The sequence below is a fragment of the Molothrus ater genome, chromosome 1 (assembly GCF_012460135.2).
Source record: "Molothrus ater isolate BHLD 08-10-18 breed brown headed cowbird chromosome 1, BPBGC_Mater_1.1, whole genome shotgun sequence".
NCBI classification, from domain to species: Eukaryota; Metazoa; Chordata; class Aves; order Passeriformes; family Icteridae; genus Molothrus; species Molothrus ater.
Window position 1 is genome coordinate 65,731,830 of NC_050478.2, and position 117,114 is coordinate 65,848,943.

The window sequence follows — 117,114 nt, forward strand, 5'->3', positions numbered from 1 at the left end:
CTAGTGGCTGTGAGACAAGCCATGGCTAAGGAGGGTGAATGATTTCAGTCCTACTTGGCTGGTCCTAAGGGACCTACTTGGTCCCTGTGTTGTTGGAAAACCCTCTAGGCACTGCAGCCTTCTTGAAAAGCATTATGTTCATCACAAGAGATGTCAAGAACACTCCCCCTTACCAATACACATCTTTAGTGATCTGTGGGGGAAGCATCTCCAGTTCCTCAGCGTGGCAAAAGAGGGTCTGAGCACAGCTATCATGGCTGGGCCACCACCTCCTCCACAGATGTCTCTCCTCCCTTCCTGCAGGGTGAGGATGTCAGAAAAAGGTGGAGTCACTAGAGGAGAGCAGTGGAGGTAGGGTCAGGATGGAGCTCAACAAAACTCAGTTTTCTGTTGTCCAGCCTCTGGGTACATGCCCAGGCATTCAATGGCACCCCACTGCACAGCCCAAACCTCCCCACACCCCTCCCTTCAGAGACACCATCCTCTTTATTTTATGAGTGCTGTCTGGAAAGCATCAGAGAGAAAGTAAGTACCCTTAACATCATGTGGGAAAGGCCTCTGGTTTGAGTAGTTCCACTAAGAGACTGACTGGGCCAGATTTCCTTCCCTTCTCAAAGAGCATTTGCAAAAGTGTCTATCATGGGGGACACTGCTTTACTGCTGAATCCATAATAAACTGGACTAGAAATAAATCTTCTGCATCAGAGAAAACATTTCAGGCTTTGATAGAATTATTCTAGAGAATAACCTAAATGTACAAAACCAAAAAAACTAAAATACACCTAGCCGTTCTTTCTCTCACTGTTTTTGTTGGGGTTTTTTCCTGGCTTTGAGGACTTCAAAATATATTGATTTTTTCCTTGTTTTGAGGTCCTTATGACTAAGTGTTAAAATTAAGGTAATTTTGAGGTAGAGCTTTAGTTTTGAGCTAGAGTTTACTATGCAAAAATATCAAAACAGGCCATTCAAATAAAAAAATCTGAAATTTTCACAGCTAAGTCTATCAGAACTACTAATTCTCATAGAAAGGGTTAGTTTTAGACAAAGTAGGATCTAGTTTTGATTAAAAAGGATCTGGAAAAAAACCATTCCCAAACAGCTTATCTCTAACCAGGCTGTCAAATGCCTTGTGTTCTTGTCCCAGGGAAACTGTTTTGTAAACTGAAACTTATTGCTATTGCAAAAGCAGGAAGAGACTCCTCTGACCTCCACAGCTTCCACGCTTAGAAAAGCACGTTCCAGTGCCACCAGAAAAAACTGACCTCTTGTAATACTCCTTTGAATGCACAATCTCCTCTGTCATTCGCTCAACAACAAAAAAGTTTAGACTCAACTATGAGTTTGGCAGCTGGCAGACCAAAGCAATAAGATTGAAATTGCTTTCTGATTGCCCCTGTGTGCATCTGAGCACTGCTAGGGCCACCAGAAAGTTACAAATCCCAGTCCTGTCCGGTGTTAATCACTTAGCACATTTAAAAAATTTGTCACCTGGTTGAAGGGCAAACCCATGTCCTCTTTCCCAGCATTTGAATCTGCTGTGAAATTTGACAGAGTTGGCACAAGCAGTGGGATTCACGCCTCTCAAGGCAGATGGTTCCCACAGAATCAAGGGACCAAGTAATAAAAAAAAATGGAGGAGTGGTATTTTAGACCCATTTCTCATTTGTTACATGTAAGGGCAATCACATATTTTTATGTGGTCTGCTAAGCTAAGCAAACAGAATGACCCCTTTCATTTTCATTTGCTATCATTCTCAGCTGCAATTGAACATTAGTTCATTGCTGTTGTGCAGAACCAACTGGGCAGAACCTCAAGCTGTCAGGTGTTCACTGCAAATTGCTCAGTGATTTCCCTCCAGAGACCTGCCTCAGGAAACTACAACTCTCCCTGATGCTCCAGTAGGTGACTTTTTCCTCCACTGACCTATTTGCAGTGAAGACACAACACTGTGTGCGAGGATCTGCCCAGGTTAGTTCTGCACAGCTACACTGCAGTCAACCAAAGTGATCAATTATCAGATCTATCTGTAGCCACAAAGCATGGAATAACTGTTCCACAGGCATCTTGCCACCCAAACAGCCCAGAGATGAGAGCAACAGGTACAACACCTCTTATTCCCACACAAAATAATGTGGTCGTGTGTGGTCCTGAACACCCCAGGGAAAAGGGATGGTCTTTCCCACAGAAGGACCAGAGGACATCCAAATCATGGTCAGAGCTACACAACACACCACTGGACTGAGCCATTAACACTACATTCTAGAGTCATTGCCCTTGCAAGGGAAACACTGGTTTGATTATCAGTCCCTCTGAATGATGACAGATTTGCAGCACTGTGGGCAAAACAGTCCCAGCCCCACGCTGCACCATGGCCTGGGCTCCCACGAGCTGAATTCCCCTGGAGCAGACCCAAGTCAAGGTCAGGCTTCAGTTCCTCATACCATCTCCTAGGGGTACTAACGCCTGTGGCAGAGCTGCTGGAGCATGAAAGTCTCAAGAGTTGCTTTTGTACATGAGAAAACTGAATAACTGGGGTTATTTGCATGGGTGGCTGAGCCACCTCACACAGCACATTTCATCACAGCCCTGTTTGCCTGCCAGTGGGTGTCCACCCTGCTGCCACCCTGCACCCACCTCCCCATCTGTGCCCTGAGCTCATCTGACCCCCAAGATAGTGAGTTCCAGGCAAGCAGCCAATGCAATAATTCAGACCTTGCTACAAACAAATGTTTTTCATTGTTGTTGGAGTTTAAGGAAAATAGCTTACAGAACTTTGGGGACAAATAAAAGAAAACAACAAAAACAACCAAAACCCCATTGTGTGTGTGTGTGTATATATATATATATATATATATGTACATCTATGTACATATATATCAGCAATCAGAGGATTGCTGAACTTGGAGAAGCATTTGGTGCCAAGTGGCTTGCCCTTCTTTTTGTCAGCAAAACCAACATATACATTTGGGCTTGGATGATTGCCTGACTGAGATGCTAAGGAGATGTTTATCTAGGGATGTAACTTGCTGCGACTGGGGGAAGAAAAAAAGCCCACAAAAACACAGAGCAAAAATGAATTACAAAAATGTCACCAGTGGTGTTTCTGTTTGTATTTATTCCAACCCTGAGAACAATTACCCTCTGGCAAATTTTCAAATTCTGTTTATTTGACAGTGCTGCACATAAGCCAGGGGAAAATAAGCATGAAAGGGAACAAACTGATATTCCTGGTGCAGAACTGGATTGGCATTTAGAGGAAAGCATACCTAATTTAACCTCCAAATGTCATACGCACGTCATGACATAAAAATGAATGAGGTACTATTTATAGGGCTACAAATGAGTAGCTGACAACTGATACTTAACTATGCACATTTAAATACATATCTTGCTTAGGTAACTCCTGCCTTTCCCATAAACACATTTGGTTTCAATGAAAGGGTATGCTTGGGGATTTATTTACTTTTTTTTCTCCTGCCTCTGGCACAGCATACAGCCAGTGTAAGCTCATGTAGAGTCAGAGCTGCTCTTCTGGGTTATGTTCGCACAGGCAGGAGCAGTCTGTGACAATGACTTCCGCGAGGATTCTGGCTGCACAGAGGGGTCCCATCCCCTTCCAAATACATGGGCTGAAACAGGGTGGAACACCACCCTCCTGACAGCTGCCTAGGCAGAACCTGAAAAGTGCCTGCAGCTCCTCTCCACTGGCACACCAACCTTGATTGCTTGTTTATTGCCTGGGACCATGCTGGTTCCTGATAAATTGAGCTTGTGCACCAGAGACTGCACAAAGCTACGGGTTGATGCCTATCTGCATCCCATCAGGCACCAGGGGGGCTCCTGGCATGCTGATGGGAAGAGTGGGAGTCCAGGAGGCAGAGTTTTGCACCCCCAAGGCTCTGCTCTGCTGCCTGTGACTAATTCTTCACCTAAATTAGAGCACAAGAGCTCCTGCTGATACATGCACTTCCAACAGGACAGCCAAGCTTCATTTTTTGTTAGCTTTCAACTATGGTATTTACTTTTACATTAACTCATGTCTGCTCTGCATGCTGTTCATTAGGCTCTTTAGTAACCCCTGTTTCATGAGACTTGCCTCCTCCTACCCCCACACACCTCTCAGGAATCAGTGGGTGGCAACCACCATGCTCACAACACGGTCAGTGGGATTAGGTGAGTCTGTAGATTTTTCCAGGAGCAAGTATGTGTACAATAGGTGTAATCATCTTCCCCAGGCACCTCATCCAGCCAGGCCACGGGTTTGAAGCCCCTGGCTTTCCCACTGCCAGGTTGTACCTCCCAAAGTGTGGTGGGAAAGTGGCAGGGCCTGGTGCACAGAGTGCTCACTGGTGCAGGACATGATCCCTGTTGTGTGGTGGTTTAATCCCAACCAGGAACTAAGTACCATGCAGCCACCCACTCTCACACCCTGCCACCCCTGCAATGGGATGAGGAGAGTTGGAAAAGGTAAAGCCCACCGGGTTGAGATAAGAACAGTTTAATAATTGAAATAAGATGACAATTATAAAATAGTAATTGTAATGGAAAGAGAGACAACCGAAGAGAAAGAGAAATAAAATGTGAGAAAGACAAGTGATACACAGCACAGTTGCTCACCAGCCACTGACTGATACCCAGCCTCTCCCCAAGCAGCCATCAGCCCCTCCAGGACAACTTCCCCAGCTGACAGATTGAGCAGGATGCTCTATTATATGGAATATCCCTTTGGCCAGTAAGGGCCAGGTGTCCTGGTCATGCTTCTTCCTGCCTTCTTGTGCACTTCCTTGCTGGCAGAGCATGGGAAACTAGAAAATCCTTGACTTAGGGTAAGCACTACAGAGTGACAACTAAAACATCAGTGTGCTATCAACATTATTCTCATACTAAATCCAAAAATACAGCACTGTGCCAGCTACAAGGAAGGAAATTTACTTTAACACAGCCAAAACCAGGACTCCTATCAATCTCTTTATCATTGTTCCTTACTTGAAAATATGTTGAGAGAGGCCCAAAGCAACAGCTTATACCTCAAAAGTGGAAAGTACAGAAGAGTATTACAGCTCTTGCATCCATCTGCTGTAACTGCCCATGCGGAATTTCCCAGCGTTTTCCTACTACTCTGCAACAGATGGGACAAAAGCTGCCAGACACTTCCAAGACTTAGCCCAGCTTGTTTTTTTCCTGAGCATTGAATTAGCACTACTAAAAAACAGGCCTGGCACAGATTGCTCAGGGAGCTGACAGAGCTCAACCCAGCAGCTACAGAGCATGCTGTCAACAGAGTGTCAGCAGCCTTTGCTGTGCCCCACAGAGAAAAGCTGCAACATCCACGCTCCTCTGACATGGAAACACAAACAAATTTCATCCACCTCCAGGAGCAAAAGGCTGGAAAAGCTAATCTTTGGTTTTGTTTTCTTCCTCTTGCTAACCTCAGGCAAGGCAGTTACCATCCTGCTGCAACTTGTCGTGCCAAAACCAACACCTTGCGTCAGCAGGATATGTGCTGCAGCCCACTGGCTTTTTGTAAACTAATATGGCAAAATAACAGAGGCAGCCACCAAAACCTTTCTTCTCCCTTGTCCAAGTGAAGCTTCCCTATCGACCCAAGAAGCATCGTGCATGCCACACTTAGCTGGTAGTGCAGGGTCCTGCATCACCCTGCTTGCTTATACCACTCAGGAAGGCTGAGAAGCTTTAGGCCCCCACTCCCTCAACTGTCCTCTCACAGGCAGAATAAAGGTTGGGTGAATAAAAACCAAGCACAGGTTTCATATCAGCATAAATGCTTTAAATATGTATATCCATATATGCACACACACATCAATCCTCCTTACAACATCTCAGTCCAGCACTACTAGCATATAAAATGTTTACAAATTAAAAGAATACTATAGCTACAAAGTCGAGTACTCTGAACCCAGACTGTACAAACAGCCTCTGTGTCTGAATTTCTTAGCTTTACTCCTCATGCACATGCCCTTTATCACATAATATTTGCCCATAAGTCCCCTACCTCCTTCAGTGCCAGTACTTCAGTGCTAGTCAGGGGCTGGGCTCTAGTGTCCTGTCTAGAAGAACCCTGCTTTATTTTCTGTAAAAAGTCATAATAAGGTGCTGAAGTAGTGAACATTGTATTGAAAGAAAAATCATGGTATCTTATACCAAAAATGCTTCCAGAGCTTCAGATTGTATCCATGACATTTGCACAGTTCCTGCAAAATGCCTATTACCTTATATAACCCCAGGCTTTAAAAATAGTTAATTCATATTCATCTACTTCCAATTTGTTACACTGAAACATTTTTGGCCTGCTGTGCTAGGACGGTAGGTACGTGCAACAACAACCAAAACCAGAGGGCTATACTTAAATTAATCAAGTAGCATAAGAAAAATGTTATGTATGAGTAAAAAGGGTTTGGGTTTTCTTCCTCTTAATCTCACAGTTCATTTTGACCCTAAACAAATCTGTTTTTCATTTACACCAGCCTGTGAACAAAGCTGGGTCAAAATCTGTAAATAGTTGTCAGCAAGTATTACAAAAAATTCAAGCATTTAGGTTTACTCTTTCTCAAAACAAAACTGTTTAAGAACATAAGTATCTAAATTTTGATATTAAAAGCATGTTTCAAGTGGAAATGAAAAAAATATTTTAGATTGCATATTTTTACATCACTACCCCCCAAAAAAAATTGGAAGTGAGAGACTTCAGCTCGAGAGAGGCTTTAGACATGCCTTTCCTCACCCATTGAGAAGTGGCTCAGATGAGATGCCTGATGGCAGGTGCAGCACATCCTGCCCTGGATGATGATGAATTAATTTTCTGTGCTCCCCTGCTCTTCCCAAAACATTGCCTCTCATCACTAGGCAGAAAAACACTGTATGGACATCTACAATAGCAGCACTACCTGAGAGCCAAACATAAAAATAACTACAATTGCTCAGGGCTGAAGGGGACGTACAATATCTACCAGATCATGCATGGAGCCACACACTGTGAAAAGGAAACAGACTGAGTTTGCTGCATGACAGGGAGAAAAGTTTTATGATTCTATTAACTTAAACTAAAGGCCGTATAGATGACCTTGACTTTGGCATGTATCCACTTTTGAAAGTACCATTAGAATTATTGAAAAGCACAAACTCACATTAATAGGATGCTCCTAGTATCACTTTCTTAATGTTTTACAATAAATATACTGACACAACAGATTTTCACTTGTTCAAAGCTCAAAGGGCTCTTTGAGCAACATTTACACCCCTCTGCTAGAGCTAGTGCAATAGCCCATTATTACTCCCTTTGGTCCTCCCAAAAGGTGGGTGAGACAGCTTCCAGCAGGTTTGCAGCCTATTGCTGAAAAAGGAAATGCAGACCTGAAGGAGAGTGACCTCTGGGGTAATGCTCCTCAACCAGTTACTCTCCAGATTGCTTAACAGGATGACAGTATGGTGTAAGTGTGGAGATTAAAGCTGCAGCTCAGTGCAGCCATCAGACCTGGCCCATGCAGCCACATCAGGAGTGGCTCTTTTCACGAACTGGGACTGGTTACAGCATCTATGCCTGTGGTTTGACCCCAAAGCCATCAGCCCACCTGGTCTAAGCCTGCCAGACCTATAAATGGCGGGATCTTTAGCTTGTCAGTGACCCCAAGAAAAGTTCGAAAGTCTCTTTTCCCAGCCCAGCACTTGAAGAAAGAGTCAGGGCTCTTCATTTCTCAGTCTCAAGGTTGTTTATTGTATCTTATCTATAAAATTCTTTCTCCTGTCCAGCCAAGGTCCGCTCAGCAAGACAGTTCCAGGTACTCTGCCTGCCCCCGGGGCAGTGTTATGTCTTTATACTAAAAACTACATGTACAATGGTTACAATTACTTTCCAATACCTATCACCTATGTTAGACAGTGAGCTTCTACTCTAAACCAATCTAAAAGTGCCACCATCACAGCAGAAGATGGAGGCCAAGAAGAAGAAGGAGAAAGGCTGGACATGCCCAGACCCCTCCATCTTGCCTCCTGAACCCCCATTCTAGAAGCCCCAAAATCTACTTTTCTACCCCGTGATAACTTCACTATTATTCTACTTAAACTGTTGTGGCTTGCTGATCTTCATATAAGGTTGGTAATTTGCTCCACGGGTCATAATCAAAACCACAGGTGTTTTGGGCTCTGTGCCATTGCTTCTGAGCCCCCTGGCAGGGGTCTTGGCCATCCTGGACAGCCAGAGGGATGTCCTGGGTTCCCACACGTAAACAGCTCCAGGCAGGATCTTCCAAGCCAGAAGCATCTGGCAATTCTCACTGCAGGTGATTTGGGAATTAGGATACATTCCTTGTATGTAGGGTATGTTCTCAGTTCCCATGCATGTTCTGAGCAGCAAAACCAAAGACTAACCAATCAAGGCCTATGTCTCAGCCATCTAGTGGGAGGTGTCCCTGCCCTTGGCAGTGGGTTGGAATTAGATGGTCTTTAAGGTCACTTCATACCTAAACCCAATTTTGAAGTGAAGTAAGGTCATCTCATACCCAATTTTTTTGATTCTATGACCTATCCCTTTATTTAGCCAGCTTCTTCTGGTTCTCTCCACTCCTACCTACCAACACTTTCCTCTACATTTCTGCACCTAGAATTCTTTTCACTGGCTTCCCTGTTAGATAGCTATTTCCAGCTGCAAGTGACTTTTGCTGGAATCCTGCCATAGAAAATTGGCAAAGATGAGACTTCCCAGGATGCCTAAAATGTGGACTCTGTTGCCCAAGCCACCCTTACAAGTCACTTTAAGCCCTCACACCAGGGCTCACTCCCTCACTGTTACCTGCTCAGCTCACAAGGACTGCCCCTACAGCCTGTTACTCAGACTCTTCTCCTAATTAGAATGCAGTAACTTCCTGTAGCACTTCATTTGTACTTGAAAGGGCAACAATTTAAATACACTGGTGAAAACAATATACCTAATAAAAGGTGAATTCAGTGTCAGGGAACAAATAATCTGTTTGTAAAGCAAAGGCACAGGGCATTTGTTCACTATGGAGAAAAAGGAGGAGACAAAATCCCTTATGGCAGATCTGGAAGGCATGTGGGTTGTGCCTTATTTTCTTTCCTCACTGCTATGAGAGGGTACAAAATAAAACCATGGAGTACACAGAACACCAGTCAGCCCTCTCAGTACAGGGTTGTCCTTCTTTAGAAGAAGGGGCCTTAAGATTTTATGTTTGCGTTTGACAAGGATTTGTTTAGTGCTTTTATTTTTAAAAGTATTTTAACTATCTGTCTTTCCATCATCTTTAGTACTATGGTTTACCCTCATAAACCACATGGATCAATAATTTGCTCTGGTACAATCTGGGAAAAAAAAAAGTTTTTTGTGTGCCTCAGACTGCACTACAGAACTGAAAGTATTAATTGAAATGTAAGGGTACTGATCCCGAAACACTCATTTGAGAAACCCTTTTTTACCTCTGGAATGCTATTTTGTCACCTAAGCTATAAAGTCAAACTCAAGTATCCTGCAGCCTCTGGTTCATGGGATTTAGCATGAGGTCACTGCTGCCTAACACAGTGGCAAGAAATGCAATTCCCTTCAAGAGTCTCTGAAGTAAGCAAGATAAATGAATGCTCTGAGCACTTCATAAACTGGTTTCATGCCTTACTCTTGGGCAGTGGCAAAATCCTACACCAGCAGATGAAATAACATGTCAGCAGACTTCAGACTCAATGTCCTAAACAAAAGGCCATTCTGCTTTGCTCTGTTGTGTGGATTCCCCAGCCAATGGCTCCCTCCAGTTCTGTGCTCCTTCCCAGGCTCAGCATGCATCAGCAGCTCAGTATCACTTCTCAGGAAAGCAAGGGACTGCTAGGATCAAACATATTGCCTGTCCTGCCATAGCTGAGAGTTATCACTTCATAAATATCTCAAGGAGACTGAGCTACACTCTTGATCCACAGGCATAGGATCTGACACTGGCATTACTGCAATGGCATAACCTCACCCTACAGCTATGCCTGCAGGATTCCCACTGCCTGGACAGACTCCAGCAGTGCCAGCACACTTCCCAGCACACTTCCCAGGGCACAGGAGAGATGTGTATTCAGCAGAAGCAAGAAATCCTGCAAGAAAGCCATGACTCCCCTGAAGGGACACAGGGCAGGCACAGACTGCTCTTCCTCAAGGTCACACCTTCCAGAGGAAAAGGTGGCCTGGAAGGAATACAAGAGAGGGAAATAAGGCTCCTGCCCTCTGCCTCAAGAGCAGGGACAAAAGCAGCCTATGAGTCACATACCACAGGGGCTGGAGAGGAGGAAGAGGGGAGAAGAAGTGATCCCTAAAGCTTTTTCCACACAGGGTCCAGAGAGAGATGAACTAGGTAAGACCAAAAGCAGCAGTCCTGCAACAAGGCAGAACAAGCTGCTCTCATGATGAGTCCCCTCAGAGCCATCTCCCACCTGGCCAAACTCTTTGGCCAATGTCTGATCACAATTGTGACTAGATATTGTACAAGATACACTGGGTTTGGGGCATTGCCCTCTGGCTCCTTCATTCCTCTGAACTTGAGGTATGTGATATACAGGGAAGTCTTTGATCCTGTTCTTTAAATCTTCTGCAGGCTGGATGAGGGGTAAGTAGTTGGGTCCAACATGTTGAAAACATTTCAGAAGTTGGGAGGACAGAGGGAGTAAACAAGAAAAAACACAACCAGCAGCTACTTGCACACAAAAATGTAATTTCTTTTTCTTTCCTGGGAAGTTCTGCTTCTGTGCTTAAGACCCAGACAGACCGGAAAAGCCCTTGCCAGGACATCAGTTTTCCTCATTTGTGGGAACAGAGAAAGGAGGCTGCTGTGCAACCTTTACCTACAGTTTTGCTGTCAGCTGAAGGACCCTACAGCTTACTCAGGGCTTTTCTTATAAATCTATTTTGGTTGGGAGTGGTGGCAGCTGTTAGTGCCATGATGGAAGCATACTTTAAGGCAGCAGTCATTTTGTGCTGTCATGTCTCCTGTAACTTTGGACAAAGCATTAATGTTGTCTAGAAGACCTTGGGGCAGGAAGGAAGTCATGCCTCCTGAATTCTCCACATGCTACCAAGAGGATAGTGAAAGTATCTGAAGTGCAGGAGCCACTGCCATAACTCAGAGACCCCCCAGCCCCAGGAAGCCAAAAGAAACAGAGGCATTTGTTACAACCACTTTCCTGGATTTGGAAGTACAAATAGTGAAAGTTACCCAGCTCTTCAAAAAAAAAAAAGCAAGTGCTCTGTTTCCAAGGTTTCCTCCAGACTGATTCTCCTGGCAAACAGAAAAGATCCCCAAGCCAAGTAACTCTACTCAGCCTCATCCTGTGCCTCGCATGCTCAAAGGATTAAGTTATGGGTTACTGCAGCCATACCCGGAGCTCGCCTAAAACTTCACACCCTTCATGGGTAGCATAAACTCTTTGCATATTCCTTTAACTCACAATTTTCTCACAAGCTTGCTCAGCTATTTCCTGACACCTCCCACGGGTCATTTGGTGGGTTTTTTCCATGCAGTTCATCTTTGAAACGTGAAGTGTCTCAGAAAATTCACAGTGAGTAATTGGTTGTCAGTGGACAGTCACCACTTAATGCTCTGGAGGCAAATTCCATGCAGAATCACAGTTTCAGCATCCCTTATCAGAACAGGGGTGGGGCCTCAGCACTGTTATGTTTATGTTTGTTACCCAAGGCAACAGGCAGGTTTAAAAAACAAATCAAAATGACCTTTGAAAGTTGTGACAGCACGACTGGTCATTTTAAAGCTAGATTAATGATCTTCAGTGTAGAGATTGACCCTTTATTTTATGTTTGCATAATCCATATGGTGAGTCTGGCTCTAGACACTGTCCCAACAAGAAGAGCAAGAAAAATATTTTTTAGATGTCTGAGTTATTCAAACTCATAAAGCATTATAATTATAAACCAAAATTGTGATTTGGTTGTGCTTTGCTTTACCAGCTGCATTTCTCTCAAAGCTTATTAGTGAAGCCTACAAAGTAGCTGATTTTACCCTGGATGAGATCTGTTTGTTCTTTAGGTTCCCCAGCACAGACCTGCAACATAGGCTGCAGATATCCAGATGAAGGTACTGCTGAAATAAGTATTCCAGAGCTATTAAACAGCTCTGGGTATCAGCCTCCCCCATAAATGTATAGGGAGCAGTAAAGTAAGGCTATGCAGCATGCATCAGTTTATACCTGCCAAAATTCCTTAGACCTTAACAGGGATAAAAAAAGCTATGCCATTGATTAAAAACCTATATTGCTGACAGTGGCAAAGTTATTTTATGACATTTTGGAGAGAATCAGAGCTTTTTCCTGAGGAAAGTCTTGTGCACCATCAGGAGAGGCACGCAGGGAAACCCTGTGTGGAACAAAAGTGTTTGAATTGGCAGGACAGTAAGTAAATGGAAAGACATTTTCCTCCTTTGCTCATCTCTGTTTCATTGACCTTTTCTTTCAGAGGGTGGAAAAAAAGCACTTGGGTCTGTGAAGAAATATTTGGAACAAGGAAATCCTGCAAGTGAAAAGAAGTCCTACAACTGGGAAAGGCAAAAAAGCAGCCAGTGTAACCACAATACTGGATTTCCTATGGAGATAACCATCATCGATGCACAAAGCTCCTGTGTTCCTTCAATTAACATACTGTAGGTGGAAGCCAAAAACACTGCATAATGGTAAGTTTCACTTTCTACAAAGTCAAAAGCTGTTTTAATAGAAGCTTAAGTGCCTTTCTTTTCAGTTCAGCAAGAAAGAGAGTATTTTCTCAGAGGCTGACTGAACACCCACGTTGTTCAGAAGCCAGGCAGAGCGCTCCCTGTTAAGCTTACTTGCAATTAGTTGTAGAGTCAAAGCTAGCAAGAGCTGGTATCCTGGGTAGGGATAATGCTGAAAGTCTTGGTAGTAAATGTATTTTCATTGAACATATTGCCAAGAAGGTTTTCTCTGGCAAAGAAGGGGATAGCTTGTCTCTAGTAAATGATGTCTCGGGGGTTGGTACAGCTTATTGGGGTGCAGTACATAAGCACAAAGACATGAGCAACTTAGTCCATCTTTCTACTAGAGATGAACTTTTGAAGATCACACCAGTCATTTCTCATATTTAAGGGAAAGTTCTAGATGTCAACAGGAAAAATTGAGTCTCTCCTATACACAGTCTAAGGATATAGGAGGCCCTGTATCCAACCACTCCAAAACCTTCACAAGTTCCCAAATTCATGCTCCCCATTTGCTGGTCCACAGCAGCCAAATTTCCTTGCACAGGGCACAAACAGTGAAAGAAAATGAGATTAAAAATGCTGCTGACCTGCACATTTAATGAAGCATGTTTTCTTTCTGTCAACCCGAGACACAAACATACAGGCATGTCTATGCATTACCACACACCTACTCCTCAGCATTTGAAGTCTTGATGACCCTTGAGGCAAGAATCACGTCATGCAGAACAAAGCACAAACTCCATGCCATAATAAACATTTTTATCTGTAATGAGACCAAATTAGAGCTGAACTACAATCTTAACTTTGCTCCTTAGCTTTCACACCCAAAGAACACTCATAGAACCTACATCCTTACATGGGCGATAGAAAAGATAAGGAAGTATATTTATGATGTAATTAAATAAATCATGCTGGCTCTCCCAGTAATGAACCCATTTCTAATTATCCTGGAGTCATCTATTTTGCCTGTGCTGCTTGCACACTTATTTAAGGTGCTGCCAGAGAGTCTTGTCCGTAGGACATGGTTGCCAATAGAAACTTCACAGCCCAAATCTGAAGCCAAGGCTTGCATGCCTGTCCCAGTCTCTAGCACCGTATTAATTCTCGAGAAAACCATTTTAAAAGAAAACCACAGAGCAATTTTGAAAGGGGTCTGGGTGAAAGAAATCAAATAAGAGCTTAGAATTGATGATTTCATAAGCAATATAAAATACTTTTTTCCACTTGTTAGTGTTTTAATAAATGAAATGCTTTCCAACTTTCAACATCAGACAGCCCAAAGGGGAGATAAAGGGTTTGATTAAGAAGAGAAAGAATCTCCAAGTTTTTCTTGAAATCCCCTAATATCCCAAATGCATCTCTTCATATTTTTCATGAATCTTTTAACATATGTCTTTTTCCAGAAGTCATACTTGTTTAGGGTTTACTTCTTGTCTCTTACATTTATTCTCCTCACCTTCTGCTGTTCCGACTTTAAATTAAAGTCATGGTTCTTTTTACCCCTTTTAAAGAAGATAAGTGCATAAATAACCACCAAAAATGTGTCCTGCATAAGTATGTCAGTTATACAATTAAACATTTTCTCCTTCTCGTGATATGTTTTATTGAGGTATAAATCAGGACCATGAGGCAATTTAGCACAGACAGGAATTTTATGGAAGGGTTGTGCAGATCCCCTGGGCTCGTCTGGAAAATGAGAAACATACTCATAGATGATACAGCTTGCTGGGTACAAGATCTACAGGAGCTAGAGAGCACTCTGTCTAGACTGAGATTTAACTCTCTCATTTAAATCAAGTGAAATAGGACTGTGCTGGATGCAATTGCATTAAAACCTTTCTGTGGTGGATTAAGGAGCTTTTTGCAAAGCCAAGTCACACTGAAGAAATTGTGTGGGCAGAACGAATTGGTGCCAAATCACAGGGAGAAAGCAGGAGCTGAAAGGTAGCAAGAGTCTCTCTGTGTTTAACAAGGCTTTAGCTGTGCTCACTTTCTACCACTAAGCAGAAACTGCCCCTTCTGTACTGCTACCAAGACAGGCAGAGAAAGGCTTGGGACACACTTTGCTTTCTTAAAGTCAGGAATCTCAGTTGCAGAGCCTCCTTATTTCCCTCTAGGAAGGTGTAAATTGAGGTGAAATAAAGAACTTTGGCTTACTTGCATCTGGAATGTGCATGGAATCAGACAGCAGGATTCAGATACAGCTTTTTTCTTACCCTCAGACACTGGCCAAAACCACCTCCCTGTGCTTCAGCCAAAAGGCAAAGTCCCCATGATGGAAGGGAAGTCTCTGCCTTGCAGTGCTGCCCAGCAGAGGTGATTGTCCCACTGCCATTGATGGAGGATGGAGCGATCCTGTTCCTCTCTTAGCTGGGCTGTGAGATGTGTACAATCACATTTGTCCCCATGTCCACCCATTCAGACATCCCCTCCCACCACATCCCCCAGGTCCATACTCGGGATTTACAGAGGGAAGGACCACAGTGTTATATCTCTCCAGCCAGGCCTGCACCCAAGGATCTGGGGCATTAGCATCCACCTCACCTAACAAAGACAACTACCCTTGGTTGTTCTCTCCACAGTCAATAGGATCTGGTGTTAGACTTAACAGGCCCTGGAGACACCTCACTCTCAGCATCTCAGCCAGGCAGGACACATTTCAGCCTTCCTGCTCAGAGAAATATAACTTGTAGCTAACACTAGCACCTTCCAAAAACCAGCCAACTAAACTCTGCCCACACGTCTCGATGCCTGCACAATAATGGGGCAAGAGCAACATTTTCCTCTCTGAGCACAACCCAGCCCACACCTGGATTCAGCGTAGCTGCATGAGTCGATTATATTGTCCTCTTAGCTGCTTGTTTGGAAGCAAATGGCAGAAACAAGGCACAGCAGTGAGTTAAAAGCTGAAACAAGTCCACAGGCTCAGATGGCCCCCAGGCAAGCTATATTTGAATCAGGTACCTCCCTCTTGACATGCAGCACCTGAAAGCACACAACATTCATTCTTTTTCCTTATGAGCCTTCCATTGTCCAGCACTGCCAGCTCATGATACATTCTCCAGAGAACAAGACTGTGTGGCCCACCAGCTCCCAGGTTTTGCAAGAATCCCAGCATTCAACTAAATGTTTTAGCAAAAGATATGTATTTTTCACTGAGCCCTCAATGCTTTATCTGCTTCTGCAGTTCAGACGACAAGACCCATCCACCTGGTTTGTTCAAGCAGCAACTCTCCCAACATGCCATCATGGATTTTCTCTGCACATTTCCTGGTGCCTTGCTCCACAGTAAACAGACCTGCTCTGTGACACTTGTTCAGCAGCTCAGCCCCAGCCCCTGACCTTCTGCACTTCACCCTCGGCTTCCAGCTGAACATGTACACCCTGGCTGATTGTTAGGGTTTCCAAACAATAGCTAAACACAGGTCTGGCATCAGCAGCAAGCTCTGAATCAGGCTTCAGTAAAATTTTCTGACCAGAGGCTAGCATGGGGAGAGGCCCCTTGCCAATGGAGAAGGGAAACTGGGATTAATACTTGTACTAACACCCACAGAGAAAGAGTGGGAGGGCTGGAAGAACTCCTTGTAAAGAGGGTGAGGGTTAACAAGAGAGCACAGTGCCTTTCACCCTTCTGTTTTGTTTTGTACTTAAAGGTGCAGTAAAATGTACTTATACCCAATTCCTCAGTTTACAAGGAAAGCAGGTTGCCTTAAAGGTTTTAAAACTGGCCTCAGCTGAGAAGCAGTTCTCCCAGACTGGATTTTGGGGATTACATTTCACTCCATGAATAATACTTTCATTCATTTTTTCCATCTACAACCTCTACCTCTAGTTGACAGAGATGGTTTATTTTCATCTCCACTAAAAAACAGAAAGATAAAGGCCTGAAGTAGCAACTACCTAAAATACAGGCAATTACAGAGATATTGTGCATAGAGCTTTAGGTCATTAAAAATCACCATGGAGAAATTTGGGTATAGCGCTGAGTGAGGCAACAAGAAAAACTGAGTACTTTAGAATGGATTTTGAAGAAAAGCATCAATTGCTTTGATTTACATATATATATATATATATTATATATGTATGTGTGTGTGTATATATATATTTAAGGGAAAAAAAAGGAGCTTCAGACTAAATTAGCAATGGAGGCAGAAAATATACAAGCATGTAATGTAGATAGAGTTCTGTATGCTTTCCATTTGTTTCCCATGTACTGTGCAAGTAGTTAGTTCTTAGTTCATCAATATACATTGGCCACAGTTTATCTGAAGGAAGCCTGGCCTTGGGAGCAGCTCCTGCATTTACTGATCTTTAATACAGCAGTGAGACCTCAGGGACAACTCATAAGCAGAAATTCCATCCCCTGATAATCCTCATACAAAAGAGAGCAGTCCTCAGGACATGCTGGCAGACACAGCAAAGTGTGGAAAAAAGCCTAAGCCTGCTCTGTGTTACCCTGTGTCCAAAGCAGTAAGTCCTAGACTGCAGCCAGGTACAAGTTTAAAGCCAGCTTAGTCCTCCTTCCTTTCCAAGTGTGTGAAAGTGCATGTGAGGCATATCTCATGCTCCAGCCAACTGGAGAGTAACGAGAAGCAGAGATACAGAGACTTAGCTGAAATTTAGATTATGGATGAAAGTATCCTGGACAAACTGGAGAAAGTATCCCTGAGTTAACAAGGATGAGTGCAGAAGGGAGAGCACAGGGTCTAGATGACAAGTTTATCAGCTGTTGAGCAACCTGGTATTCAAGGGCTGGGCTCTTCCAGTGTACAGTTCTTTAATATTACCTTGGCCAGTTAAAGACAGACTTTACTTGTTATGTTTCACTGTTGTGTGGGGTTACCACAGTGTGTATCTGGATCACCAGGATTCCCCTAAGAAACAGCAGAAGTAAATGCACTGGGTATCAATATAAAGCCTTTCTTTGAATGGCCATTTTATATAAATCCTTATCACATGTTCACCATTGCTATTTCACTGGAGAGGGGGGAATCCAGAGCAGCTAACTAAATACAGATAGATATAAAAGGGCTGGAATAGGTCAGTGCAAACATTAAATGCTTGGAAACAATGCTTTGATGGTCAGAAGCAGTCAGACACCAGGGAGAAGTCAGAGAGAACTCCCTTTTCATCGGGCTGAAGCCATTCGTTCTGAAGAGCACAAAGAGAAAACCAAACCAAAACAAAGCCCCTACCTTTCACAGTTTCTCTAATGTCACCAAAGCCAGAAATACTCAGATTTTACAAGAAAGACAGATCTACAACACACCCAGCAATGCAAACAGCTCAGTGGAGTGTGGCAAGGCAAGACACCCAGAGGGCCACCCTGAGAGCCGCCCACACATGAGCTGACACATGTAGGGACACAGGACCAGCCACCACACCTGCAGGCTGGGCTCAGACCCAGGGCAAACATTTGCCTTTCACAACAAAAACAAATTAAAGGCTTTGGGTTGGCCCAAATGAACATAAATATTTTTCTCTAGGAATTCTTCTGTTTTGTTTTTTGTGTGTGTGGCTTTTTTTTTCTTTAAACTACCAAAGAGCAGGGTAGACATGAAGGGGCTCTCTGAAAACACTTTAAAGATGTATTTACTTTAATACTAAGCAAGGAGGTCTAGCAGCTACTTCAGTTCCACGAATAGATACGTTTCTTATTAGGAGCATTATAATGCCATTAAAGAACAGATTCCCTCATCTGCCTCCAAATTATTCTGCCCTTGCTCACAATGCCTGTTCATTTCTCAGAATATTTTTAAGAAGTCTCATTTAACGTTAGTCTTTTTCTCCCTTCTCTCATTCATGACATTTCTGTATGCTCATGATTATTTATCTAGCATGGCATTTTGATGTAAGAGAAGAGCCAAGCCTTGTGTGCATACATAGCACAGAATTTCCACTTTAGGAGACTTGGATTCTGTAATTTATAGATGGCACAAAAAACTAACTTTAGGAGTGAAAATTGAGAGGTGTTATCTGTGCATGGCTTTTGGCAAGACAAATTGAAGTCATATCATCAACTTCTGCTTTAGACAACTTTTGCCCTTGGCCCTGAACCCAATATTGCACCTTGCACCTTGCCCTGCTATTGAGCCAGAAAAAACATCTTGACTCTATGCAGCTGGTCTGCTCTAGGGGACTGCAACAAGCAGTGGCACCCCAAGTCTGCTCAAGTGGACAAGGGAAACAAAAGGGTGGCTTGGCTCAGGTTCTCTGCCTGAGAGCTTAGAGATAGACACAGCTCTGTAATTTCCTCCCAGTGACACAGAGCTTCTCCCAGACCCGGGTGACTTCTTTCACAGCTCAGCCCAAAGCCATTTGCAAGCAGCAGAAGGACTTCATGACTTCACCGGATTGCAGAGCTCACCTTGCTGTTAAAATCACGCTTGCCCAGGTTAAGCAGCAAACAAAGACACTTCCCCGCATCACACAAAGGATGACAGCAGCGACACGGGTCATGCCTGTTGCCTGCTTGCCCACAGCTATGCAAACCCCAACAGCTACAGACCCCTGGAAAAGGAACTGCTGGCTGCTTCCTTCTCTGCTAATGAAGCATTTGAGCTACAGCCATTGTTTATTCAAGAACCTAATAAGAGATGACTGTGGCTATTTTCCACTTAACATCATTAGTTAAAAAGAAACTGATTGCAGATGGAGAACAGCCATTGTGTTTTATTACCAATGATTTGTTTCCTGGGATTTAAGAGCAGATCTAGTTTGGCAGATCTGTTCCCTTAGGCTGCAGACACTACAAGGTGTGGCCACACTCCGTGTTTACAAGCCATTACCAGGGCTGCTTTTGGCTTTTTTCAGCTCCAGGCATGTCAATAAGTCTTAAACGCTCTGTGTGAGAGAAGCTGAGTAGAGCTTGATTTGTTTGTTATCAGTCAAAAATTGCTGACATGCTTTAACTATCTCATAATAGAAAAGCTATCCACTACAGGTAATCATTACTTGCTTTCAACAGAGGACCTCAGTAGCCTTGAACAGAAATGGGCAAAAAAGGAACCTAAATGGCTTTTATATCTCTTGAATCATTCAAGCAAAACACAAAAGAGAGCTCCAACCCACCCAGTTTAGTTTGGCTGGGCCTTGCCACTCCCCCTATGCTGTACCAGATCAGATTTGTGGAACTACACCTGCAAAACTGGGATGCAAGCTTGAACTCTATCAGGCCCATCTTTCTGCATTAACACAATGCATACGAGATCCCACTCAAAAATTTTCAGCTGGTGCCTATTAAAATCGAGACCAAGCTAATTAAAACAAGCAGTGGGTGTTCTATCAAGCAAATAGCTTCAGAAATCTTTACTGGCTCCCAGGACATAGTGGGAAACAGTGCAAGATACCACTGTTTAAAATCTTCTCTGGAGCCTGCATCAGATTCTTTGCCTCAGATATCCCCCTTCTGTGACTTCCCCTTTGATGCTCCAAGGACAGGTGCCCCAGGTTCCCATTCTGCAAGGTATCCTCCATTTATGGGGGTTGTCATCAAATGACAGCACTGGTAGGGTCTTGTAGGACCTGGTTCTCAGCATTTAGCCATGCAGTATCTCTGGAGCATTTGCAAGATGTTACTGGCACCGTTTCACTCTGTGCCCTCACCATTTGAAGGAGCTTCCCTCCTGAGCCTGGCAGCTGGAGGACGTAGGAACCACCATAACAACTAACTGTCCTCCTGATCCATGTGCTGGGTCTGAAAATGTATAGCCCTTCCACTGGCTTCTGACCCATACTGACCATAAAGCCATCAAATACCTGCTGGCACCCAGCTTATCACTGGGATGGATAAACTCAAACAAAGACATTGATAGATTGTCCTTCCAGGCTCCCCATGACCACAGGATCACAAAAAAGAAATGGTCCACCCTGAACCTTGCCACCCTCACTGCGCATCACCGTCCCTGGAGACACACTTTCATGAAGCCCAGAGATGGTAAAACTGTACTTACATATTTTTTACCTTCCTTCCTCCAAACAGAAAATTTCAGGGAAAATATTTTCAGGGAGTTACTGAGACCAGTTGCAGAATGCTTTCCATAGTGGCATATACAGCAGCTGATGTAGAAAACACACAGCATATATTGTAATATTTTAAATACAAAGCTCGATATTCTGCTGACCCTCCGTAATGTTATGTCACATTTCAGACTAACATCTGACTGATGGCCCAAACTTGGATCAAATTTACAGCAGGTACGAATTATGCAGGGCATGATTTGTAGCAAATCTAGTTGGCGAAGTGCCCCAGAGTTTTCTTTCATGTGACTATTTCCTATCCAACACAGTGGTGAATATCAAGTGCAACAATGGGAATTTTTTTCTCATATAAAAAATTCTGTATTGTTTCTCAATAATAAGCACAACAGATAAATTCTTATTTCTCAAGACTTAAAAGTCCATCTGATGTCAAGATCTACAGTTTGGTATCACTAATGGATGCGTTAGCACTGCCTCCTGTGTGACCTTGTACAGTGGTATGGCCTTTGTTAGCTTGTTCAGTGGCACTACAATCAACTTGCAAATTCAGATTTCATGAGAGAGTTTTTGTTCTTAGCAGCAGGACTGCTGGCAGAACTGTGTATGTTGTGAGCAATTGCGTGTGGTGTTTTGTGCAATATCATCTGCAACATTTTATTTTAGATCATCCCCTCTGCTCCTCCCCAAAATGGGAGTAGACCCTTTAAGTCTGAGAATAGATTTTACAGTGGATGATTGAGAGCTTAAACTTCATGGGGCCTCAAGATAATACTCCATCTGTAGAAAAAGAATAAAGAATCTGCTGCAAATACATTAAGATTAATGCAGTAATCATCTGCTGGCATGGCATACCCTGGGAAAGAGGCTAATTAAAAAGGATTTGTGGAAAGTCACGTAGGATTACTCTACTAAAAGCAGTGGCAAGATATTTGGGTTATCAGTGATTTTTAAAAGTTCTAATTAAGGTTCTAGAAAACAGGTTTTACCAAGAAATTGAGACCTTCAACTTCATCTACACTGGAAATACTCTTCATATTAGTTCTGCAAGTATTTACAGCTTTAAGAGACTTGGAAAAGTAAAGATTAGCATTCTGTTATCTCAATACTCTAAATCCTCTTCCCATAAACTGCCAGGGTAATGACTTCCATTTACATCAGTGACATGGTCTGAAGAGAGAAGGCAGTGAAGTTCTGCTGATTTTATCAGCTGAAGCATGTGATGCACAGAACATGGCTCCCAGAAAATTAAACTAGCAACCAAATTAAGGAGCTGAAATGCCAGTTCTGCTCTTCTGACAGGTATAACTTTGCCCAAAAACCACATAGTGTTGAGTTTTTAAAAAGAAAACTAGAAATTGAGTCAGAGGATACCTCCTTTTCCATCTCTTGTCCTTGGAGGACACTGCTGTGCACTTCAGGAACAGATGTTCATACACCTGGTTTTCACCTGCTACCAGGAAAAGCTCAATCTTTCCTTGTATTCAGGGAAGGAAATAGTTCACTTACAGAACATCTGTAGCATGATCAAACTTGCATCTAACAAGAAAGAGGGACAGACACAGGCAGATGTGTTTTCAGAAGCAGGCATCCTTTGGGGTGCCACTTGTAAGAAGAGACACAGATTGTGTCCCTGAGCACAGAGCCTCCTGGGGAAACAGCTCAGGTGCTCCCTCAAGCCAGTCTCAGTCAATCACAAGCTGCAGCACATATGCAGGAAAGCTGCATTTCTGCACTCTGTCCATCACTGGGCCATGCATCTTGCCCTGGCCTCAGAGCAAAAGGAGCTGCATTGTCAGGGCCACCCCAGCCGAGGTTCTGGCTGAGGAGCACTGAGGGGTGGTACAGAAGAGTAAATTCAAGAAGTAATCCTTACAGAAACACAACCTCATGTCATGATAGGTCCTCCTCTTTGGAAACTGAAGCGTCTTAAACACCCAAGCCAGAAAGAGAAGAAAACCTTCCTCACAGAAGCGGCAAGAACCAAGACAAAGAACCTTTTTTCTTTGCTTGGCAACAGCCAAGAGAGATACTTCACGGTTTTGTAATGCCCTGAGAGGGCAAAAGTAGCTTTGTGCACAGATGTGGTTTGGTGGGATGAATATGATGTGCATTTAATTCCTGTTTTGGAGTATTGGGGAATGATGACTAGAGAGGGTCATAAGCCATGAAGTTCAGATCCAGGTCTGAAACACTTTGAGCATTTCAGAGCATGGGGTGACAAACCTGGAGCTTGGGTTTTGCTCCAGATCATTGGAGAGAAAATGGTCAACAACACAATTTAGCTCTGGAATCATTCCTGAACTTGTCTAGATTCATGGTTTTGGCTTGGACCTTTTAGTGGTAAAAACTGTGAGCAAAAGCACAAGGGAGGAAGAAAAGATAACACAATATCATAAATTCCAGTAGCTCCTGGAAGAAATACATTTGACCTTTATTATCTACTAACTTCTAACTGTGATGCTTAACTGTGGTTTTTATTTTTAAAATATTGTCCCTGGCAGAATGGAGTCCAAGGAGAAAATAGACTCTGGAAAAAGTGTGAGACTTTGGGGAGACAGTTATTTACTGGCAGTTTCACAACCATCCCTGCACTTCTAATGAAATTTCATTTGTCAAACTCAGTGCAACTTGGTGATAAGCCAAGCGTATTCCGTCTGCCTTTTCGCTTAGAAATATCTCTTTGGTCTCTTGCTCTCAAGTGCCTTTAATTCATTTGAGATTTGAAAAATAAAAAATTTGCAGCTTGTAACTAAAAAGCTGGCCTGAAGCTCTCATGGACACAATTTCTTATTTTATTGTGAAAAATGAGTTAAAATTTTGAACTGCTGTTAACACCACGTGTAATGAAACATGCTCCTCACCAATAATACTTCAAAGTGACATAGATACAGCTTTGGCCAAAAAAAAAAAACCCAACCCACAACTGGTTGTGATTTTCTATGGACTCACCACTGTCTGGGATGAGGCCACCTATTAGGAGTCTGGTCTTAACATCCTTCCAGCACTGGATGAAATTCATAACTTCTAAAGAGGGAATGGATCTAACTCATTATTGATGTTTCTTAACAAGTGAGGCAGCGTTTGTCTACATAACTTGCATCACATTCCAGTGGTGGATAAACCATCTGAGCTATTTTCACTTCTCCTGGTTAAAACACTACTTTAGGCCTGTTGAAAGTTTTTGCATGTTTGGGTCTTAGAGTAGAGCTGTCAACAGAAACAGTCACAGGTTTTCTTTGGATTTAAGGAAAAGGAGAATTAATGAGAAGAGTCAGCACAAACAAAATGATCACACTTACCCCATTGTTCAGGAAAAAAAAGAAGAAGAAAAGAACCCAGTGATTTATTTTAGACAGCCTGAATAGCTGGAGACAGAGAGCTAAAATATGGCAAGGAAATTGCTACCCTAAACAAGTTTCTGTGAGGAATTTGTTGATTTTTTTTCCCTTCTGCCTGAGTTATGAGCCCTTGGAATGCACATACCATTGAATTGCTTGGTAATTTGCACAAACATCTCTTCCTGAGGTCCTAAAGCCACTGTATATCCCTGAGTGGAAATATTACCATGATAGAGAGGGACGGAGTCCAACTGTTTGCCAGAGTCTGGCTTTATAACCCTGTAAAAAACATGAGACACTCCAGCTTCTCCCAGGAAACATGGGAGCAACTGAACATGTGCTGTCATACACAGAGCAGTGAACATGGGGATACACACACCCACTTGCCCTTCACTTGAAATCTTGAAACTTCTGTTCTAGACTACCCAAAATCTCACAGAAGCATCATTTCTGGGGAATTGAACACCTCCTGGCTGCATGTCTGGGGGTGTGAGCATCTCTACTGAATGGGACCTCTTCTTCCTGACAGAAACGTTGTTTGTGCCATTAAATGTTTTCTTTTGTTAAAGAGGTTTGTTTGTGTTTTCGTCTAAAATATAAATACAACCATAATTATAAATATAAACAGACCACAGTTTTATGGCATGAGATTTGTGTGGGTGGTTTGGGTGCCTAATTGCCATGTTCTGCACAAAGCCTGTGGTTCCAACAATGGGAACCTCTGCCTGCAGACACTTGTTTTCTCTTCCATTAGCTCCAAACTGCTTTGTGCCTACTAAATGTTAAATACTGGTTAACTACAACCCCCCAAAATACATGCCCAAGTGGAGGCTATGAGAACTATGCCATTCTTTTATAAAGGGAGCCAATGGCCAAATTCGATTTCTGGGACAGCAGAAGCAAGAGTTCAAATTTTTCTTTGCCTGATATGAAACAAACTGGTGCCTGACAAAGGCTTCTCAAACTCCCAGGAGCAGCTATGTTACAACTTTATCTAGGAGTGATCCTCCCAGTGTCTCTCCAGAGGGACTTACTCCATTCTGCTCCCTCACCTTAACTGTGACAGAGATGACACGGGAAGTAAGAGGGTACATCAGTAACCCAGCAAGCTGGGTGCTCACCTGGAAGCTGGGCATCAAGCTGCCTTTTCAACCCTCAATTACATCAGAGACACTCCCAACATCCCAGCAGGGAGAAGGAGACCTAAACTGTAGGACCCCCTCTTCTTTCAGTTCTTTGTTTTCCCTGGGGAACAGTGGGCAGACTCCCTTTGAACCCTTCCCCCAACACCCTGCCAGTCTCAGAGGCCAGGGAGTGACCCACTGGAATGGTGCTGCTCACAGCCTCACCCTGGGGAGGGACTGCAGTGGCCCCATGTCCCCCTGCTCCTCCAGCAGCACGGTTCTCAAGTGAGGGGTCTGTTCCTCCCTCAGGGTGCATGGGGGGCACCCTGATTTCCAGCAGTAGGGGATTAAGTTCACTGACTCACACAGCTCAGCCTCCTGTCTAATTCAAAATTTATCTTAGAAAATTAGGCCTGAAAGAGACCTGCTGAGATCATCTCATATCATTTTCTGCCCGCAGGCAGGGTCTAATATCTGTGGGCTAACCCCAACACATGTTTATTTAACATGCTCTGGAAGGCATGGGAGAAAGAAGAACCCATAAACTCATTCAGATTCCAACTTCACTACTTTATGCTCACAGAATTTATCTTTTTTGTCATACAGTCAACTAACTAATCTTTGCTTCAAACTTATTTTCTTCCTCTCCCAACATGTCTGAAAGGAAATATTAACTTGATGTAAAAATACTGAAATTCAATTTCAAAGTTAAATCTCCTCCACTGAAGCTAGTAATCAGTAGGCAATTTTTCAATGCAAAATAAAAGGGAATTGCTAAAAAAAGTCATATCTTAATGCTGTGTCACTGTGTATGGAACCTCCTTTTGGAGCTTTGCTGCGGATGTGGCAGCTCTTTGTTTATTTTGAAAGGATAAGTTAAGCAGTCACTCAAGGATGGGTAGGAAAAGCCTGAGGCTGGAGATTTCCATGTAGCTTTCTAATTAGACTGGAATGAAAATAGGTCTAAATCCATTGAGTAAACAAAATACGTTTGCATACTTGGTAATTGATAATAATTATGGTTCCCTTTAACAACACTAAATGCTTAGTTGTTATGTTGTGACCTCAGGCAAATGAGTAGGGTATTTGTTTTTCTTAAGCGGACAAAACTTGTAAAAGAGGCCACCACAATGACGTTCCAGAGCACAGGGAGAGCTGTCATTTCATCTGCTAGCTGGTAAAAAAATAATATATGATTTCATAATGTCATCCTACTAAATGCTTGAGGAATTGCACATCTCACTAGCTGGAAGGATCTGAGGTATTAAAGTTGAACAGTTCTAACTGTGAAGAGTCAAACTTGGTCTTACCTCAGTACAGTATAGGCAGCCATGTACACCAGCAGCAACACAAGAGAAGCTTGTTCTAGAGAAAACAGTGGAAAAGTCTGACTCTCGTTTCTTTACATTGAATAAATTAAAGAAAAGCAATCAATAAGTCAACTTTCAAAATACCCAAATGCAGACACAAACTATGAGGTGAACATGTGTTAACTGACAGGCGAAAAATACCTAAAGAATCATTGTGGTTATCTAGGGAGGGAACAGGAAAAAAACAAGGGTACATTCATACAATGGATGGTTGTTAAAAGCTGACCTTTTTCTTTGGGATCTGATATTAATGGTCAGGACTTAAGCAAAAAGAGGAGAGATTTTCAGCTGCATGAATAGAAGTTATGCAAAAGCACTCCCACTGATATTAATGGTCAGGACTTAAGCAAAAAGAGGAGAGATTTTCAGCTGCATGAATAGAAGTTATGCAAAAGCACTCCCAAACCCACAAGCCTGGTTAGCATAGAGAGAGGTCGAGATTTGTATGTTGAAAGCATTACAGCAACCACACATTGCCTCGTGCTCATTTCTGAGAGCCACTTACTGGTGCAGCCCCTGTAAATGTGCCACAGGACAAAACTGCACTCGAGGGACCAGCACAGTTTGGTAAGCTTGTCAAACTGATCCTTAAACTGACCTACAAATGCCCATCTGTATGTGTGCACCTGTGGGGGTGGAGTGTGCGTGTGCCTGGTTTCTGAAGGAAATAAAAGCTCTAGGGATGCACGTGTATGTATTTATTGGAAACTTCACTGTGCATGCAGATGACCATTTAGCTAAACTTAAGAAACTCCCAACTCTTGACTTCCAGAGAGCCAAGGCTGGTAGCTCACCCATAGCCTATCGCAGTGAGATGGAATTCCAAATTGCTTGTGAAGCCCTGGATGTAAATGGGGTAACATCACCAAGAAAACCATTTCTTTGCAGTGCAGAAATCCCCTTTGCAGCAGCCATGCAGCTGCAAGTTGATTTTGCATATTGAAAATTCTGGGATTTGTCAGGGATTTCACAAAAGGAGATGATCTATCTGCACCTATAAGTGTCTCTGAACACTTTATGAGACAGCTTCTTTCTGCATTTTTGGTATTTGGGATTAAACTTGGCCACAGATGTGGTTTTCAGGTCTGGGAGATATTTAATTTCTGGACATGCTCAAAGCAAGCTGCTCAGTTTTCCAAAGATTTGGGAGATTCATACATATTTAAAAATACTTCAGTGCATTTCAGTGGATGAGTTCCAGATACTACAGTGTCCTGCAAAAGCTTCTAGCTACCTCCTTTATGGCAGCCTGGATTTTAGAGAAGGTTTTATTAACAACAGGCATAAGTCCTTTACAGCACTACCTGAGAGAGCAAGAACTGTTCTGCTCAGTAGTCAGGCAGAGCCTTAGTCTTCTTTTGTTTATATGAATAAAAAAACTACTTCAGCTGTTAGCAAAACTATGATGAGCAATAAACACAGAGTTTTTAGTCTTCTAGTGGAAGGTGTTTACAGCAGTAGAAACTCATAAAAATACTGGCCTAAAGGAAGGAGAGGTGCTAGCACTCCAAGTGCTACTTGGAAGAGAGAGAAGTAGATCAAGAGCTTAAATTTATTTACATGTTAAACAAAATGAAAATAAAAATTGACCTCCCCAGTTATTACAGAGGTTTTATTCTCTGTAATTTAAAAATGCAGGAAAATATTTTTATAATCTTAGGAGGCAAAGGGAATAAAACACTTTCATGCAGCATCTGTACTCTATTCACAACTAGAAACAGAGTACTACTTCCTCAGACTAGAAACCCCAAAGTTTCACCCTCCTTTTGTACATGAGAGAAAAAGGAAAAAATCAGTCCGAAATACCCCAAAATAAAAGAACATCGTGTCTCTTCCCAGAAACCAATTAATTACATTGAAATAAAGATCATTTGGCTTTGTTTTAAAATCTCTGTTTTAAAATCTTTTTTAAGCTGAACTAGAATGATGGAAAGATTTTTAGATGCAGCTTTCAGAAAGCAAGTAAGGAGGCAAGGGGAACAATTTTTCCTCATTAGCCATCCAGAAGCCCATCCCCTCAAGAAATAGACAGAGTTTTCAATCAGAACCATCTATGTTTCTTATTGATCTGATTTTTGTCCTTTTGCAGAGGACTAGCAAAAACTGCAGAAGTCAAAGATCTATATAAAGGTAAAAGGGAATCTTTTTCTTGATTGTCTAAGAAGAGGCAAATGAAAGGTGGGAAGCAGCATGCATTAGAGGTCTGGTACCTCTTGCAATCTAGTAGAAAGATACTAGACTTTAATCCAATGCAAATGAATGGATAGCCAATCATGAAAGCCATGAAAGTAGAGGTCATTTCACTCAGCCATTTTGAAAGGCCAAGTCCCTGATAGTGAAGATGTGAGTTGGTTCATTCAAATCAGTGCATCTGGGATGACTTATGCTAAGCCAAGGGACAATCCTGAAATTTTTACACTTCTTCTTCTTCTGTCTGCACTTGACACCAAGTAGGGATTTCTTTATGCTTCAGATAAATCGAGTTCCAGTGGCTGCTGTTTACAATTGTTTAAAAAGAAAATTTTAGCCATTCCTTTTCCTTATTCAGGAGGATACCTTTTAAGTTGGAATCTACAGCTCTTCAACTCAACCTTTCAATAATTAATGTCATATGGCATAAAATAGAAAAAAAATGTGTCAAATTCATTTTGCATTCCTTTCTCTTTGAGGTTCTTGTTGCAAAATTCCACACTACATTAATCAGCAGAGGTGCTTGGGTCACAGTTGGTTGCACTTTCTCAGCCAGAATATTTACTTTTCACTTGCACTTATGAAAGAAGACAGACAACTTACCCAGTACCAGTGCTTTGAATGAAGTATGCATTCAGCACTTACTGACTGTGTTAAGGTACACTTATGGTACTTAAAAAACAGAGAAAATTTACTATATGAGTTGTAAACTGGCTAAACTGTAAAGTGAGTATCTTTACACGTAGATGTAATTTTCACACATGCAGATATTTTAATATCTATTATTAATTTGGAAGTAGATTGCTGAAAACCATTATTCTTTTCAGAAAGTACAGAATCCAACATTTGGTTATCCAGACCGAAAACAACTTGGTCAATGAGTAGCATATTGAAATCAGTCATCCTGCTTCACAAATGAAGAAAAATCCTCCCCTAGAGACAGTTTCAATAATGTGGCCTATGGACTTCTGTACAACTTCCATAAGAGCTGCTGCAGTCCTCACCTTTGAGATATTTGCATGCCAGGCTGGTAGGAACAATTTGAAATGTAAGTGTTCAGAAAATATTCAGAGAAAAGAGTGGCCTGGGAGCAGATCCTGAGAGTGCTATTGAAAGGGAAGAGCATCCAGTTCCCCTGGCAAACTTTGTTCCACATGAAATAAACTACACTATTAGCAGAACAAAAGATAGCTAAATGTACACAGAATCAGGCAGGGTTCAGATTATTAGAACCACATCCTGGCGTGCAAATACGGAACAACACTGCTGTTTGATAGAAAGGTCAGGGCCATTTTCACCTGTGTTTGACATTCTCTGAACTTGGCAAATTATATTAGAGAAAAGAGACTTGCTCACATGTTAGCACATCAAAAGCAGTGCTGTTAAACTGAGGGCCTGGCTCAGTAACCACAAGATCCACCCATGAATGTGAGCCCCCTTGAAGCTCCTTCACTACTTCAGGAAGAAGCTTCACAGCTGCAGAACAGGGCTGTAATATTAAATCAGACATAAATATTGCATGTTGACATGGCTAGATTTGGAAGATAGACTGTGAAAAACCAACTAATGCAAGATTTAGAAACTTTGAATGTTATGAATGATTCAGTAGACCTGCGGCTATGTTTAACAAAAAAAACCCAAACAACAAACAAACAAAAAAAGAGCTGGAGAATGTATCTAGTTTATTTGAGTTAATGCAAACATGCCCTGAGCTGGCCCTTTATTTTTGCATCCCCACACTACCACATAACTCAAAGTGGTTTGTTTTTTTTAGTATGGGCTTAAACGTTGCAGTAACATCAGATCCAGCAGCAATTACCATCTCTTACCCTGAGTGGTCTTCTGCCATACCAGTGGAAGGATGAACTGCTTAGGCCAGAAGCCATTTTGACATCATTGTACCACTCATTAAAATCCCAGATGAAATCAAGACCAAGAGTAAATGTTTGTGAAGCCTGTTTTTCACATTCAAAACATATTTATGGGAAAAGGAACCTACCCTATGGACGATGATTATGCTCTACATATTTTCTTATGAGAAAAAGAGAAGCTAGCAAAAATTAGATACTCTGGAAAATTATTAGGATGTAATACATAGTAATGGTCTTGTTCTTTTAATAGCTCTTCTTTGAAATGAAGTCATGAAGCTAGGTCGTGGTTTTAGGGAAGTGTTGCTTTTTTTTATGAGGTCAGAGACCACAAATTATGTAATAATCTCAAAAGCCTGTCCTTAAAGATCAGTTTACTAACCGGTGGGCAAATATTTCCTTCAAACTTTTCTTTGCTAGCAAAGTTTCAAACCATGATTCTGAAGGATTTTAGATTATAAAGCTTTTTTTTTTTTTCACTGTGTCCTCTAAAGAAGAAAGATGAAGACTTGGTTCCAGTGCCAGCAGTAAATAACTCCATGTTGAGCATGTTCCACAGCTCCAGTTCTGTTAAATGTGATGCTGATATAAATTTATCAGGGAAAATTAGCAGGCCCTGGCCCTCTGGCCAAAGGCAAGTGTGGCAAATGCCCACAGGATGAGGGTGGATGTTGAACAGCCATGCACATCTCCTGGTCACACCAGCAGCAAACAGCCTCTGCACACTGCACAAACGGCCTCTGCTGTTTGCCAGTGAGCAGAGGAATGTCATTAGCATGGTAAACCCTCTTTCTTCTCCATTTAATAGCAAATCTATCACAAAGGAGGACAGAAAACCTTTGGTCTTCCTGTATAAAGACGCACAGACTGCTGAGCTCCCAGCAAAGACTGTATCCCTCCCTGAAGATACAATTCCTCTGATGGTGAACAATGACTGCCTGCCAGAAAAAAGGAAAGACAGTCCTCTTTCCTGTGTTATGACATTCACCAGGATTGAGTTGAGTAAATTAATAAAGCTTCTTCAGCAGCACAGCTAGTCCCTGATGAACTAGTCCTGTGTTCCTAGAAACTAGCCTGTTTAGAAGACGCTTCAGGACAGCCACTGCATTTGCTTTTCCCTTTCATTTGGTTTAAGGAGTAGACGTACCCACCTACATTTCATCCATGCTAAGCCTCTCATAATTGAGTAAGATCTAGTAGCAGAAAGTAGCTCCCACAAGCTCCCCCAGTGAAGCCCTTTGCAGACCCCAAACCCAAAGGGCTGACTCTTAAACACTGGCAAGGACTTGGCAGATGCTTGGAAACCAAAAAGGTGGCATATAAGGATTCCTTGTATAGGGTAGCTTTAGGTATGGAGTCAAACCAGGAGGCAAATTCTAGTTATGTACCCACCTGGGAGGATGAATGAGTTGAGATTTATTGTGGTGATACCTTCAATTGGAGCAGAAACCAAAGCAAAAAGTAAGGGGCAGTTGTACTGAGTATCTGGGCAAGAATCATCGTGCTGCATATTTCCATTTGCCCTCCTGTCCTAGTTATTGTCCTACTGTACCCAGAAAGCAAGCTAAACTGAGTCTAGCCTTCCCAGCACATCAGTTGCAGTTCAGAGGACTAAAATAGTGGGTTTCATCTCTTTGTGAAGAATAATGGCAAAGCATGGATCCCAGCTGGCACTATACAGCAAACTTTCTGAGTCCATTTTGCCCTTGCCGCTCTGTATTGCAAGCTGAAAACCACATCCTGAATGTATGTGACCTTGAAACCCCCAGTGTGAGGTGTGATTTCAGTCTAAAAACCCAGAAAGATACATTTTGTCATGGCAACTAGCAAGGCAGTCTACTGATGCACAGAGCAGGATATTGATGCATTAATCAGTGTTAGTTAATCTGTGACGGATTTGAGAGTCTTTTACATATTGCACAAATTAGTAGAAACAGAAACCCGGAGAGAGCAGTTTTTCTCTCCCACTATTTTTGCCTTCTGTGTGCATTCCATCAAATGAACAGGCTTTTCAAAAGTTCTGGGAAAAACTTACTGACTACTTTGAGCACTGAGATGCTTGACTGCAATGAATCATTTTCTGTTCCTTGCTGGACCAGGGAAGAGGCCACATTGTATTCAAAGGATCAAAGTGGCAGAGGTCGTGGTCGCCTAAGAAAGCAGGCTGTGACAACTTCACAACGGATGAATTTTCACTTGGCTGAACGTTAGGGACCAGAAACTGGCCCCAATTTTTCTACCACTGCTACTCTAACTTCCAAATCTTTCCTGCTCCCAGAACTCCTGGACCAAATTTTTACCTGGAAGCAACTCAAACATATTTTGAAGATGTGATGATTATTATTGTATGTGTTTTCTCCTCTGCATGTCTGGCTCCAACCAGAAGAAATTATTTGAAGAGAGGGAGAAGCAGATCTCAAACTCCAGCTCAGCTTTGCTGAGCCAGGATGTTTAGGTATCTTGGCCATGATCCCAATAAACATTCAGGGGTTGGATTCAAAAGGCTCGGGGCCCCCATTCTCAACTATCCATTCAAGGGTGGGTATAAGGCAATTGGGCATATTGGCTATTGCCGTCTTCCTGGAGCTGCAGCTGGGGTACTCCAAGACAGATGTGTCCACAGATTCCATGCCCAGGTAACCCAGTCCCATTCCTGGCAGACACACATTTACTCCTGAAAGTCTAGCCCTCAATATTCACATGCCTAAGTGAACCAAACATCCAAACAACTTTGATTTTTGAGGACAAGGACAACACAGGCCCTAGAGCAAGTGAAATCCAGCCTGGTGCTATTTGTAGCACTACAACACAGGCAATGATGTAGTGGGGGAGATGCAGTGAAAATACAGAAGCCCCATCTATATGAAATAAATCAGAATTATTACCCTACACATATGAATGCAACTATCAGCTACTTCAACACAAGCTTTATCAACTGGACTGGTGTCAAGAAACAAATAATGACTCATAAAACTGAGCAGCTTCAGTGTAGCTTGTGGGTTCTCAACACCACCAAGATCCTGAAGCAATCAAACACCATCTCTAGGATGTATGGCTAGTTTAATCAAGCAGTTATCTCACATATGTCTTTAAAACTGGCATGCCTGATATAGCTTAGATTATCTGGGGCACCTGTTTACAGACAATATATCTGAAATCTAGAACTGCAACTATATAAACATGTCACATGCATGTTTGTTTTCATGTTCTGAAATGCAGAACAAACCCCGTGAGAGAAAACAACAAAGGCTAAAGCTGAGCTGAAAGCTGTCCAGAGCTGCAGGTGGAAAAATTCCTCTCTCCAACAGGTGTCTTTCATTGTATCACCATGCAAAGAAAAGGCTGAAAGGTGCAGACATACTTTTTACTCACACATATTTTTGGGTGGTGATAAATAGAAAAAAAGTGACACAAAATCACAAGCTTTTATGGAACTCTAATTTTTCTAGATAGTAAAATGATGAAACATCTACTATCATACTCAAAGAGGAGAACTGAAGTCAGCAAACAGAGCAGCCTCAAAGCCTGAGAGAAAGGCGCACTTGCTACTCACCATATGAATGACAAGCAAAGAAAAAAGCAGACCTGACCTTTCAGGGAGACCTGGAAACAGCCCCAAGAGCTCTGGTCATTAAAACAAAACAAAACACACAAAAAGGCATTAAGAAAACCTCACTCCAGTGGGAAGAGGAAGTGGTTTAAGGGGATTAGCTCCCAAAAAACAAAGCTCCACTCTTCCTCAAACTGCTGAGGAGCCCCAGAAATCTTCTATATTGAACAGGGCTGTGAAAATGGACAAATGTTGGCAACCACTCAACAAATGATAGTAATGTGAGGTGACATCTCTGGACCTCAACCAGCCAGCACACAATTGTCTCATTTTCATGCTGTGTCAAATTAAATTCAGACTTTAGCGCTTTGCTTGTCTTGCGCTGTTACCTCCTTTCCAGAGCAGAACACAGAAGAACATTTACAAATTTACACTGACTTTGACCTGCAGACACAAATGCCAGCCCGCAAAAACTAGTGCTGAATCATTTCTTTTTCTAGCTGTGACCTTTTTATCCCCCCTCCCTCTCATGTCAGACCATTTCTTCATGAGAGGCTCTCCTGCATCTGTACCACAGCAGCATTTGGGAGAAATTGGTGGGTTTGCACTGAGTAGCTGCAGGGATGTTTTCTTAACCAGGAGCCTTTCATGTTGGGCAACAAACACAGTGCCCGTTTTCTGGCTGCCCTGCAGCAACAACCATGGCAACCACCACAGCAACGACAACAAACCCCAGGCAGCTCAGTAACCTATTTCACAAAAGTGCAACACCCCAAAACCTTGGGACGTTAGAGAGTGGCAAAGCATAGACTGGATACAAAATAGACATCAGTTCTGTCTTGGCAATGTAAAAATGAGATAATTGATTAAGTCTTCTCTACCTTGAGACTAAACTGATGATACAGTGGCATAACAGCCACACTTGGGTCAGCTTTGACAGGACCAGGATTACACCCTCTTGTTCTTTTACTGGAGTAACAGCCTCTTCAACTGTGCAAACCCAGCCCATCTGGAAGTACTGTTACTGAAACTAGACACTTCAAAAGCCTTGATGCTTTTTTTGGAACATTAGGAGTCCAGTGTCTTGCTGCATCAAGGCAAAAAACATCAATCACTCCAGTTGCAAAATTACTCAGAGATTTGAGCTTTAAAATGGGAGGGAGTTTATGGACTCAAAACAGGGCCAAAATTATAAGTCCTTGAAGATGTTTAGTTGATTGTGTGACTTCAGGAGACTCTGAATTTGAATCTGACTGAACAGAGAGCACTTGCAGCGGTGGATGAGGAGACAGAGATACCAAAACGAAAGCAGGCAGTGCCAGTTCTGGGTAACTGCAAGGGGATTTTTGAAAAGAGCTATCGGTATGACTGCTAGATTAGATCTGAATAAGCCTGAGTTTACCACAAAAAAAGAGACATATCTTGTCCCAACTGCTTCTGCTCAAGCTGGAAATACTAGAAAAATTCCCTCTGCTAGTGGCATTTTGGCACTTCTGAGTTTAGATGATCAGTACATAGAGATGAATAAAAATCACGGAAGTACCTGAACCAGAACTCTATACAATATCCATGTATTTGAGAACTCACTGCACATGGATCAAACTTTGTGGATAAGTTCAATGGGACATGGATGCAGGAGAGCAAAAAGCACAGTGATTTCTCAAAAACACTGAAAAACTAACTCTTCTGGAACAGAATTTTGTTGTACAAGTAGACAGAGACTTACCAAGGACCCAGTTCTGTGAAGCACAGACACAGAAATTAATAAAGGACTTGAGAATGTGTGTAAAATTAGGCATGTGCTCAGTTGCTCTGCTGATCAGAATGTAGATTCTACTCCCTAGCAGTCATTTCCCATTTGGAAACCCTTGTCAGGAAGAGAAAGGGGAAGAAGGAGGGTTGTTTAGCACGATATTTTTAGATAGATTTTTAATGGAGTATTTGTTAAGCTTTCTTTCACCCTGACTCCCCCCTGCCTGCTGTCTGGGTTTTGTGTGTGTTTTTTTAATAGCTAGCAATGCATCACAGTGCGGCTGCTGTTTAAATATTTGCCTGAAAAAAATGTAGTCTGTGCTTTAGAAAAGTGGTTTGGCACAAACTGGACATTTTCAAACATCCATTTACCAGATGGATCACTTTGTTCAATTACAAAGAAAAAAAAGATGGTGAAGGAGTTGAAAATCGAGTGGAATGTTCCTAAGCACACAGCATTGTTTACTATCTGCATGTCTCCTGGCATCCTGTGAGAAACTATCAATAGGCTCTTCAAAAATGTTCTTTTCCTTTTAAAAGTCTGCATTTTTAACTATAATAAAAAGGCAGTAAATATATTCTACAATAGCCTGATGGAAAAATGTGCTAAAGTATTTCTATAAATCAAATGTAGCAGTTTGGCATTAGCTCTGAGGCAGTAAATTTAGTAAATTAGGACCAGATGATTTTAAAATAGAATCTTACATAACTTTCTAGCATGATATATTTTTGTTTTAATTTAACACAAGTTTGTCTGTCTTCATAAAGTTATCTTGGCTGCTACCAGAATGTGGTTCAGTCTTTAAGGACTGTATTTTATGTTATTTATCAAGTGTAGAATATTTAAAATATCAAAGAAAGAAGTTGAACAGATTTCTCAAAAGACAGAAAAGGCCATAATATGTACTGATCCACATAAGGTGTGGGGTGCTTTGTATCCCTGATGCCCCTGACTATTTCACTCCTATTATTTTGATTAATAATAGTTTATATCTCTATTCATCTTGCTTTTTTTGCCTTCCTTCCCTTTTCCCACAAATTCAAGGAATTGTCTCCCTCCATTACTCTCTAGAGTGGTTACAGCTCCTATAAAAGCAGCTTGGTCCAACAGACTTCTCCCTCGCCCATGTGCTTAGGTCAGGAGTCAGCATTTGGGACGTTGCATCTCCTATGCTATCCCACTTTGATCTCTGCACCAGAATATCAATCTCTGAGAAATAAGGAAAAAGAAAGTATAAGAAGAGTCTAAGGAGCCTATGCCAGCAGCTCCAGTCTAAACCTTTTGGCCCTATCTACACATATATCCCTGAAACCTGCTCTCCCAGCACACCTTTGACTTTCCTTTCTGCACCAACATTTACCCCACCAAACAGTCACATCAGACCTCTGCTTATGTTCTGAGGAGAGGTGGATGCATACCTATGTCCTCTGTGGTCTTTTTGGGCAAACACTCAGCCATATCATGGTCTTTCACTGGAGGCAACAACTTCTGGAATAGCTACAGTGGGGCCATCCCAGAGCAGCTGTGCTCACTAGGGTGCTACAGTGGCTGGGAAAGCATGACCAAGATCCTCTTACAGAGCAGCCTCACCGAGCCAGAGCCAACACCCTTTATCTCAGAACTTGCAGATAAAGGAGAGTCTCTGCAGTACGGACTCATGGCTTCCAGACAAATGTACTCCAGAGCGTTATGACACAATTAAAGAGCTAAGCCCTTCCTCAGAAGCTGTAAGGACACGTGGAGACAGACCTTTACAGCTTCCAGACAGGGCTGAAATCTGAGGATGTGAAGTGTCAAATCCTTGTGACTCAAGCCCTCATCAGACTTCAGAAGCAAACACCATGAGTCAGCTGGGATGTAAGGGAAAGGGCAGACAAAGACAAGAACTGAGGTGTTGAAGGTGAGGCCAGCTAGAGTTGTGCAGAGTCTTCCTTTCATATGAGCCCGAGACTGGGCTTCCATCACCTGTGCAAGTATCCAGACTGAAGGAAGCAGAAGAATAACTGAGGTGGATAACTGAAGGAAGCAGAAGAATAACTGTGAGGGCTGAGTTATCTGCAAGTGCTGTCTCCCTCAGCAGAGCCAACCTGCTGTAAGGAGCCAGTGAAGGCCTCAGTCCAAGGCTTGGGATGCTGCATGGCATGACCAAATCCTTGTCCCAGTCAAGATGAGAGAAGGTTTGCCAATGGGAGCATGCTCTGTCCTTTTCACCCCATCTTTGGCTACCCTGGCGCTGGAAGCATTCAGAGTTTGCAAATGGAAAAGAGAGGGAACAGAGTTCCCACGTTCCTTCTCTTCTAGCATTGTTTCCTGAGAGTCCTGCAACACACAGCAATGCAATATCTTTTCTCTAAACGACACCACGCTGAAATGCTTGTTAAAAATAACAGAAGAGGAGGAGGGGTTTGAAAGTCAGTCATTTTCCTTTAAAGAATGATTTTGGGAGAGTAGACCATAAACAGATTTAGATGGCAGCAAAGAAAACCTTTTTTGGCAGTTTCGTAGAGATGCAAATTTACACTGAGTATGAGATGAGAGCTTAAACACCAACACCCAAAGAAGAGAAAAATAAGTCAGACACTGTGAGACATTTCATATGCTGTTTTCTGTTGTTATGGATATCAACTGATCTCCACAGATCTGTTTGAAGCAAAAGAGAGAAAAGATGATTTCTTTCCTATCTTATATCCTCCCTCCAAACACCTCCAAATGAAGGAATTCCTCAAGCCTCAAAACATATCTAGGCTGAGACTTCACGGGAAAGCTTGGCAGTAAAGGCAAAACAGAACTTTCTCCACTGTACTTTTTTTTAATCCCAAACTTGCATTTTATTAAAGTTTTATTTTTGCTTCTCCTCCTACTGGAAAAAAGTGGCTGCTGGCTAGTGGACAACCACTGAGCTGATGGCCTTACAAGAGAGAAATGCTTTTGGTTTGAAAGAGTTGCTGATGAGAGACTGGGAAAAAAAACCCATGAATATATAAAATACAGCAACAGCAAATATTTTTTTCTGAAAGAAGTGTGGGAGGTTTACAACCAAAGGTTTTAAGAACGGAGAGAACAAATCTAACAAGCTTTGCAAAAGCAAAATGGCTAGTCCAGTCACAGGACAATTCCTTGAATGATGTGTAAAACTGATGGACAAGTTATGGTCAGGAGAGATTATATTTTTGGGTCATTATTGATGTTTTGCCAAGTTAAAGTAGTGTGCATTTTGCAAATCAGAGGAAGGAGAGAGTATTTTGACAAGGTTGGCTTTGGTCCTGACTCCTAAAATGGAGTTAAGACACACAAATGCTCTGTACGGAGGATTCACGGCATTTCAAGGGTTTTTATGTGGTATTTTAAATCTATCTAATATATGTATGAGGAGTTCAACACACCCCCCCCCCCTCTTTATACACCAGTTTTTGTACCTTCATGTGTCTGTACAAGCTCCTTCCACACAAGTTCAGAGCAAAGTGCTAGCATATGTGCCTGGAATTGGGCCTCTCCACCCTGCCAACTGCAGGGCTGTGAAGACAGGAGGAGGGGAAGGAGAGGTAGGCAGGAAAAGCAGACAGGAGCAGGTCACTACAGACTGGAAAGAGCAGAGCTCTGCACTACTGTGTCCAAGAGAAAGCTTCTGGGGATGAGTGTTGCTGCATATTACTCTGTTGTAGGTGAGGAGGTGAGAGAGGTTGTATCTCCTGAGAAAAAACTTGCTGATCCTAGTCTACAAAACCTTACCTTTCCAGGGTGTCACAGAAAAGTGAACCTTTTTATTCCAGACCACTCTTTCCTACTTAATTGTCCACACTCACACTCCTGCTTCCATTTAGAAACTCCTTTGAAAGTGGGTTATGTGCTATTTCAGTCAGGACTTTTTTCCCACAAACCCAGTATGCTGGGTGAATGTATTCAAAAGAAAATAAATTCTTAACTTGATTAATTCCCATTTTAACAGTTTTAGTATCTAGTGGAATAATGTAATATATTCCATGTGAATAAAATCCCAGCTCTGGAGTTTCACCCAGCGTGGGGAAAGTTCAAGTAGAAAGTTCAGGTAAAGATCTGAGCTTTTGGATGCCAGCACTATGACTTCTTACAACTGCATGAAAAGGTTAACATGCCTAAGCTTTGTGCCCAAGTTTCTTGTCTGAGGCAATTCCGGTCCCAATTCTGGATTCCTTTCATCTTAAACAAGCTGTGATATCTAAACATACATTTCCTCTTGAGCAACCTCCCTGTATTTATCATATTTCATCCACACGATTGTGAACCAGAGAGAACAGAAGTCCTTTGCAGCCTCCATAGTTGTGCTATTTCTCAGTTTTTCTTAGGAAAAACAAGAAAACTTCATTTGGAATCAGTAGGTTGAATGGCATGCACGCCACATGTCTGGAAGCAAGCTGGTATTTTTTAACCCATGCATTAAACATATTCTGTGCTGGAGGGGAAAATAAGGGAGTGTAGCCTGCAAGTATGACTGTTAGACTGGTTTGTTTGTTTGGGAAATGAATAACCCTTTGACAGTATCTCTGGAAGGAATAGGCTAGTGCGTGCTCCATGCTGACATTCTTTTCCCTCTCCAGTCTTCCCTGCATACCTCACATTCTTCCTTCCCTCCCAATAACATCAGTTCCTAGGCAAACAGGCACTGGAGACCCAATCTGCCAATCTGTACCCACCTGGAAGCCATGGGCTTCTGACATCTCTCCTCTCACCAGTGGTGCACCAAATCCGCACCAGTGCACGTGCCAAGGTTCCCAGAGCTCCTGCTTTGCCTCAGCTCTGCAAAGGGTGCATGACCCTTTGTGCTGTCCTCTACAAATTCCTCCCAGCACTGCTGAGAACATGAAGTCCCCCTGACTCAAGTGCTCCACACCAGCCATCTCCAAGGGGAGCTGCTGCAGGGACCTGGAAAAGCTTTTTCCACAGAATCACAGAATGTGCTGATTTGGATCATTGAGTCCAACTCTGGCCCTGCATAGCACACCCCAATGGTCACACCATGTGCCCAAGAGCTTCTGGAACTCTGTCAGGCTTGGTGCTGTGACCACTTCCCTAGGGAGCCCGTTCCAGTGCCCAACCACCCTCTGGGCAAAAAACCTTTTTCTAATATTGGCCTTGGTCATGGCAAATTTGGGAGGAAACTTCCAAAGGGGACTCTCTAGAAAGCAGATTCAAGTGGCGTCTCCTGCAACTGGTTCGGGAAAAGATTTCCTTGGAGAAAAGTGGAAAAACCTGTTTATTTAATAAGCAAAGTATTCACGAGCATAAAAAACCAAATAATATTAAACAATAAAACCTCTTGCAGTTCTGAAGAGATGGTAAATCCAGAAAGTCCTTTTCATGGGGTGTAGCTTGGCTCACTCAGTCTCTTATTAGTTCTTCCTGAACTGTAAAATGCCGTGTCCCAGGCCCAGATGGGCCACAGGTGTGAGCTCCTGGTGTTTTTCTGGGTTTTCAGTCCAGAGCAGGGCTGATCAGTTCCAGGAAAAAGAAAAGCCACAGTCCAGGGAACTTCTCTGCCTCAGCTAGCTAAAAAAGCTAACTAAAAAGCAAAGGAGAACTCTCTCCCACTGTCCACGCTGCGGACAACACAGTCCATGAGAGAGAATGTTTGGGAGCAAGTGCAGCCTCTAAAAACAAACTCTGTGCTTCTCTTCCCCCACTTCACTCTCAGAACCAGTCTTAAGGTGCAGAACTTAATATCCAGCATAAACAGAACAGACAATTGGGGAAACAAGCATCATAAAGTCACCCTAGGACAAATATCCAACCTGAACTTCCTCTGACACAGTTTCACACCATTCCTTCATGTCCTGCCACTGGTCAGCAGAGGGAAGAGATCAGTGCCTGCTCCTCCTCTTCCCCTCATGAGAAACTACTGCAATGAGGTCTCCCCTCAGTCTCCTCTTCTCCAGGCTGAACAGACCAAATGACCTCAGCTGCTCCTCACATGGCTTCCCCTCAAGGCCCTTCACCATCCTCATGGCCCTCCTTTGGATGCTCACTAACAGCTCCACGTCTTCTTTGTACCCATGTCCCTTTTCTTTGTTTGTGGCACCCTAAGCTGCCCCCAGCACTGGAGGTGAGGCTGCCCCAGCTCAGAGCAGAGCAGGACAATCCCCTCCCTTGCCTGCCTGGCCATGCTGTGCCTGATGCCCCCCCGGACAGGGTTGGCCCTCCTGGCTGCCAGGGCACTGCTGGCTCATGTTCAGCTTGCCATTGATGAGAATAATTTCTGTGGGACTGATTTCCAGTGCTGGAACAGAGATAAATTTACTTCTTTTCAATTTTACATTATTTTTCTTTTCTCCAGAATAAGATATGACCCTCATGCTGTTTTAATAGCCATTCCACTGTTTCCCTTTCCCATGTCCATTCTCCCCTGAGAAGATGACTGCTTGCTTCTCACAACAAATGAAAATTGTAGTGGTATCTATAACCCCCCCCCTTTTTTTTTTTGTTTTAACTGAACAAACTTTTCAGGTTTTCTTCACTGAGTCAGGCTGTGCCAGAATATCTAAATTCCAACTGCCCTCCATGATTTCTCAAGCTAACAAAGGCTGGATTCACTTTCAAAACCTTTTGGGTGGGAGGAAAACCAGTATGTTTCTTTCTGGCTGGCATTTGAAGCAAAACAGAGAGGATAGAAGGAGCTGCATTTATTCCCCTTATCTGAAGGAGGGGCACTAATCAGGGCCTTGGTGGTTGACTTACAAAGTTAAATGAGCAATTCCTAATGAAACACTGCATAAAATGCCCTTCTCAAGAATGTGAACAGCTTTTGTGCCTTATTGTGAAAGGAGGTGGGATGCCTGTAAGATTAGTTAGTATATATTAAAGTAAAAGTAGAATTCTAAAGCAAGGCAAGTGAACTAACCCTGTGGTTAAAAGGCATCTTAGGCATCTTAAATTGGCAAAGCACAGGCAAATTTAAGAAGATAATTCTACGTCACAATTTTTATTCTCACAATTCGACCCTTGCATTTAAATCTCACCACTATAATGACTGCTACCCACTCCTCCATCTGTCAGGACAGATATCTCATACTGTTAAATGGAATAGAACATTTGCTTAAAAATATTTCCATCACTGGTCAAAGAAAAATCAAGCAGACTTTGTTTTGGTCTGCTAAAATGCAAAATATTCCCTTCTTTGGGTGAGAATGAAATCTTTTTCTTATTATCTCCTAGTGAGGTGGGAGAGGGAGCCTTTCTATGCAGACACACATTCCTGCCCATGTCAGTGGTGAACTTTTGTTAATGTTCCTCTCAGGAAACAAGAGCGTTTCATCTTTTTCAACAGATACATCCAAGCAAGCAAATTCCACCACTCTGAGTGCATGTACAAAACCATTCTGCATTGAAGAAATTCCATCCACTGCATATCTCCTGAACCAGCCTGGGTAGCATTACATAGGTGACAGGACATGAAGCTAATTATGACTCCTATGCTCAGAAATTGCAGTGGAACTATAACTAAATTAATTTTAATCCAAACCCCCTGGCCAAGTATCACAGCAAGAAGAAATGCAGATGCCGCACAACGTTATCCAAGAGATAGTTAGGCCTTTGTATAGAGGGGGGAAAAAAGAAAAAAGACAGCTCAGTGTTTCCCAAACACAGAGCTCACAGACCCTTCCTGAAAAGACTCTCTCAGCTGTGAGGGAGACACTCTGCCGTGTCTCTCTTTTCTCAGATTGTGTCAATGGGGAAACGGGAACAAGGGGATTTTTGTTTGAGTAACCTTTCAGAGCAGGATATCTGTCTCGTGTTCCCCTATCAATTGTCACAAGGTGATAGCTGGCTGCTGTGCTTCAGCGGGTATTCCCTTCCCAGCCTGCTGGCAGCTCTGTTCCATGCTGCATGCCGAGGGAGCGCGGGGGCAGGCCAGCCGCAGAGCCCAGCTGATAAGCAATCCCTGTGGCTGCCCCATGTGATAACTTCACCTGCTGCCACCTCCCAAACACCTCAGCACCCCAGCTGGCAACCAGGAGGGCAACAGGAAGACACAGAGCAGAGACATGACTGGAAAAAAAGCGAGCAATAAGCTCAGCAGGATGGGGTATGAGAGCAGGATACAAGCAGTAGGTCGCCCAAATGAGCAGAGAGTAATATTAATTGCCCTCAGCAAAAGCAAAGAAACAAACAAAAGCCACTGACAGAGGCACAAGACGAAGTCACAGAACCCATTTGCTACTCTGCTAGAATTGCAGTGGAATAAATATGAGGCAGTGAATCAAGCCATTGCTGTGCTGTGAAGCAAAAAAGGCACATTACATGAATTACCCTCCTGAGAACTTCAATAGGACCTTGTAGTTATAAATCCTGGCAATACAGCTGAAGTTGCCTGTGAAACACAGACATCAGTAATGCCTGGTCCCAGCTTCCTCATCAGCAAGTTGCATTGTATAATTGAGCTGATTATCCAAGGCAACCGACTCAAAACTTCCCTAGGCTGTGCCTGAAATACAATATTGCGCAGCAAAGGCACGCCCGCCGCCAAGGTCACCAAGAGCAGTGGGGGGCTTGCACCAACCACAGACGTGCCTGCTGCAATCCCAGCTTCTTACAGCAAGGCGAGGAGCTCAGCGGATCACGTTTACAAATCCCTCTTTCAAGGTATATCCAATTCCCGATACCCGGGATAGACCATGGAGCTCTGCCATGCTGCTGGCTCTGCTGCGAGTGTCCCTCTGAGTGGGAGTGTTCCACCCTGGGGGAAATTAAAACCCCCCTCAGGGTAAATGCAGTAGGTGAGAGAGGGGGAGGGAGGGTGCGTGAATAAAACGAGCAGTGGGACTTTGCCGCGCAGTGCTGAGCGACGGCAATCTATTTTTCTCCCCGTAAAATACCAGCTCTCGTGCCTGCTCCTTCAGAGTTGCAAAGTACAGCTGCCAGCACTGACAGACTTTGTGGGTTTGTGCCCAAAGTGTCATTCCAGTGGCATCTAAGTAAAAGTATTTAATAAGAGTTATGGAGAGTGATAAAGGCAAAACAATACACGTACAGGAACACCAACTAGAATTTCATATTGACACATCTGTTACCTCATATTAAAATCAGTCAGGGACATTTTACACACATTACAAGCAATGCAAGCTACAATATAGCAGAAGGCACAGCTTCTTAAATGTGTTTAGGTTTCATAATGTGATTGTAAAGCATTCTGAAAAAGCACCAATTACAAGAAAAGTACCAGTATTGGTGGGATGACTGGAAACCAGATGCTCTCTGAGTTTAAATATAGGTGAAGTCAGTTACTTATTTTTGTCTCCAATACTTATTTGGTTCTTGCTGATGTGGTTTTACAGTCCTTAATGCATTTATCTTCATGGTAATGGTGCCATGGGAAGAGATTATACAGAGTTTATTCAAGGAAGGAGATCTGGATGCTAGTCCACTATCATGCTAACACCTTAGCCATTGCATCCTCTGTATCTGAAATTAATTTTCTACTTGAAGTATGAAGAGCAAAAACATGCAAAAAGAAAAACAGTGTTTCTTTGGTTCTTAACTCTTCAATTAAGAAATGCTCCAAAGAGATTTGCACTCTCTTAATAGTAAGCTGGTTATACATAATCACTGGAGGAATTCCTTTCTTAATTAAGGTGTCTAAAGACACAGCACACAAGTGAGTTTTACTCTCTTGAAACTACCCACATTTATTTTGATGCTGCACTTGAAACAGCCCTGCCCTAAACCCAGTGCATATAAAATATCATCTGTTTCATGTTTCTTCTTGGGAAATCAGAAGAATCAACAGCAACAACAAAAATTGAAAGAAAGGCCCAGAGAAAAACCCCTACAAGGGGTTGGAGCAGCAAAGCTACAGCCCAGCCACAGTGGCTCTTCTGCACTGCAGAAAGCAGGAACTTGTCCTTCTCACGAATTTCTGAGACTTATTTTGTACTGACAGGGACACACACCCATGAGCTATTATGGCATGTGCAGTCAAGAAGACAGCATAGGGAAAAAAAAGCATTTTTGCATTCAATTAGTAAATTTGTAGAGTACAGCCACATATTTTATGCTGGAACTGGAGAACAGAAGAGATTGCAGATAAAAGTACGACATTCTTTATCAGTCAAGAAGCCATTTTAGCAATAGGATCCCTCTCTAGAGGATTAGTCACATGAGAATTTAAGGATAACATTGCACTATGAAATGTAGTTATGTTTGTAATCTGCTAGTACAAGATTATTCTTTGCTATTTTTCCTTAGGCCACCAGAAATAGCCTTGAGTCCATCTGTGACCTAAAAATATTGGGTAAGATTCAGCTCGGGCAAAAAGGAGAGAATTTATTTCCTATTCCTCTAAACAGGCTGGAGTATGTCCCATACACAAAGATTCCTATAATGTGCACCATATTAATCATGCCTGATTAAGAGATCTAACTTGAAAAGCATGGAGGATCACCACACATCCATTTTCCCTGCTCTTTCTTGCTTCCAAGATACCAGAGTTAATTATTACTCTCTTCCAAATAATCCTTATTTACAATGGTCACTCTTTATAATGGACATCTCCGGGCCATTAAAGCATTCTTGGCCTATGGTGTCTAATCAGTGTTGAAATTGCAGCCAGGCAAAGCCAACACTTGGCAGATTGATTCGAGCAGTAGTAGTTGAAAAAGATCATCTTCTGAGGACAAGTGAGAACAAAAATAATTGCAAAGACATGAACAAGGCAGTGTTCAGCGCCTCCAAGAGCTGCACGTGAGAAAAATGCCTGTGGGAGGGATGGACGGAAAAGGTTCACAGAATCAATTAGGTTGGAAAAGGTCTCTGGGATCATCGAGTCCAACCCTTGACCAAACACCACCTTGTCAACTAGGCCATGGCATTAAGTGCCATGTCCAGCTGTTTCTTGAACATTTGCAGGGTTGGTGACTCAACCACCTCCCTGGGCAGTGGATTCCAATGGGTTACCCACCCTTTCCATGAAAAAATTCTTCCTTATGTCCAACCTGAACATCCCCTGGACATCTTGAGGCTATGTCCTCTTGTCCTGTTGCTGGCTGCCTGGGAGGAGAGACCAAACCCCATCTGGGTACAAAGTCATGTAAGGGTAGAGAGTGTCAAGGTCCCCCACTAGCCTCTTTTTCTCCCTAAACACCCCCAAGTTCCTCCAGTCTCCCTTCACAGGACTTGTGCTCCAGACCCATCACCAGCTCCGTTGCCCTTCTCTGGACCTGCTCCAGCACCTCAAGGTCTTTCAGTGAGAGGCCCAGAAGTGGACACAGGACGTGAAGTGTGGTCTCACCAGTGTCCAATACAAGGGATAACTGCCCAGGTCCTGGTGGCCACACTAGTGCGGATCCACACCAGGATGCCATTGGCCTCCCTGGGTACACGCTGGCTCCTGCTCAGCCGCTGTCAACCTGTGCCCCCAGGTCCTTTTCCGCCGGGGAAAAGTGAAGGCGAGCAGCTTTGAAAAGGCACGGGCGGGGTCCTTGGGAGCAGGGCCGCCAGCCCTCGCTCTGTGCGGGGCTCTCTCTCCCCGGCCATCGGCGGAGGGAGGCGGCGGAAGGCGCCGCGCCCGGTCTCGAACCCGCGGACCCCGCCGGCGCCACCGCGGTCCGGGCGCGGGGGGTGCGGGGGCGGGGCCGGGGCCGGCTCGTGCCCGAGCGCCATGCAAATGAGGGCGGTGCTATGCAAATGAGCGCGTTAGGCTGGCGGGGCGGCGCGCGGCGGGGCGCGCAGAGCGCGCGGGGATGCGGCGGGGCGCGGAGGCGGCGCAGCCATGAAGTACAAGGTGAGCGCGGCGGGCAAGGAGCCCGCACCGCACCGCACCGCAGGCAGGGGTCCGACCGCTCCGGGCTCCCCTCCGCACCTCCCCGAGGCGAGCCGTGTGCCCGCGGGGCGGCCAGGTCTCCCTTCTGCCCTCCGCTGCGCTGCCTCCGGGCGCAGAGCCCCGGGAAGGTGTCCGCGGGGAGTGGGAAACGAGGGGGCAGCGAAGGGGTCGGGCTGCGGGGGCCCCCCGGGTGCTGTGTCGGTGTTGGCGGTGCGGGGAGAAGGAGCTCCTCTCGCTTTTCCCGCTGGTGCCGGCCCTGGATAACGGGGTGAGCCCGGGATCGCGGGAAAGGTGGCGGGGCGGTGCGTGATGGCCAGGCGCGTTTGGGACAGGTACCCCGATCCTCCCCGGGAGCTCATTCACCTCCTTCCAGGCGCTCGTGGATGTTTCCTTATCACGGTGAGGTCTGTTTGATGCATCACAAGCGAGGGAAGAAAAAAAACCCCAACGTTTTTTAGAAATTGGTGACCTATCCCCCGTATTAATTCCTATCATCCCCGCTTATTCAATAATCGCTTTTAGCGACCTTTTACCAGAGGGGGTTGTGGTTGGTTGGTTTTTTGGATTTTTTCCCAAAAGAGACAAATGTAGAGCCTTTTGTCCTAATATTACTCAAAAACTTCTGGGCAAGGTACAGAATTGCCCACGGGGCATTAGATTACTGTACAGACATACCGTAATCTTGTGCGATTGGAAAAAAAGGGGGAGGGAAGGAAAAACTTTCCTTGCCCTGCCAAAAATAACTTCAGCGTCAATAAAAAGGTGATTTTGGAAATGTCACACGCTATATACTTACTTGGAGACTGAGTTGCTTTGGAAGTGAAGTCCATCTCTGTACTAAACTGAGGCAGCTTGGTGTGAAAGGGTGCTGATGGAGTGGCAGTGTGTGTGAGAAGTACAGTGATACCCAGGTAAATGTGCAGGGATTTTTGTGCTCTTCTGTACATCTCTGAGCTCAGGCCAAGTTTTCAGGGTCTCTCAAGCCAAACTTTGGGAAAGGTCAGAGTTAAGTTTCCAAAGCAACTGCCAGTTTCTCCATCTCATGGAAAAACAAGGGAAAAGGAATTGTGTTAGATGTGGGTTGCCAAAGGTAATCCGTGGCTTTTTTTAAATTATTATTTTAAATTGTATCTCAAACAATTGACTGATTTGAAGTCTGAGATAAAATCCATCTCTTCTCTTCTATCTGCTCCACCTCTGATCAGCCCAGGTAGACTTTATACCTGCCTAGAGAAGGTGTTACTCTGAGCAGAAACATCAGGCACTCGAGGGTAGAAGATCAGTGTCACTGTTAGTCCAAAGCTCACAAACTGCTTTCAGGCTGCCCAGGGCCAAGGAACACTTGTATTCCAGCAGCAAAATAATGGTCCTGTATAGTTATACAGCTTCCTGATTTCTTGTATGTAGGCCAGTGGCCCTGCAAGAACAGGGACAGATAAGGTGGCTCAAAAGGGGGAAGTCTTCCCTGCTCTGTAATGTTTCCTTTGCCCTGTATTGTGGGAATGAGGATTTTGGATTTGGTTTGTGATTACATAATTCTAGACAGAGAAGACTAGACAGAGAAAGAGCAAGCCATTAAAAATAAATAAATAAAAAAGAGAAGACTGAGGGGTTTGGCCTCAAAAACCTTCTAGCTGGATTACAGTGTTTACTTTCCCTGGGAAATGTGAAGTAGTTACAGTGTTTAACTGGGACAAACATTCTTAGAGCTATTTCTTATCCCTAGAGTAATACACAAAGAAAATACCCTGCACATTCAGTCTTTGTTCTTTCTGTATTTTCTCCCTTTCTTTTATCTTCCTATAGGAAAACTTTTTTTTTTTTTTTTTTTTAATTGTGCACATGAAATAAAGGAACAGAGAATGCTAATGGCCTGCCTGGGGACAAATCATCACTTCAGAGGAGGCTTACCATCCAGGTGCACATTTGGCTCTGTTTACCTGCTCACAGTGTTATACTGGGGCCTGTCATTCCTTCCTTTCATTGTAATAGTCTGTAAGGCCTCATTTGAAGAAATTATTGAAATGCTCATTATAGTTTAATTCAGAGTTTTAACAGTAGGACAGAACAGGAACTGATTCATGGATTAGACCCTGAATATGTCTCTCCATCACTCATGACTTTGCTTTCAGTGTGACTAAACCCAAGGTCATTTCTGGTCTAGAAATCCTTTTGGTACACAATCTATACATTTTTTATTCAGACATTTTCAAAACTTGTTCCCTCCCTCTCTTCCTTCGTCTAAGCTTCTTTTATTGTCTATTACATTTTTCCATTTTAACACTCAAGTCTGATCCTCTGAAAGGCAAAATCCCTGTGGATTTAAGCAAGTTCAGAATTTTACCTTAAATATGTCTCTACACCACTGTCTAGCTTTTGCAGACTGTGAGAAATTCAGTGATTCTGTGACTATTTAAAGCAAAGAGAAATTTAACCCCAGGTCAGGTCCTGCTCTCCCATTCATGTACTACTTAAATGACTGAGAACACAGAAGTTATTTTAACTGAGCTATGGAAAGATGGGAAAGGTTAAGCATAAGAAATACTTGTGTTGGTTTGGAGCACTTCTTAGTCCTGCTTGTCTAAAAACTGCTTTCAGAAGTAATTCCTGTTGGGGTGCAGTTGCATGAGGGCAACACTTCAGTTCTTTGATGACAACAGCTTGCTTTTGAGCTAAATCCCCATGTACAATAAAACTGCGCCCCATCAAGTTCTCACAGGACTCCATTCCAGTGTTCTGTAGTCCAGGAGTAGGGTCAGCCTTTTCTGAAACCAAACACAGGCTGTGACTCCAAGGATGGAGCAGTTACAGATAGCTACAACGTACTCTGTAGCAACAGAAATTCCAGTGGGTTTCCATGATGAGGGAAGGACATGGATGGGAGAGGGTGTATCTGGCTCCCAATTCCTGCACTCTTATCTCGGGCAATAAAAGTGCAACAGAAGCAAAAGGGAGAAGACATTATCATAACAAGGCTTTTGTAGCTGGGTGGCTGTTCACATGGAAGACAAAATAAGAGGGGGAAGGAAGGAAGAAAAGGGGATTTGTCTGTTTACTAAAACTTCCAAACGGTGAAAGAGGAGAGGAAAAAAACCCTGCATTCCTTACCTCATTTAAGCCAAAAGGAATGACGTAGATGTGAAGTATGAGGTCTTGATTATCTATTTTTAGATAATTTGTTGGGCAAGGAAGAAACCTAAATAGGGTTCGAAATGCCTGCCATTTGTGCTAAGGCACAGTCCTGTAATATATAGACTTGATTACAATGTCTGCACGCCAAGACAAACAAAATAGTGTCCCTGGGAAGAAATACAATATTCCCAACCAGAAGTGCTTGTGAAAAGCTGCTTGTAACCCTGGCAATGAAAGACTTTGAGTGTTGGACCATGTAAAAGGAAAAGAACTGTCTGTACTTTATTAACCAAATCCTCTCTGTTTCATTTATTCCTTCTGCCTCTTCGTTTCACTTTTTTTTTCAGTATCTCAGCAATCACAGGGTGGCAATCTAACTCAGAAGTAAATAGGAACTGTAAAGTCTTGTAAAATGTAGTTAGGAGAAGAACAAACTGACAAGGGGAAAACCTGTCCAAGTTTGTGCCGTCTCTTTTACTGCAATGAGTTTAGAATGGAAGTTTCATGATTTTTCTCTCACCTGTGCACCTACAGGATGAGGTGGCTGAGGTCCAGCAGGGTCAGACCCAAGTCAGCAGCAACACCAGTGAGATGTAGCCAGAAGGACTGTCCGCTTCATAAAGCTTGGAGGGCCACTGTCATTCTCAGTTCTGGCTGTAGCCTCTGTGTGCCCTCCTTCCCCTCCCGTACTCCCCCTGTAGATTTATATTTGTATACTTAATAGAGGAGAGTGCCCCACTGCCCCAGGGTAGCTGAGAAACTCAACACACAATTGAGTGCACAATTGTGTCCACTTGCCCTACCAAAGTCTTGGTAGGACAGCAGAGTGCTTTTACTTCTGTTTTATAATGGAGCTGCTGAGGCTTAGGGGCGTTACAGTGCTTATTTCAGAGGAAGAATAAGAGCCATCACAAAGCATTGCAGCCAACAGCATGCAGGTTTTTTACCTGATTTCTAAACTTGTGTCTTTTTATGCTAACAGCTGCTCCTGAGTAATGTAGCTGTGAATCAATTGAATCAGAAACTGGCAGCCTAATCTGTCTCTGTCCAGTAGTTCCTAGTGTTTGATGGGGAAGCAGAACTACCAAATGAACAGCCTTCCTTATTTTATTGATTGTTCCATTCGATTCTAGATAGAGCAAGAGGCATTAGATACTTGTCTGGGAGGGTTTTACTCTTGCTTTTGAGGTCCTGCTAGAGGTTGCAGGTTGCACGTTAGAATCTTACTTGGCCTAGAGGTATCTTGACTCAACTCTACTGATTCCAAACAGTGCCATACTATCAAAATACCTCATCGACGGGGACCTATCAGATCAGAGAGCAGGAGAGCTGTCTAATAGTAAGACTTTATGGAAACATCTTCTGCAAAGGAAAAATGAAAGCACATTTCAATGTTATTGTCTTAGGCTGCAGGACTCTGCTATTTTGCAGAATATAGTCTAGACATCAGAGAAGTCTCATGATGTCTTATTGGGACCTTGCTAAATTTTTGGAGCACAGTTCCTAAGACTACCGACAAACTCATCTTTGGAATCTTACCATCTCAAGCCCAGCAACAAGTGGGGTTAGAAGACTAACTTGCACTGATATCTGATCACTGAACACTGAACTCCTGTGTGTGGTGTCTGAGGAGACATTTGTATTAGTGTATTGCCTGTGCTCCATTATAAGTACCAGAGTAATTGCAGCAAGGCCAGGTGCATCTAGAAAAGTAGAAAACCAGGAGCATAGAGCTTCCTACATGTCCTATTGCTGTTATCAAAGGTGTTAAGGGCATGGGAGTGCCTTCTGCACACAATAGATGGGCTTAGGTCACTTAAGGGCCAATGGGAAGTCACTTATGCCATGCTTATTTTATTTGGACTAACTTATTACAGCATTTAAATACTTAAATCCCATTCATACCAGCAGCAATTAGGAACTCACCTGTCTCCCAGGGTCCAGAGTTTAATTCTATTTTTAAAGCAACCTGAGTGCTTTAGAGGAGTATGCAGTCTCAGCCTTGGCTGCAGCACTTGTGGAGGACCCTTATCTTGCACTGTTCCAATTTCTGGCTGCTCTTGATGGAGACAAGTAGCTGAACTTCTTAGGACATAAAAGCCCACACACCTCTGCAGGAAACCACTTTCAGTGACATTTGGAATCACAAATGCATAAGTCACTTTTGAAGAGGCTTCTTTTCATAACAGATGCTCTCTGAGCATCCATGAAAGCAGTGGACATCTCCTGTTAGAGCAGTACTCTGGCCCCTGAAAGGTGCTTTATGCCAAGCCTTCAGTGGGCTTGATCAGATACTCCTCTGGGACTGTATTATGAAAATAGTATTTATGGCAGGTATTGAGCAATGTTTATTAAGTCAGGCCACTGCTAAGAAAAGCTGCATGTAGAGGTACTTCTGCCTGTAAATGGCTGCAACTCTCAGCATCAGTGAAGCTGGGTCACTTTATAGCAGCTCAGAGTGCAGCCTCTGCATATTACTGCCTGATTATCACAGCCTGCTCTTGCCAAGTGCCCTTTTTCTTTTGCCTTTTGGTCTAGACATTACAGTAGTGGAAACTGTCTTAATTTTAAGGAGCTCATTTTTCCCCAGCAGATTTGGACGTAGTTTGTGCTTGACATGAAACAGGGCTGCTAAAACTATAGTTCACACTCCTAGAAACACAAGTGCATAGCATGACAAAAATTGTATATTTTTTTTTGTCTATAGGGATGAGGCCTATTCTCGCCTTTCTATTTTTATGTTGGTTTTGAAAACACTTTCTTCACAGTCAGAGTGGATCAGCCTGCCAGAAAAGGAAGAGAAATAAGAATGGGTTTACTCTACAGGAATGCAAGTCAGCACATCAGAAGCCCTTTCTTAAGCAGGCCTCATCGACAGCAAGGTTGAAAATTTTAGCAATACCATAAATCATTTGGTAACAGCAAGTCTTAGAAAATGCTGAAGGAGCCTAGGATCAAATCTCAGTTCTTCCAAAGCAAATGACCTGTTTATCTGAAGACAGAGAGAGGAAGATACAGACCATTAAAAAATCAATAATTCTCTTTTTAAAGAAGTTTCTGATCCAAAGGGTTAAGTACAAGACAACCAGAAGTGTGCACTCTGTTTAAGATACAGCCAGCAGTAGGTGGTGTCATCAATGTCCTTGTCCTGTGGACTTTACATCCAGTTAAAATGCTTAGGGTAATAAACCAATTTTTACTGCTACAGAAGGGCGTATTTACAAGCAGATATCTTCTTTGTTTTCTGTCTCTCTTTTTATACTGCTTTATTTTATTTGCAGCCCAGGAACTGCCCAAACCAATCTCTCACAAGATCAAGATCTTACATGATGAAGCTGAAGTTGCGCTTCAGCCTGAGATTGAGCAGAGTAACCAGAGCTGCTTAAAATTCATTTGCACCTTCACCATCCCTCTTCTTTGGGGGTACACTTACCCAGAAAATGTCAGCTTGCCAAAATTGAGCTGTTCTGGGAGGCTTGTTGACTTTTGGCCACTGCCCTTTAGGATGGAGATGGCTCTGACTGGACCTGGCAAACATCAGCTGCCAGCCAGGCTTGGCTCCCCTGGAATTCTTATTCACAGGCAATGTGCCTCCTGTCCCACCAGCCTGCTGAGGGCTGGAACCAGCCTGGAAAGAGGAGTTCCTGAGCTTGTTTTTCTTTAGTTAGCTGGACTCTCAGGGCATCCCAAATTGTAGCTGCTGTGTAGTATCCCAGATGGTGACACTAGATTGGCAGAGCAGGATGGCTTTCCCTTCTAATGAATTTTTTGGTTTTTTGAGAGACCTGGGTGAAGAAAGGCATGTCCTGGTTCATCGAGGTTCTAGACTTAAAAAAAAAAAAAAAAAAAAATTAAAAAACATACTTTTAAAGCTGAAGCCATCAAACAAGTAAGTTGGTGGCAGTACTGAGGTCCTGTGTCTACACAGCTATGGTTTCTTGACAATCAAGTTGGAATTGTTTCCCCAGAGCCGCAGAAGGAAGGGTTAATTTTGGAAAAAGGGTTTGGGTTTTTTTTTTGTTTTTTTTTTTAAGGAAACTTTGTCTGGGAGAGGACTGCTCACAAATGCCAGAAACTGGAAAACTGAGAACTCAAAACACACGTTTTGGGATTCTTTCTTTCCGTACTTTTTTTTCCCCCTTCTGCTCTGCTTCTTCAATTCTTTAGCATTTAACATCCGATCTCCTTTCATTAAGTTTTTAATTGCTTGCCTGAGGGAAAGAGGTTAAGTTTTACATCTGCTTTTTGATTCTGATGTACTGTGGTTTAATCACAGTGAGATCATATTTACTCTAAGGGTATTGTTTGCATGCTTGATTTTTTTTTTTCCTCTCTCCCTGTTGATGTCACAAAAGGCATACAGCCCTCAGACAGATTTGAAAAGGCCTTTTAAAGTCATGGAACAAGATCACACCCTTCCTTGGGTGGGGGGGGAAAGGAAACCGGTTACGAGGGTGAAACATACACAGAAAGCTTAGTGAGTTAGGTGTGGTGGAATTTCCCAAAATATTAATAGATCTTGAAGGTAAGTCAGGGGATGTGATTTGTATTCCCAGAGAGAGCAAAGAGAATGCTATTTCGGCACTCCTGTAAAACCCCAGGAGCTCAGGGGCAGTGAGAGGAATACGTGATGAGCGGATCAGCGCTCTGCCTGGCTGTAGGTGTTTCTGTCGCACGCTGTGCGTGACGCCTGTGATGGCAGCAGTGCAGGGTGGGTGGTGTGCAGCCCAGCAGCGCCCTGCTCGGTGCCAGGCTGTTATCCCAGGCTGTCCTGAAGGGCACTGTCCCAGCCATGCCCCTTGGCCCTGGAGCTGGGACCGCCGCATCCAGCTGGCTGCGCGCAGGGAAAGGGAGTGCCCTGCTCCCCTTGAGCTCCTCCTGCTCTGTGCCATTCACGTGTGGTTTGGGAGGAGGTACAGCCCTGGTAGCATCAGAAACACCTTATTTAACACCGAGGATATTATGTTTCTGTGATTACCTTTGAAATGTCTCTCACCCCCTCTAATTGAAATGAAACGGGGCAAGCCAATAAACCAAAACTCAGTCAACAGATGAAAGAATATCGTCTGAGCAAACAGAGACAGCAGAGACAGCCTGGGTTTTTTTTTTTCCTTCTTGCCAATGTAGAATTATCTTTTTGTTGCTGTCAATAGATACGGAGCCAGAAATCTTGCTTTTCAACTCACTTTTCCATTGGGAAACATCAGGCATGGCAATAAGCTGATGCGCTTAGCGCAGAATTGTGAAGTATTTCATTCACACAGGCTGGAGCACCAGTTAGGATTTTTGTTCTATCCTTCATTTTCACATTTTTCCTTCTTTACTTCCCCCATACTCACTTTGTTTAGCCTCTTCCTTCTTTCATAGACATGCATTTGGATTCCCTCCCAAGCTGCAGGTTCACTGCTGTGCCTCAGTTTCTCAAACTACTTTGGCAACTACCCACAAAAAAAAATGGATACACAAATATCTCCTATTTTCTTAAAATTAGCAGTTTTGGTGCAGCAAAAAATGTTCTCAGACCAGAGCGCTATCAGTCTCTCACATGTTTTGTCACTTGTGAATCCTGGTCTTGGGTGAACCAATGGGCCACATCAGCATCTTCGGCAGGAGTGTGAAGTGCCTGAGCCCTACTTGTTCTGCTCGCTGCTTGCCCACCCTGCTTGGTGGAGTGTTGTGTCTGCAAAAACTGGCAGTGAATATTCCAGAGCATGACAGCCATAGTGCCTACTTTGGCTTACCCAAGTGTGGTCCTGTAAGAAAGAGAATGTTCCTATTTTTTCTCCTTAACTTTCTGTGTAACTTGTCTCACTACCAAAAAAAAAAGTCCTAGCCAGGGCCAACTCTGAAAATCAGGCCTCTCAGGCAGACAGAGGGGCTGGGACAACTTGGTGGAACAATGAAATAAGGCACTTGGCTCTCTGCCCTGCAGAAAGAAGGTTTTCCACATCTCAACCTTCAGGCAGCTTGGTCTGCTTTAGCATGACTAACAGCCTGTGTTCCAGAGATGCACAGGACCAGAGAGTAAGGATACTTAGGGTGGATAAAGACCTCTCCTCCTTATGGCTCTGCTGGGTCTGTTGGCTCACAGCTCTTTCATTAGCTGTGAAGCCAGTCTTCCAAAGCTGTGCATGGAAAACTGCCTTAATTTCCATCCAACTGGACTTGGAATTGTTTGGGTGAGCAGTGCTTGACCAGAGAAGTATCTTTGCTAAACCAAAAACTTGTGGGTTTTGGTGTAAGAAAGCAAGAGAGTGCCTCAAAAGTAGATCTATAGGCTTTGCCCGAGGAGTGAACTGAAGCATTACCGTGGTGAGCATTTGCTGCTGGGCTCCTTATTTTGTCATTAGCTGAGAGCCAGGAGCTCAGAGTTCCAGAGCCAGGCACAGGCTGGGTGCTCGGGGCCTTTCCCCTGCTGCAGCTGCAGTAGCTGTGAGCCCTGCTAGTGCAGAGGCTCTTTGATAGGGGCTGTGGTAGCACTTCCTGCATCCTCTCTGTAGCTGTACATTTCATCTTGACATAAAGAGCAAAAGCCTGCACACACTTGTTGCTCGCAATGAGTTGTTTTAGGTCTGTACATGGATGGGGGCTGTTATGGCCAAGCGTTGCCATTTCATAGTCCCTTCCCCATGTCACTGCCCACAGGGCCCTGCCCAGGAACATACCAGGGCAGCTTTGTGTCTATCAGGTACTGCCTTTGCTGTTCACACTGCCTTCTTCCAGGTTTGAGCAGACCAGCAAAAGACATTTCTCAAAGCTTAATGTCTTATTCAGTGACCTTTGTCAACTTCTGTTAAGTAGCCTTTGTGATAGGTTGCTTGTTACAGATAGACCTGTTACCTACTGTGCCTCAAGAGTTGCTTTCCTTGCCAACACAGCACAATGAATGCTTTATTTCAGGGACAGTGACAGTGAGAAATAGAAAAGGAGAAAAGAACCAAAGTTAAACTGTCCAATGACTCTTGCACTGAAACCCTTGTGTCAAGAAGCCAGAATAGATCTAAAATTTTCCTTTCTTCTACCAGCCCTGCTTGTATCTCAGAATAAAACTCACTTTTTACAGTGTTTTCAGAACAATCCTTTTATCTCACAGGCAGATCATTACTGTTGGGCCTAATGCAGCCCTACAAGGGTATGTAAATGCTTAAGCTTACTTTGCAATAGCAGTCATTAATTTTAAGAAATCTATAAGACGGGAACCTGTATCAAAAATATTATGAGATGGATAACTAAAAGTCATCCAACCAAAATTAAGCTACTGGTTTGTTCACAGACGTTGCCCCCACCTTTCCTTCCTTTGTTCCTCCCTTCCTACTCCCAAGCTAAACATAGGAGAGAAGCTGTTTGTCATTTTAAGAAACAGTTTGCCCAATAATAGAAAAAAGGAGTCCCACCCTCTTTCAGTGAAGAGCAGAGGCAATTTTCCCAGTCCTGTTTGCACATAAACTCTACACACAGGAAGCAATATTATAAAATACAAGACAAAGCCGAACCAAACAATACGCCTCAGCAGCCAAGCACAGAGCGGGGATCAGTATCCTCATACTGCACCTCTGAGGGATGCAGCAGGAATCCTTTGAGCTTATGGTTGGTTGAGCCTTTTCCTCGAGCGTTCATTCATCGTGGAGCTGGCTGAGAGGAGTCAAGTGGGCAGCCCTGTGCTGGGAGCTTGGCACCGCCGCGCCGGGCCCTTAAAGAGACCATTGTGTTTAATCTCCTAGAATGTCATTTGTTATTCCTGCCTTTGCTGCCATGGCTCTGGGCACCTCACACACTCTCGTTACCCACGTCACTGCATGTGTTTACTCTAACAGAAGTGGTAGATGTTTCCACTCTTCTCCTTAACTCTTGCCTCTTCTCTCTTCTGCCACTTAGCCTCATCAACAAACACCCTCTTCATCCTCCAGACTATGAATTACAGAATTCTGTCGGTTCTCCTCACTGCAGAGAAGGGCAGCCAAAACAGGTTGTGGTCTTCAAAGTATTTTCGTCTGTCCTCATCCAGCTGCAGATGTGTCAGCCACCAGTTACAACAGGCTAAGGAGAGAGTAGACACCTTTGACAGTTCTGTAATAGACCTCATTTATACAGCTGAATTTGGCATGTAGTTCCATCAAGATTTGAGAAAAAAATAGTTTACAGAGTCTTATTTTTTTTGTTTGGTTCTGCAATTAGAACAGCTGACAGTTTTTTTCTTGCTTACTGGGTCATGCATCCTAGGTGCAAAAGAAAGAAAAATCTGAGGTGTACAGAGAATACAAATTGTTCCCTTCCAGCTTTTATCTAATGGACTTTAAATGGCATTAAAGGAAACCTCAGACAGAAGTTTCAAATCCCGGGTTCACTTTACCTAGAGGGAGCTTGAAAGCTTTACTTTTGTCTCAACCAATGTAGAAAGTTGGGACCATGGGCACTGTAATCTGCATTTGATCTTGAGAGTATCCATTTCCGTTCCCTTACTTTTAGACAGTTTAACAGAGTCAGCAGAGTCTGCTGAGCCTTTTCCTGCAGTATGTTCCAGCTAAAATCCCCAGGCAGCAGTCATTAGGGTCAGGCTCCATTTTCACTTTGACCTGCTGACAACTGAGATGGCACTTTGTTAAACAGAAGACTGTAAAACTTCCGATTTTCAGTGATTTTACATAAGATGCTTTCTACTGCACTCATGAGCCCAAGGTTAAGAGGAATTTAAGCTTCTTGAGAACAAATGCGGGGTTTTTTTTGTTTTGCTTGTACAGAGCATTAACACCATGGGGGTCTGACCCTGGCTTCAGCTTCCAGACATCCCAGGATTGCTAGCAAGGCTTGACACAGAAGCTGCTGAGTCTTTCCAATCCACCATTAGCTGTAGAGAAGCACTCATTACTTGAAGTAGGGCTGTCACAGCACTGGGAGCTCAGGAGAATGGAGATGCTGCACAGGGACCACAGGTACTTTTGGATTTTGAAGAGGGTACCACAGCACCTATCATGTAGTTAATTTAACTGGACCAAAGGAGAGCAACAGACACTTCAGTATTAGTCTTATTAAAAGGAGCTGGTAGCTGCCAGTATCTTCATTTTATGAAATGCAGCTGATTTCTGTAACAAAATTTTTTTCCCTATCTAGCATCAGGTAATTTTTCCCCAGCCTTTACAGAACTTGATTTTGTAGCTCTGCATCTGTTGCACTCCCTTTTTTTTTTTTTTCTTTTTTATTGGGAATATAAAGTCCCTTTAGAGGGACTTCTGTGGAACTTGCTAGTTTTGAAAACAAGTTCCAAGACAATTTTCTCATTGCCCTTTCTCTAGGAAACAGACAAGTTCTTTTTAGCATTTAGTGATACAAAAAGTTCACTGCTGTGCTGTTGGCTTCTCATATCAGATCTTAGTGCTTACTTGGTGCCAGTTCTCAGGCAGTTGAGTGGACAGATCCATGCCTCTTTAGAGCAGGTCCAATTAATTTCATGTAACTGTCCCCACTCTCTGAGCTGATGAGACCAATGAGAAGAAATATTGATATATGGGCTACAGTGCCCACAGAATCAGAAAATTATTCAGATTTGTCAAATCTTTGGAGATAAGGCCCACAGGTGTTGAAAGATGCCTTTGATCAGAACTTCTTTCTGTGTGATGAAAAGTAGAGACGACCATCGTGATCACCACAGCAGGCTAAAGGAACCTGTGGTTTCCAAAAGCTCGCTTTCTGTGGTCACAAGTGCATTTTTCTCAGGGCTGATACTGCTGACTTGTGAAAGTGACTGTGACACTGTTTCTGAAGCTCATACTTAGCAATCCTGTGAAGGAAGAATGAAGTCAGAGAAAACAAAGAAGATTTTCTTAGCAGGAGCAGTGCCTTTGCTGCTGGCACCAAGCAACAGGCTTAGTGTTTCTGGTCCCAGTGCTTATTTGGAGGAATATTTTTCCTGCTTCACTGCTCCATCAGTGACTGGTGCTGGTGGCATGGCTCTGGGCTATTTAAAAGGCCTTGGGGAAATGGCTGTGAAACAAGTGGCAACCAATTAGTATAATTCACATACTGGTGCCTGAGTTAACACCAACAATGAGAATCTGAAGCTGTTTGCAGCAGAGAAGTTCCTGAAGCACATCCAGAAAGTGTTAACATGCTGCATGCCAGGTGGTGAGAAGGTCACTGGGACAGAGATAATGAGCAGCTAGAAAAAAGAATTCACATGGGAACTTTTGTCTGCTCTAATTCTACCACCATTTCAGCTTTGTTCTGAGGATTCCTTTGCTGCAGAAGCTAATCAACTTTTCAAATACCTTTAAACACCAAAGTATAGAAGAATACACATTTATCATTGATTTAGCCTGCTTGGTTAGTGCCTCCCCCACCCAGCTGTAATCTTCCTCCTTTAAACAACTCCCCTGTGAAAGTCTTATTTTATGTTGCACAAGCTCTGGTCCCATTAGTAGATTTCCCTTGTGAAAGACATGCTAGAAAGAAATGGGGAAAGATTAGAGATTGACTTGAATATTCAGATTAGGCAGGGGCTTTTGTTTTCTGAGCTTCAGACTCCACTAAGCAGCCTGGTTGACACAGCAAGAATATAGAGGTAGTGCCCAAGAAAAGACCACTGGTTTTGACCATGCTTAAATAATAGTTCTACAGTCCTGCCAAGGCATGGACAAAAATTGCTCCCTGCTTTATCAATACTGGGATATCTTAGTGTTGCTGACTGATGAGCTGAGTAGACATACATCAGAGGGAATGGTGGGCCCCAGTGCTGCTGTTTACATGGAAGTTCAAAATGGCAATCCTGCTTTTCCAAGCCAAAGCTTAATTTATACCAACCTCACTAATGATGCTGATGAAAGGTAAAGCCAGTGTTTCTCATACATTTGAAAGCTGATCTCCCATTCAGAGAAGAGGAAACTGATCTCGTGCACCCCATTTCAACCCTGCATGTCTTGGGAAATGCAAGTTCACCTACCTTTTATGTGATGCCTGAGCTTATCCCCCTTCCATCCACCAGTCAGCCCTGCACACAACCTGCTACACTGAGCAAGGTCAAACTAAAGTCTCTGCACAGGAATGATGGGAAAACATCAGCATGATAACAGGGAAAGATATAACAAATGAGGGATGGTTAAAAGAAAAAGTTCTGAAATGTCCAAGGAGGAAGATAAATATGACAGATAAAAACACTAAACTGTACTTGACGCTATTCCTTTGACATAGGAAAGATAAATCTTTAAGGCAGCTGCATATCCTTTTTGGTGGATGAGCACCATTTCAGTTTGTGTACTGCATCCAAATATTTCAGCTTGAACACTTCAGATCCAGGGCTCTATATTTTTTCAAGTGCTTACAATCGGATTATAACCACCTCTGCTGACCGCCTTCACTGAAAATCAGGCAGTCATGGAGCAATTGTTTCCAATATGTCTGGAAATATCACCAGAGCCAAGAAATTAAATCTTCATGGCCTTTTTGAGGGGTCCAAGAATGTTAGTGCAGACAGCCTGCCTACTTTCCATTGAATACCTTGGCCAGTTACTCAGAACTGGATGTGCCATAGAGGCCTGCAAGGAGAGGAAAGGGAGGTGGGTCCATCTGGGAGAGGAGGTGGTACTTATTAGTAACGCATCACAGCCAACAAGCTTACATCAACTCAGAGCTGGCTTAAAACTGCATAGCAGCGGTACTGCTGGGCGTAGAACCCCAGCAGGAGAGAAGTCAGGACAAGCTGCAAAGCCTGCCTGAAACTCTGAGCAAATGCTTGGGGGTAGAGCTGTGTGAAGCTCCTTGTGCTGATGGTACTGCTCCACTTCACATAATCAAGCAAAGTGCATCTAAGAGTGCTTAAACTGTGTTGACACAAGTCAAAGACACTCTTTGGCTGCCCTAAGTCTCCCCTTAAGTTACACACAGAGGCTCTTTGTGGTGCTGGTTCATACCTACATTCTTACATTCTTTTAGATGGGCACTGCTTTCCTCATGGCACGGGCATCACCGTGCTTGGGGTCACTGGGTGCATTATTTTTTAGAATTATATTTTTCTCTTGAAGGTCTTTCTACAGAAGATGGACCTCAGAGGAACCATGTTCTTTGAAGTTGGTTTGGAGGGGTTTTTTTTTTTTTGTGGTGCTAGTTTTGAGGCAGCAGGGGAGGAAGGGTTTTATCTATTAAACTACTTCTGTGCTATGCTGTGCTCCTAAAGAAGTTTGCAGAGTGAGAAGGCATAAAGCTACACACAAAGATGAGCATCGTAGCTCAAAGCCTGTGACGTTTTGTCAGCTCATTTTTAGATAGTTTTTCTTACTAGGTGGTCTACAGATCCATCACTTTTAAGGCCACCTGCAGGCGTCAGCCAAAAAAGCCAGGCCACTGTCTTTACACTAAATGGGATCTGCATCTCCGTGGAAAGTCTTTTGGGACCCCACAAATGTAAAGTTGTTTGGGAAAAATGACTCTGGATTACTCACTCCTTGTGAGTCTTGCTCAGGTTTATTTTTAATGGCTGCTAGCTGGCTGTAGCAGTACACAGAGCATGTTTGTAGGGAAATCAGTGTCAAGAGATGAAGGTACAAGCCCCTCATTCACAGGAAGAGCACCTCAGTGTCAGGAGCAGAACTCTCCTGACTTTCTGTCTGTTCAGGTGACTAGGCCATATAAAGAGCTTCTATCTGACCCACTGTTGCTGGAAAATTTCACACTAGCAGTGTTGCTAATGCATAAGCCTCTCATTTTCCCAACTTGGGACAGAGGAATCCTGTGCTGTATGATTTTCCATGGTTTTTTTTATTTCCTGCACACTTCTTTTTCAAATTCAGTTCTTATTTCCTATCACTTAGAATGTGCTTGAAGATACAGAAAAATTCTGCCTTGTTTGCTGACTTGCTATTCTTGCCTTTGTTTCTCCACAGAATCTTATGGCCAGGGCCCTCTATGACAATGTCCCCGAGTGTGCAGAAGAGCTGGCCTTCCGCAAGGGAGACATCCTGACGGTGATAGAGCAGAACACCGAGGGGCTGGAAGGATGGTGGCTCTGCTCCCTACACGGCCGCCAAGGCATCGTCCCCGGCAACCGCGTGAAGCTCCTGATAGGTGCCGTGGTACAGGACAGCTCTCCTGGCCGGGATGTGCCCAGCTCAGGACTGATGAATCAGCCCTTCAACCACCAGAAGATCTACCAAGTGCCGAGCTCGCACACCTCGGCACGGGACCCTGTCTACCAAGTGCCGCCTTCCCACCAAAACCAGGGAATTTACCAGATACCCACTGGTCATGGTCTGGTGGGACAAGAGACTTACCAGGTACCACCCTCCATGCAGAGGTGTATTGATGGTCCAGCTGTGACTAACAAGGTGTGTGCATTTGCTTTTACTTCGTAGCTCCAGAGCCGCTCACTTGGGCTGAGAGAAGTATGGGATTCAGGCTCCTCCCAGGCTGAAGCACATTTGGCCTGTGGCACTCTCACATTATGTGTTCAAAAGAGCTGCTGCAGCAAGAGGAACTCTCCCACTTGTTAATGAACAGTTACATCATCTGCCCAAGTAATTTTTGTTTCATTAAAAATTATATACTATCTTGCTGGAGCAGTCCCAGTGGGTCTAAACTACAAAGAGGAATCAGTGTTTGATATGACAAGGGCCATACTTGTAAGAGTGAGGAAACAAGAGGATGATGATAATGAGGGATGTTTTAGTACTAAACCTAAAACTTTTAAGAGTGCACTTGATGTTTATCTACAGTTAAATTTCTTGGTTGAAAGTGACAGCTGCAGCAGCTCCATGATGCAACCATTACTGCATTATTGCATTTTGCAAGGGTCGCCCCTTGTTCCTGCTGTTCTTCTTAAGTTCTCCCCATCTTCTGCCACTCCCTCATTTTACCTTCACAGGATACCTGCCAGGTACCCTGGTGACAGAAAAGGAAGGAAGTATTACAAAGCCAAAAAGAAATTCTTTCAGTCCCTCCATTCCCAGTTCAACAGCTCCAGATATCAGCATCCTGCTTACCCTTAGAGCTTAAAGCACAGAATTAATATCTGAGTGGATGATGGCTCTCTCAGGAAGTTCTTTACTGGTTTAAACTTTCATCTAATTTAGTTTGGCAAGACTGTCTGTTTTGTGTTTTTCCCCCACATTGCCCACAAGTCAGCCTTTTTCATATCAGGCCTTTGGAAGACATCTTCTAATGCTTTTATTTCCTTGTTATAATTTCATTTTCCTTGATAAGAATAAATGGATTTTTTGTCTTCTGAGCAAGAGAGAAAGATCTGTGAAACCATTCCAAGTCAATTTATAAAGAAGTTTGCTTGCTCAGCTTTTCCACAGTTATGCTTTATAGGCTGTGCAGGAAGATAATACAAGAAAATTGCACTTGCTGCGCAGGCAGAGATAGGAGCTTTGTTGGAGCAATTACATGAATTTTCTTGATAACTCCCATGTATTTTCTCTCATTTCCTTCTTTCCATTTAGACTACATACACTGAAATCTTTTCCAGGATACTCTTTGCCTATCCACAGTGGATACCCTCCAAGGCAGTTAGTGAACACCTGGTAAATAATCTTTTGATGGGGCAGCAGAGAAGAGATCTCATTTTAGGGTATGGCTGCAAGAAACATTTTAAATCACTGTTCAGAGATGCCTCAGCTATCCACCTTGGGCACAGGAGATGCACCATACAGCAGATCTGCACTAAAGTCTGTAGGAAAGCCCAAGGAATTAGTTTGGAATGAGCACTAGGTACCTTCATTTTAGTACCTGACTTGCCTAAATACTGTTAGGATAGTTTGCTTAGCATAATTAATGTATGTTTCTACTCCACACAGAAAGAATTTTCCAACTGATAAGAGGTTTTTTTCTCCCTCCTCCCACCCTCTCCAGCTCCAGTGAAAACAACAGGACATTCTGTATAAACCTGTTGGCTGCTAGGACTGTGTTAAAACCGTTGAAACACTAAGAGACTGAAATCTTTGTTTTAGTCTAAGTGCAAAGTTCTTGACTTTGAGTTGAGATACAAATATCAGAAGCTGTGAAGCACCTGTTTTCTCCAAGTTTCTGCTGAGACATTTTTTCAGCAACCTTGATTATGAATTTTTCTGAATTCAAGTAACCTTTAGAAAGTTATCTATTTGTCAGAGTTGTGACTTGTTTTCATTTAATTCCTTGCAACCCATGAAAGACCAGCTATGCTGCTCACTGTAAAATAACTAAACATACACGTTTATAGAGGATTTCATCCTCAATCAAAGTAAATGCCAACCTGCTTAGCCCTAGCCAATATTTGCTACTTGCTTTAGTCCTGACTTAAATTTATTTAACCCAAGAGTCCTTGCTCTCAGTATTCACTGTGTTGTATTGAGGCTGGCAAACCTCATGGCAGCATCCTGCTTTGACCAGAGGTAGATATGTCCCTTACTCCTTGGGATTTCTCAGTTCTACACTAAAAGGAACCCGTTGGGATTGAATCCATGACAGGCAAGAGACGACCTACCAGTGGTGTCTGAGGTAAAACTACTCCTTTCTGTATCATCCCAGTCTTGCTAAGCTGCTTTTTTACAGCTACAGCTGCAACTCTGCTAATGCCTTTGTGAAAGAAAAGCCTAATTAAAGGAAAGCACTTTAGCACTTGTCTTCTTTGTATGAGGAAACAGTCTGCCCTCCAAATCCTCCTTCTCTAGGGATCAGTAAAAACAATCCTTAATATTAAGAAAAGCTGGGCATCTTGAAGGTTTGATTTGGGGTCTCTTTGCTTTGTCTTCCAAAATGAATAATATCTTTTCTCAGACTTATGACACCTGCTTCAAAGGCTTAAATGAGCCACTCTGGCTCCTTCCATCAGCAGAACCAGCTGGTGAGCAAGCTGTGTATTTTGGTAATCGTAAGGACATTGAGAGGTTTTGCTGCAAGTTCTTGCTGTATGCAAGTCTTCTCCCTTCCCACAGCAGGAGCTAGAGAAGAAACCTGTGTCCTCTGGACATCATTTTAGGCAAGACCAGCAGCAGTTTCTGTGCCATCCCTTTCTGCACGTGTCTGCTTGCTTCCCTTGTGCAAACATGTGGCTTGGCTGCCATACAGGTTTTGCAGGCTCAGGGCTCAGGAGCTGCTGTCAGGCAGGAATTGTCTAGCCTGGAGCAGCAGTAAATCAACAGCGGGCATGTTATTAAGCTGTGCTGAGGTAACCCATCTCCTAAGCCAGCAAGGCAGAGCGAGTCAAAAAGGAGTCCTGAGGCAGGTAATTACAGTGATTAATTGATTCTGGCCAAACTGGTTGCTGAGACCAGAGCTGTACTGGCTCCCTCTATCAAATAAAAATAGCACCTTCTAGAACTCACTCTACCAATGACAGAGATAAGGAGCGTTCAAATTAGCCTTGGTTAGCCCCAGGCTTTTGCAGCTCTGCTGCAAGTTCAGTCACAAAACCCCAAAGTGTGGAGAGCATCTGAGGAGTGTAAAGAGGTGGAAGCTGTGTCTTAGAATTTATTCCCTCTTTCTGTGCTCTACTTTGGAACTTACTCTCTTTTGCTGCAGCCAGCAAAGAGAAAGAACCTTCAGACAAATCTGACATTCAGGAAACTGGATTTTATTCTTGTCACAGAATTCTGCATGGTCTTGAGTGGTGCTTTTGCATCTCATCTGCAAAATATGTGGGTTAATTATGAGGGACTCATTCTGTACAGATTGCTTTGAGAACATCTTTTGGGAAAGGTGCCAACAGAGCACAAAGATTCTTTTGCATCTGATTAATCATTAGTGATCAATCATTAGTTCACACCTAAGCTGTGAGGTAGGGAAAGCTACGCATGAAAAAAAAAGTCACTGCCATAATTTAAACACTCATTTTCTGGTTCAGTGTTTCCCCTAGCTGATCTGTTGTGCTGTCCCTGCCACCCTGCAAGTAGCATTGACCAAAAAAATTAAGGGAATTATTTCCTTGTTGGAAAACAGCTTTCTGTAGGAACCAATAGCTGTCAGGAGAACTGTTGGTGAAGGAAACTCTGCACAAAACAGAATGAGGCTGATGTTTGTCCAGGGAAGAGACCGGACTGTGGGAGTTACCAGCCCTGAACTACAGCTCCCACAAGGCACAGACCAAATCAGGCAAATAGGGATTAATGCCAGCTTGGAACAAATCACCTTTTTTGTTTGTTGGTCTGTTTGGACTGGAACGCTGCAGTTCAGGAAACACTCAGATTTATCCACCTTTTAAAAGTGGATAGAGCGGAATAGGGAAGGAACTCATCTTCATCCCCCGCCTATTTCCAAGTATAAACATGTCCTTGACAAATCAAGGGTTTCACACTCCACCATCCTACTTTATCAAGAGGTCACTGCCTTCAGCAGGAGGTTTGGGTAAACCATGGCTATGGGAACAGACCTTGTTCCCTGGATTTTATTTATGTTAAGAGTCATGCTGGTTCAATGCACGAGAAAGTAGAAACACCACCCCACAAGCAGCACCACCCTGAGAATTCTGGCACAGACTTCAGTAGCAGGACCCAGTTAGTCACATTATGACATTTTTCCTTCCAATTACACAAGTACTGTCCTAGCTGGGAAGAAACAAATGGCTCCTTATAACGTTAGTTCCAGAAATAAGCCTGCCTTTACATTATTGTCTTCTTTTCCTTGCCTATTTTCCCATTTATGAAATAAGAAGATAAAGACATTAAGCACAGTAAAGAGTTGTGTGACAGATTATTTTGTTATTAGAAAGAATGAGATCATATCTAGTGTTTTGCAGTTTGTTGGTAAAATGTATTTACATTCCAAGATAATTCCTCATTTACCCTCAGGCCTGAAATACCACAGTTTCCTGTGATGGGGTTTCCATAAATGGCCCCAGTAGTGATCATATAGTCATTCTTCTCTTCTGCTTTCACATTACAAACTCTACTTTGGGGAATTGTATCCCTCATAACAAAATATTGCTTCTGTGTTAAAGTGCTGAACACACAGGAAGTTTGCTGAGTGCAGCAGCAATGGTAACACATGCCTCAACACTCAGAGCTTGCTTTCACAAAGTGTGCTCTAAAGGATGAAAATACCTCAAGTTAAATGCAAGCTCAGTGGTTAAAACAGCACACAGCTATTTTCTTAGGCTCGGGAGTTTCCCTTGTAACTTTCCATGTGACGTTAATAGGAGAACAACCATTTTACTGATAAAAAGTCAGTGCAGTTAATCCCTCATCCACGAAGCAGAGTAAGCAGTAGTTAGTCACTGATGTGATTTGTAGAGAAGTATTTCAAGAAAAAGACTCCATTTTATTAGGCTGAGCAAATATATGAGCTCAACATTACTCCCTGTTCCTCCCTGAGCACAGGGCTCTTTTTCATCAGTTCTATTTGGAGACCAGAGGCATGCATTTTTCCCCTGGAGTATCAGAAAAAAAGGCCAGTCCTGCAGTCTCATGCAATAACTGAGGGCTCCAGGGACACAAATCTGTCTCCCCAAGAGCAGGATCAAGCCTTTGCTAAAAATAGTAAAACAATAGTAATAGGAATAATAAAAGAAAAATGCAAGCTTATGGGCTCTTTCTTGGTGGTTAGAAATCTAACTGAGTATTTGGTTATGTCTGAAACAAAACACCAAATTCAGGTAACCTAAATTGCCCTCTAAGTACTAAAGACTAAGTACAGCAGCAGAGCATTTTAGAAAAAAACATTCCACATGAGTGGAAAACTGATTATTCAGAAAGTGAATCTCATCATAAGGAGGAAGTGTGGTTTCTGGAGACCAGAAATGGGTAGATGAAGACAGGTTGCTGGCCATCAGAAAATGCAGTTCTAGTGAAATCTAAAGTCTTGGCAGGCATTCTATGATTTTTTCAGATGTTTTGATTTGAAGGATGACTAATTAGCATCAGAATATCATCATTCCATATGTTTGCATGAAGCATTTCAGTTTTTCTTTTTTAAATAGCAGTGGCAGTATTGCATCTTTTTTTTTTTTTCGCTAACATGAATCTAAATTAATCTTTCTCCCCAAACAGATTGTTAAAATGGGTGCAAAGTGAAATTAAGGTAGCTGAGTTCCTAGGAGACGGGAACCTTCCATAAGCCAGTCTATCCCTAATCCTTAAAAGACAGTAATATATTCCCATTGGGTCTTACCATCACAGCTTTTAAATATACACGGACAGTCGTGACTGAGGTCTGGCAAAAAAAAACAATTAAGGATGGAGTTTATATCTGTTTAAAAGGTGTCTTTGCCTTCCATAAACTTGCCAAAGCAAGCTGTGCTAATCTAAACACCACTTACTATAAGCACTTGTCTGTACAGCTGCCCTGAGATACCCATACAGAAATGGAGCCAATACAGCTTGTGAGCCAGAGAGCCTCTACAAATGAAATAAAATCAAATCAAGCTTCTTTCTCATGGAAGGTTTTATTTGCCTCTCTGTCTCAGAGCAGTGTAGTTCCCAACTTAAATGATTTAGGGGCACTTCCATTGTTTCTGCCCAAGTGTAACTCTGAGAGCACACTTGTAGAATTGAAACTCTCTGGCAGTGCTTTGTCTCAACCATTTTTTTGCCCACTGGGAAATGCCGATTCACAAAAACTGAAATTGATGACAGGGAAGGATCTGTTCTGAGAAATGTCTTAAAGGAAGGGAAACAAGAAATCATGGAAATACCCTGTTACAACAATTCCCAAATGAAGCTTTCTCCCTAATCTAGAAATTCAATGTAGGAGGAAAGAAATAACAGAAAAAAGATGAAACACCTCAAAAGAATTAAAATTATTTGTATGCACTGTACCAAACTGGTTTTTGATGTGACCCTTTAGGATTTCATGTCATTCACAGCAAGACACAATCTGCCCTATCTTAACACCTCATCCTTTTTCTTTCTTTCCTCTCCTCTGCCAAACTTGCCCTAAACTTGGGCTTCTGTCTTTGAAAAGAGACAGTCATAGTATTACCAGCACAGAAAACAAGCTCTGGTTTGCAACTGGTTCTTCATGTGATGACCTTTTTAAAGCAGGGAGACTAGACAGACTGGGATGGCCAAAGCAAGATACTCTTTTTTTATCATGGACAAGAGACCCAAATGCTGAGGAGCTGAGTTTTGCCACATACTTTTCCTTTATCTAAACTGCAGTTCAGACTTAATCACAGTTTTCCAGAGAATGCTTTAGCAGACACACATCACACAGTAATTGGGGGGGATTCTTTATCTGTAAGACCCATCCATAGACATTATTTCAGAGTTCATGACTGTGCTATCACCAGTCCTGTGACCCATCAGCTTTTTAGCTCTGTTGGCCAATGCATGCAAAAATGATGATGTCTCTGTCTGCCTAAATATGAGTAATTGTCATGGAGATGACATTACACTGGTAAAACTCTTATAAAGAATGTTGGACAACTATCCTCTTCACACTCCTCTTTAAAATGCCAATAATTTAATAGAAATTGTATGATTTGCTCATCTCTCTTGTTCTCTTCCTCTCCTCTCCAAAGCAGGACATTCTCAGAAGTGTTGGTTTGACTGTCTTTCATTACATTTTGTGAGCAAGAATGACTCTTACCAGAATCTTGGAAATACCCCTTCCCAGTCAGCCTTGCAGTTCAAGGCCAGCCTGTCCCACTGAAGCAAGCAGAAATGTTGCTCATAACACAACTGGCAGCAAGCCCTAGAGCTGATGTGAGAGAGAATGGGATCATGTCACGAAAACATCATAAAATAAAGAAAAAAAAAATCCAGTCAAATCTTGCCAGTGACAAAGCTGTTGAGATTTTTTTCTTTTGTGTGTTTTGTACAGCTCATTTGGTAAGATCTGGAGATACAGACCTTTTTATCTGCATTTAGTTTGCAATCATGAACATCAGTGAGAAAAAATTCAACACTATCATCTAAAGCTACAGCTAATGCAAGTTCAGCACTATTCCACCACACTTCATAGAGCCCTGTCATTTTATTCTAATCAGAGCTTAGAACATTTGTGTAACTCCACAGATTTATTTTTTTAAAAAGTTGTTTGGAAAGACTATAAACCTGCACTTCAGATTTAGGAAAAAAGCAAAACTTAAAAATACTGTAACGACCCTTCTTTTCTATACTGATGAATGGAAGAAGTCCTACCAGAAGTTAAACATTCAGAATTAGGCTATTTGCAAAGCAGTTGGTTATACCCTTTTCACCAGCAGTGAGGGTTTAAATCCAGGCCAGTTTGTGATGTCACATTTTTTATCTTAAATTTGTTTCACAACTTGTCCTCTATATCTTCAAGACTCATGAGCCAAAACTCGTGTAATTCTTGTTGAAATAATACAGCCTCAAAATTGTAACACCCATTTTCCTTACATGCTGTTGTGACAATACCACAGGGGTGTTTTTTAAGATTAGGCATCTACTGGTGAGGCACTTCATAGGCACGCTTAAAAGTTTCTGTTTAAATGCCTGAGCCTGAAGAGTTAAGCATTTTTAACACACCATGAATAAGTGACATCTGGACCTGCTTTAGGTTTTGAGAGCATTTACAGCAGAATCTTCACAGGTATAGGTCTTGGACAGCAAATGGAGATTGTGTAGGAGAAAATAAGCAGTTTTTTTAAAGATAAAAGCAGCATCAAGAAATAAACGAGCTCTGTACCCGGGCAGTATTTGTCATGTGTCCTTATCTTCACACATCTGAGTATTCTAAGAAATCTCAGTGGTGAACGCCCCCTCAGAAGCAGGCAGAGGTGTCACAATGCTCCTTGGTGCCGCGTTCCTTTTTGCCACGTGCTACAGCTGATAACAGAAAATCAATACAGCCACTTCTGGCAATTTCCTCTTGCCTGGCAGAGACATTTGGGCCTTAGCACTAGAAACAACTCATAGTCCAATGCATCAGAAAAAATGCCTCTACAGACTTCCTCTCCTCCATCCTCTTCCAGCTTGTGAGACTTGATCAAAGCCCTCCAACAGCTCAGTCTTGGCAGAAAATACTACACCAGAACATTTTATAGTGGTCCAATGTTCATACATTATTTGGATTAAAATAAAGTGCTATGAGTTCATAATCTTAAGACCTGTAGCAACTTACAAACCCAAACACTGATAAGAGTATCCTTAGCACATGTGAAATTCCAGCCTTTACTCATTGGCAGCAGGGAAATACACTGTCATTGTATACAGCAAATAAGTAAAAACATGATTGCTTGTTTTTTTCAGAGCAGGCAACAGAAAGTGATATGGTAGGTATTAGTGGCAGGAAATTTATTATCAGTCACTGGAAATCCTGATGCAGCTTGCAGAATACATGAGTGGAAACATTGTGTGCTTTCTGTAAAAATGACAGTTTTAGCCAGCTAGCCAGGTTCTTTCAGATACCTAAATTACCTGTGTGCTTTTCAACCCAGCCTTCCTGCTGTTCAACTTAGCCACTGAAACCTCCCCAAGGGGAAAAAAATTGCAAAACAGTTAGAGAGACACACATGGCTTCCTAATTTCATGCAGCAGAACAGAAAGAAGGGCTAGAGTGGTTCACTGCCTGATCTGACATAATTCAATGGCCTCTGTCACTGCCTTGCAAAAGGCTAGGACTTCAAGAGAATAGGGAGTTCTTTTCCCCTTAAGTCTCTCTGATATTTCCCTATATTCTCTTTGTCTGTTTTATGCTTGTTCCAAGCCTAAGAGAGCCCAGGTGCCTGTTACATACCCACTTAAGGGGCTCAGCAACAGAATTTCAACACTTAGAGCTTCATGTTAAATCTAAAGAAATAATTTACAACAGTAAACAGACATGACTTTTTTTTTTTTTCATTTCCTTACACTTTGATTCATTTTTCCCACACCCAGGCTTCATGCCAGCCCCCTTTTATGCACCACCACCTGGGCAGAACTCTTCCCAGGGTAAGCAGTGGATGGCAGCAGCTCATCAGCTGCTGAGCCCTGCCCGAGGGGTGAAGAGGAGAGCATCGTGGGGGGAAATATGTTTTAATGCAATTTTTTGTCCCAATTTAAAATATATGCCACTTCTTTCCCACCTTCAAAAAGCGCTATTTATTTAAAGGTAGTCAGCAGGCATCAGTGGGCTCTTGGGGTTGAGACACCATACTGGGAAATACCAAGCTGCCCTTTTTAGCTCCCCTCAGCCTGTGATTTGGGTGGGTCAAGGTGTTGCAGAGATGCAGTGCACTTCTGATCACTTCTGTCACCTGTAAAACTCACTTGTTTCCCATCATTCTGCATATCAGGAACTGCAGTTCATGAGAACAGGCCAATTTTGCCCTCACGGTGCTTCTATAAGTTCTGAGTAATTTTGTTTGCTTCAGTAGGTTTATTTGCTCTTTGTCCTTGTGAAACAATGTAAACTACAGTGTTGTGTATCTGCTGTAGGCACGAGAATGAGAACGGTCTTCTTGTTGCCGTAGTTAGGAATGTTCTCTGTTGCAGCCTAACATGCCTTTTAATCCTGGAAGAAACAGAATGTTGGTTTTTCCCCCCCTATATTTAGGAAAGCAGGATTTAATGAACCACAGGGCTGGATATTTTGTAAAGTACATGCACATTCAGCTCTTTTTTCTTGTTTAGGGACATGCCATTGGCATGGAAAAGGCCCAAGTAATTGCTTTTGGATGAGCATGGTCTTCAGAAAGAACAGAACAAACTTTCTGCTCAGTTGTCTTTGTTTTGCAGTACTGAAAGTTTGAAGGCTCATTACACGTTTCACCAGAGCCAAAGCTGGTCCCTGTTAGCTGCTCTGCACGGACTAAGTGGTTAACAATGTTTTGAGAATGTTGTTGGGCTAGATAGTTTGTGGGAACACCATCTGTTTCCTTTAACATGTAAACAAGGAAAATTGCTGGTTTGAAATGCAGGATTATTTTTTTATACTTGGGTGACCACAAGCATTCTTAAAAGAGAAGAGGTAAAAGGGAAAATAATCCTTATGAGGTATGAAGTGCAATGGCGTTTGTTAGAAAATAAATTTGTGAGTGTCAGATGGGGCTGCTATCCCTGTTCTAGAAGTGGCTAATGTAGAACGTTTCCTTTGCAGTCACCTCCTTCCTTCTGAATTCATCTTCAAAAGTAAACTACCATCAAAAATAAAACCATAAAAAATTGTTCAACAATGCATTGGAAGGGCTGAGCATCCCATTCAGAAGCAGCAAGTTAATTTAATATATTTATGGGTAAATATCCAAATTCAAAAGTTACTTCTAAATATCCAAAATCAAAAGTTACAGAAGTTACTTCTGTTTCTTCCTCAAGCAGAAGAAGCAGCACAACCCCATGTCCTGATGACCCATGTGAGGTCATGAGAGTAAGAACAAATGCCCCACATTTTTCCTTTGTCAAGTAATGGGGGCATTCTTTTAATTACTGTTACAAAATGTTTACTCAAGATAAGCTTTGGTGATGAGCTTCTTCTGTTCTGAATTGACCCGGAATAAGCAGTCCAGCTTAAGGAAAAGCATTGGAATGAAAGAGGGGTGGAGGTACAACAGGAAATATTCTTGTACTCAGTACAGACCAGATTATCATCTGCAGGAGACTTTGCTGTGAAATTGCTCATAATATGTTGTTACTGGATCATGATCCTCCACACAGGAAAATATACCCAAGTCACTGGGAGAAAAAAGCTGTCTTTCATGTTATCAGCAAACCTTGGTTGTTGCTGGGTATCTTAAAATCATATTTTCTGCTTTTCATATGACTTTTTTGAAAGCCTAAAGAGGAGCAGACATAAAAGCATCTCATGCATTTTTATTTGGAAAATAAATGCCACCATAAGTGGAGTGCACTGCTAACCACAGCCCTGCAGACACCTCAGGTCCCTCTGTCCACAGTTGCACTTGCAGGCAGACTTTACTCATGAATACCCAGAATCAAGCATTTTGCACTTTAACCTCTCACTTTCTTTGACAGCAGTTAGACACACACAAAGCACATTTTTGTTTCAACCAAATTAAGGAGTGACACTGCTTGACCACTGCTTCAGGTCTGGGAAAGAGCAAAAGTGCCTAGATAATATAAAAAGTCCTGCAGTGCTGAGTGAAACTGGTTTCCTTTGTGTGGTCTATGTAGCTTTAGTGTAGCTTTTTAGGATTGTATCAGCACAGTAAATAAAACCAGCACCCTTGTAGTACTGTAAATATTTCATATGGCATCTGGTATGTCAGGATTTTTTGAAAAGTGGGAAAGGCCTCTAAAGATGGGCTACCAGAGTAATTGCAGCTGCATGAAATTCCTGTGTGCAGAGTGAAGGAGAATTTCTCAGTAAGTACTGGGCATGAGCAAGCTTCTCTTCCATGCATGTTCCAGGCTCCATGGTGCAAAGATATCATTGACCAGGGATTCTTGTTACAAAAGCAGGGATTCTTGTTACAAAAGCAAAATACCATGTTTAGCTATGAGAAGAACAAGTGGTTTTACTTGTGTGTGCTTAGGGACATGGCTTGGTGGTGGACTTGGCAGTGCTAGGTTTATGGTTGGACCACTGATCCTAAAGGTCTTTTCCAGCCTTCTGTGATTCTATGCCTTATTGCCTGTGCTGCTTGGATCAACTCCCTTTTTTATATTAGAGGCCTGTGACTTTGTTCATGGAGATCAATTCTTTGAGCAAGAAGAGTGGTGGTGTCTTGTATCACAAAATCACAGAATGAACTAGGTTGGAAAAGACCTATGAGATCTTCAAGTCCAACCTGTGACCTAACACCTCCTCATCAACTAAACCATGGCACTGAGTGCCACATCCAGTCTTTTTTTAAAAATGTCTAGGGACAGTGATTCCACCACCTCCTTGGGCAGACCAGTGCCCAATCACTCTTTCAGTGAAGAATTTTTTTCTAACATCTAATCTAAACTTCCCCTGGCACAGCTTAAGATTGTGTCCTCTTGTTCTGTCAGTCATTGCCTGGGAGAAGAGATCAGCCCCCAGCTGCCTACAACCACCTTTCAGGGAGCTTTAGAGAGTGATAAGGTCTCCCCTGAGCCTCCTTTTATCCTGAAGCAGTTCAGTCATTCAGCTTCTGGTATGGAACAAAACTGAACAAGTGGGTATAAAAATTTCACACTGAGGAGCCAATATCTGTCTTATTGGAGCCTGTCACATCCTGAGTCCTGCATTGTCCCTCTAGGCAGCAAGCAGCAGGTGAAGCAGAGCCAGACTGCAGCAGTGCACCATTCCTCCTGCTTCCAGCACTGCGTGGGGCCTTTGGCTGCCTGCCGCAAACACCCTGTTGTTTCTTTTCTCTGGGATGGTCAAGCAGTTTCCCAGCATATTAGCAAGCAGCCTAATGCCACTGTGTTCACAGCAGCAGAAGAGCTGGTGGAGATGGGCTACCCAGGAAACAGCCATTTGTTTTTACTGTACATTGTCAGTGCTCCCAGAGGATCACTTTAACACACTGAATGACTCATTGAAGCAACTCCATGGTTGTAATTTTGTAGCCCTTGGAAGGAACCTTTAAGTAAACATGACTTAAAACCAAATCCTTCTGTTCTTGACTTGGGTAGAAAGCATTTGACTGGCAGTACACAGCTGGGGGGAAAAAGGATGCAAAATGTATATGGCAAACTATTCTAGTCTGGTCACTAACCCTCACTGGCAGAAAAAGCATGAAGAGGTGATGTTGATACAAGTTAGAATTTTCTCTGGCAAACAGAATAATCCCAGTACTACATGAGAGTGGCCTGGGAGGGATACTGTCTGGAGTGACCCATTATGGGAAGCTTCCAGTAACTTCAGAAAGAACTTCCTTCAAAGTTTTTGCCCATAGATAACTTTTTCAATGCAGTAGGTGACTCTTGTGGGACAAAAACAGCCTGTCATAAATGCAATATTTTTAGATTCTTTTTTTAAAAAACTCCTGTGTATGTAAGCCCTATTAGCCCCATGCCCAATTGAGCAGTTCTCTCATATGCAGCACTCTGGAGACTCTATCACTTCCAGTTCCTGTCTTCAGATGGTAATTCAAGGAAAAGCACTTGCAAAAGCCATAGTCTTCCCCTGCCTGCCAGGTGTGAGTGTTCCTCCTTCCCCCAAGGCCCACAGAGTCAGGGCAGGGGCTGGTGCTGCCTTGGGCTGCTCACTGAATCAGACCTGTCCTTGTGCTGGCAAGGCACCCACCCAAGGAGGAATCCAGTGGTTGTTTCATGGGACAGGGACAGAGACTGCACAGCCAAATCTGGGCAGCAAGTGAAAAGAAGGAAAGCCTGTGTTGTTAACATAGCAGAGAAGCAGTAGGGGGTTAACATGAGGGACTTCCCCTGAAGACCTCAGTCAAGACAAACTCACTGTGAAATCTGGCCAGGATGCAAGGACTCCTTACAGCAAACACTGCCACAGGATCCTTACTGAGTGTTTGGGTAGAAATGCTGTTGGTATGTCTCGCATACATTTCTAAGGAGAGTTAGGTAGCTCTGGTGTAAAGTTTTCCCCAGCCAAGTACAAAGCCACATCTTATACAAGCCTATGTAATTTATCATGTTGTGCCTTTGAGTTACAGTATTTATATTTTTTTCTTAGAGCTAAATAGCACCAGCAGAAGTTCAGATGTCAGCATTTCCACTATAAACCCAGTTCTCTTTTGGGGTTAGGTAACATTTATTTTATACCACACTGTACTGAAATTCTGCTGTGCAGATGCTGTCCAAGACTTAAGGCATTTATTTTTCACCAGATTTTATTTTTAGTTATTATGGTAGTTAATGGTTTAAAAAATGTCAGAAAATGTAAATTCTAAGCTTTCTTGTTTCTCAGAGGCTGTTATTGCATTATATACTTCAAGAATGGCTTGACATTTCCCATCTCTTAGCCACTAACATGAAAAAACCAAGCAGAGACAGCAAAATTGAATGTCCTGCTTTGGAAAGTTTAAGCATGGCATTTTTATGTAAAGAACTTCCAAAGCCTCAACTCACACTCAGTTCTCCAGGATGTTGTGCTATGGAGCACAGTAACACATGGAGTCCTGATGGAGTAGCTGGGAAATACCTCTACAGCAAAGGTGTAGACTCCCAGAGACTAAACACAGTATTTTAAGCCTCTGAGAAGGAGTGGGGACACTCACACCTAGTAGAATCAGCCTTGATCTCAGCGAGTGGGTGGTGCAGCCATCACCTCGTGTGGTCTGTGCTAATGGGAGGTCAGTGGGAAGAAAGGACAGAGCTCTCAGACCTGCACAGAATCTGTGCTTGGAAGTAGAAGACAGTGTAGAGCACTAGCAAACAGTCATGTCAGGGCTGGTCTGGAAAGAAAAAATGGTGCATTTGCAGCTACTAACACTCATTTAAAGTGTTTGGCTCTCAGAAGGGTATGCAGACCGGTGTTACTAACATTGCCAATGATGCATGAATGTTAACAGGATTGGATTGCTCCAGAGAGAACATCCTCAGAGACTTAACGTTTCCTCTTTTTGCTTTACCCACAGGTAATAACACCAGTCAGGTCAGGACAAGGTTATGTTTATGAATTCCCTTCTAAGCACCAGAAGGATGCCTACGATATCCCCCCCGTTCGCCCTCTCCAAGGGGTAAGTACCAATAAAAGTGCCAACAGGGCTGACAGAGCACAAAAGGTGATGAATTTTTACCAGACTTTTATAAGCAAGGCAAGTTCTCCCATTTCAGAGAGAAAATACGTTTTAATTAGATGCTGTGGCTTATTCACAGATCACAGACGTATTTCAAAGTTTTATTTGATGTTGACTAAGATTTGGCAGCACACCAAATGCAAAAGTCCCATTTGTTCTCTCTGTTTTGATCAAAGAGTATATCTAAACAGAATAAACTTGCTGCCTGGGAACATTTTTTTGCCCTGTACTTTGTTGATGCATAGTTGACAGTAATTCACTCAGTAAGAGTAAAAATATCGCCCAGATGAACAGCTGCTATGCAGGGAGTTGTTTTCACCACCTATTGACTGCACCATGTCACTGAGCTTGAACTATTATCTTTGTTCTGGAGAGCACCCTTAGCAGTGAGTGCCCAGGACCACAGGTTTGTAGAGTGGATGCTGGCAGGACCTGGAACTCAAGCCCCCTGAATGTAAGGGTGTGATCAGTTCTGATCATATGTTCACCCCAAGAGGTATCTGTAATAGACGGACCCTGATTTACCTCTCAGGAGAGAAGTCAGCCTTGACTTCATCTCTCCAGCCTGCTGTCCACACCATTGCCCAGAGGAGGCCTAGAAAAATGCATTTCCTCCTAACTGTTCAAAATTCTAGGCAAATCCAAGATGTTCTCTCATATTAAAAAAAAAAAAAACCCTGAAGAACTCTGGTCATGTTCAAACTTTCTGAGAGGAAACACAGAAAAAAGAAAATTCATCTAATAGCAGAACTTTCCCTGAGATGACTTGTTTCTGTAATCAATTTATTCTTTCTTCAGATATATGACATTCCCCCCACTTTGGTTAAGGGGCCTGCACTTCCAGTTCCCATGGGAGAAGCAAAAGCCTTAGGAGTGTATGACATACCACCTGCCAAAGGGGTAAGCATTATTTTGTTTCCACAAGATCCTGTATTTTCGTGTCTGGCCAAAGACATGTTATAACAAGGATTCATGTAGGATCCTGAAGGAGAAGGAGATTCAGTACTTCAAAAACTTCCTTAGGTTTTTAAATTGTTAAAACTGGTGAAGCACTGCATCAAAATTAAGGTTATGAACTATAAATTGATAATTAGACCTACATTATCTTTGTGGCAGCATGCTGCCTTTTTGGATTTTGCTGCTTGTGGGGATTTGCATCGAGATGAGTGATAAAAGTGAGATATTAAAACTGACTCTCAGTGAAACTTAAGTGTCTGACTCTTTGAAAGTCAGTAGCAGATCTTCCATCCCAAATGGAAGATGGTAAATATTTCGCTATTCTAGTCAAAGGTTTCATGTTTTGTTTTCTGTGATCCAGGTCTATGCTGCACCTCCATCTGCATGCCAAGATGATACAGCCCTGAGGGAAAACTTGCAGGATTTTTCATCTTCAGTGGGCCACAGTGTAAGACCAGAAGGAGTATATGATATTCCTCCTCCCACTACCAAAGCAACTGGAAAAGAACTTAATAGATTTTCTCCTGAGAGCCTATTATTGCCAGGTGGAATGCCGCAGACACAGAGTGTTTATGACATCCCTACAAACCATCAAAACCATTTTCTTGGACAGCAAATTGCACCTGAAAAAGATGTTTATGATACCCCGAGGGGAGTTGCATTCCCAGGACAACAGACAGGACTCAGTGAAAATCCCATTGCAGAAGGAAGAGAAGGTGTCTATGATGTGCCACCACCAGTCCTCCAAGACAATAAAGGCTTACAGGATGTGACTGATGGGATGAATAGGTTGTCTTTCTCCAGCACAGGAAGCACGAGGAGTAACATGTCCACATCGTCAACGACATCAAAAGACTCTTCTCATTCAGCATCAACTGCACAGGACAAAAGACTAATCCTTGATCCAGACACTGCCATAGAGAGGCTTTATCGCCTCCAGCAGATGGTGGAGGCAGCTGTCAATCACCTCACAGCCTTCATCGCACCAGACTGGCGGTCCTATGGGTATATGGAGAAACACATCAATGAAATTCACGCTGCTGTGGATAAGGTAGAGCAGTCGCTGTTGGAGTACCTCCAGTTTGCCAAAGGATCAGCAGCCAATGCTTCCTGCCTGCCTGAGTTCAGCCTCCTCAACAAAATGAGGAGGGAGGTGCAAAGGTTGGAGGACTCTCACCAGATCCTTACCCAAACCAGTCATGACTTGAACAGCTACAGCTGGTCTTTGAATGTCCTAGCTGTCAACAGAGTGCAGAACAAGTGCGATGACCTGGATCGGTTCGTTATGGTGGCAAGGACGGTCCCGGACGATGCCAAGCAGCTGACCACCACCATCAGTGTCAATGCTGAGCTGCTCTTCAGACAGGCACTGGGCAGTTCCCATGTCAAAACCATAGCAGAGAACATAATGAACGCTCCTGACTGTGTGTATGACAGTCCTCAGATGCAGCGGCATGGAGAAAAGGCACAGAACCACTGCAGCTCCCTTCCCCCCCTCCTGGGTAAATGCCAGCACCCTTACAGTGCCACCAGTGAAGGTTCAGAAAAGAGCTGGATGGATGACTATGATTATGTTCACCTGCAGGTAGGTAAACCCAACACCTTGTTCTGCATGTAGAAATTGTTTGTGGTTTTTCTGGAAGCTTCTTGTGGGAAAGCAGCAATTGATTGCCATGCTAATGTGTATTCAAGATTTCTGATAATTTCACCAGGATGATTACTTACTGTCAAAGAGGACTGTTGGATTTCTAATAGTGACAGCCTTTTGCTCTGCCACACTATCCTTTCATTTTCTGCACTCTTAGTGGGGCACTGCCAGTGAAAAAGCCAATACAAAGCAGCCTCTTTCTTGACCTGTGAGCTGCCATTTAGCTCAGAAGCAGTTTTAACACAGTCTCTTATGTTATACAAAACAGGGGAAAGAAGAGTTTGAAAGGCAACAGAAGGAGCTTCTGGAGAAAGAAAATATCATCAAGCAGAGCAAAATGGAGCTAGAGCACCATCAGGTATATTCTCCCAGGTGTATAATTGCCCTAAAATGCAGCATTCCTCCCACATAGGGAGCACTGGTCAAATAGAGCAGGAGGGGCCCTGCCCTTAGCAGCATGCAAAGGATATAGATAATAAAAAGCAAAGAGTTTAAAAACTCTAAAATTTCACCACAGGTGAAATTGTCTCACAGCAGGTCAGTCACAAAGCCAGCTTGAGACCTATGCTTTTCTGACCTGCCATCCAGGGCCTTAATCACTGGACCATACTGAATTCATGTGCCATCTTCACATCTGCTCAGTGAACATCAATACCATCAGCTTAAATGTTGTGCTGAACATCACTTCCGGTGCTAAGAAAAGTAGGTTCACAAGATCAAGGGCTGTCACTTTTCCCTCATATTAATTCTTCAGTATGTTGTTGCCATGTTGTATGGCAGAAAATTGTACAAGCAGTGAGGAGGTGAGATAAAAGGGTTTTCATATCAAAATCCCACAGAGATGACAGCTTTTTAAAGATTGTGTAGGAGTCATTGCCACTTGGATCCATCTCTCTCACTTGTGATTTCAGAATACTCCAAATGAGCAACAGCCTGTAAATTCAGGAGTTGGTGTTGTTGGGGTTTTTTAATGCAAATGAGGTATTTTAGATGTTTCTCCCCTCTGCACTCTGCATATTTGGATTTATGGTAATCAAAGCACTTGATCCTAGAAAATATACTGTTACTTTTTACTTAGCATAAGGTAGGATACCCAAGGATGTCCCGAGGCACAAAGTGAAATTGTAATACATAACGGCATCGTACCAGAGTACTTGCTGATGGGAGCTTTCATTTTTCCTTTCAGATCAATCAGTTTCAGCGTCTGGAGCAAGAGATCACAAAACCAGTGGAGAACGATATCTCCAAATGGAAGCCCCCGCAGGCCCTGCAGACCTCCCACGACAGCCGCCTGCTTCTGTTCTACTCCGACCAGTGTGAGACTCACTTCAACTCCCTCCTCAACGCCATCGATGCCTTCTTCAGTTGTGTCAACTCCTCCCAGCCCCCGCGGATCTTCGTGGCACACAGCAAATTCATCATTCTGAGCGCGCACAAACTCGTGTTCATTGGGGACACGCTCGCGAGGCAGATGACGACTCAGGACATGTGCAACAGAGTGATGAACTCCAGCAACCAGCTGTGTGAACTGCTCAAGAGCGTTGTTCTGGCCACCAAGGCGGCTGCCTTGAGTTACCCCAACACTGCATCCCTGCAGAAGATGGTGGACCGAGTAACAGAGCTCTCTCATCACGCACAGTTGTTCAAACTCTCGCTGGCCCAAATGGCGTCCTTATGAAACCCAGCAGAATCCAATCCGTGAGCAGCAAAGCAGAAGAGCAGACAAACTGGAGCTATTTTTATGTAAATATTATCTTTTTTTAGATATTTTTATTAAATATTTTAAATACATTCTTATGCATTAGAGAGTCTAATCAAATCAGGGATCTGGGAATATTGTCTGGTTCTATATTATGTTTCTTATACACATTTAGATTTGTATACACACCATATATGTATATGTTGCTACCTTCCCTAAAACATCAATTAAGCACCTTAAAAATTACGTGTCAGGTAAACAGTGCATATCTTTTGTATATACAGCCTGTTTCCTCAGCATATTTGTTAACTGGATGCTGCACTCTTTTTGTTTCATTCCATCTTGATGCTGGTGTATGGACTTGGTTGTGAAACCTACTTGTAGCAATCCATGAAGCAAGTGTAATGGTTCTCATAGAACTCCATTCCCTTTTTAGAAATTACTTTCTATAGATTAATTCTGTGAAATTTAACTCCTGTCAATGTTACTTTGTTGTGTAAAACATTTGGTCATTCTGACCAACATACATGCACAGCTGCAATAAGCAATATATCAAGCAAGGTGTACAGCATTTGGGAGAAGAGCATTTTTAGGCCATGTAAGAAACAGGACCTTCAAAGGAGGAAGGCAGAATTGTATATATTTAATATCTTTTGGCATTCAGATTTCGTTGCTTCTAATAACTGTGCAACCTGGGATTTCAAAACCGTGGATGGATTCCCAGCAATGTAATTTCATACATGTTTTCTTTGTATGTCCTTGCATTGGCAATTTAATTTAACAGTCAGGTTTGAGAGCCTTATTGTTTATGGACTCAAGAGTTATCCTGAGGGTATCCCAGGATCCATTGGGCTCATCTTTGAGGCTGTGGATGAGCAATGTTTCAAAATACCAGTCCCTTTTAGAAGGATTAACATACAAATTATATTTTGTATGGAAAGAAAATAGTTTAATTTGAAATAACAGATATTTAAACATCTCTGTAGCATATACACAATTTAATGAAGAAGTAGCACTTAATTTTCTAGGACATATTATTGGGAATTAATTTTATCTGTTGCAATTCTGATTTCCATTAAAGTACTGGGCTTTTTTTCCAGAATTCTGTTGTGTAGGTGGTTCTCTGCACTACACTGTTGCCAAAAATGATGTCCTGTTTTAATGGGACTGTTCCATAAGTAAATACATACAGTCCCACCTAGTAATTTTCAATGTAGACCCTTAAAAACTGTTAGCAGAGTGTTAGGCTCCTTTAGAAATATCATGTATGCTGGTCGCTCCAAAACCCATATAAGCTTATTTGTCATTGTTGCCTTCTGTGAACCCCCTAAAAATAAGTCACAGAACACCATTTGTCTGTGGTCCACAGCCTAAAAGCTGTGCTTCAAGGTGAGCAGTAGCTCAGGAAAATTCAGGTGATTCTGGCATTTTTAAAGCAGAAACACTACTGTCCTTATTAATTCAAGGTGGTCCCACATTAATGTGTTCAGAACATTTGCCAGATCACTGGTAACAGCTGGGTTGTGAGATCAGTAGCACCTGGGAAACAGGCACTTCTCACTTCTGCCTGACTCCTGCCTTTCCCATTTTGTAGCCAAACACGTGGCTTACTGAAATGGGATTTGTTGTCTGAGGTGACAGAACCATTTCAGCTGTGTATGAAACCCTGCAGCCTTTGTCTTAGAGCAAAGACCACTGTTCACTACCATAACATTCCAGAGTGCATAATGTTCCTGGAAGGTCAGTGGAAGCCAGCACAACCCAGCTGGCTCAGGATGAGCTCCAAGGCTTGGCCTGGTGTAACATCCTGAAAGAGCAGTTGTGATTTTGTAACCTATAACCAGTTGCCAAAAAGCAATCGGTGTGAACCTGTTTTGTACCATTGTTTGGGATTCTTTTGGATTTCCTTGTCCATTTTTTTCACTGTATATTCTTAGAAAGTGAAAATGTGTTTCTAAGTGTAGTGGTTATGTTGATAGTTTGTGCTTTCCAAACGAGAACTTTCTTTGCAACCCTGTATTACAGTTTGTTATCTCGTAGAAAGTAATTTTTGAATGATTAAAATTGCTAGCTTTTTATATAAAAAAGGCAGCTTCATGTTGTTTTTTCTTGTTTTCAGAGTCTTCTAGGTATATTAAAAGGAAATATTGCTGCTTGCTGATACTGTCAAAGCCATTCTAAAATGAGGAACTCATTTTCCATCTTTTCACTGGTCATTGCTTATAGTGTGAAATGAGGACTTGGTGATTTAAGAGGAAGGGACAGGCAGTTTCTCTGCTGGTCCAGAAGCAGCAGGTGAAGCATTTATACAACTCAGCCACACTATCAACTCCAAAATACATCTATGAGGGCCTGCAGTACACTGAGCCACAATCCTGCCCCGTTCCTTGTGTGCATTCCTGCTGCATGAGCTGCATCCCAAACCACCTCAGCCTGGCACCGACAGTGGTCCTTCACCTGAGTGGGGCAGTTCCTCTCAACACGATCCCACAGGAAGGTGGGGTCACAGAACACAGCTGTGCCTTCCACCCATTCTGGCCTGCTCCCCCTCTCCAGCATTTACTGGTGAAGCCATTAGCCATGCAGGAACTGGAAAAGCAACTTTGCTCAGTATAGGCACCATAGCCAGTGGTAAGAGCACCCCTCTTCTACTACATGCCAAGCTGAGCATTATGTGGGTGTGAGTTCCATCTGAAACAACTCCATGGCTTTAAGGATCACAAAGTTTTCCCTAAAGTTACTTTCACATTTCACCTCTGCCAAGGCACTCACTGCCCAACCTCCTGTCAAACACCCAGGGGTGCAAGGAGGAGAGAGAAAGTCCAGGGCTGGCACTGTTCTTGCACCAGTTTTTGGCTGCTAATGAAAGATGTCTCTGCCAGGAAGTGTAAGAGCAATGAAAACCTTGAGAGCAAACTGCTTGGTTTGGCTCACCATGTCATTGCAAGGGGACAGATGGGGATACAGGGTTACTCTGTGGAGCACTCTTCCACGGAGTGCTCTATTTTTGCTCCCCTGCTAAATGTAAAAAGGTCAACTAACAACAAAGAAGGGACTTGACAAACAAAATAGTTCAGAATAGAAACCAGAGCCTCTTTGTTCCCCTCCCTCGAGCCACAATGTCTCCATGCAGTTGTCAAGAAACTGCTGTTGTTTGGCAACCAAGATGAGGGCCAGTGTGAAATGACTGTCTCACAGCCAGTGTGGAAAAAAGTCTGCCTCACACTAGTGGCAGAACACACATGGCTCTTTACTGCATCCATTAAGTAATTACTGTTTCATGTTTATTAGGAAAACACTTCCTTCCTCTTCCAGGATGATGAGCGAGGGAGAAAAAAACCAGGCAAGAGCCATCCTTGAAATGGGCATTATTGTTGCAAGGAGCCTCCGACGTGGGAGTAAAGAGCCTTGACTCCGTGCTTTCAGAAGGCTGAAAAAAGCTTTATTAAGCTATACTGTACTATATTACACTACCTACTATACTAATACTATACTAAACCAAAGAAAAACACGTGACCCTGTCAGACAGTCATGACAGCTTTGACCTAAGTGGTCAATCAATCCAAACAACCATCACCAGAGTCCAATTAAGAAATCCCTCTTTGGTAAATAATCTCCATAACACATTCCACATGTGCCAAACAACAGGAGCAGCAAATAGAGATAAGAATTGTTTTTTCTTTCTCTGAGCTTTTTCACCTCCTTCCCCAGGATTTTTCCTGGGAAAGTTGTGCCTGCTGGTCTCAGAGAGCTGTGGCCACATGGGCATGTTTTAGAGAAGTTGCCAATTCGTAATAATATGACACAGGCCATAATTCATACTGCACAACCCCCTGCTGCTACCTCTGCCATTTCTTGCAAGCCAAGGTTGTGCAGTTCCTGCCTTTTCCACAGTGATGCACTGCTGCAGCCTCAGCAGAGCCACTGCCTGCTGCTCCAGCACAGGCAGTATGGGTGAAGGACACACACTTCCCACACCATCACCTGATGCCAGAGTACACCCCATCTTCACATCCCCCATAACTTCTAGGCCCTAGAGCTTTTGGCACTCTCTGACATGAACATCTGGGCTGCATTTCAGAAGTGTCCCTCCCACACCTGTCACCAGCTCTTCAGAGTGTTGTCATACCAGTGACACCTTCCCTCTGCCTACAAGCCAAGCATCTGTAGCTTTTCAGATCCAAATTCAGCTTTTCCTTATGCAACTTCCAGGCTGCCTGCTCTACCTTAACATGCCTCAATCTCAACCTAAAGGCTTTAGAAGCTCATGGGATTTTCTCCAAAGGTAATTCTTAACCTTCCCTTGCCATTTCCCCTCTCACAATGTCCACCGCTTTAGTCAACATTTAGACAGAAACATTTCCAGGGCAAAGCCAGGGTCATGCCAGTCCCAGAAGACAACACAAAGCATTTCACCCCACTCTAAAATATGCCTGTTCATTTCATCTCAGCCTGTTACACTGGCCGTTTCAAAAGCTGCATGTGAGTATCTTAAGTCAGCTGAGCCCTTTTACTGCTAGAAGGTTTTCCCATCTCAGAGATGGACTGTCTAGATAATGCAGATTTGGGGCCTTTTATAAAATAATTTATTTTTGCTACTTGCACCCAAATTCCACCTATGACAGCAGCTTTCTCTGTCTAAGAGCCTGGATACAGCTGTGTGGCTTTTCAACATCACAGCAAAGCTATGGTTGTACCTAGCGTTGCAAAGTCCCTCCCAAAAATTCTGACTTCTGACAAGAGGGCATTGAAACCAAGCTTGAGAGTACCTGCAAAAAGTGAACAGCAGCAGGAAAAATATCTAATCCAGCCTTATTATAAACCAGTTGACTTCACAGAGAGCAGGAATGATGTTTCACTTCCTGGGAGGTTGCATGAGGGGTAGCACAGACTCTCAGTAACTTGTACTACTTCATTTTCCCTCTGATGTGCTGACCAGAGACAATTTTACTTTGATTAATTAGAGCTAAATTTGGAGTGGAGTGCCCATCATGAGCAAGGCCTGAGCATGCTGGACATATTGCCGGCTGTTGGATTCATTTTGGAAACCCAAGTACATCATTCTCTATTCAAAACCCAAATATTTAGCCTTCAGTGCCAGGGAGTTATGCAGAGTATGAAATAGCCAGTCAGCTGTCTGACCTTGGAAGAAACACCTCCCCAGGGCATTGATTTGAGCTCCTGGGAAGCTGCTGGGTTCACATCAGGGTGATCTTCATCCCCCCACCTTCCAGGTCAGTGGCTAGGACCACTTAGGGGTGGCCTCCCAGAGCAAAGGACCCACAAAAATAATTTTGGGTCAAAATTTCAAGGCACAGTCTCGGCATACACACTGCCAGCTGCTGTAGAGGCCTCCTCTTCAGCTCTCAAAGCAGCAGAAAATCAGTAGTTGCCCATCCCATGGGCAAAAGCTCGTGGTGCCTCCTGATAAAACCTTGTCTCTGCAGAAACAGCCTTTGCTCTCAGATGTTGTGGACTGCTGAACAGGAGAAGCTGGAATGCTCAGAGGGAGAGGCAGTGCTCAGCAGAAGATCACTTTCTCATCACTCCTGGGGTTTAATTTGCAATAGTAACACCCTCACAGCAGTTGGTTCTTTAGTTCTGTCTTTTCAGCAGACAGCATCAGGCTTGGCTCAACCCACAATCCAGCTGCAGTTTGCTTTCATCTTGCTGCACCTCTCTGGGTTTAACTTCTGGCCCTTGCCCCCACAAGCAAAGTCCACCAAATAATGCTGCTCACAGGAATTCACCTTGTTGCTATTGGCCTCTCCATCTCCACAAGTCCTCCCAGTCTCTGCCGAGGGCAAAGCCCAGTGCCTGGGAAACAAGTGCCTAAGGAGCGCTGCTGCAACTGCAATGGGCTCAGCATCCACACCACCGCCCGCACAGGGCTTCTTTTTTCTCTGCTGAGCACCAAGGGAAAGGATGTCTTCTGTACAATTCCATGTGCTAGGCTGACTGTGGTAAAACCAGGAGCACAGAGCAGGAAGTCTCAGATGTCCAGGAGATCCATGAAGCTCAGCTCATCTGCTCTGCACTGCCTTTGCAGCAGGAGCAGCAGCAGCTGCTGCCCCTGCCCGCAGCGGGCTCCCAGAGGGTTACACATTCCATAAGGCCAGGCAAAAATCACAGTTCCCTGCTTCCATGCAGGCTTGTGCCCACAGAGTACCTGCTCCTGTCAACCAAGGGAGGGATGTAAAAATCCTGCTGCTGGGTGGGGGGAGTTGTCCTCTGCAACCACAAGAACTTTTTTTCTGCTTCCATGTAATTTCCCTTAATTACAGAAAGAGTGATCAGGGCCCTTTCCTTGATGTAAAGCTGCAGGAAACCAAATTCAAGAGGCCCTTCACAGCTTCCTATTTAGCCAGCTTTATCTTGCTCAACACTGCAGCCAGGGTTGCCCAAACCATTGCCAACCAGGAAAGCACTATAACAATGTCCCAGAAGTATTTGCTATTTATATGAAGGAAGACTTAAGTGGTTAAATGAAGGTTACAGTCAAGGACAAGCAGAAAAATCTGGAGGAGAGCAGAGAATAAGAAAAGACAAAGAAAAAAGCCTGCTCTGGGTTTAAATTTTCTTACAGAAAGGAATCAATCTTATAACTTTTTCTGCAGTTAGAGGACCCCAGAGCATTTTGCTACACAGTGATCCAAGTTCTCCTTTATTCCCAGTCAAGCGCAAAGAGAAAAAGCCCCAAGGGTGAGTGGCCATGAACATGAAAAAGAAAAAATAGACTTTTGCTGTTTTTTTACCCTATGCTTTGTTTTTATGAAGGATGTTGGGACCAGCCCACCCAAAAGCCTTTTATCTCAGGAGGTGACTTGAGTTGGAAACAGGTACTTGTAATTAGCTTGCATTCCAGAAGGGGAGAAGTTAATTTACCTGGCTTTTCTTCATGAGGCATTTCAAAGAGAAATGAATTTTTGATGAATGAGCATGTGCATTCTGTTGTGCTTGACCTGCAGCTAGTTTTTGCTCTAGATACAGCTTTCACTTGTCCACCCACAGATGTACTAAAGGAATAAGTACAACAGCCTTGCTGGAAACCTGTATCACTTTCATAGGAATTGCTGCAATGACCAAATGGATATTGTCAGAGCAGGGCTGCACAGCACAGGACACCTCATTCCACCCTGAAATAGCAGCAGGTAGAGCTGCCTTTGCTCCTGAGAAGGTGGAAATCCACAGGTCCCTCAAATACAGGCATTACACAGAAGCAGTAGTTCCATCTAAGAAGTAGAGCTGCTGAAGACACCAAGATACACGAGTAAGAAAGCTTCTTCCTCACTCCCTCCTTTTCTCTCCATGGGTGGTGATGTTCAGAAATGCCTCAATTTGGATTAGCCTGTGTCTACTCTCAGTGTGAGACACCTCAGAGGCAATCCACCTGCCTATCTAAAGACATTTGCTTGTGAGAAATATCATCAGAGTCCCCTTTAAGCTGCTCAGGGTCCAACCTATATGATTTAATCTACTTTAGGATGAGACAAATCCTTTCCATGCTCCAATGATTGACTGCATCTTCTTAGATCTTCAAAGACAGCTGAGACAAGCAGTGCAGGTGCAAATGATCACATCATACACTCCTAAATTTTGAGGATGATGAATACTACCTGGAGACCTGCCTCCTGAAACTTGGTGGGGCCACAGATACAGCTCAAGTCACAATCTGAACACTAAAACACTGTAGAAACTCGTGGACTTCCCCCGGCCCACCAAGCCTAAAGCTCGTATTGGTACCATCAAAGCACTGGTCCTGAGGGTTCAGCAAGTCAGGGCACTCTTGGAGCCTGAGCCAGCAAATGTCACAACCTGCATCCAAGCTGAGTACCCCCAATCCTGCCACCTCCTCCTCCTGCCCTCAGACAGCCTTCAGGCTTTGCAATCAGCCCTGGCTCTACAGGCTCATCAACAAAAACATGCTCTGTGCCACATCGGGGAAAAGTTGGACATGCAAGTAACTGACAGCTCTGTGCCTCCACTCTCCCAGCAGTTTTCTTGCCAGCTCTTGTGCTTGTAGCAGTGCAAAATCCAGGTGGTTACAGAGCTCCTTCCTTAGGAACTCCCAGCCTGAAGGATTCCTGGGTTAGGTTGCTCTTCCTTGTACCAGGGCAGAGAAACACAGGAGAAGAGGAAAATGAGGCAGATTTCCTTAAGGTCACAGGGCTGGTTGATAGGTGAAGTGTAACTCCCTTCCATAAGTAATCTTCATACATCTCTGCCCTGCTGAAAAGTGTAACCTGCAGTTTCAGACACTCATTCCCAGGGAGAGCATGCACCAGATGCCAGGTTAAATGGCTTTGGCACAGGAAGGGCTGAATCACCGAGAGAGGCTAAAGGAGAGTCAAATGATAGAACAAATCTTAGTTTTGAAATGTTGGTTTCAAAGTTATTTTCTGACAAAGTGAATTTGCTGTCTTCTTCTAGTTAGAAATGATTTGTGAAAGTCTTTTTTCATTTACTCTGAATGTTTTTCCACTACAGCACATATGCCTTATCCCATTTTTGTCTGTTTTTCTCCTCGTATGGGAATGAGGATGACACAAATGCAAACAGTAAGTACCTTACATGGTGAGTATGTAGATCCAGCTGAAAGAGATGTCACATTTTTATTTTCCTCTTGAGAAAAAAAAAAAACCTTCTCAAGATCTTATTCTTGGTGTTGCATCAGCCAGGCACTGCCTATGCAGTGACCAGCAGTGGCAGCTGGCAGCACAGGAATAAAGAGTTACATATTTAGGCCCTGTGCTCATTAGCTGCTAACCAGATAGAGAAGTGCCAAGATACTCCTAACCTACTTGTGTCCCACAAACAAACAACACATTATTGGACAAAACAAACACACCTACTTGGAGGCCAGCACAGGATACCAGTACTGCCATATAATCCAGAGCCCTGCAGCTGACTGGTTTTCCAGCAAGTGATTCTGCCTCAGGCTGCTCTAGCATGGGAGGAAATCGCATCATTCATGTATTTCATATGGAGCCACTACAGCTCATCAGCTACTTATCAGAGGGGCTCTGCTACAGTTGTTTTTATGCTAAAATTCCCATATTAGGCAGAAACAGGAGCCTGTAGCATCTCTTCTACAGCAAACCAAAATCTTTGGAGCAACCCATCTGATCCATATAAGTTATTCACAAGTAATAGCTTCAGCAGAAAATGCCAACCTCTACTTCCAGGCAAGGCAACAGAGCATAAAATCTCTATGCCCTGTGATCATTGCTCAGTTTCTCATCCTATGAAAAAACCAATCAAGGAGAAAAGTGAAATTCAGTGTTTCCCACATGAATGCATCCATGGCTTCTCAGGAGGACATTGTGTGACAAGCAGCTAGGAGGCCATTTAAGCAGGCTCTGCTCCTCAGCAATGCTGCTTTTCCACAGGCTCAATGATGGAGGCACAAGCCTTATACACACGCGCCACAGCTGTGGCTCCATCACCAGCTGATATCTATTTTTAAAGTTCTCTCCATTTACACAGAAGCAAGTCCTCCAAACCTGATTTTTCTCTAGCCCTTGCACTTTAGGGAAAGAACAAATAATACTTTTTGCACGAATAGGAACTAATTAGCTCTTCAAAGTTCCCCTACACAGGTGAAATCAGCTACAGGAGGGTGGGACAGTCTCACACCTGCTGGCTGCAGCTCAAAGCCCAAAGGCAGAGCCCAGCTCTGATCTCTGCTGGTCCTGCTCAGTATGCAGGGCATCCCAGGCAGGAAAGGCTGCCATCTCCTCCCATGTGCTGCACTGAGTGCTGGCTTCTTACTGACTGTTCAGAGCAGTAAATATGACAGCTACTTGTGATATTTTCTTCATTCTCAACTTGGAAGACTTTTTTAGTTGAGGGAATGTGTGTGTATTCCATTGGTTTTGTTCTCTAAGCATTTCTAGCTATCAGCCTGACAACATTTAAGTAAGAACTTACTAGGTGGGTCAGGCCATTCTATTTCTGAAGGGGCAGGTGGGTCTGCTTAGGGTACATTTGCAGGCCGACTCTCCCTAGTGTTCACAGTCATTGGATATTGGATGTTAGGAAGCTCAGCACTGACTACACCTCTCATTATCCTATAAACTAGGGATTTGCCCATGGAAGTATCTATTAGTTGGTAGCTGCAGGTTCACAACCTTATCTTTGTGATGTCCTGTGGCAGCAGATTGCAGGTTTTCATTACCTACTGTGTGAAGTGTTTATCCACATGTGGGACATCCCAAGAAACCTGGTGCTGCAGCCACCACTGAAGTGCTTGGTGATCCTAGAAAAGATACTGCTCCTGTCATGTACCTGTACCTTGAAATGGTGTCCTTAGTCTGTTGTGCTGTGTTTCCTGAGTGGGAAGGAACCCACTGCACTGAACCCCCCAGTCCCTCCACACTCCCCTCATCCTAGCACACTTTCTTCCTTTCCCTAGGACAGGCTCACTCTCTCTCCATCACAATTACTTCTGAAGCACCCACCAGTCCTGGTTAAAGTGTTGATGACAAGCACATCTCACCTAACATGAACTGAGAGCAGGGGTCCTGGAGAATGGAGAAAATACAGTGTGACTGAAGTATTTACTGGTTTTGTAGACAGATCCTGGCTAGTCAGCCTCGGGCTGGAGTCTGGCCAAGAGAAAAAGAGAGGCCCTGTCTTTTTTAGCCTTAAATACCACACATACAAAAGGTTGGCTTCAGCTCTTCCTCCTGCTGGTCACAGGGCAGAGGCTTCTTCCTCCTGTCCACGCTCCCGCAGGATGGGTGGGTGGCCACAGCTGCAGTGGTGCAGAGCATTGGCAAGCACCTACTTTCCAGTGGCATTTGTGCTCCCCATGGAGCTGCCAGCTGCCAGGCAGAGGAGTGGTGTAAGAGCCAGTGCCGCCCTCAGCCCTGCTTTGGTGTTACAGACAGCCCAGTTTTTAATCCCAGCATTTCATCTCAGTTTTGACTTGGAGAGTCTCGCAAGCACTAGAGATCACTAACACAAGAGCAGCAGCCCTTCAGACCCAAACTGCAGATGAAGACTCCTCAGGCACACACCTGCACAGCTGGAATAAGCCTGAATTTCCCTGGCAAGCCATACAGACTGAAAAAAAAAAAAAGGTTTTATCCTTGTTTTTAATGCCAACAACCCTCTAAGTGTAAATGCTAGATTTGCTAATGGGGACTCACTGTAAGTCTTGAGTAATAAATGAGTTACTCAATAAGGGGAAAATAGGTTTCTCCAAAGCCCTTTGACTTTCTCCAAAGTCCTTCTCTTTGTGCAACAAAGTGCTTCCTCCTCCTTTAGCCTGAATAGAATCATCAGCAGTGTAACTCAACAAGGCTCCCACCATATCTCTATCCCCTAGCTTTTCTCAAGAATTGTGGTCTTTAATTCAAGGAAAATGTTACACAGGCTCTCTGTCCCCAAATCTAATATTAATATTGTGCTATAAATATTATATTTTGTATTAATGGTAGGCTACTATTGGACTAATACTAATATTAGACTTTGGGAGAAGGTTTTAAAGTAAGCTGATCATAAGCCCTTGTTTTACCTGCTCAGTAACTAGCAGGATTTAGACCAGCTTTGATGGGATGGAATGTCACATTGCATCTCAATTGTAAGAAGCATGAGGATGCAACATCAAGAACTGGTTTTGAAGAGATCTGGACAGCGGGCAGCTTTCCCTTGCCATCAGACTGGGGGAAAACCCCACAAAACCAATATTTTTCCCAAGCTGCTGCAGACACTGGTACAGTATGTTTGTAACCCTAAGAAGTGGTGTGTTTTGTAGGCTTTTTTCTTCCTCAAGCACGGTGAGAGTTAAGAAAAAAACAGACCTCTCTTGGCATTTTTGAGACCTCTCTTCCTGAAGCAGACAGTTTTGAGGTCACTTTCCTTTACAAAGTAAAGCACCGCACCAGTGCCCTTAGACTCGAGGCTCCATGCATTCCCACAGGTATGCAGTATACAGCCAAACAAGAACCAGGCTCAATACCTACAAGCAGCTGCCCTTGTACTTCCCAATCCCACCAAACAACTGCAGAATTACTATTAATTAAAATAACAACAACAACAACAATAATAAAGCGACAGCATCGGCAAAGGAGCTCAGCAGCGTCGGTCCTGCCAGGAGGGCCCGTCCCCAAAGCCGGGCGGCCCGTGCCATCTAGTGGTGACAAGTGCTCTTCCCACCCAAACTGGATACTAAAAGCCTCCAGGATTTTACTATCTATTTCTTTATTTAGTATTTCAGACTGGATCTGCAGTGTCTGGTTCAGGGATAAGCGTTTTCCACTATCCATGACATCACTTGAGGGCTCAGGAGAAACGTGAGGACATCCTGGAAGCAGGGACAACGAAAAGCAAAATCAAGTCTACCCTCAGTATGTGAATCTTTTGGAAAATGTAAAACTAAGGCTGCAAAAAGTGTCACTGCTGGTACTTCAGTGCCACAATTGTTAAATGAACCTCGTGAAGTTGCCCAGAGAAGCTGCCAATGCCCCCCATCCTTGAAAATATTGGGTTGGATGGTGCTTTGAGCAACCCCGTCTCGTGGCAGGGAGGGTTGGAACTAGATGATCTTTAGGGTCCCCTCCAGCCCACACCATTCCGTGATTCTATGATTTCAGAAAATAGAGAGGCTAATAAAGAAATTCAGTAAAAGACCTGCAAATCAGAGCCACAAAGTGAAATTCACAGCTCCCTGCTGTGGCATGGCCTCTCTGCTGACCTGAAGGAAAGATGAACATTTCCCCAAGTGGCTGTAGTACTCATGGTGGTTTGTGTTTGCCAATGTGCCCCCAACCCACTGACGCCAGAGGTTGATCAGACTGGTTCTGTTCTTGGAAAACCAAAAATCAAGCTATGCCACGATCAGAAGTCACAGCAGAAGTGGTGCCACCCAGCCACCACAAGGACTTTAGGGGTTTACCATCACTGCAGAGATGCTGCAGACCTGGCATGTCCAAGCTAAGCACATCCTCTCCCTATGCCTTGCAGACACCTGCACCCTGCACCAAGCTCAGCCCTCTTGCAACCACCCAGAGGTCACCAGGCAGCATCTTCTGCTTCTCCTGAGGATCTTCTCAAAGCAGGGTCTTTCCAGAACCTGAGGGGAGCAACTCTTTATATTTCTAAAAACTGAGACCACCAATGTTGGAAGTAAGTGGTGGGCAGGGACAGATTTTGATGCATTCCACCATGGTAAGGAAGTTACCTAACATTTTTAAACACGCTAAAGACAAACAGCTGATCATCTGGCATCAAAAGATTCATTTGCCACAGGAACTGCAATTAACCCAAAATAAACAAGAAGTTCTCACAAAGACAGAAGGCTCCTGATTAAGTAAGAAGGTGCAGGGCACTGTGCTAGGGAGCTAAAAATTGACTTTAATAAAAATTCAGTGTTGACACAGCCCCAGTGGTTCAACTTAGCACACAGTTGTAGCAAAAGTTGCTTTGAGCCACAGCCTGTGTTACTTGTGAACAAACAAATTTGCTGCCAGAAGGCTTTAGACTCCCCAAAAAAGATGCTAAAATACTCTAGTGCAGAGGTGAGGAAATTGACATGACATAGAGCAAGGTATTCTCCTTTGTAGTGTTCTGAGGAAGACATGGGTTACATGTAACTTCTCATTTTGAAACTTGACTGTTACCTGCATAGAAAGCTGGATGTTTCAATAGACTGTGGACAGAAGTACGCTGCCTGAATTGTTCAGCACACCCAGACCCAGGGAGAAAGATTCACAGGCAATACCTCTCAGGCCACAGATCCCACATTTTCTTACCTTTCTCAGTTCAAGTACACTGCCAGCATTTGGGATGAGTCACAGTGGCAGTGACACAAAACAAGCCAGCAGAGGCAGGTACACCACAATTAGTAGGTTATGTGTTCAATATTTGGACAGTGACCAGAGTGGCCACATTATGGCCCTACCCCATCTTTCCCTTCATATTAGAATATCTTGGCTACCAAAGTTAAAGGAACGTTTGTGCTTTTCATATCCTGCTGTGGAAACTGAAAAGCCCTGTGAATAGAAACACAGAAAATAAAGCCCAAGATGCACCTGATTGCAGTATCCCCCTTTGTGAAAATAATTCCTGGAGTCCAACACTGCTAGACATGAATACTAGCCCTAGACCAGATGAGAGCCTTCTCCCAGGCACTGTGAAGCAGTGCCAAAGTGTCTCCCTTCCATCCAACTTTCAGAAATAACATGGGGATTATAAACACCCACAGATGATCAAAACATAAGAGCTTCTGGTCGACATGAAGAAAACAACATTCATGTCCTTAACATTTAACATAAAACCCAGCATATTGACACTGCCAACTTCCAGTCTGATCACAGAAAAAAAAATGTTCATGAAAGTGAAACCCAAACAAGATGCAACACTGCTTATATTTTATAAAGATTGTGTATTTTAATTACATAGACCCAAGGCCACAGGAGACCCCTGACAGCACACGAGCACCCATAGTACAAGTTAAAACAGCTTTTGGTGGAACCTGAGGCAAACTTATACAATGGCACCTTCATTCATCCCGTTGGAATGGACCACAAAGGGGTTCTTTGGGATCAGCACCAAAGCAGAAAAGCAACCACGTGTTTCATGTGCACTTGACACCAGTTGCCCTTCACTGATTGTTCTCACTTATATTAGCCCCCAACACAAACCACCACATACAAATCCAACTTTCCAACGTGAAAAGATCCAGGTGCTCAAGTCACATAACACCAAGACATTTTGCAGTACTCCATTAGTAGCCTGTTTTTAAAAGTAGGAAGAGTAGAACAACAGCAGAAGAGTTTGTTCTCTCAAGATATTTCAGATTTTCCTTCAGAATCTTTTAATGTCTCATTATTAAATAAAATAACCCAGGATACAATGTATTTTACTCAACAGAAGCAGTAAAGGATGAAGCATGTTCCCACTTCCTTCTCCTGTACATCTTCATTTCCAAAATAAGAACTTCCTACTTCATCAAGACACTTACATTAGAAAAACTAGAGTCTACAACCAGTCTTAGAAAGATCAAAAAAAGCAGAGTAGGGAGGAGGCTTGATTTTTTGGGGGGTTTGTTGTTTGTTTTGGGTTTTTTAGTTGCTAAAATGAAATTACACCTTTCAAGGTATAAGGCAGAAAAACCACATTTACTAACAACGACTCTAAAAGATATACACAAACCTGCCCACTACAATGAAGTCATCTGCAGGTGTTACACCAGCTAGAATGTGACTTTTGACAAGTCCCCTTTTGTAGTGCTTCACACTCAAACAAGCAGTCTAATTCTATAGACAAAATCCCACTCAAAAATGTAATCAGAAAATCACTCAGGTCAAATATTCATATCAAGACTGGTTATTTTATTTTTCATCTGTGCAGTCAGTTAAAAGAACAGTAATGATGAAAACAGACAACCACAGAAGCTTTAGGTGCAGTTTTTAACACTGAAGAAGCAAATGACCACACTGAACACATTCTTTATGCTGGTCATTTCCAAATGAAACAGAAGGACATACACAGGTCTAGTTCAGTGTAAAACCTGATATTAAGCAGCAATGTGATCACAAATTGCAACACTGTCACATACAACACAGGAAATTACTGCTTATTCAAAGTTACACAGCCCTGCAACAAAGATGATATGACTGTATTTAAAATAAGAACCCAAAATACATTCAAGATAACGGCTGCAACAATAAGGCAATCGTTTTAAAAATAGATCCCACTAAACAAAACAAGACCAACCTGTTTGTTACCTTCATAAGGTTTCAGACTTGGATGGGTGAGTTCAAAGTTAAGTGCTTACCCACCATAAGGTTTCAGAAGGACATTGGTAAGAACACCTGAAGACATGAGTATATTGGACTGCCAGCAATCACAACCCAGGTCTTATCACAAGCACATGTCCCACACATGCAGCTTCGCCCTTACACGTTTGCATGAAGTGCCCCATACAAAGATTTCACTACAGTTTCCTTCAAGAAAAATTAAGCATTGACAGAAGACATTAGCATTTCAAAATTCTTCCAAACCACTTTATATTATATACCTTTGGCCTGCTACTAGTAAGATCATTAAAGCTACACACTAGGGAGACAGCACTATTGGCAGCTATGTCACAACATTAAAAAAATAGCATCAGCTGTTTAAGAAAAGAAAGAGACTGAAAATAACTTGGGGAGTGAAACGTACACCTACAGACAGCACGGAGGGGAGAAGGAAATTGTTTGGCTAGAGCAGATGAGCCATCCAGAGGTTTCATGTCCATCTTATTGCATATTTGATCAGTGTCCTCATTCAAACCCATACGGATTTCTCCTTCATTATCTTGCTCCAGAGTCTTGATTGTTGCACCTTCAGAGCTACCCTAAACTAGCCATGTATATTGCCATAATTTCACATTTCTTCACAGCTCCTAGAAGCAGGAACTAAGTTACTGTTTCTTTGCCAGGGACACTATAGACATCAGCCTTTTGCTGTCTTCTGTACACTAAAGTCTAGATAAAGTGAAGTGCAGTGGAGTGTCAATATCCTATGTCAGTACAGAGCAAGTTTATTTGTAAGCTGTATTAGCAAAGCTTAAGACAAAGATGCTAATTTCTTAAGAAAAATGTCCCAGTATTTGATTAGCACTGTTAGACTGGAAGTCTCACCACGTGACAAGACGTAAGCACACAAGAAAATTGTGACATTAAGTTATGTGAGGCAAACTGGAAGTAGCAGGGAATAGAATCTGATTGCTTCTGCTCAGTTTGAATAAATGGGAAGTTTACTAATTAAAGAAAAAAAAAAAAAGAAAAAACAATCAACCATCATTAGACATTCCCTTGCCAGCACGAAAGACAGAGGAGAAAACAATCAGTATTTCAACATGTTTACAGGATATGTGCATACCACTGTCTAATCATGCTTCAAAACATAACCTTATGCTTAATATATACATGCTAGCAAATGAAACAGTCTTTTAGACTCCAAAGGAAAGTCAGGGCTGATCTGTCTTACATATTTTAATACTGAAACATCTAAATGATTTTAAGAAGTGAATGCCCCTCACTGGATTTTGATCACTATCCAAAACTGACATATTTAAACATAAAGGCACTAACAGAGTGCTCTTTTCCCAGATGTAGGCCTACTTGATGAAAAACCTAAATGCTGCTGCTTTCAGCCATATAACTGAACCAAACCACAATTTGGAAGTCACAGGTTTAAACTTCTTAACAGCTAAAAATACAAGATTGATTTTAAAGTCCTGATTAAGTTTTTATACACGGAACAATGATCCAAACACTATCACATATCCAAACTTTGAGAGAAAACTGAAGCTGTTTAAGATGAGACCTGTTGGTAGTTCTCTCTCATACACACAGAGGTGGTTACATGCATGCTCCTCATCTTTCCAAAATCTCATGCATCAATCTTCAGAGTTCCTAGATAAACAGAAGCGGAGCACTTCATCGTGAAGTGCAATGTCAAAACAGCTGTAGAACTAATCCTCAGCGAAAACAGGAGCAACTGCTGATTACTGGTAAAAATCTGTAAGTCCTCCAGCAAACATGAGGTATCGAATTCCCTGCTGGAACACTGTCAGAAATGTCCCAGCAATGTCTGACAAACTGCTAAGAGAGCCTTAACTGCTTCTAGGAAAAAAGTTAGGTTAGATACCAAACACCTGACGTAAAGGTGTACAAGGAGAGCTAAGAGAAGGGCTCAATATCCAAATACCAAAGATGACACTTCAGAATACTAAACAGTGAGCAGTGCATAACCCAGACACCTTCCCATCTTCAGCACAGGTTGGACTTGGAGTAAGATTCAGGAAAAACATTCAGAAGCCTAGCAGGACTGTTTAAACTATAATCCTTCTTATATACCAAAACCAAGAAAAAAGGTCTTGTTATCCAATTGCTTTCTTTGCATCTCCTTCTTTTTTAAAAAAGAGGAGATAATAAAAACCTCCAAATCAAGTGCACCTAATAGGGTTTTTCATATTTCATTTATACTTTTTATATATACAAGAACTTAAGAAAAATCTCACTTTAGAACACATTCTAAAGCAGGATATTCTTTCAACTGATTTTTTAGTTCACGTGCTTTCTCAAGGTTGAAAAAATATATATATTAATATACAGCTAAGGAAATAAAACTCAATTTCATTATATGTAGTTACAGTGCTGTCAAGAAAAAATAATTTATAAACTATTTTAAGTCTGAGATATTTACTATGTTCAGACTAATGCAAAGGCTAAGCCTATGGTCCAGGACCTGTTCTTCATCTGCGTGCTGAGACCTGAGACGGAGATACAGGAGCTCAGCATTTTTGTGATGGAGATTTCTCTCAGCCCCTCCCTTCTTCCAGTACTCTGTGACTTGCTGCCAAAGCCCTCCCCGAACCTCTACTGCAGGAGCATCATCCATTGGTAGCTCAGAAGTAAAGGTCCACAGGAATCAATGGTACCTCTTAGGTCAGTTTCTCAGTGAGGTCACACCACTGGAGGACAGAGTGCAGAGGTGTTACCCATTCACAGTTTACGCAGAAGTTCAATGGAGTACTTTAAGTGGTGTCTTCCGTAGGTGCCCTTCGCTGCCGAGCCGATTTCTGTCTCCCTCTGTGAGGCGAGGGCGGAGTTTCCTGTTCAGTTTCAGTTTCTGAAGGCTCGTTGTCTCCCTGCTGGGACCCTGTATCACCTATCAATTCTCTCAGGAATTTGAATTTAGACAGGAACAATTGCCAGACCACATACCATCCTGCAGGAGAGAGAAAAGAGATACTGCTTAGTTACTTCATACAAATTGATAGCTTGCTGGCAAAGTACATGACAAAAGCGAAAAAAATTTTGATCAGCTCCCATCCTCCATTTGCCAACCCCAAAAGTCCTCCACAGCACATCCACTCCTTTTTACAGTACTGTAAAAACCAATTCAACTTTGCAAAGTTCGTCCTCATCCAGAAGCAACATTTAAGCTCCAGGAAAAGTCCTACACATTCCAAACTGAACTGCCACAGCAAGTAGATGGGTGACCACCATCACACAGATAAAGGTCTTAATTGTCAGGAAAAAAAGAAGTCCTGTGGTTATATCTCAATCAAGGACTCAGGATTCATTACATAGGGTCTGTGAAAGCACTAGAATTTCTCCCCTCATCCAGCAAACATTCCATTCTGGAAATCACATTTTAAAAGTTGCATTACAAAATCACTATTAAGCACACTTACTCAGAGCCCCAAATTAATATCATATTTTATAGTAAATCCTATTCTGAAATGGACAAGGTCTTCCTTATGTTCACTAAAAGACCACATCCCCCAAATTCAATGAGATCCCTCACCGTGCCCAAATCCCACTAAAGTAAAATTAACATTCTGCAGTGAATCTATGTTCTGCTCCACCGCTAAAATACTCTAGGTCCCAAAATTATGCAAGTAAAGAGCTGAGATGGCCACATTTCTAGAATCTATCTTAAAAAATACTTAAGATCCACCTGCTCCTCCTCCTCTGTCTTGTCTAAGTGTTTTTGTAACCGGTAGCCAAAAAAACTTGAAAAAGCAGATATAAATATATCTAAACCTAAGCCAGAATCTTCATTTTAAGAGAACCCACCAAACAGGAATACAACTTCTCTGTGAAATACAGTTAAGTGGAGCAAAATTTAAACAGCTCATTGAAAATAAACGCTATACAAACATTGTTTGCAACACCACCACCCATCTGGCCTGCACAGAGCTATATATTTAATAGTCCCGTTCTCCATTCAGAAGGTCTTGCCAGCTATTTAAGCCTATACTGCTGACCTATTCAGATATAAAGAGCCATATTTTACAGAGCTAGGGAAAACTGTCCTCCCAATTACACAGCTTCCAGCAGATGCAGACTTCTGGGAATGGATAACAAGACATAGTAGAAAGGGGGGAGAAAGACTACCAACTAACTAATAAATAAATAACACTTATATAACCACAGCACCTCTGCATTTCTTCCTCTTCTGTAATCAGAGTCAATACAGGCAATCCATTCCTTAAGACAAAAACAAGATCCCACCCTTCTCCTCCTTCCAGGAATACTTTTTACATCCTGCGTTTTTTTAATTTCAGTAACTTCTCTGTTCCTGAGAAAATTGAAGAAAAGCTTCTATATGACAACCTTTAATGATCTAAATTAATTCCTAGAGCCTACACAATATTTCCTTTCCCATGAATACCTAACCCTTTAAATGACTTGTGTATTAAATTGAATCTGCTGACCTGCAAATGTATTACATTCCCTTGCACCTAGAAAAAAAAAATGATGGTAGATGGCTGGGTTTGGCTTCTCATTTCTTTCAGAACTAGAAGTAAAAATTGAGGTAGCAGCTCTTTGAAGGTTGCTTCCATTGAAAGAGGAGAGGGAGGAGGATGAGGCAAAAATATTCAGGGCATTCCCAAAAGGGTTTTAGGGCACTTTACAGAAGCATGAGTTGAGTATATTTGGTGTAAACAGATATTCCATCAAAGGAGGTATTTTAACTTAAGCTAAATAAAGTGAACTACATGCTTCCTCTATCACTGCAAACAGGCTACTTAACACCCAGAATTACTAAGGGGTGTGTGTTGGGGAAATACTAAAGAACATAGGAAGTTCATTTGCACTCTCAAGAAAAACAGCACTTATTTCTTTTTAGTGTTTGGTCTGAGTTAGAGAGCAGAGCGGAATGTTCTAAGTATCCAAAACCCCAAGTAATAAACAGATTCTGGAGCTCTCTAGCTTCAGACTACAAATAAGACAGTGTAAATAAGCAGCCAAGGGGACTGGTTCTAGCAGGCAAACAAACAGACCAGGGGTAACAGGCAGGTGAAACAAACCACAATACAGCGGGTTGAAAAGAAAATTACAACAGGTAAGCCAAAGGCATTAGTGGGAGGGCAACCACGCTTGAAAACCAGAATAAAAAACCTCTCAAGGTCTCCTAGCCTGTACCAGAAACCTTTAGATATAAAGTAATCAAAGTGGAAAGATTTCTTTCATTTGCTGTAGTTACCAGCTTGGATGGAAAGGTTAAAAAAAAAAATAAAAATCCCCCAAACAAACACACTTGTACAAATCAAGTTTGGACTTGCCTCTTCAGCTGAGCCTCCCTGACCCTAAATAACAATTTCCTTGGAAATAGCCAGACTACTAAAGAATAAGTTGTTCTGGGTATAGAAAAAATCTCTCCAGCAACAATATCAGCTAAATACATCATTAAACAAAACCACACAAAGCCTGGAGGCAGATTCACATTGTCTCTGAGAAATTAATAGAAAATGCATTGTCTTCTGATTCATTCTCTTAAGAACATTGCAAAATGGTAATACCCATCACTGTGCCATACTGAAGAACTGTAAGTTACATAACTGTGTTTAAAAAAACCAAAATAATTGTAAACTAATTTAAAATACACCTGTGCTTAAAAAAAAAAAAAACAAAATAATTGTAAACTAATTTAAAATACACACACAAGAAACGGAAAATGGGCATCTCAAGGCATTCTTTTCTGTATGTGGCTCAGTTTACCTTTGTGGGCTTTTTGCTGTAGAGCTCTTCCTGGACACGTAAGTGACACCATTGGTTTGCACCTCTAACACTTCCACTCTGTTCACATAAGCTGCTCTCAAAGAAGTCCTACTGGTTTAGCTTCACCACACACAAAACATTTGAGTAGAATCACTCCTTCAGTGCTTGCTTTATTTTCTTTAGGTATTTGATTTACCTTTTAAAATCATCCTTACCTTGACTGAGCCTGTGGAAGCCAAACAGCACACCCACAACACGCCTTCAGCAAACAAGCAGTGATGACATGCAGACTATAACACATAGTATTTCTACACTAACTGATGAAAGAAGTTGCCTCTCAAAGCAGTAAGCCAGATCAAACATACATCAGCACAGCGCAAAGCAGGGGATCCAGCCCTTGATGTAGCACATACCTGAATCCAGTGTTACAAAATCCAAGCTACCAGTGTTTCGCAGCTAGGCAAAACTCAGCCTTGCAGAGTTTAGTACTCATTAAAAGCTGGGTGCCAACACCTCACTTAAAAATGCCACAGCCAGATACCATGCAAAGACACATCTGGTACCGTGCCATCAGTATGTCAACCCCCCTCTAATAAATCACGATGCAATGTGTTTGTGAAGGTGGGGCTGTGAGTCAAAGCCTTTAACTAACTCATAGAGGATGTTTGTAACATCCATGCAATTCAGATGTTAAACAGATTTTATGGTTTGACTAAACTTCATCAAAACTACTTTTTCTGTTACTTCCCACATCAGCTCCTGGTTCTTTGTAAAGGAGAAAGAAACAGTGATCCAACTACAAAGTTACTTCCACTTCAAAAGTGAGGGATTGCAAGTCTCAGGCCCATCTACTTCATTCACCTTTCACTGGCATGTATGCAACAGTTGAGTTTTCTTTATTGGAGCACATTTTCCTCTTCCATTTGAATCAGGAAAAGCAAACAAAAGAAAAACCCCAGGGTTAATATGGAGTTCTGGGTAAAAGCAACTTGATCTTTCTTATGTGAAATACAAATGAAATCAAGAAAGGCAGGATGGTGATGCAGTAACTGCAAGAACAGCACAGAGAAGACTGAGCTTCCAGTTCTGACCCTGCTGTGGAATTCCTGTGTAGTCTTGCAAGATCATTTTACTTCTTTGTCCCTACTGATTTGAAAACAGGATCCTACCATGCCAGAACAAAAAAAAAAAAAAAAAAAAGAGCATGGAGCTCGAGATGCTAACCTGAGATTTGGGAGAACAGGGCTCTTCTCTGAGCTCTGTTAGGTAACTCCTGCAACCATGCGCAAGTCACTTCATCCACATCTCTGAAACAGGGCAGCACCAGTACACTACCGTAGTGGATAGCTTTGCTATGGAGAGGATCAGCCTGAAGGAGACACTTCTCTGACACTGGGATAACAGAGGACATCAGGTGACATGGTGCTTGGCTCTGCACAGCTCCATAAACCTGCTCACACTTAGTGCAACACTACCACATGCTGCTTGCTGACTGAGCAAAAAAAAAACTTGCTCTCTTCTCATTTCCCATTTACAACTGTTTGAAAACTCAACTTCAAATTAAAGGATATTTTCTCTTTATGAGTGGTCTACTCAACCATGACTTTCCTCATGTGTTAAGGTATTTCCCAAGAATCACTCATTGAAGATAGTTACAAAACTGTTTAAGCAAAGCATTAAAGAAAAGTTATTCAGGCAGAATTTAGGGCTGAAATGTTTTCCCATCTGCAACTGAATTCATACTTCTAAAGTGAACCACTCATTCATTTCAGCACTTAGAGTTACATGATTTTTATTTTAAGGTTGTATGTCTCAACCTGCATTTCATTAGCCTCTTTTGACAAATGAGATGAATGCTTCCATCTGTTCCAGTGAAGGCACTTTGGCAATTTCACTTGGCTTCATGCATTGCTACACTGGGAAAACAGAAAAAATACACAGAGGTAAGCAGTACTAGAGTTCACCTTGGCTGGTATTTTATTTTATCCTATATCCTTGACTAGGCTCAAGTTCCTCCCATCTCAGAGGTACATGGAATACAGAAAAGCAGCAATAAGACCACCAGAAAAACAAAATCAGAAAAGGTGGGAATGAAAGAAGTGGGATCAAGTTATCTTACTTCCACTTTTAAAAGAGCAACTGAAAATCTGCACTGTTTACAGTACCTCAGTGGTTTCTGTGTCAGATGTGATCAGTTTACAAATGCTAGCTGCAAGCCTCCCTTGCTTCTCAACTAATTCAGATTAACACTGAAAGTAGCAGTTGCCAGCATTCAGACACGTTTTAAAGAAAAGGAAATCAGACCATTTATTCAGAGTACATTTATAGACATAAATGCCTAATTCACATTGCTGATGAACCAGTCAAAGTAACTTCTGATAATTTGTGCTCTGAATTTTGTCTTTTCAAGTTGAAAAAAAAAGGTGAAGTGAATGTTTTACTCACTGTTTAATAGCCCTTATCACATTATATATGGAGGGACAGCAGAAATCCACGTGATCCTGGATATTTAAGTTTATTACTCTCTACAGGCAATCACACCATGAGTTCTTTTATAAGCCATTCAAAATCCAAGTCCCAGCTCTTTACACTCTTGACCCTTTCTCTCAAGGCTGTTTCAACACCTCTTGTCACATTGCTGGAAAATATTCTCATCATCAGATCAGGCTTACTACAGATTATATCCAGCCCTTCCTGTGTCAGATTTGTCCATTAATTTGTGTGTCTCACTGGCTGGCTTTTGCTCACATCCTGTCACACACAGCACTTAGGCAGTTTCTCCATCACCTTCTCACCTGAACGTTGCTACTTTTTCCAGCCTTCCCAGGAAAACTGCCTGTCACTAGCACAGATAAACAATTAAGTTCAAAGTATTCTTTTTTTTTTTCCAGTAGTGGTGTTGACACTGTTTTCCTTGAATATTTTCCATGCAAGAGAAGTTAAGTGGTATAACCAATATTAATTAATTAATAAATGCTGTGATGAAAAAATAATTACAAATACTATAAATCACTATCAAACCCCACTGAGTCACTTCTAGCATGGTAATAGTTCAAATCCCTCCCCAAAAAATCCAATTAATGTGTCAGCTTCCTGTGTTCAGTACACGTGAAATCTAGGTGACTTTTAGCAATCATTTTACAAAGTCTGACACTGATTAAAGTAAAATACAATGAAGGATTCAAAGCAACATATTTATGGAATTTAAGATGAATGTCCAATATGTAACTCCAAACAAGCTAAGTATTTACAAGCCACTTAAAGTTATTCATTACTTCTGCTTTCTTTAACCAAGAAATCACTAGGCAAATGATTATGTTATCAGCCAAAGTTAATGCTTAGCATTCCAATTCCATTTGTCATATACAGACAAAGGCAGAAGGGCCTGAGGGAAATGATGCTTGTTTCTAAGTTTGAACAGCAGTTGCACAATTGTATTACACTTTCAGTAAGATAGTAAACAAAGATCTTGTATTCATACTTAGATATAAAAGCCCTAGCAATTACCATGCTGCATCTTCTAGAGGTTGAAAAGTGGCCAGTCAACGCCTAATGAGGGTAGAGAAACTTGAATAAATATCTGCTCAGGTCACTGTTTAGTCTGTAACAACAGACAGTACAGGACATGCAGGAAAAGAGCACGAGACCAAGTGAAGTACAGCCTTGCAGTTCCAGTTATCAGCATTTTACAGATTTCCTCACCCAAGATCATGACCAAGACATTGACCTCTCTTCAGGAATTTAAATGGCAGAAGTTTCAGCATCCAAAATATTCCTTATTAATGAGCTTGCAAATTATTTCCCCATAGTGTAAAAGAAATTGTTTTGTTTTCAGCCTGTTGCTTGACCATTTAACTTCATGTACTTCAACTCTTCTGCAATGATGACATTTCACAACGTCTTCCCACTTCACTTTTGACTTGCTAGTCAGTGATATAGCCATCACCCCTTCTCCAGTCACCTATTTTTCAGGCTTGACAGATCTAACCTCTTTAGAGTTGCTTCATGCAGAAATAATTTCAAAGCTCTCAACTAAGAATTGCTATGGAAACCCTGTATTTTCAAAAAGAAGCCAGGATCTTGTTTTTTAATGCAGTAATACACTTTAACAAAAAAATACACTGTGTGAGACACATGCACATGGATGATTCCTATAGCAGCATAATGACGTTTTCTCTTCTATTTCAGGCTTCTAAAGTTTGATTGCCTGTTTGGTAGCTACAAAGGATTACAGAGATATTTTGGAGAAATGCTTGCAATTACTTCAGCTAATCCTTTCTTTGGGATAATAGCAGCTCAGTTTGGTTCCACTGTATTTCTCCAAACAAATTACATGTGTAAACATTTCACAGTTTCTACATGCATGTTAATACTGGACTTCACTTCCCATATCACCATCCAGTCCCTTGATAATGCAAACTCTTTCCACAATGCTTTGTCACTTTGACAACAATTAGCATTTTTTAAACTATTAAACATCAGTCTTCGCTTTGCTCCCTCAGTTTTTCAGAAACCCCTTGTAAACACACGTGTCAGCAAGGTGCCAGGTAGGTTTATAAGTGGTTGTAAGTCTCACAAGCCTCTCATCACATATTATGGCATAGTTTGAATTTGCTGGTGTGTTTTTTGTTTGTTTGTTTTGAGAGCTGCAAGTTCTGTGTATTGGCCACAACATTCACACACTGCATTGCTGATTCCTTCCAGGAACTCCCAAAAGACCTGCAAGTCATTCCTTCCATTGAAATAACCCTTCTTCTTGCATATTTAAAAATAATTAAATAAATAAATTTATAAAAAATAATAAAGCCTTGGATGAATCATCAGGGTTGGAAGAAACCTTTAAGATCATCCAGTCCAACCATTCACCCAGCATCGCCACTGTAACCCCTAAACCATCTGCCAGTGCCACATCCAGACATCTCTTGAAAACCTCCAGGGATGGTGACTCCAGCACCTCCCTGGACAACCTGTTCCAATCCCCGACCACCTTAACAGTGAAAAAATATTTTCTAATATCTAATCTGAATCTCCCCTGTCTCAGTTTAAGGCCATTTCCCCTGGGCCTCTCACTGCATGCACAGCAGATGGACCTCACTAGAGCCTCATGTCAGCTGGTTGTAGAGGGCGAGGAGATGCCCCCTGAGCCACCCCCTCTCCATCCACGAAAGAAAAAACCTCCTAAGAGCTGTCTTCAGCTAATTCTAGCAAACAGATGTCAGAACGTGAGGGATGCCAGTCCCAAGTTTACTTCCCGCACTCACTGGCATTTCAGACCCGTGCACAGGGTGACTGCTTTTTTTTAGTGAGCCCCATCACTAAAAAAGGAAACAGCGAATTAAACACCGAAGTAAGGCTCTGGGAGCACCTCAAGGCTGGAGCGACTCGGGAAAAAGAGAAGAGGGCGCTGCATAGCACACACGCTCGCCCACAGGCCGGGGCACGGTGCCCTTTTCCTTCCTCCAGTCAATCCGAGCCGAGAGGAACCACCACAGATTGCGAGCCCGGCGCGGCGCTGCGAGGCGGCCGGGGGGCACCAGCACCGCCCGCCGCAGCCGGGCCAGCAGCCGCCGCCCGCACCCCGGCACTCACCGCACAGCATGAACAGCAGCACGCAGGCCAGCGTGGCCACGATCACCAGCAGGGTCAGCCCGACGCTCTGCCACATGGCGCGGCCGGGGGCAGCCGGCAGGACCCGGGCCGGGCCGGCAGCCCCGCTCCTGCTCCTCCTCCCGCCGCCGAGGAGCCGGCGGCCAGGCGGGGCGGTGCTCGTGGAACATCGCGCTGGCGCGGGGGGTGCGCGGGACGTGCTGGGAGCTGTAGTTCGTCTTCCTCCGCAGCGGTCGCAGCGGAAGGGCAATCCCCGCCAGCAAGGACTACAAGTCCCGGTGCACCCTGCGGCAAGGTGGTGATGGCGGGGGCGGTGAAGGCTGTGTGAGGGCGGGGGGAGCGGCGAGTGGGGTGAAGCCCAGGGGCGGTGGCGGTGGCTGAGCAGGTCAGAGTTCCCGTAGGACCCATGGAGAGGTGACTCAAGGCCAGGTTGGCGGGGCTCTAAGCGGCCTAATCTGGTGAAAAGTGCCCCTGTCCAGAGCAGCGGGTGTACAACTGGATGGTCTTTAAGGTCCCTCACAACCCAAAGCATCCTATGATTTCATTGCTCTATAACTTAGATTTAGGGATGGGGCAAACTGATTTCTTAATCCTCCTTCTCACTCTTGCCATTCCTGCCTTCCTTCTCCCTCTTGTGCTTCGACCCAGTGGGATCATATAAAGGGGCAACAGGAATATCCAGGCCTTAGTCAAGGAAGCGATTTTACTGGCGAACCCGGCATGGCTCGAATTCCACCTGGCCTTGGCTCTTGCCCTCTGATGACGTGGTAGTGGCATATCAAAGCTGGCCCTTCCCACTTAAAAGAAATCTGAGGAAATAATATCTCTCAGAACTGTGATATGATCTTGATTGTGATATGGACTTTGCTGTTAGCACTGGAATGAAGTTAAAATTTTCCTTTGTAGCGTGCTGGTTAATGTTTCTAAAACTACTGGAAATGTGTGTAAATCCACTACTACAGAAGCTTAGTTTCCCATGGGCATGCCAACATTGTAGTGACATGTCAGAGAAAGCTAGTTCAGTTCTTTGTTTCTTTTATGTAGTATTTAAAAATCTTCCTGTTTAAGCGAAGCTAAGAATTCTTTGTTTTCCTGGACTCTGAGCATGCCACATGCCTCCTCCTTCCAACATACCTGTAAACCAAAACTACCTGCATGTGTGGTCCCCCATCCACATCCTTAAATCTGCTGTGATTTCACCAAAACGACCTAGAGTTCTTTCTTTCCGATCCTAGCCTTCTTTTCCCAACGTTCCAAGCCCTGTTTAATACTCTACCTGGAGTATTAAACCACTTAGCATGTCTTTTGCAAGTATCATTTAATTTGAAACATGTTTTCTGTTATTTTCCAAGTTTTAACTTTGACATGACCCTGATTTTTACATGTTATTACAATTCTCACCTCAGCACTTGTTACATATACTTAAGCAAGGTTTCTTTTGTATTACAAGCAAAGCAAAGTAGTAACAGTTGCTATCATATTATTTTTGAAAAATAAGCTTTCTCCTAGCTACACTGTTCTGTTTCTCTGATTTTTTGCTTACCATCTGCAGTTCTCTGGATATAGGACTACTACCTTCTAATTTCTGTAAAATAGCTGTCAGATGTAAGGGCTATTGAAATAATCCAAATATGCCATTCTATGGTTCCAAGCTGCTATAATAATAGTAGCAATAGATTCATTCACATCACATCCCCAAGCATTGCAGAACCACACGGCATTCAGAATTGAAGAAAGAATTAATCTTGCAATCAGGTAATTTTGGAGCAATAAATATACATGATCCATGTATATAGGCCTCAGATATACATGGATATATATATATATATGGATCATACATTCAAACATATATAGTACTGCTCAAGGCAATATGGAATTTCAGGCACACAGTGATTCTTGGGGTGTCCTGTGTCTTGTGCAGGGCCAGGAGTTAGACTTGATGATCCTGATGGGTCCCTTCTAACTCAGAATATTCTGAGATTCTAACAGACTAGGAAGTAAAAAATGAAAACAAGTAGCAATTAAAGTTCTAATATGTCTGTACAGGTTGAACACCTTATAATCAATGTATGTTCAGTTTGGAAAACCTTAATTTTACTTATTTATGTTGTCCCTTTCTCTAGTTCATTCACCAGTCTAGTCACCTTGTTGTAGAGGGCCATCAGGTGACTTAGGCATTATTTCCTGCCTATAAATCTATTTTGACTAGTCACAATTACCTTGATCTTCATGTTTTCAGAGACCACATGAATTCCAGGAGGATTTTCTCTGTGACCTTTCCAGGGACTGAGATGAAGCTCACAGGCCTGAAGTTCTCCAGACCTTCCTTCTTGCTCCCCTTGAAGATAGAAGAGATGCTTGTTCTTATCCATTCTCCTGGAACATGTCCCAGGCAGCAGTGTATTTCAAAGCTAATTGAGAATGGCCTTGCAGTGACATCAGCCAGCTCTCTCAAGGACACAACCTCTCTGGCCCTGGGAACTTAAGATATTTCCATTTTGTGTAAGTGTTCCCTAACCTGGTCCTCCTCCACTGGGAATAATTCTGCCTTGCTCCACTATACTTTCCCTCTAATCTCTTGCCTGAGACTGCTGAATGCCTGTATGGGTGAACTACTGAAATTGTCCTCAGGACAGACATAAAAAGAACTTTCTGGCATAATGGCCAGGGAACTTCAATAGGAGATAGATGTATAGGTCAGGGTAACTGGGGATGTTACACTGTAGCCAAGTCATGAGATACAAGAAGAAACTTTTCCTCCTCCAACCATTTGGTAAACACAATCTTTGTTATTCTATTTTTCCCAATACATGAAATAAACCCTTTCTTTCAAACACAAACTGAGCCACTTTGTGTCAGTTAAGATTTATATGCAGATCTCCATAGGAATGAAAAAAACCCAAACATATTACATGCATTTTACCTAAGACTTTTCTTCAGATGAAAGCTAAATAACATTAATAAGTAGACATCTGTCCCACTAGGTATCATTTCATATGCTAATGTACAAAAATCTGTACAATACCAATGGTGATGCACTTGGGATAGGTGAGCTGCAATATGGACATGGTTATTTTTCAAAACCCCATAAAATTACACAGAAGAAAGCAGAACTACTGTTGGACTCATTGAGGTTTTCTATTCACAGAAGTTGGAGGTTTTCTATTCACAGAAGTTCAGATAAAAGGTTACTTATACAAATCTAATCTTGGTATATCCAGTTCCTTAAGTGTATATGTGTGATGTGGAGTCACAAAATTGGATCTAGCTCATCCATTCCCTGAGGAGGATGGAAAAATCTCACTCATGACATTATGACCTTCTCTCCATCCTCTCGTTACATGCTGGCTGCACACTATCAATATTCTACATTGAACACTTTTTCCTGTGATGCTCAACACTGATCGATCTTCCCACATCTTCTCTCAGCGTGTACAACCACAGACACACCGAGATATATTTTGGGGACACGGAAAAGAGTATGCTCAGGCCATCAGGCAGCAGAAGGACTGCAGCAGCACCAGACTGCAGCCTGAGGGGGCACTCAGGGGGCCTCTGCCCAACAGTGCCCTGAGGGGGCACTCAGGGGGCTCTGCCCAACAGTGCCCTGAGGGGGCACTCAGGGGGCTCTGCCCAACAGTGCACCAAACCACGGGCTGGCTCACTGCAGCAGCATTTGCCATGTTTCCTCAAAGCAACGAGGCCCCACAATGCTGTGAATAAGAAAGATAAAGACTCTTTAGCTCAGGGAAGAGGGGTGCAGATGCTGAGGGCACAAACCTTATATTCAGGGTGTGAGAGCTGATGCATCTAGACCAACCAGTTGTTTCACAGCAGCCAGTTAAGCACTGTTTGTGTTTGCATAACAGAACAAAGGGAGGGATCTTATCCCTCCTTCACCTGGGAGAGGGCTGAGGCAGACAGACACATTTGAAATGCCAACTGATTTTTGATTGCCCCTTCTGGCCTGCTTTTGAGCTGGCATGTGGGGAAAATCTCATGCCTCACTTTATTTGTAGCACAGCTTTTGCTGATGTCGGGTCCTGCTGCAAGTGCTCAGCGCTTCAACAAACCCACACTTGGTTACCTAGAGGGAGACAGCAGAAGGAAGAATGAAATCATTGATTAGCTGTAAAGACTTATATGTAAACAGCATAGAAATTATTCTATATAAGGCGTTTATTCTTGTCTTGAAAAAGAACTTCAGCCACTTAAGTTTGGTTTAGGTTTTTCTTTTTTTTGTCCTTTTCCAGATCCTTGCATCAATTCTGGCCTCCTGTTTGTTTATTATCATCCGCACCCTGCATTGATGAAGTGGGAGTGCTGCCGAAGGCTATTATTGCAAATAAGGCTTAGTAAAATGAATGTGGGCAGGAAGAGCAAGTTAAAGTAATCCAGGCAGTTTTTGTTCTACAGTGTCCTAATTTTTTAACCCTTCTCTTGGCACATATAGTATATCTGAAGGTAACTGGCAACCATATCAACTACTGGAGCCAAAATAATGTATAGGAACTTGACTGCCTATCAGTTGTACCCCAGAAGCTGGGCAGATAGTTACAGTTCATGCGAAGGTGCAAATGTAGCCCCTTCTGCTATTCAGAATATACTCATTGACCTTCCCACTGCTGATTTTCTTTTGGTATTAATACACTTCTCTTTTCCCGTGGTGGGAATACAGAGAAACAGCTTCCCCCAACCCCTTTCCCTCTGTGTCACACTGTTACTCATGACACTGTGAACTCTTGTATGTAGACATATGTATCTTGCGGATAGCAAGACCATGGTCCCAAACTGAGACCTCCACAAGCCACCCTAACACCAAATACTTGTGGCTGTAAGAGAGAAAATTGAGGTTCATCCTCAATTCCCAGCAGTTAACGCCAGCAGGCTCCTCACAGGAGACATGCAGACAGCGAGGAGCTATGGTCTTTTGTTACAACTCACCTTCAGTATTTGCTTTGGAGCCCTCATACTTTTCCCAGTTCTTGGCTGACTTAAATGAACAGCACAGACTATTTGTATAAAGATGATAAGCCTAAGAGGGATGAGAAAATTCTACTTATGTTAATTTATAGAATACAAAAATACATAACTAAGCTGTATCTGTGACTGCAGCTGAGCACTTTTCCTGTTGCAAATGCTTTCCAGCTTTAGCCAAGCCCTTTAAGAGGAAACACCAGCAGTGATGGTTTGTGTCCGAGAGAGGGTGCTAAAACAAAATATTTACCACAAAAACTTCAGAGCTCCACAATTGCTCAGTTCAGTGCTTCTGCCTGCATAAATTTATTTTGACTTAGTTTTTATTTTACTTGCTTGTAGCTGGCAATTTAACGCAGGCATTAGCTTTATGGACATATTACACCAGCTGTAGTTTCAAAGCTGAAAATAACATTTAGAAAAAACTAACTGGACCAGAGGAATACAAGGGAACAAACTTCCAAATTTTCACTTCAGCCTAATTACTCAGATTTGATTGCATGCAGTTTCATTACTGACAGTTCTGAGTTAATAAAATTAACAAAAAATAACAAAAGTTAACTGAAGGAGAAATATTGAGGTTAGATACATGAAAGAAATTCTTTACTGTGAGGGTGAAGCTGTGGATGCCCCACCCCTGGCAGGGGCTAGGGCCAGGTTGCATGGGACCTCGAGCAAGCTATTCTAGAGAAATGGTGCCCCTGTATATGACAGAGAGCTTGGAACTACATGATCTCTAAGGTCCCTTCCAACCCATTCTATGATTCTATAAAATTCTGTCACACTGATCTTGTAACTCCCCATGGTGTCACTAGCAAAATTGAAATCTGCAGGTACATAACCATTGTCCTGTGCCAAAAAATTAGCAAAAGAATGGATAACAGAAGAAATGTATCCTCTTTCATCTGAGCTAGATGCTCAGAGACAGAAGAGACATTTTGCCAGTGAATTAGATAGAGGCTGCTGGCAGAATAATTTTGTGAAACAGGCATGTCCTGAGTTTAAATTCCAAGCTTTGGAAGAGGTCATGGTCAGGTCAAGAGCAGTGACTACTAGTAGGTGACATGGTAGTGGGAGACAGAAAGGCTTTTCTTTCCCGAACTGAAACTTTTTCCTGCTGATTGAAACTTAGTGGGAGCTGAGTGTTGCTGGTAGTTGATTGATCAGTGATACCTTGTTCACCCTGTTTCCTACTGAGCTGTAAGCCCAGTGTCAGCTTTGAACTGATTGCAACTCAAAGGTGCTTTTCCTAAGATGCAGAGATATCCAAAACCTGACTGGACACCACCTGCCTGAGCAGGCTGATTGGACGAGATCATATCCAGAGGTCCCTTCTGACCTCAACCAGTCTGTGATTCTGTAAATTAGGTAGTTTGTGATAAAGTACAACCTAGAACCACCCCTAGACCAGCAGTGCTCAA

The 117,114-nt window shown here is 42.9% G+C and overlaps 2 protein-coding genes across 4 annotated transcripts; one reads left to right on the forward strand and one right to left on the reverse strand.

The window, feature by feature from the left end:
* Positions 1 to 46,141: 46,141 nt before the first annotated feature.
* Positions 46,142 to 84,702, forward strand: NEDD9 (neural precursor cell expressed, developmentally down-regulated 9). Of its 3 annotated transcripts, none has more exons than XM_036378650.1 (7): positions 46,142 to 46,157; positions 63,686 to 64,126; positions 79,135 to 79,236; positions 80,095 to 80,196; positions 80,615 to 81,838; positions 82,170 to 82,259; positions 83,088 to 84,702. In XM_036378650.1, exons 2-7 carry the CDS (start codon positions 63,692 to 63,694, stop codon positions 83,577 to 83,579), a joined length of 2,445 nt encoding a protein of 814 aa, XP_036234543.1. In that variant the 5' UTR covers positions 46,142 to 46,157; positions 63,686 to 63,691; the 3' UTR covers positions 83,580 to 84,702. The 3 variants fall into 3 exon arrangements, with proteins under 3 accessions (XP_036234543.1, XP_036234542.1, XP_036234544.1); XM_036378649.1 differs by lacking the exon at positions 46,142 to 46,157 and adding an exon at positions 47,613 to 47,645; XM_036378651.1 differs by lacking the exon at positions 46,142 to 46,157 and adding an exon at positions 47,613 to 47,645 and having other exon boundaries at positions 63,686 to 64,075.
* Positions 84,703 to 98,917: 14,215 nt separating this feature from the next.
* SMIM13 (small integral membrane protein 13) lies at positions 98,918 to 110,861 on the reverse strand. Its single transcript, XM_036406393.2, has 2 exons — positions 110,699 to 110,861; positions 98,918 to 102,326 (listed from the first exon to the last, which is right to left on the reverse strand). The coding sequence occupies exons 1-2, from the start codon at positions 110,772 to 110,774 to the stop codon at positions 102,133 to 102,135; spliced, it is 270 nt and encodes an 89-aa protein (XP_036262286.1). The 5' UTR covers positions 110,775 to 110,861; the 3' UTR covers positions 98,918 to 102,132.
* Between the last annotated feature and the right edge of the window lie 6,253 nt (positions 110,862 to 117,114).

Excerpts from the sequence above, each read along its gene's own strand:
- NEDD9 (XM_036378649.1), top strand. Across the intron at positions 64,127-79,134 it reads GTCCAGCTGTGACTAACAAG|GTAATAACACCAGTCAGGTC; the intron begins GTGTGTGCATTT and ends CTTTACCCACAG. Across the intron at positions 82,260-83,087 it reads TGGAGCTAGAGCACCATCAG|ATCAATCAGTTTCAGCGTCT; the intron begins GTATATTCTCCC and ends TTTTCCTTTCAG.
- SMIM13 (XM_036406393.2), bottom strand. The coding sequence starts at position 110,774 with ATGTGGCAGAGCGTCGGGCTGACCCTGCTGGTGATCGTGGCCACGCTG. Across the intron at positions 102,327-110,698 it reads GCTGCTGTTCATGCTGTGCG|GATGGTATGTGGTCTGGCAA; the intron begins GTGAGTGCCGGG and ends TCTCTCCTGCAG.